The sequence below is a fragment of the Podarcis filfolensis genome (assembly GCF_964270895.1).
Source record: "Podarcis filfolensis genome assembly, chromosome: 9".
Classification (NCBI taxonomy): domain Eukaryota; kingdom Metazoa; phylum Chordata; class Lepidosauria; order Squamata; family Lacertidae; genus Podarcis; species Podarcis filfolensis.
In genome coordinates this window covers 50,118,028-50,220,237 of record NC_139610.1, presented here as the reverse complement: position 1 = coordinate 50,220,237, position 102,210 = coordinate 50,118,028, and the positions used below count along the sequence as shown (strand labels likewise).

Genomic DNA, 102,210 nt, shown 5'->3' with positions numbered 1-102,210 from the left:
TTCTGTTACTGCTGCTTTGCTTGCTACAAATTAGCCAAGAATCAAGTTAGGCTGATCAAATACTGTATCTAGGCCTCAGCTTCCACAAAGTATCACTACCCCTTTCACTTTGCCATTCAGGCAGCTGCTGAAGTCATGCTGTAACTCACAGTCCCTCTCCTACTGAATCTCCTTATGGGGAACCTTTCACCTTCCAGATGTTGTTGAACTACGGCTCCCATCTGCCCTAGTAAGCCTGGCCAAGCCTGATGGGAGTTGTAGTTCATCAACATCTGGAAGGCCAAAGGTTCCCACACCCATTATAAGGTTTCCAAACGCAAGGAGTGGGCAGCTGGAAACAATTTTCCCATCGTGGTATATATCTGATGATATAAATTTATAATCACAGTAATTAAGTTATTTAACAAAAATGTTGAAGATCCTTGAAGGTTAAGCTGAACGCTTGCTTTGCAAAACCATTACAAAATTATGCCATGTAAACAGTGATGTAATAGGCACCAATTTCCAACAGGTTCATAGTCTGCTTTGGAAAGCTTTCTATCTGTACAGACAGAATGTTTTAAATTCTCTTCTGGCTATTCCGGATTACATATTTTACTCTTTTCTTCTTTTGTAGCTAAGCACAACTGTCAAGCCGATATGCTAGTTTACGGGAGATAACATAAAAGAAAAGTGACACGGTCTGCTGATAATACCACATCTGTTAAGGTTTTATCCTACAGTTATTCCCAATTGACAACACAGAAGAGGAATGCAAGCTATTTAAGTAATTGCTCTAAGGATTAAAGGTGTGTTCCACAGGTGTTCCACATGTGAAGCTGAATTAGGGGAGTTGTTTCATGTTGTGGGGGGAAGGGGGAGAGATTTTAGTGAGGGAAGGAAAGATGCGTACTGAGGTTCCGAGGCCTGTTCTTTGATATAAGCAGTTCATTTTAAGAGCATTTTTGTAGTTATGTTTTATACTCCACAATATCCACAGATTTAGGAGGTAAAGTCACATGTGATTTGAAATGCAGGTATGTGGGCAAGACTGCCCCTTAATGCTGCAACTGAGCTAAATTTCAGAAGAACCAGTTTAAAACAGACACACACACACACACACAGAGAGAGAGAGAGAGAGAGAGAGAGAGAGAGAGAGGGGGAATCATAGAACTGTAGAGTTGGAAGAGACCATGAGGGTCATCTAGTCCAACCCCCTGTAGTGCAGGAATCTTTTGAGTTGTGTCCGACTCTTCCTGACCCCATGGCCCAGAGCACGCCAGGCACTCCTGTCTTCCACTGCCTCCCGCAGTTTAGTCAAACTCATGCTGGTAGCTTCAAGAACACTGTCCAACCATCTCGTCCTCTGTCATCCCCTTCTCCTTGTGCCCTCCATCTTTCCCAACATCGGGGTCTTTTCCAGGGAGTCTTCTCTTCTCATGAGGTGGCCAAAGTATTGGAGCCTCAGCTTTAGGATCTGTCTTTCCAGTGAGCACTCAGGGCTGATTTCCTTCAGAATGGAAAGAGGCATATCTTCAACCTATTATTATTTACATTTATTACTTGCCTTCCACCAGCTGGTCCCAGGGTGGCTTATAACCATTTCAAATTAAGAATTAAAAACAGTTAAAACAGATTACAATCACAAAAATAGGGGAAGTCCTCAAAACATACACCTCAGGTTTCAAAGGCCAGGGTAAAGAAGTGAGTCTTCAACATTTGCTAAAAGCGGTATAATTTAAAAGCTAGATGGGGAGGGAATTCCACAACTCATGACAAAAAACTATACAATGAAGGTGTCAGATGCACTTCCATGGTGGTGGGGAATGAACAGTGGCAGAACCACCTTTTTACAGTGTGCCACCAAATGCCCATAAAGTGCATGTGAGAGACAAATATGTGACACTAAGCAGAGAAAAAGCTGGCAAGAAGCAGACACAAGACCTTCTGCCACTTATGACTCCCCCCCCTAACCCCCAACCCCCCGACTTCTCGCAGCCCAGGGCCAAAGCTACCAAGCAGCACTCTGGAAGGGACAGCAGATTTGGCTTAGGGGGGGTTTATCTGCTTCTCTATCTCCTGTTTGCTTGCTCACAGTGGTGATGCATCCTCCTTCACATGGCAGCCACACACACACACACACACACACACACACACACACACTGTGTTTGTGTGTGCATTGATCTCTGCTTTTGCACAATCAGAAATTGTCACCAGACTATAATGGGACTCCAGGACAAGGAGTGGCAACCTCTGGGGTCTTTGCATGCCAGGTAGGAATGGATCAGCTGCCGTTTCCAAGCAGCCTTTCTTTTCTCCACTGTGAGGGGCAGCACCGTTTTGTTATAGCTCCCACCCCTCCTGCTCTGACTAGCTAGCCAAGGAGTGTGTGCCTTGAGAGAGTCACAAAAGAGGCCAATTCTTATTTAATATATCGACCAGAAATCCACTCATGCAATGAGTTAACCAGCTTTCTGGTGTCTCATTCAGCACAGATCCCTGCTCAGATCTCATAAGCCTAAATTGCAGGCCAAGATTGCAGCCAAAATTAATTGCAGATACTTACCTCAAACTTCAGTTTCTCAGAGCACATGACAAGATTCGGAAAACAAACTCAAGTGTGTGGATAAAGGGCCTGAATGATAATCAAAACAAAAAGCATCACACATTATAAATTTTAAAGAGATTTTGTGATGTGTGTGTTTTTAAAAGCAATTCAGTTTATCTTTGAAGAGTCAGTTTATGACTTTCAACTTTAGAAAGTTGAAAACAGTCATTGAAACAGTCCCTCACAGGTCTCTGGATGGATGGATGATTACGACACATAGAATCATAGAGTTGGAAGAGACCCAGAGGATTATCTAGCCAAGATCTTCAGGGATCTTCAGACTTGGGGTTCAAATATGGACCTCCAACCTCCTTTGTTTGGCCCTGTGAGTTCTCCCAGTGGCCTTGCTGCATGTCCTCAGGTGCTTCCACCTGGCTGGAATGTGTCCTTGAACTGTGAAAAGGTAATGCCTCTTGTTTGGGTGCATAAAAATCTCTAGACTTGTGCATGGCTGGCTGCTGGAATATAACACTGTGTACAAAGGTAAGATCTACATCAATTAGTCTCCTCACTTTTTGCTTCTGGCCCTTCCCACGACTAGCATGTACCTCCTGGAAAGTTGCTCATTGGGGAATGAGGCCTTCAGACTGAAAAAAGTTTCCCATTCTGGTATAAAAGGTAAAAAGCAGCAGAATTTTCTTTCTTGAGAATCTTAATCTGTGTTTCTTAACTGGTAGAAGAGCCTCTTTTCTATCGCACAAGTCACTGAAATACTGTATTTCCTCAGTAATTTGTTTAACATACATTTTGATCTCTGTTTTAGCTTTTACAGTAAGACAGCTGTTGATGCTTTTGCAATGAAGCATTTTCCGATTTATGTACAGTAATGCATAAATCCCAAAAGAATCCTGCAAAGAATGTGGAAAGAGATAAAGATAGCATTAAAAGCAAGATATACCAATAAATAAAAAATTTAGATAGTCATATATGGTAACTGGAATTATGGATGCTCAATAAGAAGTAATTCGTAGAGATAATAAGGCTATGAGAACTACTTTTTAAACCCCTCTTGTGGGACTCACATTCTTAGAATGAATATTTCTCTGCAAGTTGCGTCCTTATGTGACAAATGGCCTCACATTTTGATGAAGTGCATGGGTGTGATACACCAATCTCCATGCTGAATCTCAGAAATCCCTGTGCTTGGGTCACTAGGCATGGATTTAGTAATTTGGAAAAGAAATGGGAGAGTGCTGTGTAGCCTGGAATTGGCATCTTTTAAAACTCACTTTTTATACTAACCAGACAATGGTTTGGATCCAGAATGAATTAATTGCATAGTTCCCTTTTGAAATAAATGAAATTTTAGTCATGACTAATTTTACCCATTGATTTTGATCGGAATTAAAATAAATTAACTTAGTCTGGATGAAAGGCAGTGTCATCACTAGTCTAGTCTAGAATTGTCTGTGTTGCCCTCTTATTCCCCCAGTCCCAAGATATAGTTTGTAGCTGCCACCCTCCCCACCCAAAAATATGCAATTGTAGGCACAAGCCTGTCCAATGTAAAACGGTGAATTTGTGTTGATGCTTTAAAGTGCTTCTGTGCATTTAATTAGAAGTTTCCTTTCTGGAAGGCATAGCGTTCTCTTTTTCTTATTGCCTCCTCCAGCACAGCTAGCATTTCTAATAAGTAACTGCTGAATTTCCCCTTAAGGTTCCCATTTTCTTCTTCCTCACAGTGTCAAACTACTGGTTTCATTTCACTTTGCCTTTTTTCTTATCTTTATAGTAAAACAGCACAATTTCACATTGATTTTATTTTACATTAGCTACTAAGTATTAACACACTATGTGTTAATACTCAGTAGCGGTGCCCACTCAAGCATATGAGTGATTATATAACCTTTAGGAGACATCTGAAGGCAGCCCTGTATAGGGAAGCTTTTTAAGGTTTAATGTTTTACTATGTTTTAATATATTGTGTCAACTGCCCAGAGTGGCTGGGGAAACCCAGTCAGATGGGCGGGGTACAAAGAATAAAATTATTATTATTATTATGACTGTAAAATTTCCTCCCTTTGCCTTATTTTTATAGTAAAATAGTACTTTCCCACAAAAAATATTTTTTAAAAGTGAAAAGAAATCAGTAATTAACGCACACTCCTCCTGGCAGGAGTTGGTTAATAACAGGACAATTAAGGAACAATTCATCAGTAGTAAGGAGCAGTTTATCAGAAAAGCAATGCTTAAGCAGCCATATAGGGCCACAGTGCACAAGGAAACCCAGAAGCAGCCATAGCACTCCTTCTCTCGCAAACATAAGCCCTATTCAGACATTGTCATACCCTCCAACATTCCTCAGGATTTTTCTCACTCTCCCCAACTAAACCTCTTTGACCCATCATTGTTTTGTCGCATCCCCCCCCCCCGACTACCCAAGCATTTCCTATCAGGAGGAGGGTAAGTGGCACAAATGAGACACAGCACACATGCTCTACACTGTCCTGAGAAAACCCCTTAACCCTGATTTTAATTTATTTCATTACTGGTATTTAGTAGATTTACGAAAAGAGAAAACACACACAGCAATTAATACATTTTAGAAAGGGGCAAGATTAGACACAGACACACAAAGCATTTTTTTTAAAAAAAATCAAGACTCCTTGCACTCCAATCTCCTTTTCTTCCTACTCGCATCAGCAGCTGGTTTTGCTAAAGGACCACTTTGATAACAGGCCAATACAGTGGTACCTCGAGTTACAAATGCCTCAGGTTACAAACGCTTCAGGTTACAAACTCCGCTAACCTGGAAGAGTTACCTCAAGTTGAGAACTTTGCCCCAGGATGAGAATGGAAATCGTCTGCCGGCAGTGCAGCGGCAGCAAGAGGCCCCATTAGCGAAAGCGCACCTCTAGTTAAGAACAGTTCCAGGTTAAGAAGGGACCTCTGGAATGAATTAAGTTCATAACTAGAGGTACCACTATACATGGTCAGATAGTCATCCGTGAAATCCTGTTCCTGTAAACGCCATTTCACTACATCCCTTTGTAGGCCCAGTTTCTGTTACAGTCCTAGGTATCCCCTGAGTCTGATACACTTACACAAAAGCATAGGTGTTTACATTTTACAATTGCCTTCAAGACATGAGAATTTTAAAATAATGCATTTGAGTTATTTTTTTCTGTCTGGGCTCTGAGGATTTGTGTGGGTCACCATGGCTTATCATTCAGTGCATGATACTGGCTGAGGCGACACGTCCCCTGTCTGTGCTCGTCTTGCCCTTAGATCCCTCCGAACACCCACCAAGGTTACATATTAGCATGACACCTTTGTCTGTGGGATTTCCCGCCCCTCCCTTCTGCTGTGCAATCCCCCCCCCCAATTGGTTCATCACCACCTCTTCTGAAACCCTGATGTCACATGCCAAGCAAACCCAATGTTTAAGACCTGCCTGTTTGGAGTGCATTCATCAAGGAGCAAAATGCATTTGGTACCCTTCTTTGGTAGGAGAAAAGCCATTATGGCAACCTTAGATGTTTTCTGGTTAGAAATCCTGTAAAGTCTTTAATGGAGAGAGAAAGGCTAAAACCTTCGGAAGACAAGACTGCTGCTTGATCATTGCAATAATCCCATGAATGTGGATAGCATTGTTGCTAATCCATTCTCAGTGGGACATTTCAGTATAGTGTATATAAGAGAACAGGGCGGTTGGGGTGAACCCATCTCTTCCCAATATATATACACACTTTGTTTGGATTAGGAGAATACAAAACGTGCTGCAATTGTAATTTAACAAGTCTGGTAACATTTACAAAAGTAAACTCTCTGTCTGGGGGAGATTTACAAGTCCTCGTCTCTGCTGTTTTGATTTAGTTGCCATGGGCAAATGCTCTTGGGTTTAAATATAGCCTTTTCTGCCTCATAGTCAAATAGTCCCTTTCGTTTGTGTTTCCTCAACATCATTTTGCTTTGCCATGAAGGTGGGCTGAGCAGAGCCAACTGACGAAAGAGGGGGCTGTTCCCTTGATCCGGGAAAACTCCCTCGCTCTCAGTCAATGACTATGCTACGGAGTTGCAGTGTGCAGGCAGTGTCAGCAGGAGCGAGCTTGCGCCTCTTTCTCTCTCTCCCTTTCTAACACCAAACGGGAAAGCAAGCTTCAAGTTCAGTGAACATCCACAGCATCTAGGATTTCTCTCTCTTTCCCCCCACCTCAAATTACTTCTGCAAATGAATACTGCCTAACCTCCCCAAGGAAAGAAAAATGGGCACTGGGGATTATATCTGCATCACCATGACTGGAGGAGCACCCTGGGGCTTTAGACTTCAAGGTGGCAAGGAAGAAAAGCAGCCTTTGCAGATTGCCAAGGTAGGATGGTGAGAATGACTTTATCAATCAATGTTTTGTGAAAAGGAAAGGTATCTGCAGGATATTTTGTTTCCTTGGGAGAGGGGTTAGTATGTCTAGTTGAGAAATCCTGATGAAGGTTTTATTCCGGCTCCAGATTTAGGTTTGGGTTAATGGAATTCTCAAGTGTATTCTTAAGTAGTTGAGTTTAATTTTAAAAAGCTAACATTTCTGAAAGTTTCTTATGTCGATCAAAGTACAAAGGTTTCCTCCTGCCTTGCAGAAAAATACTCAAGTCCTATGAGATGCTGATGGCTTTTAGCTCCTGTTGAACTTGCTGAATGGTGTTGAAAGAACTCTGTACAGTTAGGGCTCTGGGACTTCAACTAGCAAGCCCTCCTTTGATGAGAGATTTGTGACACTTTCCTTCTAGTCTTCTTGGCAAAGGAACAAATGTATGGCTGCGAGAGAGAAAATGTGCTTACCGTTTTGAGGAATCTTGGAAAGCATGTTGATGAAACTGTTGCTTAATATTTATCAGCCTCACACCAGCCTGAATTGCTTTTATGAGATGCTGCTTATGTCCTGATGTATATTTAATAATTTGTAGGAGATTTGTGATCTGCATTATGGATCATGTGAGAAGTTACTCTGAAATCTTCTGCATTTTCAGGAGTTTTGTATGAGGGTGGTGGGAATCATGTTTTAGAACTCTTTAAAAAAAAATCTGAGAATTAATTAGGGTGCCATTTTATTGTGTTTGGGGAGCAACTTGTGTTTACCATTGATTACGACACTTCTATGTCCATAATGCTTGAGAGAGTAAGTTTTAGGTTTAATTTTGGATTACTTACTATAAATCAGAACATCTTAACTTGAAGAAATAGGTAGGCTGAGGCAGCCCTATCCTATGCATATTTACTTAGAAGGAAATGACAATGCTATCTAAACTAATTTTGGAGCAAGTTGAGTGAATTCAGTGAGACAAAAATATTGCATGACTTCACTTAGGATCAAGCATTATTTAATTCAATCAAATTTACTTCTGAGTAAACATGCATAAGATTATGTTTCAATAAGAAAGGAAAAGAGAATGAGGAACTTTCATTGTCTTCTAGTTCTTCTAAACAGGTAACTAAGAATATGATGCCTGTTTAAAATGGATGCGATGCTCAAGACAACTTTGTTCAGCCCTGTTAGGCCAGTTTGTTTTTTCAAATAGTTAAGCAAAATAACTTGGAAGTATAAGATTACAAATATGTTTTAAAAGTTATCCTCTGTTTGTAAAGAACATTGCCTCACTCTATATGAAAAAAGACACTAGCTTTTTCTTAAACAGTGGTTCTAGGCAGTTCATATGTACAAATATCATATGCATGTATCATGATATTTGATTATTAAACATTCTGGCAACATACTAGCAGATTTCTTTTTGAGAGAGAAAAGCTTCCCATGTCTTGAATGTAGCTGTTGCTTTGCAAGAGATAGCAGAATCCTGCCACCTAGTGAAACTTTCGTGAGAGAAAGCAATAGAAACTATTTAAATAAAATAGACTGTGGTGGGGGACCACAGTCTAAAAGTGAAAAAAGAATCTATGCAAAGGGATAATCAGATCTGAGGGATAAGAAACAAAGATATTGCATCCTTGGGACTTCATTATGAGGTAGGCAGTTGCATACATTCAATTTTATCCAAATCAAGCATAACTGGTAATTTTGTGTCCTCTTATTCCTATCACTAGGGATGTGACAATTGCCATTCTGGATCAAACCATTATCCATTTAGACCAGCATTTATTTTCTGATAGCAGCCTTGTGGGAACTCACAAGGTAGCCACTCTCTGTTCTTTCCCTTTGCTTTCTGGATTTTGGAGGCAATACTGCTTCTTTACATGGACGTGTTTCTTAGTGAGCACACCTCATAGTCTTTTCAAGGACGATTCTTCATATGTACACCAAATCCCCAAAAATAAAATATTTAAATAGTAATCTAAGCTAATGTCTTAGATGGCCACAAATTGTGGCAGTGAATTCCATAGAATCATGTACCTATTGCATGAAAAAGTGTTTCAAAAGTATATTTGGAGAAAACACTCTGAAATGAATGGGAGGCTACTCAGCAATTGTACTTGGTGGTATCATTTCATTGAAACCTGTGGAATCAACAGTTGAGTGAAATAAACTATAGCACACTAAAGCTTAGACCATAATAAACGTCTTAGTCTTCAAGGTGCATTTAATTTTGGATTGGACTCAAACTAGTGTTGATGGAGAAATAAGATGCATTTCACTTTCACAGGTGAATTTAGCAAATCTGCACTTTCTGAAACACTAAGCGAACTGAAATACAACCATCACTCGAAAGTTACGATCTCCCCAATTTGGCAATCTCCAGCCAAGAAAATGTACAAAAATGCACATATTAGTGAAAATAACGTGCAGAAATGCAAAGCATTATGGAAAATTGCTTGCAAAACTGCATATTTGTTAAAAGCCACATACAAGTGTATTTACTAGGAGAAATCCACACTAAAATGCTGAAGAATTTAAATAAGATTTTTTAAAATTTAAGATTGGGAAAATGAAAAAAAAGAGAGAACAGTAAATTGATAGGTTCATCCACTCTAGTCCAAAATGGCTGCTGATCTGAAGGCACTGAGATCTAGCAGAGGCTACTCACTGGAAAAAGGGAGTAGGGAGGTGCTTCTTGCTAATGTGAGCCAGTGTAGTATGGTGGTTAAGGCTTTGGACTAGGACTAGGACCTCTTCCCCACTTGCCCATGAAGCTCACTGGGTGACCTTGGGCCAGTCACTGCTTCTCATCTTATCCTAACCTACTTCACAGGATTGTTGTGGGGATCAAATGTGGTGGGTCAGAACCATATATTCCACCTTGAGTTCCTTAGATTTAAAAGTTTGTTATAAATACAGTAAATAAATTGCAATCTCCCCTTCCCTCTACAGAGTCCCAGACCTGCTCTAGAGCACCTCCCGGCCCTCTGGAAAAAATTTCCAGGGGGTGCAGAGGGAAGAAGAAATTGACACACACAAAAAGAGCCTCCAGTAAAAGATAACTCCACCAAAAGCGCAACTCTGGATCCAACCCTTTGTCATTTTTGGCTTCATGCAAATGAAGAAATAAAAGCAAGAAAAAAGGGAGAATAGGCCCGTGATAGAATATTAGAATCTCCTCAAGCGATTCCCAGCTCCACTCCAGTTCAGTGCTTCAGTTTGCTGTCCCCTTGTTGTCGACTGATCTAAACACTTTTGGCCTGACTGTAATATAAAACAAATAAGATGAAATGCTTTTAATTTCTTGTTTAAAAAATAGCAAGCTTGGGAAAAGGGGGCTTGTTTGAAGCAACCCTCTCACACACAAAAATCCATGATAGTCATGGGACTCTCTTGGGTTCTAATCTTTCCCAGCATACTATTTGCCTATGAGGGAGAGGGAAGACTGCCAAACTTCCAGTATGTTCTGATATCGAGATTTCCCAAGAGAACTAGTGACTCAGCAAACCTTCTAAGTATCCTGTTCTAACATCTAGGCTGTTGTATGGAATTATAGGGTCCCAGGCATGCCCGGCACTGAAAACTTCTTGAAGTGCTTCAATCTGTTTTTCTCTACCCTCTTCTGTCCTTCTGGATATATGCACACTGGGATAAGGACCCAAGCATTTGATTTAGACCAGGGTTTGGGAAGCTGTGCCCTTTCAAATGTTGATCCCATCCCAGCCATCATGGATAATGGTCAGAACCTGATAGACCATTAAACTGATAGACCCACATGATCCAACCCACCTTCGTGGCTAGAATATACATGTGCCCTCCTGTGATGAGGTTAAATCATGGGAAAGTGGCTTCCACTCAGGCGGTAGTATGTATGCAAAGGAGGCAAGAGTGTAGCAAAGTTCTAACTCACAGGTCTAAATAATATTCCCCGGGGTTGTACCTACTCTGAAGGTCTTAAAAAGTTTATTTGAAGAAATTACAAGCCATATAAGAATAAAAGATAAATAAATGAAAGAGCAGTTTTATATGAACAATAGTGTTCCTATGACAGTTTGTGCATATCATATTGAGGGTTGTTGTTTTTTTTTGACAGCCATTATCTAATCTCTGTGTTACCCTTAACAATGAGCAGTTTTTCTTCTTCTCATGTAAACTCATCTGTCTTTTGGGCATTGTACCAAATAAGCAATCATACTAATGCAATGCTAGTTAACTGTGCGGCAGCCAATGGAAACATATTTGTATCCAAATAGACATGTGAGAGTGTGAAGAAATAAAATAAAGGCTATATAAACTTTTTAAAAGGTGCACATAGCAATCAAAGATAGAGTCTTAATAGGGCCAAATCTATTCAATGTGTGTAGTAAATATACCTAGTTAGGAACAGGACTAGAGTTGAAATAGCTATGAAGCTCACTGAGTGACCTTTGACCAGGCATCCTCTCACACCCTAACTTTCCTCTCAGGCTTGTTATGAGAGCTGTCCAAACTGAGTCATAGTGTCAAGATGGCAGCAACTACTGGCCTTTCTAAATGAATATTGTCCTACTTTGTCTTTGCATTCAAACATCCCAGTCCATAATGGAGTAAATCCAAAGTATTCAGACTCCACAATATTTGGGCCAGCTGAGGTCACTAAATCAATGGGGTAAATGTGGGTTAAATCCATTCATTCTAGTTTAATGTGCATGGACTAGATTGGAATAAACCTTTCTGGTTAGGCCAGTCTATTATTCTGAACCAGGATTGAAGATTTACAGTCCAAACATGATTCATGTTCGTCATTACATTTGCTGGGTTCTTTTTTCTGCATGACATTCACTTTTGTATCACTTGCTTCAAAGACTAGCTGCCAAATTTAATTGGCCCGGTTTTTAAAAGCATATGGAAATAATCTGGAAGGCAAGAATAATTTCATGGCTAATGAAACTAGGAGGGAAATCAAGTCCCAGGCAAGAAAATAATAATAATTTAGCTGTCTTCTAGGACAGTAGTAAAAAGATGGCACTAGATCAGTATACGAGTGTACATTTTAGCTTGCTATTACATAAGAACAAATGCAATGAACAAGCTGTAATTTGAAGTCTGTATCTTATGCATAAGCAAGGGTAAAGTAACTTCTGAAAACGCCTGGGTCATGATTCATCTCCATGATTCATGAGACTACATGCTTGGGAATGTTGGTCGGCAAAGTGCCCAGCAGAGTTCTATTCTATTGTGTCCATCCTGATGGACTGCTTCTTCATTCATTCATCTTTTGGGGATGGATCATATGCCTTGTGATTAAGGTTTTGAATGTGAAGACTTGTGAAAATATACTGTAAGTTGCAATATAGGTCAATTCCTTCTGTAGTTAGCTCTGGTTTCACTACAACAAGGCTAGTGAACCGATGGCCTTCCAAATGTTGTTAGACTACTGTTCCTCTCATCCTTGACCATTGGCCATGGAACCCAGTATAATGTTTAGCCACCCCTACACTACAATATAAAGACCACATTTGGAAGTCACATGGTTTAGGGCAACATAAAGAAACCAAGCCTTCTCCTGGGCATGAGAGCTCCACCTTCCCTTCATCCCTTCCCATGTAGCCAAGAGAGTTTGGAATGTTGCGTTTCCACTTTTAGTTAACTGTGTAGTCTGAACTGAGAACTGTGGTTAGCACTAACTATAGTTTCAGCAAGCCAGCTTTGGAAACTACTGTTTGACGAAAACTTGCTTGAAATTAGCCAGTTATTTTATTTGTCCAAAGGTAAAGTTGGTGTTAATCAGAGGATGCTGTTAATTGCTAGATGTGAAAGCAAAGGCTCTTTAAATTCTCTCCCCAGCTACTTGTAGGAAGGGTGAGTTCCTTTCAGGGAAAATAGTGGGGTATAAATAAATAGAACCATGGATCAACATAATGTTTTAATCCAACCAAGTGTACACCCTTAACTGAGGGTTGGATATCTCAAGTCCACATTTAATAACTCCTGGAATAACTTCCCTGTTAGCATTACAGATGGAATTTAAGGATGGAACACTCAAGCAGACTGAGTACTGAAGTAGTAATAGTTGTGATTGAATGAATGTTTGCTTGCAGTTTCAGTTTTTAATGGTCAAACAGCATTACCTAATCTGGTGCCCTTCAGATGCTTTGGACTCCCAACTCCCATCAGCTCCAGCTACTGTGGCCAATAGCTGGAGATTCTGGGAGCTGTAGTCCAAACTATCTGAAGAGTATCCGGCCAGGGAAGGCTGCTGTAAATAATATTAACAATAGGAAAAGAACTTGGATGGATTGGCTGCTGAGTGGCCCTTGCGGTTTTCAGTGTCTCATGGGAACAATTTTGGCTAAAAGAGTGGTTTGAAATTCAGACCTACATTACTCTTCAGTGGGGAAAGCGTAACAGACCTTCCTCTATTGTGGTCATTGTTAAAACCAACTTGGGTGCATTATAAAATAATCTAATGAGAAGTGACGTGGTGAAATCTTTAGAAAGAACCGGGCACAGTGCAATAATTAGTTTGAGGTTTGGGGGAGACACTAATCCTTGTCCTTTACTTGAACAAACAAGGCATTGAAATAGTAACTGAGAACAAAGACATATTGCATGCATCTCTTGTTTGCCCCTCACTTGCTGTTTTCATCAGATTTTGATTTGCATAGCTGGCCTAGAAAAAAGCCCTCTTGAACACAATTAACAAAAACATACAGTTGGTACCACTAGGTGACACTAAAAATAAAACATCAGCCGACTGCTTAAATCAGATCAAACACTTGGCTTTCGCCATTGTTGCTCGGTTAGGTCGTATGATCAGAGACAGAGGACTCTTCTGTAGATGAAAATTGTGGCAGAATTCAGCTGAGACTTCTAGGTGAAGTCTTTGTTGAACTTGAAAACTACACAAAAACAATTGCCAAATCCCAGTCCTAGGCATATACGTCTCTATAGAGCCGTTGGGCATAAATTATAGTAGAAGATAGCAAAGAAAGCATTCCCTACCTCACAGGTTTGTTGATTGAAGAATAAAATTGGATAGATGGGTGCACGGTCCTATGAAGAGCAAGATAAAAAAGGGGATTAATAAAATAAGAAATAAACCTGTACTGATTTTTAAATTTTAACCAATAGTTTTGAAGTAATATCATAATATCACAATAAATCCCCTTCATTTCACATATCATTTGTTTGTTTATTTACTGCTTGGTTGTAATGAAACCTCAAACCAGTTTACAAAAAGAGTAATAATAATAAAAATCAGTAAAAAACCCAACTATTTAAAAGTGGCTGGGGCATCCCAGCCAGATGGGTTGGATGATGAATGAATGAATGAAACAAATGACAAGCTAAAAACCAAATTAAAACGCATGCCAGCATTCAACATGCTTGGATAGTCTTGCCTAGACAAAGATGTTTCTAGCAGGTACCAAAAAGAGATAGTGAAAGCACCTGCCTGATGTCAATAGGGAGTTCCAAAGTATGGGGGCTGCAATACTAAAAAGCACACAATTTCTTATAAATGCAGAACATTTACGTGGTCCTTCTTGAGCAATGGTCACATGTTTTGTGTACTGTATAAAATGCTAATGGACCATACCAATAGTTTTGGGGTTCCAATAAGATAAGTATACCCACGCAGCCATGACCTTGTCCCTGCCAGCCATGCCTTAGGCCCATCCTGGTAAACTGCAGCAATACCATCATTAGGAGAGTGACTCCACAGTGACTCCATCATTAGGAGAGTGACTCCACAGTGACTCCATCATTAGGAGAGTGACTCCTTGATCACGCTGGTTGTTGCTGAGCTAGTGCCTATCTGATTGGTGCATGTGATCATGGGAAACAGGACAACCATGGAGCCTGTTTATTCATGTACACTAGCTAGAATCTACAGCCCTGATAGCAAACTCCAGGATAGCTACCTCAGGACAGGAGGAACAGTCAACACAATTTGGAACAGTGCCGTTCAGATCCGTGGGGATTTTGCCATTGGCTTTAGTGAGAGACTGGTGGAGTGCCCATTTGGGAAGGTCACCTAACTGGTTGGAACACCTGACAGTTCTTAGGTTACAAGAATCATAAACCAGCCATTTTCCATCCATTTCCTTGTATGCCATCAAGCAGAGTAACACTAGAATTAGCAGCCCTGAGTCTCAGACAACTACACATAAAGAAGCAGAAGGTTTATAAGAACGGAGCTATAGAAGATTGATTATTATACATTGGCGGCACATAAACTTTTGGAAAAGAATTCCCTTGTTGAACACAAATATTTTATTAATGATTCTATGCAGCTCTATAAGGGAAAGGTAAGTTTCAGGTCAAAATAATAAAAGGAACAGGAAACGGCACACATCTTAACTTTATTTTCATTTACAATGGTAATTACTTCTGACATCTGTTTAAAGGCTATCCAGTCCTTTAAAGTCTGTTTCCTGGAGAAAGCTGAGCTGACTTTTGTTGTTTTTACAGCTGAGAGTGTTGGAATGGACTGTTCCTCAGAATTAGATTAATGAAGATAATGCCACAACAGTTGAGGCCATTTATGAAAGCATACATGACTGGTAATCTGGAGACAAAAAGTGACACCATATGTTAGATTCCTACTTAGAAATTTGATACTTTGAACACAACAGCAAGGCTAATGGTTGCTGTCATCAGACCAGTTTTTGTGAAAATCATTAATAAAATGAAACGTAACTTTGACTGATAAATACATTTTAACTTTAGGATACTACTTTATGGCTTTAAATATGTTTGTTGCCTATTGTTCATTGCCTGGTTCTATTGACATTGCTCTCATAAATTTATGACTTATTCAGAAATGTTCCAGTGTGTGTTGAAATGTTTTATGAATTGTTCATATGCTCTAAGTTCTATTTGGATTCTAAAATATGGGTCTAGCTACCACTTTAAATTCCCATGGTAGCCTCAGTACAACCCCATGTTCGGGCATTGTGAGACATTAAAATGAAAGCTTAATCCAGCTGCCTGGTACCGATTGGAGTGTTTGACTAGAGCAGGCTTCCTTAACCTCGGCCCTCCAGATGTTTTGAGACTACAGTTCCCATCATCCCTGACCACTGGTCCTGCTAGCTAGGGATCATAGGAGTTGTAGGCCAAAAACATCTGGAGGGCTGAGGTTGAGGAAGCCTGGACTAGCGGGGGAAATGTATAGAAGGGCCAGGACAAACTTCAGCAATGGGTCATGGCAAAGAATCCCAGGTACTCACCCTGGCCCTGCATAAAGATGGTGCAAGATTGTAATGTACTAGATGAATGTCCACAGTTTAATATATCTGATAATGCTGTGGCTGTGTTAAAAGGGAAGGAAAAACAAACACATCTGTAAAGAAATCTAAACTAAGGCTGCAATTTGAAGTTCTAGGGTGCAAGTCCCATTGAACTAAGTAATACGTACCTCTGAGTAAATGTGCTTAGGACTGCCCTGCAAAGAAATAATGCCCAAAATTGTGGCTTAGGGATTTGAACGCATGGATTTTGAACTATCCTAGCCCACCAGTGCCACCATATTAAGCCTACGTGGACCCATGGGTGGAGGATGAACCCCACTAAAGAAAACTTTGTGTAGGATCTCCTCACACCTAGATTTATGTCAATTTAACTGCCATGGTGCCCACCAAATAAGTTGATTCTGGGGTCAATAGTTTGGTAAAGTATTGAGAATTGTGTGTTAGAAATCCTTTGCCACCAACTCTCCCCTCAGGACTAGCACCTCCAGTCTTCCTAGAAAGTAGGTATTACAGTGCAAAAGCTACACATGTCTACTCAGAAAAACTGTAAGTCCCTTTGGGTGCAATGGGACTTATTCACAGGTAACATGCACAGGGTTGCAGCTTTAAACTGAAGTCTGCATGTAGCTCCTTCAGATATTTGGAGTTGGAGACTGACAATATATAGGGATAGACTGGCATGATCTGTCTCCCATGCGCTGCACTGCACATTATTATTATTTTTTAGACCAGCAAAGTAGCTTTATCACTGGTTTTTAAATTGCATTTGCAATATGCCTAGGTGTAGGGATATCGCAGAGTGGGGAGTGGGGTCCGGAGGGAGCACACTTCCCCGCCAGCAGGCAGCCAAGTCTGCCTGCACGCGTGACCTTGGGGTGCAGGGGCAAACTCCCCCCAGACAAGCCACAGCTGTCTGTACATCGTTCCACCTCTGCCTGACCTTTTGTGATCTCAGCAGTTTGCGGTGTCCTGTCTGTAACCCTTTTCCATGAGACGTTTGTCTCCATTCGTCATACACTGGGCAAGGGGGAAATGACGCTGTGGAACAGGTGCCAAAATAACTTTGCACCACCCCACGATTTCGGGACGGAAGATTTGTAAAGGTCACAGCCCAAAAATGTATTTGCCTGGCTTGCATATTTGTCTCAATAAAAAGAGGCTCCACAGGAATGGTGGTAGCTCGCTCGCTCGCTTCAGACCACCTGTGTGCAGCTCACATGATGATCAACACCTGTCTTGGGCCTTCACTTCACCTAGGGGTGAGCGAAGCTGTCAATCTCAGTTTCTCCTTTCCCCCATATTAACTTCACTTCTCCATATTTTCACATCAGCTAGTGATGTATTAAAAAAACTAAGTCCTCATGAAAATTTGTCAGTATTTTAATGCAAATTTCTCCTAATACACACACTTTTGCATGCAAAACATATTTTACTGAATTGAATGGATTTTTCTACACTACTTTTAGTAACATATGCATTTATATGCTCACTTTACATTAGTATATGTATTTTGTACACATTACTTGGCTGAAAAAATCCCACTGCAAAATTCAGATGAATGTGTGTGTCGAAAGATAGCTGTACATATTGCTTCAGAAAGTGCAAACTAGGTAGGTTTGCCTTTAAATGCAAACTGACTCTAATTTCTCCCCCACCCCTAAATTTGCCCATGCGCATATTAGTGGGATTAGGAAACCTGGTTTACAAGGAGAGGGGCATTTACATGTAGGCCTATTACAGAGTTGTGAAGAGATGTATGCTGCATAGGGAACAGATCCCACCAAACAATTCCTCCATCGTGTCCTACATGCATTCATTGAAAACATGATTGTCCCTCCAGTACATCCCAAAGGGGCTTATGTGACTTGCCAAAATCCACATAGTAATTGTCATGAATTAGCAGGATTTGAACCAATGATTCCCATTTTCATATCCAATGACCACAGACCTGTTTGATTTACCTGCTTCAGTGAAGTTTGATACCAGTTCTCCTCTTTTCCTTTTAATTCTCTTCATAGTTATTCCTACTTTGTTGTATTAAAAAAACAAGCAAACTTTTTTTAAAAAAACTAACTCTGACTAGCCAGTGTCAGACATTATTCCCAAGACAAATACCTTGTGTCAATGTCGGCCTTTTTCTCTGGATTATTTTTCTTTTTCACCAAGTATATTGTGGGGTAGCCCTGTGTATATGACAGGGAGAAGATGTAGCCAAATCCATTTCCTGTTCAATTCCATTCTGATGTATTTGACCTCCTCCTGGGGGTTGGTGTGCCCTGTGGAGCTCAGATCTAAAGGGAAATACTAGAAGGGATTTTGTTTTGTTTTGTTTTGTTTTTATAGCTGCTATTTCCTTAATCTCTGTCAGTGAAACGCCTTGTAGAGGACTGTGTTTTAGCAGTTCTGAAAATGAAGCAAGCTTTTAGCTTGTTTTGTTCATCCTTAATCTTGATAATCTGGCATATAGAAGGATACACACAAAGGAAATATTCATGACTACCTTCACCAGAGTTAACTTGAGATGCAAGTAATGATGATGGCATGCAATAACACACCGAAGGAGAGAGAAATGCACTCTTCACTCAGCAAAATTGCTTTCAGACAACCTTTTTATCCATTTTTTGTTGTTTGCAGGGAGATGAAGCAACGTTGACTAATTAATTAGCATGCTGCAGGTTGGTGTGCAAGAATTTAGTTATTTGCCAAAGCAGAAAAGTAGCTTAAAAAAAGAGAAAAAACTAAGTACCTTAGGCTGTTCCAAATCATTTTACATATTTAATGATTGTAACTCTAAAAAAAAGCAACATTCCAATATAGTAAATATTAAATTTAGTGCTGAAGGAAGCAATCACTGTTCATTTTGTGGCTCTGCAGTGTCCTGGTTTCCAGCTGTGGAACACTGACTTTCCTGGGTGTGAAGGCAGGTTCATTATTTTTAATGGAACCAGGCCAAAGAGAGAAGGAAGTTCCATAGTAGTTGTCCATCTCCTTGTGACAACTAGAAGTGAACTCAAGCAATTTTCCATCAGTTGTGTCACATTGGGGAGGGGGAGCCACAAATATTTATACAGCTCCAGGGAGATTCTGTTTTAAACAATGAAGCTATGTGCCAGCAGTGGTGCCAGGTATGAGGATGCCCTGGGCTACACCATCCTATTGAGTTCCCTGCAAGTTTGCAAGGGACAGTAGGGTTGGCAGCAGTAGTGAGCAACAGCTGGGATGGACAGTGGCCTGCAGCCGGGCATGCCAAAGAGAAGCATTGGTGTGAGGAAGCTGAAGCCACCATCATATTAGTTTTACCAGAATTCCCTTGGTCCCTCAATTGGTACTCAGAGGCATCATGGGAAACTATGATGATGCCACACTCTGGGAGATGCCCTCAGAAGCAAGAGTCCCAGTTGCAGGAGCACTTCACCTAAGTACTCACCAAGGCGATCACAGCCCAAAGAAACCAAGGGTCAAGTAGAAAGAATCAGTCTAGGTCCAAATATGATTCAAAGACAAATTCAGGCAACAGTTCAAGGTCAATGTCACAGAGATTCAAGTAGGTTGCAACGTAGCAAGGCAGCAAAACTAGACTCCCATACCCTCCAACAATTCTCCAATAAAAATAGGGACATCCTAAGGGAAAGCAGGACATTCTGGGATCAAATCAGAAACCGGGACAGCTCCTGTAAATCTGGGACAGTCCCTGGAAAATAGGGACACTTGAAGAGTATGGACACCTTATATACTCTGGCCTCCAAAATTACAGCTGTTGGCAGTGAACTATCATTGCTCACAAGTAGGCCCCTTACTCATGAGAAGAATACTCTCAACTCTCTACTTGCCATTTGGAGACTCCAGGTCACCCCTGAAGGTCTGGCAACCTCACCCCTCAAGGGAATCCTCAGCATTCAGAGGACCCTGGAGCTGTGAGGTGTCTGATTCATCATCTGAGGACTCTATGCCTAATACCAGCTGAGGTGTAGGTAAGGCAGATGATGCCTGCTCCCTTGTCAGAAGCTTCTCTTCAGGATGCTTTTTTTTTTTTTAAGTCTTTAAAAACCAAGTAAGCTGGAATCAACAGAGATGGACACTATCAAGCTTATGGATCCTGGCATTTGCCTTGCTATGCTACATGCTGATGCCAGGAAAGCTGGGATAGTGCTTGTTGCTGAATGATGAAGCCATGATATTGGGGAAAAGCTAGAAGTGGAGCCTCACTCCATGGTCCACATAATTAGGCCCTACACACGAGTAATGCATGAACAGGACTCTTGTGCTGCAGACAACATCATGTGCTTGTGTGAACTTGGAACGTTATTCGCTTTTTAAAGTTTTCAAGAGGCTAAAACAAACTTTCCAGGTTATGTCCTAATTTCTATAATGCTATATAATATGTAGCACTCTCGTATCGGTCATTGCATAGATGTACATGGTAGCACAGCATGTTCAACAAAGCTCTCTGCTCTTGATGCGTGTTTATCTTCCAAATAAAAGGAGGTTGGTGGTTTTGTAACTATCAGTTTCTTGGGCTATGGAGAATGTCTTCAAATAGGACTGGAGAGAAGTTTATCACAGCAAACAGATCTGATTCCCTTAAAAGGAAACAGCTTCGTTTTTCTTCTGCCTCTCTGGAGAACTGGCTACAAACTGGGAATTGTTATTGTATGACTCATTTGAGGACCATAGCTGCACAGAGTTCAGATAGGATTTTAATAAAACAGACCCCAGATTACTGAAAGGCAGCTCTTTCTCCAAGGAGGAAAATCTCAAACTGTTTTAAGGCAACATGGTAATATGAACTTCTCTGTAGCAGCAACAGCCAAGGTAGAGTAAATGTTCCAGATACCGGTCTTAGCTGTGCTGAAGAAAATTCTGCTCCTTCTCAAATGAAATCCTGCATTCATTTTTATTGTTTTTTACAGCTCTGCTGATCCAGGGGGTGAGACAAGCTTTTAGAAGCCCAGGCGTGTAAAACTACAGAGAGCAGCAAATAAGCACACAATGTTTACGGTTACACATCCAGCTGAGCTAAGATATTGCAGCATGCATCTGCCCTCGCCCCGTGGCTACCTTAGACCCTCAATGTAAAACACTACATGTCATGTTCTGCAGTGGCGTAGCGTGGGGGGTGCAGGGGGGGCCGGCCACAACATCTGGGGGTTAGGGTTAGGGGGCGCAAATCCATGGGTTAGGGGGTGCAAATTACTTGCCTTGCCCCGGGTGCTGACAACCCACACTACGCCACTGATGTTCTGCATTTGATTCCCACCCGTGATAATATATTTACGTCATGCTAATGCACTCTGTTTATAAAACTGTACAGTAAGATGTGTGATGCATCTTCCCAAGAGCCGGTTGTCCTCATGAGGAGTGCAGAATAAAGGCATATGATCAGGATTTCAATCACGCAATGTATGTTACTGTTGCATATGAGGAAAGATAAGCATCCTAGCCACACATTATTCATGTAATGCAAATTAGGCACGCCATACAATTGGTACACCCAGGAAATTCCAAATCAGGTGACTACCTCTGTACTGAGCAGCAGCTCGTGCCTTCAAGATTCATTGCAAACTAACATGTGCAACATGTACCAGTATTTGGAGGAAGAAAAAGGGATGCTGGAACAGTACAGCCCACCTGGACTAAACATGGCAATGCCCTACATGCAAGTAACAGATAATAGTTCATGGGTTAGGTGCATAGTTGAATTGTTAAACTGGCTTTAGAAGAGGCTTGGGCAAATTTGGGGAGGAGACGGCAATTGATGGTTACTAGCCACAATGGCTATGCTCTACCTCCATAGCTAGAGTCAACAATGCTTCTGAATACCAGTTTCTGGGAACTAAGGGACAGGAGAGTGTTTCTTGTGCTGAAGCTTGTTGGCTTCTCAGAGGCAACTTGTAAGAACAGGATGCTGGACTAGACAAGCCATTGGCCTGAGGTTCATCTTATGTTTAAATTCAGTGTTAAATGCAAGACCTGCAGGGATTGGGTCCACTCTAGAGCTCCTTTTTGAGGTGGAAGAAAGACATGCATTCAGTTCTGTACGCAAGCCCCAATTCTAGCAGGAATCTTTGCAGCTGCAAATTGAATTCAAGCTGCAACTGCAAAAAAAATAAGCTTCCTTTGAAGTCCTGACTTAAAGCTGGGACTGCAAAGGAAAGATTGGGAGCACACCTAGCATGTATGCTCAGTTCTTCTTTTAATGTTTTGTCCCCTGACATTATATGACTTGTCAAAAGTGGGTCATTGAGGGCAGGCCAGTTCTGGGCCCATGCCACCAGCTGGATACAATTCCCCACCTCAGACTATGTTATCTTCTAATACAGTAACAACCTTAGCTAGATAGATCCAACTAGATCCCAGGTGGCTTTGGTGGAGTTTCCTGTTGCCATGACTTGCGCTTCCCTCAAAACCCTGCTTAATCTCAGGAATGGGGAAACGTTCCAGACTCAGGCAGCTGACACAGTTACTCTTAAACAACCTCTCACACTTGTAAAAGCTTCTGTGTTTTCTGGTGGTGATAAAACAGTTGGGATAAAACTGACAGAGGAAGAAATCTCATGACCAGCCCAAACAAACTAGACCCATGCACAAATGGTGTCTTGAAATTCTTCACATACTTGTAGGCAGAGAAACAGAATGGGCCATCCCAATGAATTTCCATAGAGGGATGGTTTCTCAGAGTTGGGGCTTACCATTAGCAGTAATAGCTGCAACAGCACAACTTCTTTTTTCCTTCCTAAGGTGTGGAATAGGTTTGCTGGCAACATGGCCAACCTTTTACATTCTCCACAATGTTCCAGAATCAGCATTGCTCAAGAGAATTATGGAGGCGAAATGGTGGCTGTCACACCCACAAAACAGTGCTTTGGGCATTGGGTGTGCATCAGTCAACCAACCCAACTACTGGTTGATCTGGCAAAGTCCTGCCCACTATAAAGAGTGTATAAAGAGTGGGGGGGGGAGGAATCCAACAATGGCTGAGGCCAAGGCCTGGGTGTGGCTGGCTTTTACATCCAGAGACTGGACCCAAACACGCCCCATCGCTCACCCGTGATGGGCTACAACTACAGGTGAGCCCCAGCAATCAGTTCAGCCAGTGGAGGAGGAAGCAATATCCTCCACTAGCCACACCAAAGCCAGGAGGATGTTTCAACCTGCTGTGGCCACGGTGGACCACAACCATTACTCCCCACCATCAGGCGGTATGTGGTCTCTTCTGTCCATCTTCTTCCTATGGTTATCTTTCATCTTTAGCTTGTTGAAAAGATCCCTGGAGTTGTGAAGGTGACCACCTGTTTTCTTAACTCTTGGTCATTCTGGTTTATTGAAGTAATCAGAGACAGAATAGCTGGATGGGTAGAGGAGATTATGAATGCTTCCGCAGAGAAAACCAAGATACAAGGAAGCTTGTTAAGGAATTCTCTCAAAGAAGCCTTCTTTAGCTCCTGGAGAATTACTGACCTGTGTCTAACATACAATTTTTGGGCAAAGTGGTTGTTAAGCATATGGCAGTAATCAGCTCCAGATATATCTGGATGATACTGATTTTCTTGATCCTTAATAAACTATCTTTGAGCCTGGCTTTAGGAATGGCATTGTCTTGACCAGCCTGGTGGACAACTTGTTCTGAGGCTAGACAGGGAAAGCATTACCCAGCTGGCTTTGTTAGGGGTGTTGGAGGGCTACAATTCAGTCCCATGGCTATTAGCTTATGAGTTCCCGCAGGGTTACATCTTGTTTTCCGTGCCATTTAACATCTACATGAAACTGCTGGGGGTGTTTGTTCAGAGATTTGGAGTACAATTCTTCAGTATGCTTGCGATACTGAACTCTTCCGCTCCTTTCCATCCAACTCCAGGGATGCAGTAGAGACCCTGAACTAGTGTCCGAAGTCTGTGATGGCTGGATGTGGTCTAATAAAGTGAGATTTAATCCAGATGAGACAGGGGTGGTTTCGTTAAGTAAAGAAACTGATACTTTGTTGTTGTTTTTAAAATGAGTGCATAACTGCTTGAACTGGTTATTGTTACTATGAGATATAAAGAAAATAATCACAACTCATATCCTGAAAGTACATGGGTTTTCCCCAGAATTTTAATTTGTAATGCATTTGGACATTGCACCTCTTCCCCACCCACACAGAAAATCTGAAATTGTATCTCTGTGTGATGGATTTTATGTATGTAGTGAAAGCAAGTCTAAATATTGAGGTGTCTGACTGATCTGTAATGATTGGTACATCCTTAATGAGAGACCAAGGCTTCCTTCAGAATCATAAGAATCTGTTCCCAGAAAGCAACAATTGCATCTCACTTGCACTCATTATTATTCTGTGAATGCCTGCTAAAGTATTCCTGCTGGTAAATTATTTTAAAAGTACCTGTTGTCTTCCAGGTGTTGTTGGACTACAATACCCATCATCCATGACCATTGGTCATGCTTGCTGGGTTGATGGGAATTATGGTCCAACAATATGCAGAGGGTGATGGGCTTCCCATTTTTGCTCTACCATAATAGTCCCCACCCTGCATGTTACTTTCTTAGATCAGCTTGCCATTCAGGAAATCTTAGGCACAATACATTGGGAATCCCATTGAATTAAAAAGGAGGGTAAATGTACTTGTGTACATCCCCTTTCCATTTCAGTGGGGCTCCCATGGGAAAAGGATTGTGCTTATGGCTTGTGCTTGCTATTGATTCACATGCACTTGGATGGGATACTGTGTTTATTGTAAGAAACATCATAGTTAAATATCTGCTAAGCTTAATAATTTCCAAAAACCTTGGATACTTTTGCTCTGTTTTGTTTAAACTGTATGAGATTGGAGGAGCAACAGACACTAATGTTGAGAGTATAACTGCCAACATCTTGGGAGTAGTCATCTGGAAAGAAATATAGTATACTGGGGAAAAAATCACTTTAAATAAAGAGCTTGCAAAGCAAAATCAGAGAGATATATGGGACATAACTGGGCTTGCTTTTTGCTATGCATTCCACTCTATCTCTGGTGTTTGTATTTGGGGTTGTAGCTTCAGAATCCATTTATCTGAAGGGTGGCCTTAGGTTTTTCACTTTTCCTTTCTTTTCTATATTTGGGGAGGTTCACATTGGCCAAACTACATATGCTCTGGGTGAGCATGCTTATGAGAGCTGGGGTGGGGATTTTCATCAGGAAATTGTGATCAGCTCTATAAGGATTTTAAAAAAAAACAACAACAACTTTAAGGTGGTCATGAACATCTATTGATTGGGATAGCAGGGGGATGTTGAACTGTTTCTGCTGTGACATTTTCCTGACCTATAATCTCCTCTTCCAAAGCTGTACTGGAGGCTGACGGCACTGGCATGGGAAGTAAACACACCATCCATCCTTATGTCTATTGCATACATTGCCAGAGCAGCATGGGAAGCAGTTCATGGAAACCTCAGTGGTACTACCCTGGCAACACAGGAACAAGGGCTAAATGCTGCTTTATTTCTGGTATGTTCCTGATGTGTGTCAATCCATTCTTCACGGTTCTTTTGAACTGGTTAGATGTTTTGGTTATTGTCAAATTACTCTCTGATGCTTCCATCATTTGTGATGATGATGAGGAGGATTTGCATTTATACCCCACCCTTTACTCTACAGAGCACAAGGTCTCTATTCTAATTTAATTCCCACAACAACTCTGTGAAGTAGGTTAGACTTAAGTGGCAGTGACTGACCCAATGTCACCCAGTAAGCTTCATGGCTGAGTAGGGATTGGAACTCTGGTCTCCCAGGTAGTCTGACACTCTAACCACTACACCCTCACTGGCTCTGATTCACTAGTTTCCTAAAGCATCGTTTGCTTTTTAACTTTGTGAGGATTACATCCCTTTCTTGTTCACAATAAACATGCATGCATAACATAATGGGAGGGTTACTTTTCGCCCAGCTGTGTTGTGTTCAACTAGTGCAGCTGGTTTTGATGTGCAGGCAGTGGACCAGAGTGAAGACTTCTGCACCACGGTCTGCCACCCTGGCTCCACCTAGCAGCTTGCCCCTGATTGGGTAGTTTGAATTTATGGGTTTTGGTAGGCTATCCTTCCATCCACTGTGGCTAGCTGGGGAATGATCTAATGACCAGCCAAGAAAAAAGGATTTCACTTCCTGGACTATGGCAGGTAGCCATGAGGAGCTGCAACTGCTGCTCACTCTGGATCAGGATAAGTGGCCATTCTGGGATTTCCTGTTACACTTCTTAAAATACTTACTCTTCATATTGTTTCTGATTTGTAGTGTGAAGATTAGAAACCAAGACACAAGGCCTCTGTATGATGAGCAGACTCCCAACAAGCTGTGCTGTACCATATGAGATTATAAAAATGCCAGAGAATCTTTAGATAATACATCACGCAAATAAAACACACCTGGCAACAATCCCAAATTTTCAGGTGTTTGGAGTATCATTCTCAGCAGCAGTCTTTTTACGATGCCCTTCTTCCAGTCTTCTTATGTGCCTTTAATCCATGCCAACTCTTAGCTGACCTTTATGGCCACTGAGCAGTTGTGGAATAAGAGATGCCCTCTTGTGAATCAGGAATCAGTTTTAAATAGCATGAAGCAGAGAGTACGAATAAATGGACAGTTCTCCGAATGAAGAGAAGTGGAGTCCCCCAAAGATCAGTATTGTGACCTTCACTTTTTAACTCCTATCATCCCCACATTCATAGCGTAGGCTGGCAAAAGCATACATTTAGGGCCATATGATAACCACGTTGCTGTGTTGGGAGATACTGATTTCATCATCCCACTTGCTCCTCTGAAAACTGAGCAAAAAGCCTAACCTGCTTCAGATGATATTTAAATAGGAATCCTGGTGCCAAGTTCAAAAGAAAGTGAGAGGAAAAATCCTCATGTGGTGACTTTTTCAGCCATAAATGTTCATAGGTCCAAGCTAACATTAATAGGTAGATACCACAGACTTATTCTTGTGAGCAAGACAAATTGATGTGCACTCCCTTCTGTTACTCCAGCTGTTGGCCTGCCTAGTGTCAGTTCTATAATACATTCAGTATCTCATTATTTCCGAGAGAGCAGAATGAGTTCATCCCATGGAAAACATTGTCCCCTTAGGGTATTATGTTGTACTTGTTAAATCCAATTGCATAGTTCCTGTTGGTTTTTAAGACAGATGTATGCTGAGGAAGAACTGGGTCGAAGAACACAGGACTTGGCCCTGCATCTTTTATGACCAGTTGTTACTACTTTTTTTATATATACTGAAAGCAATTATTTGGAGAAAACTCTGCTAGCTCCTAGCAGTGAACAACTCTAAATTGCCTCCTGGACAGCTTCCATGGTAAAAATACGCCTGTTTTGATTCCTGTAAAACACTAAGGTTTCAGCCCTGAATTGCAATGGCTTAGGAAGTAATTCCAGGTACTAGGTGATATCCAACATTAGTCATGCACATAGTAGAGTCATCGGAATCAATGGATTTAAGTCACTTAAGTGCATTTATTTTAATGGGTCTTCTTTCTTCTCCAACCAAACTTTGTGACTCTTGAATCTGGGGTGAAGTTGGCAAGGGAAGGAAGTGTGCCACAGACTCATTCCATGCATCCTAGCCCAGTGCAACAGCTCCAGTACCACCCAGGTAATATCAGAATGGGCCCACAGCTGACAGTCATTCATAGCAGCATCTATAGAAGAGAGTTTCAAGCCATACAATACACAGACTGAAGTCGGGAGATTTGACTCCAAACCCCTAAGATTTCTATCTTCAAAGAATAAAAACATTCATTTCAAGGTGCTTCCAAGTGGGAGTTTAAGTTTACAGTGGTACCTCGGGTTACATACGCTTCAGGTTACATATGCTTCAGGTTACAGACTCCGCTAACCCAGAAATAGTGTTTCAGGTTAAGAACTTTGCTTCAGGATGAGAACAGAAATTGTGCTCCGGCGGCACGGCAGCAGCAGGAGGCCCCATTAGCTAAAGTCGTGCTTCAGGTTAAGAACAGTTTCAGGTTAAGAATGGACCTCTGGAACAAATTAAGTACTTAACCCGAGGTACCACTGTATTGTGGAACTGATGCTTCTTGTGCTTGCATCTTTTCCACGAAATAAATCAGCTCACTCTGGCCTCAAAGTAGCAGCCCATATTTCCCCCTGTTTAAACCAGATTTACCCTTTGCGTGGACAGGCGGAGTCCCCAGGTCCCGAGCGCCCCCCCCCGTCATGTGGAATAATGACTCAAGACAACGTGCTATGGGATTAAATTGGCCACAACTTTATTAAATTTCAAATGTGGGTAGACCTTGGCTCAGGCATTGGGAGTTCTCCCTCCCCAGTCCCCAGCCGGGGACCTAGGGAGCTTCAGGGTTATCCAGTGTGGGGGGGGATGGGCCAGCTCTGGAGAACATATGTTCAAGCAGAGATAGCCGCTCCCGTTACGCCGCCACCGCAGGGGAGAGCAATGACGACCTTTCGGCGTACGGTCAAAGCCTCCCTTCAGAAACCCCTTTAACGGGGAACCCTGGTATTGCCGCTGCAAAGAGGAAGATGGACAAAAGGATTCCGCCCAAGGCCTGATACCGCCAAAGTTGTGACGTTTTGCTACGGGTAAGGCGAAACCTGCCAATGCAGGGAAATTCCTTTCCGGCCCTTTGACAGCGACCTTAACGTAGCAGCGCCCGCATACTTGTAAGAAAAGTTAACCTGCAAAACCTGTGAAGAAAAGTTAACCTGCAAAATAAGGCATTAACTGAGGGTGGGTGGGGTGGGAGAAGCTCTGGAGCCAAGTGAGGATTCCCAGGTAAGATCTTCCCTCTATTGTGTGGGCAGGTAATCCCTCCCCCACCTGGCCTGATCTCCTTGGCAACGCTTCCCCCAGGTGGGATTGGACAATTGACTGGGGTAGGCGGAGACCTCCAGGTATCCCACCTGAGGAAAGGCAAAGCCAAGCCTATGCTGATGGAGCCGCTCCAGATCCAGGGGCTGCGTGCGTCCACGCAAAGGTCGCCCCCCGTTTTATGCGGGGAGCGGTCATTCTGGGAGAAATGCAGTAAGTTAAAAACAACCACAGCAACAATCAAGAACACTGTTGCCAATGTCTCATTTGCAGTATCCGAACAACCTTTCTGTAATACTAATGCGAATGAACTCTGCAGTCACTCATTCTCAGCTCAGGTCATACCATTTAAAAAATAGTTTAGTTTTTCCAAGAGTGCATCATGCACCCACCCACGCACGCCACATTGCCAGTAACCCAATTATGGTACGTTCGGGTATCCATGTGGGGTTGGCATAGCCCAGAGAAAACAAAAGTTCTGTGTATTCACAGGCACAGCTGGTCTGATGCTATGGCAATGCTCTTGCCCTATTTAGGAAATCACTGTGTTGGTTTTTGTGCTTCATTTGGATGTGAACTCGCAATGCAGCTAGCGACATGGTGATAAAAAATGGCAACAAGATTTATTCATTCTAAATGGAGAAGCAAAATGGTCTCAAAGATAGCCCTTGGCAATTGGTCTAGGGTCAAATTGTCTGATCGTTGGCAAGGATGTTCAAGACAGCAAGAGCTGGCTAGGTTTTGTCTTAAATCTCTGCTTCTTTTGCATGCAATGCATTGATAGGAATTTAAGAAGACAGCTTCAGGTTTCTGCATAGCATCTTCACTCTGATACCAAGGGCCAAATTGCGTGTTACCCATTAGACATGTGGAACAGTCTCTGGATTTATTTATTTTAATGAAAAACAGCAATAAGAGGCTGATAATTTGAGCAGAGAAATGGGCCTCAGAAGCCCTCTTTCATTTGCTTCAGGTATCATGAGCAATATTTCATCTGGTCCTTAATTTATATTATACATTCACTCAGGGCTCTGTTTCAGCCAGAACTCGCCAGAACTCATTTCCAGCACCTATCAAGTGGGTTATGGCACCATTGCCATTCTAAGAGAGCAAGGTAGGTGCTCATGGTGAGATCTGGCACCTTTTTTTCTAGAAAAATAGCACTCAATTCACTGCACGTGGCACTTTTCATAGGAACATCGTAAAACAGCACTCCCCAAAAAAGTTGTTACTAAAATACAGTGGTACCTCAGGTTAAGTACTTAATTCGTTCTGGAGGTCCGTTCTTAACCTGAAACTGTTCTTAACCTGAAGCACCACTTTAGCTAATGGGGTCTCCCGTTGCCGCCGCGCCACTGGAGCACGATTTCTGTTCTCATCCTGAAGCAAAGTTCTTAACCTGAGGTAATATTTCTGGGTTAGCAGAGTCTGTAACCTGAAGCGTATGTAACCTGAAGCGTATGTAACCTGAGGTACCACTGTAATGAGCTATGGAGAACATTCAGAGACTACAAAGTTTAGAATGATGATAGTCTTTTACTTTTTTGAATATTCCCTACCATGTGTTTGTTAGAATTTGTCGTCGGGACTTCTCTATCACAATTTCATTTTGGCAACAGCACTTAAAAAGAAGACGTTTGGATTAAGAGCACCACATCTGATTTCTACTGTTACTCGTTAGACCACATTTAGCATTACTTCATCCTGTATTACTTCACACTTGTCTCACGGAGCCATTAACCAACTTTATAAGAATATACTAAAAGTGTTTAAAATGTCTCAGGCACTTTAAACCAACAGCAGACGAAGGCTTTATAGAAGAGGAATATAACCTCTGTAGCACATTAAACTTGGGTCCAAATGGATAATCTTTTCCTGTCTGCATGTAATGGAAATAGATCCTTGCAGAGTCACAGTAGCCACAGATTCTGTGGTTACCAATAGTCTAAGCCGCATGAGGCTGCAGAAGTGGAAGGAAGCATTCTATAGACAGTCTTTCTCACTGGACTGATTCCATACCCTCCAATGTAAGGCAGCTCAAATCATAGAACACCATCTTTCGGGTCTGCACTCCCATGCGAGTCATGTGACCTGCATGAGATTGCAGACCCAGACAAAGCGCTTTTTCAGGCATGGCACACCAAAATATGTGTTTTGGAGTGCCACATTAAATCATGACCCCCAAATGTGCCCAAAATGGCTCTTGTGCTCTGGGGGTGGAGAAATGGAATGCCCCATTTTTTATGGGGCAGTTAACATGTATGTGATTCTAGAAGGTTGTAATGTTTGATCTACTCATTATAACAAACAAACAAATAAATAAATGGTAAGAGTATTATTAGTGGCCCACAATAATATATCGAAGAAAGTAAATTTATTTCAACTGTGGACCACTTTTAAAACTTTGATTTAGAGTGGGGTGGGGAAACGTGCATTCAAATGTAAGAAAGATCTTCAGACTGATGAGTAGTGGATGGTGTTTGTCTGTCCAGCCTTGCAATATAAATCTCTTTGCCACCCATAAGGGCTCACTGGATCAACTTTTGTTATCTATCTGTTGTCCCCAGACCACAGGGCTGAAATTATGAGTGTATGAACGTCCACAAATAGTAAGGGTTTTTCTGATCACTATACAGTAAGCCCTCAACTGATGTGGGGGTTACGTTCCAGGGATCATGCCTAAAGCCCAAATTGTGTATAGTCAAAACCAGGCACCCCCAAACTTGGCCCTCCAGATGTTTTGGGACTACAACTCCCATCATCCCTGGCTAACAGGACCAGTGGTCAGGGATGATGGGAATTGTAGTCCCAAAAAACCTCTGGAGGGCCAAGTTTAGGGATGCCTGGTCAAAACACATAGGGTGCAATGGCAGGTGGTGCTGCCAAAGTCTTTTTTTCTGGATGTCTCTCCCCTTTTAATTATTTTTTTAAAATGTGAAGCATGTAAAGCTGAATGCCCACAAATTAAATGTGAGTTAAGTTGCGTGCTTACTGTACTTTAAACAGAAATAGAAAACATTTGCCATCTCACCATAATGGGGAAGTCTGCGACCAGGTGACTTGTGTGCCTGCTCATACTACTGCCCAGGTGCTAATGTTTGAAGGGCATCTTCAGAGCCCCTGATGCTCTTCCTTGTTAACCTTCTTTAAACCAGACTTCCACTGGACAGCCCTTCCAGTTCAAGGACCTTCAAACAGATGACATTTGGACAGCTCCTTCAAACAAGGGACAGTCAACTGTAAAGTATGACTCAGACCCACCTGGTTTCTAGCCTTTGGTGACCCTTCCAGTAAAAATGTGTACATCAGTCAAAACTGCAGACAAAAATATGTTCACTGGGATAAATCTGCACTAAAACACTGAAACATTTTCGTGTTCTTGTTTTTTTTTTAAAAAAAATCTCAAATTGCTGCAGAAACCTGGATAACTGAATTTAAGATTGGAAAAGTAAGAAGTGGAGAGAGCCCACATTTTAGTAATGTGGCTTTTGGAACTTTTTCTTAAGGGTAAAAACAGCTACCTTTGCTTTTTGGTAAGAGTGAGAAAGCACATACAGTGGTACCTTGGGTTACATACGCTTCAGGTTACAGACGCTTCAGGTTACAGACTTCGCTAACCCAGAAATAGTACCTCGGGTTAAGAACTTTGCTTCAGGATGAGAACAGAAATCGTGCTCTGGCGGCGCGGCGGCAGCAGGAGGCCCCATTAGCTAAAGCGGTGCTTCAGGATAAGAACAGTTTCAGGTTTAGAACGGACCTCTGGAACGAATTAAGTACTTAACCCGAGGTACCACTGTATAAGAAAAAACTGCCTGTGTGAATATGAAAGGACTGACATATATATATTTAGCACAGCACAACTAGTGAACTACTTTCCTACCAACAGCAATGGAAACAGCACTAGCAACCATAACAGATCTGTAGCAGGAGGACATTCTGTAGTTCTTACCAATTTAGGAAAAGGACAAGATATAAGAATAATGGAGCTGCTGAATGCAGAGGGCATGTAACTCTAGTAACATGAATGTTGTTTTAGAAGGACTGCAGAATTAAGTCCTATGACATAAAATGCTGCTTGGACCCTCTTTCATCACCTACAGGCACTGCTTGTTTTTCATTTTGATTTTGAAACTAGAGACAAGAACAATTTTCATCCCTATCCATTCCCCGCTTCAGGGTCTCTTTTGTCAATCTTAATCACAAAGTATTTTAATGACCCTTGTTTTATCATTTTTGGTAGAAGCGTCTCCCTTTGGTCTATAATTTGGACGCTTTGTAAGAAATTCTGACACTACAGATGCCGTGTGAATTACACATTCTGGACTCCCACTGATGGGAAATTAATCAAACTGAACACTTGGACAACTCGATTAATATTTTTTTTTAACCCACATTTTGAAGCCCCCCCCCCTCCTGAGAAAACGGTACTGTTAGCTCCAACTTTGAACAGATAAAGGAATTAAGTATTTCCAGCAGGGTTTTTTTCCCCTTCTTCTTCAGAAAATAAACATACCTTCAACACACAGTTTTCCATGCTAGAATGTGCATTTTCCAAGATGAAAACAAAGAAAGTGTAAAATGGCTGAAGAGGTGCTTAATCGATCCTCCAATGGGCTTGGGAAGGCTAATCTCTTACAGTTGTTGTTTCTGGCATTTCCCTTCATATGAATAATGCTGAATGCTATTTTCTTGCTTCAGCTTTCCAGATAACTGCACTAAAATGTAATACCAAAAAAACACAAATAAACTAATTTCATTGCAAGAAATCAATCCATGATTAAACTTACACATCCAGATAACCGTCACTTAGCAAGCTACATGTTAGATGGGGTTAGAAGCAGGGGCCTTGCTAGGTACTCACAAGGACTTGGGGCACTGAACCAGCACATAAATATGCAAATATGAATTTACATATGTTAATTTATGGCTATTACTGGCACCTGTCTGTCTTGATAGACAATGGAGTGTGCTGCCGGAGGTGAAGTCAATGTGCTGGAGAATCACAGCGCCTGCTGTGGCTGCAGAGACCAACTGCTGCCTCCTGTGTTGTTTTTGCTGCATTAGCAGCACCCAAGTGACCTCTCTGGGGTGCAAGCCTCAACTGCCCCTTTTATTTTAAGCAGCTTTTATTTTAAGCAGAAATACCAGTGTGGTTCATTTACATGTATAGATGCCTCTGGAATAATTAAGATGGCGGGTAGCTGAGTTTTCACCAGTTCTGCACTTTGCACTGCCTCAGTTGCCCAGTAGGCAGTTTAAATAAAATTAAGGAAAGGGAGGAGATGGTCAATAGATCCAGACACCACTAGGAAAACCCCAAGGCTCTGTCCCCCTCAGTCAGCCCCTCTACAATAATGCCAATTGCTAGAAGGACTGGATTAAATTGTTTGGGGTTCTAGCCTTCATCTGGTACAGTACCTCACAGGTTTTGTGAGGATAATATGGAGAGTTGGAGAACATCAAACACCACCTTGAGCTCCTTGGTGGAAATGTGTAATAGAAGTGTAAGAAAAAATAAAATTGGTCTTTCCTGTTATGTAGCTCTAACACACACACACACACACACACACACACACACAGTGAGAATAAAGGAATTACCAGGTGCAAAGGAAGGTCCTGTGTCTCTTATGGATGTGAGCTGAGGTGATTTCAAGAAGCACAGCTTTTCTCACCTCTACACAGCAAACTGATGAAATCTCCTTTGCTTTGAAGACAGTGGCTTGCCTCTCCTCTCTCCTCCCCTTCCTTTTGTTCTTTTGTGTGCGTGGCTTTGCCATGTTGGTTAAATAGCTCGCTATTGTGTTCCTTAGCTTAGGTGGGAGGGATAAGGAATTTTGTTGCTGCTATGTTGGAAAAACCCTCAATAAGACATAAAAGTCAGCAAAAACCTGTTCTCCATTGCAACAGTCCCTCCTAGGGAATATAATTAAGAAACAAGATATATGCACGAAATCACTTAAGCTGGTATCTTGTGCAGTGTTTGGGTCCTCGAGCAGACAGGGTGGAGGACTAAGATTCCAAAATCTACTGAAGACAGGGGAGGCAGGAAGTTTAATAATCGGTCTTATCTTCTCTGGCAGTACATAGACACAGAGGAAAACAATCATCTCACACCTGAAATCCACAATGCAGAATCCTTCCCCCACTACAGAGAATGCCTCCTATAGGCCACCTCATATGGCTGAGTTTCCACATGTGCACTAAGGATGGATCCACACTGGGATGGTCTTGTATAAACTGACCTCTCAACAGATACAGCTGCCAATCTGGGGAGGGGGAATTCTTATGATTTCAGGGGCTAAGAAACAAAAACACACCCCCAGAGACACTTGGGAGACTCAAGCAGAGACAACATCGATGCTGTTTCCACCCTAAACTGGGACTATCTTCTTTTGCAATGTGATGATAGAACAAAAAACAAACAAACAGATATGGAGCTTTAAACATCTGCAGGAAATCATGAAGCTGGAAGGGGCCAAAAGCTCTTTGTTCTATCCCAGGATTCTCTCCATGCAACAAAAGAACCGGGAAATCCTACACGTGTTAACTTGAAAGTCTGTCACACTGAGATCAATGGGACTTTCTCTCAGTTTAAATGTGCATAAGACTGTAACCTAGGCCATATTTTTTTCCAAATAGGGTCTGAAACAATAGAGACACAGGCTCCTAGTAGTCTACAGGAGCTCCTGTTCAACTGGAATCCCACTGCAATTCTATAGCAAGCACACCCCAATGAAACACACAGGAACAGCAGAGCTGTATTCTGAGAAAATAAATGAATAAATGAAATAGAAGAAAATGGAGAGAAAAACAATATGAAGGGTTATTTATGGAACATCCAGCTATGACAAAGAAGGAATGTGTGACCAGAAATAGCTGTCTTAGTATTCTATGAAAAATTAAATTACAACTCACAGCAATCCTTCCACCTATCACCCAAGCCTATCTAGAGTGCAATGACTCAGTAGGATACATACTTCCTTGTGCGTATCAAATATTGCTCCAAAATAAGTATAAAAAGCAGCACCTGTAACTCATAAGCAACATAAGCCATGTGTATTTCCAGCCTAAGTAAGTACATAGTGATCAGGGTCCTGTTCTTCAAGCTAATTAATCCTAAACCAGTTTCTAAATGGTTCACAAACCCTTAGATGCCCTTCTCTTTGTTGCCTATGACATTGTCAGTGATTAGTTACATTGTTCAGCTCAGGGTGAGATTGGGGCATCTGCAGAAGCCAAGGTATAGTTGGAGAAATAAATCCATTCGCACAAATGGATCAACTTTGCCTAGTCATCTGAGGGCATGTTCTTAGTATCCTTTTCTGTGCCAGTGATGACAATTGCTACAGTCCTCTACGCAGCCGACAAACTGAGGCCCCTTCATTCCGCAAAGCAGTCACAGCTTGAATCCTTAATGTAACTTAGAACTTTGTTGTAATATCTAAGGAATTTGCTAAATCATTTTCAGGTGCCTTGAGACCTGTGTGGCCTCTGAAATGAAACTGAGCGGGAGAGGAGTATAGGGTTACTGTTTTGTTTTGTCATAAAAGGCAAGTCTTTTCCTCCACAGGGCTGCTTGCCTGAACTGTAGGTGGCTACCCCCAAGGATCCAAACTTGAAGAAAGCCAGTTGCACATGCAGAATGGTTTCTAGGGCTCCCCCTCCACTCCTCTGTGCCCACCATGCTAGAATGTGAAAAATAGGGGTCCTGTTGCATATTGCTACTTTGACTGACATATGTTTGCAAAGTGGTTGGCTTTACAGCTAAGCAGATTTGGGGCTAAGTATGTATCTCTCCCCCTTTCAAGTGGCATGAAGACTCAAATTTGAGGCACATGGTTGAGATGGGGGGGCAGTTGTGGAGGGCAAGGGGACTACAAGGAAGTTATCACGTCAGCGTTGATGGTGGGTGGGGAAATGCTAGCTTCCAAGCTGTAATCATTGCACAGACACTCAGTGAAGGAAGGTGAGAAGTTTATTGGAACTGGGGCAACTCTTGGCTCATGCCTGGAGCAATAATAAAACCAACAGTGAAACTGGCCAAAGTAGCACCTGCGTCCCCAAGGGAAGAAAGACACGTGATATTACATGCATCATTACATTTAACCTGCGGTTTCTTAAAAATGCAATCAGCATCAATTTGCGGGGGGATTATAATGATCAGAATTGCTGCAGGTGTGCAGGGGAAATTTCACATTTTTCTCTCCCACTGTGGACAATCCCACCTTTTAGTTACAAGGGAATCCCCTATTGGTGCCAATGAAAACTACCAGCTTCAGAAAAGAGTTTTTTCCCTAAGGCCTGCAGTAGGAGAGGAAAGGGTTATATTCCCACTTGCAACTCATGCTATTTGATTTTTTTTAAATCTACAAAGACAGTGTGATACAGTGGTTAGAGTACTGGATTAGGACCTGGGAGACCAGAGTTCAAATCTCCACTCAGCCCTGCAGTTCATTAGGCGACCTTGGGCTAGTCACTATCTCTCAGCCTAGCCTACCTCACAAGAATATTGTGAGGCTAAGAGCAGGACAAAAGTGGGGAGAAGCTACCTTGAGCTCTTTGGGGAAAAGTTGAGACATAAATGTAATGAATGAAGACTCGTTTAGCAGCAGGCTTCATTTGGACTTCAGAGTCTACCCACACATCAACAAAGGAAAAATCACCCAATTTCCAACTGTCCACAGCAACCCCTGAAATGACACAGGAGCCTGTTAGGATATAGTTCCGTTACACCTTAAAAGGGAACAGGCATGACTATTGTATGTCACATGCCTGTTCACTTCCAGCACTTGCTGGGAACTTCCATTTGTCTATAGCTTTTGTGTTTCTGCTGTTTTGCTGGAGATAAAGGGAAGCAGACATGTTTTCCTCTGTTCATGAACTATGCTGAATAAATGCTGTACATTATGCTTACACATTTCTCTGCCCGCCTCTTCTGTTGTGAGAAGATTTACACACTCTGCTGACAGAGCATGCACAGGTCTCTAAACATATCTGAGGCTCGTGTCGCTGATTGATGCTGTTCCAAGGGAGACCGGCTGCCGGCCAGTGGCTGGAGCCAGCTGGGGACTTGCCTGATGCCTGCCTGATGCCCCCGTCTTCCTGGCAGCATCCTAACAGTGACCAATATACTAAATGTTTTGAGGGTGAGCAAGAAGGGTTGTGGTGGCAGGCTCCTCCACTGACCGCCCTGTCTGCTTTGCCTCTTATGCACGGAGTCTACATGCAAAGAAAGCGTGAGCCTGCGGGCTCTGCTTGTACAATCAGAAACAGTGACTGAGGCAGGGTTCGTGATCATGTGGACTCATGGGGATCATTGAACAGCATTTGCCACAGCAAAATACTGCCCACAATGCCTCATTCAAGGAAGGACCCTTTCTCAGATTGGTGTACAGTATAGGTAGCCACTGAGAGAGCATTTTAGGAGCACTGCTGCCATCGTAGGCAGCAGCTACTGCTGGCCACTCCACAATAGAAGGGTGGACAGGTTGGAGAAGAAGAAGAATAGAAGAGTTTGGATTTGATATTCCTCTTTATCACTACCCGAAGGAGTCTCAAAGTGGCTAACATTCTCCTTTCCCTTCCTCCCCCACAACAAACACTCTGTGAGGTGAGTGGGGCTGAGAGACTTCAAAGAAGTGTGACTAGCTCAAGGTCACCCAGCAGCTGCATGTGGAGGAGCGGAGATGCGAACCCGGTTCACCAGATTACGAGTCTACCACTCTTAACTACTACACCACACTGGCACACTGGAGGGTAGCCTGCTGTGGTGGCAGCAGCAAGAGGGAGGAAGTGGTGGCAGCTGGCATCACTGCAGGTGAGCGGAGGCAGCAGCAGATGGACCAAGGAGCACCAATCCATTGCTTCTCTTGAGGAAAGGTGCTCCTCTTGCCTAACAAGAGGGCTGGTCCTGGCCCATACATGCACTTTCCCAGTGAACATAAAGTGTGAGAGTCACCACTACATTCAGACTTTACTTCCTCAAAAGCCATGTGGCAAGTTTGCATGTGCTTCTAGGGCCTTTTCTCTTCATTGGGGCAAGGGAAGGATCCTTCACACCCACACAGGGAGAAGTGCATGCAAAGAAAAGGGAGCAGGACTTTGTTTCTGTTTCCCGTCTGCATAATAAGCCTGTGAAAAAGCAAGGAATTCTAAAAAACAGGAATTCATAAAAAAGGCAGTAGTATCCCCTTTCATACATGTATCTCTGGTGGGGAGCACCAAGCAGAGAGAGACAGAGAGAGAACCTAGGAATGTGTGTGGGATGCTGCCCCAAGTTGTGGTGTAGAAGAAATATGAGCCCATTTTAGATTATTAGCTTTCTGTGGCAAAGCAACTAAAGAATGAGAAATAAGGCAGATTTCCCTGTGCTGATGGTTTAAAATATTATCTTCTGAGTGATAGCAAAAGAAGGAGAGGGAGGGAGGGAGAGAGGATTTAGTCAGTTCCCTTTAAGGTAAAGGATGGGAAATGCAGCTCATAGGAGGACAGCGTGTCCTTCTGACCTGACACGGAGTTTCATGCACAATGCAAGTTAAAACAATTCCTTCTGCACAAAGTACTAATCTGTAGTTTGTTGAGAACTGGTGCCCACCAGGGGAGAGACAGACTTTCTGAGCTAATTTACCTCACCTAAATTCACCTGCTGTGGTATTTCATAGATGAGGGATGGAGAATCTGTGACCCTCCAGATGTTAAGAACATAAGAAGAGCCTGCTGGATCAGGCCAATGGCCCATCTGGTCCAGCATCCTGTTCACACAGTGGCCAACCAGATCCCTGTGGGAAACCTGCAAGTAGGACCCGAGTACAAGAACACTCTTTCCTTCTTGTAGTTTCCAGCAATTTATATTCAGAAGCGTTGTTGCCTCTGACCATGGAGGCAGAGGACAGTCATCATGGCTCGTAGCCATTGAAAGCTTCTCCTCCATGAATCCTTCCTATCGTCTTATAAACCCATCCAAGTTGGTGGTCATCATGGCCTCCTATGGGAGCAAGTTCCATAATTTAACTATGCTGTTGGACTTCGACTCCTATCCACACTGACCAGCATGGCCAATAGTCAGGGGTGATGGGACTTATAGTCTTTCAGCATCTGGAGGGTTACAGGTTCTCCACCCCTGCCCCAGATAGATTCTGCTTCATGCAATCCTACACCCACTTACTTGCCTGGCAGTAAGCCCCATTGGACTTACTTCTGAGTAAACAAGTACAGATTTCCCCTGTTGATGATGAACTGGCTAGATGAAGCCATGAAATCTATCTTGATTGACTAGAAAGTGCACGTGGGTAGTCTTTTGGGCAAATTATTTTAAATATAAATGCCTCCATGTTGTGACACATCCACACTCATATCATCATCGAAAATAAAATATTCTTTCTTTTGAACTATTTTTCTCATATGCAAATTTACATGGATTTGATTGATAACTTCATGAATGGACTTACACTGCACTTTTACTCCCCTTTTCCTGGGAGTAAGCCCTACTGAACTCAACGGAACTTACTTCTGATTTTTACAGGATTGCACTCTGAAATTTATGTGATTGATTTGAGCACAATCTTGAAGGTTCCTTAGGCAAGATTAACCAGGGAGCTGCCTCTGTTAGTGTGTCCATTTTCTCCTTTCCAGTGTCACCATTGCTCATTCGCTTGCTTCTGTCCCTGGGCCCAATCTGTTGATGTCCCCAGAGGAAAAGAGCAGGGCAAGTGAATGATAGGCTCCAACACATCCAAACACATTCCTATCATTAGGCAGAGTGAGGCAGCCCCTCAGGTGACAGGTGTTGAGAGGGCCATTAATTCCCCTTTGTTGTCACATAGCTCCTCCTCAACCCTCCAATCTGTTCTGCTGCCTTGGATTTGGTAGAGGACACTCCTCTATCAACAGGATAGTAAGACTGAATGGTCAGTACATTCAGCTACATTAAATAGAATGGGGCGCCATCTTGTCCTTTGCTTGAGGTAGGACAACGCCTTGGTTCAGTGATGATCTCATCACCCATGCACTTAAATTCTCAGAGAGGGCAAGTAAACAGTGACAGGAAAGAGAAGCAGCAGCAGTAGGGCTAGGATCAGTAGGGGTCCTGCGAAAGTCTTGGCAAATGCCTGATTGTGCTGACCTCCGATGCCAACTTTGCATCTGGCCCTAAAAGGGCCTTCATATCACACCTTAAAAACCTGATATTCTGTTTTGCTAAATGGAAGCTATAAAGATTCTGTGGTGATAAGAGTGTGCCAAAGTTTCTCTTCCTCACGTTGTTAAGAATTATTATAATGTTATTATCTGCAGTGCATTTGAAAGCATTTTCTGGCTAGGGAGAAGAGAGGGAGAAATCTATCTGCTATATAAATCCAAATGTGGAGAAAGATGTGGGGGGTTCCCCCTTGGGTTGAATGGAATTGATATGTGTGTAAGGTAGTGAAAGAATTGGGGGAGGACAGATGTACCTAGCACTTTCTACTCCTCAACTGCCTGCTGATGTCAACCATTCATTTACAGATGCAAGAAAGAAATAGAGAGGGACATTAATTCTACATGCAAGTGCAATGCTGATAGTGTGCCAGAACTGGCTCCATCCATAAACACACCAGTAGTGAGTCAAAATCTGTCAATTCCAACTTCTTTAAGTTTCTCATTTTTCCAATCTTAGATTCAGTTGTCCATATTTCCACATCAGTTTACACACACACACAGAGAGAGAGAGAGACAGACAGACAGACAGACAGACAGACAGACAGACACACAAACAAATACACACACACAAATACACACACACAAATTCATCACCATTTGGATGAGAATTTCTCAAAGTACAAATTTCACATTTGTATTCAATTTTGTACAATAGGCACATATTTGCAATGCAATTTTCCTCAAACTAATGCATTTTTGTATGTTACTTTCACTAATATATGCATTTTGATGGATACTTTACTCCAAATATGTGTTGTTGTTGTTGTTTTGAAAAAAACATTACTTGGCTCAAGAACTGTATTACAACATTCAAAGAAGTGTAAATTTTGAGGGATGACTGCGCTTTGGTTCTTGTATTGTTTTGGAAAGTCGGAATTAGGTAGGTTCACCTTTAAATGTGAATCAATTGAATGAATTCTCCCCATCAAAGTCAAAGCAGGCTACCTCAATAAAAATAGGGCCAAGGATACACTATGTTGCTGTAGCTACATTGGCCATAAGGCACATGCTTTGGAATTATTTGTTGTAAGAATAGTATGAATCAGAACATGTTTTCAGCTGACCATTTGAAAAGAGGTTTTTGGGAGGGGCAAAGCAAGATAAGTGTTCCTCAGCCATCTTCTCCATAGTTGGCAAAACACCATGAGATGCGACAGCCATGATAGGAAACAAATCCAACATGCACAGAACCTTTCTCAAGAAAGTACAGGCATCTTCTCACATTTGACTTGTGTGCAACAGCATATACATGCAGCGCAGTGAAATAAATAAATGCATCAATTTAAACTGCAAAAATGGCATGAAAAGAGTGGGGAAACAGTTTGCAATCCCAGCAGCCTTTGCACCAACCTTTGATGCCTGTGGAAGGTTGGAGTTTGAGAAAGGAGGTTTGGAGGAAGCGACTGTGGTGGAGCTTGGCAAATTTTTGCGGATTTTTGGCAGAGTTTAGTGGAGAGTGGATTTACAGGCCTTTTTAGATGGTATTCCCCACTATACCCAATTTCACGTATACACACAGTACTCAGGAACATAACCTGCATGTAAGTGGGGAGACGCCTGTACTTCTTTACACAACATTTCATGAATTTATGCAGAGCACAGTCGTAAGATGTGGCAACAATGGCCATTAGTTTAGATGATTTCACAAGTGGATTGGACAAACACTTGGGGTATAAGCCCACTTGCTCCATAATGCCTTCATGGCAACTCCATGTTCATACCAGTGTGCCTCTCAATTCCACTTGCTGGCAGAGGACACATATCAGGGAGAGCTGTGGCTGTCATTTCCTGATTGCGGGTTTCCCCAGCAGGATGTCGAGGCAGATGAATTTTAGTGAGATCCAGCCAGGTTTCTCAGGCGTGAGAAAGAAAAGACGTGAGTGCCGCCAACCGCATATTAAAGGATATCATAAATATATGTAATAAACATTGCTCTTTGTGCACATTCATTATTTTGAAGCAGCTATTTGATTCAAACCAGAGAATCCTTTCATTCCTCCAGCCTGAATCAAATTGGCTTATTTCCTTCAGGAGGACAAGGCCTCTTGCTAAAGATTCTTCGTTCTAATCAAGACACCTTCCAAGTACTCAGCAGATCATCTGTTTCTTCTTCGAAGTGTTGGCTTGGGAGCCAGTGGTATGATTTCATATCAACTGTGAGAAAGAAGATAGAGGCATATGGGGAGAGTAGCTCTGCCAAAAAATATCAACTGGATGTTGCATTGGGGGGTCTTGTCTACTTATTCACATATCTGAGCAAGCTACAATGATCCATCATTGTCTAAATATTCTTCCAGTATTGAGTTGAAGGTGGGGAGGGGGAAAACTGCATTCTTATCCCATCTCTGGGAGAACTCACAAAACTAGAGAGCACAACTCATCTTCAGAAGAGGGTGAATTGAAAATGTTACACAAGAGGGGATGGGAGCCAAGCATACACAAGCATATGAAGGTTATCTGGCCAGGCAGTAGCATTTCTGGGAAGTCTTGTGAAGTTATTATGGCCAATGAATTGAACATGAATCAACAATGTGGTACTTCAGCACAAAAAGCCAATGACATGTTGGATGCAGTCCTTATGCTAATGCAGTCTAAGAGTCAGGAACTAATAGCCCTGTTTCACTCTATATATCAAGTTGCAGGGAAATATAACTGGTATCTTTCCAGTATTTAAAAGGATGCAGCCCAGTTTCAGCTCCTGGCATGCTTGAGCAGTTGCCAGGATTGCTCCAGTGGGAATCAGCAATGATGCCTGCCCTTTGAAAAAGTGTCCTGCCATCACAAGTCCCATATTGCCCCGGGATGGCTTTACATTGTGGGCATTGCAGGCAACTTCAATAGTGACTCCATCTGGTTCTGCTAGGAAGAGCTATGTTTTCCCTTGAGATATATTCTCTGGTTCAGAGTTTTCTTCAGACTCCTTTGTTTCTCTGACAGTTTTTTGAATCCCATTCAATGTGTGTTGTTGGTAAGGCTGAGGTTACCAGAAGGCATCAACCTTTTTCTGCAAGTTTGTCAATTTTCCTAGAGATCTGATCCTTGTAGAAGACTCATATCAACTTGACTAGACTTGTGCAAGGTTTAGATCGATACAGGCTCTTCATGAGGCAAAAGATCAGGGAGACTTCCAGACTGAAGAAAGGCCTTAGCGAGGCCCAACAGACTGTGAGGCTTCACAAATTGAAATAGGTCTGTGAAGAGGCAAAAGGCTTCCAACAAACTGAAGAACAGTCAGATATATACATAGTTAAGTTTGTGTCCTGGATCTGGTTCAAGACTGGTATAAATTAATACAAGCAACAACTATGCAGCTTTTGAGCCACAATTTTGCAAAGAGCTGCCATTAACCCTAGTACAGTGGAACCTCGAGTTACAAACGCCTCAGGTTACAAACGCCTCATGTTACAAACACTTCAGGTTACAAACTCCACTAACCTGGAAGAGTTACCTTGAGTTGAGAACCTTGCCTAGGATGAGAACAGAAGTTGTGTGCCAGCGGCACAGCGTCAGTAAGAGGCCCCACTAGCAAAAGCACAAGTTAAGAACAATTTCAGGTTAAGAAGAGACCTCTGGAATGAATTAAGTTCGTAACTAGAGGTAGCGCTGTATATCAAAATAGGAATTATAAACAGTACCTTATACATATTTTTCAGGGGGGTATTATTTTGATACAGAGGGCAAATCCTAGTAACCACAATTATAACTAGGGTAGGGGACACAGTTCAGTTATGCTTGGAGATGGGAGTCTCAGTACCCATCTATGGTACTGATACCCAAGTAGCTTTTGGGTAGTCTGTCACTCCCCCTTGTCTCCTCTCTTTTCCTTTCTCCCTCATTTCCTCATCCTTTCCATTCTCCTTCCTTTCTTCCTTACTGTCTTTGTTCATTCTTTTTTTTTCCTGGTTCCCAAAAGCATTGGGAGAGGGGTGTCGGCTTCTTGTGAATTGAGAGAGAGAGAGAGAGAGAGAGAGAGAGAGAGAGAGAGAGAGAGAGAGATCACTTCAAATAATCCCCAGCACTCCCTGTTCAGGGTTCCAGTCACCACAGTCAGTCAGCATTCCATGGCCACTTATGATATTCAGTCCTTATTGGGCTGTTTTGGGTGGGTTCCCCCCATTAAGGCTTTCCCTCATGGATATTTTGTTATACTTCTGCAAACTGGAGCATTCCTCCAAGCCTGCTGATATCTCCCCCTCGAATATTAGACTACACAAGCATCAGTGCTCACTACTGGTACATCAGAAATAGAAGAATGGTGCTGATGATGACTGTTGTCGTCAATATTTCCAATACCGCCTTAACTCAAATAACTGAATTTCCCCCCCCTATTTCAACAAGAAACCCAGGCATTAATATATAAAGTACTTTCTCATTTCCAGGCATATATACTCTAGCTTATAAAGTGGTATTTGAATAGTGATAATTAAAGTAGCTATTCAACTTATATGGGAAACTTGGGAAGTGTATTTTTGTCTCTAGTATAATGAAAACCTGTAAAATAATATTTTGCCTGTCAAATGTGAAATTCAAGTCAAGCCTTAACTACACTTTTGCTATCATTCCAGCATAGCGGTATAATTTCCTCCAGCGAATCATATTTTTCCCCTCTTCAGTGAGTTCAGTGCCCCCTGCTGCCAAGAACAATGAACACATAGAATCTGTTGATTTCAGAGAAAACGGTTAACAATATCAATTTAGGAAGGCCTGTTATTGTTGAACTGCCAAGTGAAACATTATCTGACCTGGACACATTGTCACAGAGAAATAACCAGCGATAAATCTAGCAATTTTTTGTTAGCAGAAAAAGCCCCTGTGGCATGAAAGGCGCTTTCATTTAAAATTACCAGGGAGATATTTCACTGATGACCTTTGGGTATTCTTTCATAAAAACTGCTTGTGTTTGTTTATACTGTGTTCAACAAGCATGCACCTAGTGACATTCTAAAAAAGTAGATTTGTGGTTCATGCTAATGCTGAAGGTTTGTCTGAACTTGTGGTTTTCACCACAGTTCCCCCATCCTCAGAAACAGCAGAGTCAATAAAGAGGAGCGCTGCATGGGTCAATTGCCTGGCTCTTACACAGGTCAGCCAATCCTTTTGACCCACTCCTTCCCTGGCAAACAATTTGACCAATCCCCTGCCTATTCCCCCCCCCCCCAATAGGCCAGCCTCATCATCCCTCCCATCAATCCCTCCCTGTCCTCCTTTTCCCCCACAACTGACCACCTCATACATGCTGGCAGCATCCTTTTTTTTTCACAGGGCCCAACCAGATGCCTGTGGGAACCTGGGCCTGAGCATATCAGCAGTCTCCACACTTGTGAGTCCTAGCTACTGACAAAGGCAGTTCAGACAAGACACGTGGTGAAGGGGTTCAGTTAGCTGCAGAAGTTCTGCTTTGTAGCATGGTTGCTCCCTTGACTTGCTTTTTTGGTGCAGTATGCACCAGTATGGAGTAGGAGTTGCTGTTGGGTATCTCTACCAAGGTCAAGTACCTGTTGGAGTTCGAGGAAGAGACATCTTAGCAATGCGCCCTTAGGAATGTTCTGGAGAAAATCTGCTTGCACAGAGTGATCCTTTTAGGTCAGGCATGGCCAAACTTGGCCCTCCAGGTGTTTTGGGACTACAGTCCTCATCATCCCTGACCACTGGTCCTGTTAGCTAGGGATGATGGGAGTTGTAGTTCCAAAACATCTGAAGGGCCAAGTTTGCCTATGCCTGTTTTAGGTAAATAAAGGGCTCGTTCTTCCTGCTTCTCATCACCAAAGTTACCAGAGCTCTAAGTATAATGGATGATAGATTTTTGTGATTCCTAATGCCACCCTTTCCTCATCTAATCAACACCCCAAGACACAATTTCCATGTGGTTATTAAATGTATTAGGCACAGGTTGGCCTCATTAAAACATATTTTGTTGCTTCTCTGTCAGCGCTGCCATAATGCCATCTTGTTGTTACTCAAATCCATTAAGCTATTGAGGAAACCATATAAAATTGACTTCAAACAGTGCTGGCACAGTTATTCAAGCACTAGTGACTGAAATCCAACAACTTCCTGAAGCTTTTAATGAGTAACCAAGGCAAATTGTTGGCTGAGGGGAAAACAGCGGACACTACTTAAAGTGAATTATTAATCCCCTGGAAATACCTTGCTGTGAGACATATTTAAAGATAACTTATACTTTCACAATAAGAAATGACTATCATATGCTGCACTTTAAGATGTTTATATTATGCACACTTTGAACTAAGATTCTGAAATCAGGTATTTTATTTTCTGTACAGGTTCTCTGATAGCATTCGAGAGCTCACTATACTTTCTATGAAGTAACAGGATAAATATCTTCCATTCGTTCCCAAAGTGGGTCTCAGATCAGGAAAAATGAGTTGCTAAGAGAATGGAGGGAATATGAAAAAGGTGCTGATATTGTTTCTGCACAAATAAAAAAAATGTATTGGCCATAAATGGCAGCAGCCAATTGAAGTCAGGAGAGTCACAAATCCACAAAACTACATACACATGGAGGTGGGAGAGGCTGTGAGCACATATCTCATTCCTGTTTAGTGAAAGTTTCAAAACCTATGACACATACCTTCACATGTTGGCTGGGGAAATCCAGATAGATGGCTGGGGTATAAATAATAAAACAATACTATTACTATTACTATTATTACTACTACTACTACTACTACTACTACTACTATTGTTCTTGTTCTTTAAGTTGTTGTTTATCATTTAGTCGTGTCTGACTCCTCATGACCCCATGGACCAGAGCACGCCAGGCACTCCTGTCTTCCACTGCCTCCCACAATTTGGTCAAACTCATGTTGGTAGCTTCGAGAACACTGTCCAACCATCTCGTCCTCTGTCATCCCCTTCTCCTTATGCCCTCCATCTTTCCCAACATCAGGGTCTTTTCCAGGGAGTCTTCTCTTCTCATGAGGTGGCCAAAGTATTGGAGCCTCAGCTTCACGATCTGTCCTTCCAGTGAGCACTCAGGGTTGATTTCCTTAAGAATGGATGCGTTTGATCTTCTTGCAGTCCATAGGACTCTCAAGAGTCTCCTCCAGCACCATAATTCAAAAGCATCAATTCTTCGGCGATCAGTCTTCTTTATGGTCCAGCTCTCACTGTTGTTGTTCTATTATTATTATTATTATTATTATTATTATTATTATTATTATTATTATTCAAAAATATTTATATGCGAATATTCTTTGTTACTTTGTAGTGTTTGACAAAAGCTGGCATTTGCCAGACAATAAACCAAGAGGAACTGCATTTCTGTCAGTGAATAGAGATGGACAACTCTTCTGGAAAAATAACCTGTAAAAGCCTCTTCCATGCAGTTCCTTATTGTGTTCTAAGGAAAAACTTATTTTACCCATTACAAAACAGGCTCCAATATCCATTGTGCTAGGTTGATTTGGGGTCCAACATGTAAATGCTGCCCTTGTGTTTCTGAAAAACACAGAGATAGTAAGCCACATGAATTCTCTTTTAAGAAAAGCTGATCAAAGGGCCTGTAGAGTTTTGCCAGAGAACATGATTTAAAAACAAAATCCTTGGGAGCTCTCCAATGACCTATGTCAGTGGCTTCATTCCAGTTCTGAAGAAAAAGATGTTCATATCACCATGAAAACAAGCATTTAATTAGAAACACAGGCAGGCAATAGGCCAAAAACTGGATGGGCATGGACAATGAACCTTCCTTAAAGATGTTCCCTTCAGGCCAGGAATGGTCACACTGGCTGAAAACCTAAATATGTGACCGGGCCTTACTATCTTTCATCTTGAATGGAATTTACTCACAAAGCAGAGGATTGGAGACTTTACAATATGGGGAAGAAGCAACCCTGTGTAAAATCCTATTGTGAGTTGGGATCCAGCAAAGGTTAAAATCTAATGGAGGATTCAATTGCTGGGATAGCCAGGTCAGCTTCTTGGTAATGCCCCCTAAGTATAATTCATTAAGGAAACAAAGGAAGTGGCTCTGTGCCAGGGAGCAAATGGGTGCCCCCCACATTGTCTGATAGTTAGAAGCCAGAGTTGAGGTGTGTGTACTAGAAGCTAATACCAGGAAGCAAGTTGGGCAACTGAGAGCCAGAGTCATGCCTGATTTCTGCTGGGATCCAAGCCTGTGGCTGTGGAAGAGGCAAGACCTTTTTGGGGTGCTAATGCTGTGAGCCCCTCCATCATAGGCTAAGGTTGTATATTACTGTTGTTTAGCCATTTAGTCATGTCCGACTCTTCGTGACCCCATGGACCAGAGCATGCCAGACACTCCTGTCTTCCACTGCCTCCCGCAGTTTGGTCCAACTCATAAGGTTGTATATATGTGTAAATAAACCATATATCATAAAAACACAGTCTTCACTGTCCCTGATTCCAAGGAAACCGTACCCTGGGTAAGCAGCTGGAACTTCTGGGATCTTGCACTACTTAGAGATTGGGGTGGCATGCAACAATACTGAGTTTGCCCATGTTTCCAACAGGAAAGGGAGATAGCAGGAGGAGGAGCCTTCAGGCATAGTGCTGTCACAGGCTTCGTTCTAGACATCCCTCAGCTATGTAAGATACACAGCTGTGTAAAGAGACACAGCTGCTGCCGCCATGTAAAGGGAAGTGACCCTCTTCAAACAGCACAGTGAGGAGGAGGAGGAGATGAAGGCAGGAATCAGTGTGTGGTAGAACAAGATTTGTTGAAGAGTTGACCCTTGGCAGGAGAACAGAGTTAGGGAGGGCACTTTGGCACCACTTCAGACAGCAAAAGTGGACAACCCAACCCCCTGGTGGGCACCAGCAGAACTTAATGGAGCACTGGAGTCGCTGCCATATCTGGAGTGTGGCTGCTCATGTCAGCCAGGACAGAAAGGCGGGGAGCAAAATTACAGTTATTTCTTGCAGCAGTTCCAGACTGGCAGAGCAGAGAGGGCAGGCATGTTCCTGCAACTTGGTGAATCAGGGGACTGGGGTGCTCTGTCTGGGCACTGTTTCAAAGAGATGTACAGGATCCAATGCAAGAGTGTGAAATCCATACACCACCAAAGTTAAAGTTGTAAAAGCTTCTACAAATACTTGTCAGGGAAGGAGAAGACTACAGAAAATATGGAACTGCTGGTTGAGAAGGTTGGCCTTTGAGAAAGATATAAGAGAAACTAAACTACCCAATGTCTACATTGCTTTTATTTTATTCCCCACCCCCTCAATGACTAGTGTGATCGCATATCCTACTTTGCAGAGGACAAATGTTCAAAGTGATATGATAGGACCGGCCTCTGTTTTAAGGTATTCTCTCTTTGAAGGGCTGTCCAATCCAAGTCTAGTTTATTTTAAGCATAATGAACCATAAGAAAGGGGCCTTGAAGTTGCCCAAGAACAGTTGAGCACCTGGGCATCAGACTGAGAAGAACACAGGTCACTTGGTTGTAGTCTTCTTCTCCACTATGGTGAGATGTATTTCTAATTAAAATATTTTCCCCAAATTTGCATCTATATGTATAAATGAACATATGCAAAAATGGTGCAAATTTATGCTCTCTTTTCTCCTCTTTTTTCTGGTGATGTGTAAATGACCATTCTAATAGCGTACTGAATTCTACACCAGCTATTTATTTGTTTTTTAAAAACCAGCAGTCCTATGCTGGTAAGTCCTGTGCACAAGATGGACATTATATCGTTGTCATAAAGCTTAAATCTACATTCCAAAGCCAAGTTAGGGAGGTGGAGATAGACTAGGTCTGTATATTGAGCAATCCAATCCAGCTACATTATTTCATGTGTAGGAAATCATTACATTTCACAGAGATTCATAAAATTTGTGGTATCACCTATCCTTTGTGTAACTGCAGCTGAAGAGATATCTGAATGACTCATTGCAAGAGTATTCAGTCGTCTAAAAATGGGCAGCTAACCTTTGCATAACACTGCTGTTATAACATTGCTGGGGGGGCTTCCTGCAATCACCTGAGGCTAGTCCACATTAGCATGTTTTCTATAAGACCAGCATCGCTTGGCTCCCCATCAACCGAAAATAACGATCCACATATTTATAAATTGTTCCCAATTCTGATCCTTAATTAAATTCAGTTTCTTGTATAACTATCTGCAGCTGCTTTTAACAATTTAGGGTAATTTTTGTTCTGCTGATTTAACCTCTGTCTGCTCAATCATCAAGGGTCTGTTGAAATTATTGTTGAAACCAGATGACTGCTTTTAAGAAGGGGTACTTCCTTTATAAGTTAATGTCTGGATTCCAAAGCCAAGTTAGGGAGGTGGGAGTAGAATAGGTCTCTATACTGAACAACAAAGTCTATTATGCTTGTGGCAGCCTCTGATGATAACTGAGCCTAGTGTCCAGTCGTGGGCATGGGGAAGGTCTGTAGCTCAGTGATAGAGCATCTGTTTTGCATGTACAGTAGAAGTTCCTGCATTCAGTCCCCAGCATCTTCAGTTAAGGCTGGGAGAGATTCCCCTGAGCTGGAGGGACCAATGGCCTGAGTCTGCATAACGCAGATTCCAGTGTTCCTGTGACATTCCAGTTGACCAAGAAGCAGTGAGATCACAATGTTTGCAGGGGAGACTCTGAAGAATCTCCATAGTGCTCAGGGCAGTAATGACCTCCCAGATACTGTTGGATTCCATTGCTTCTTCATGCCAGGCAGCAGAAAGTCTATTGAATCTGAATCTGGTGACTTTGCCACGAGATGGCAGCATTGTCTTATTTTAAGGTTGTTGTTTTTCCAGAACTGAATGAATGTAGTTCCAAGCATTTCTCTGCCTTGCCTTGTATACTTGCGAACTTGTATGCAGTGTGGCGCTGAAGGCTGCATTAACCTTACAAGCTCTTCTCTCTTTCCCACCCCTAGCTAGTGAACCGAATTGCAAACTGCTCACATTCTGTCTACTAATTAAGGTTACTGGATTTTTTTCAATGAATCCGGGGACACTTTTCAACTTCAATGGATTTTGTATGGGGACTGATTTGTAAATCCGGGGACTATCCCCGGGAAATGGGGATGTCTGGTAACCTTAGTCTACTTGTACAAAACCTGGAGAGGGGGGCATTATATCTTCAAATCACATGACTTTAAAAATCCATTTATGATACCCCTTTCCAACTTTCCAAAACAAATGGGCTTCCCAGTTCAGGCATATCTGGCCATATATACTTGAGCAATCGCAAGTTTAGTTATGATCTTCCACTAGGATGAATGGACTTTCAACAGCATCAGTGGTGAGTGTGAATTTTCTGTGAGATCACAGTTTTATTGTCATAATTTCAGTTCAACACAATTTTCTCCCCATTCACACAACACATGCAAGGGCAGCCGACAGGCCTAGAAGTGATTGGTAGCAAAAAAATCCTGAGAATCCTGGCCACCATTTGCTATTTCTATATATGATTTGTACAATGCTTTCTAGCCTTTGATGTTTGGGATCACTCAGCAATCTATAAGTTAGCTCATTATTATTTCCATTTCCAATCTATAAGTTAGCTCATTATTATTTCCATTTTACAGCTGAAGCTGAGAGCTGGTGAAGTGCCAATGGCCATAAAATGATCCCTACCATGCAATCCTTTGTGTATCTACTTAGAATTAAGTCCTATTGAGTTCACTGAGACTCTCTTCCTGGCAAGTGTTGTATAGGATTGCAGCCTTACTCTCCATAACACATGGTCAAAACTCAGCTGAATCATGCAGGCTGACCATATTTTCATTTAAAAACCTATACCTATTCAAGCTATTGATATTAATTAGGGGGAAAAATTGGATCAGTCTATCTATCCATCCTGCTCTCAGAGAGGCACATAGCAGTTGTTTTAACTGTTGATGGTTCTCTCTGTGTGGGATGATGATGGTGATTTTTTAAAAATAAGATGGCTTGGGAGAGGCCGAGTAAAATAAAACTGACACTGTAAACAGAAAACAAACCCTGCTAATGCATCGTAACCAACCAGTCCAAAGGACAGTGTTTCCTGCAGGCAGCCACCTCTTATGTGTATTTGTTAAAGACTTGCTGAAGATTTGAACTGGCTGGTCAAGGAGCAGATATGGTGGTGATAGTTTCTCTGGAGCTGTGCCCACAAAGTAGATGAACCTTCATTCTCACACTCTGGAATGCTTGGCTTCTCCAGCTATAGTACCTCCTGTTTGTGATGGTTGGAAAAAACACATTCAGTCCCAGGTGTCCCAGGTGTGGGGGTGATGCTTTCTTTGGAGGTGTGCTCAGGAGTTGGATCTACTAGGTCCTGGGATTCAAAAGTAATTCTGAGGTTTTAAAAGCCTCTCAGTTTCATTATGTGTCCATATATTATAAATGATTCCTAAGCTCATTTTCTTATTACGGCAGAATATGCTTCACATCTGTTCCAACTATCAGTTCCAACATGCCCAGCAGAATAATATCTACTAATAGAGATGGAATGATAAAAACATTACATATATGCTGTTAGTAACATAGCAGTAGATATTCAAATATGATGTTGAATTCAGGTTACACATCTTTGCAAAATATGGTGCTTCTGGTTCAGTGAGAATAAAATAAATAGGGGAAATGTTTAATCTACAGATTCAGTTGTATTTAATATCAAGGCTTTGAACCCCAAAACTCATGTTTTTCTGACTCCTTCAGGCTGGTAACTTTCAGCAGTCCCAATAATGCCACTGGGCCTCAAATTGTTCCTTTTTCCACTCTCAGCAACCCTGAAGCAGCTCCTGATATAACTTCTGTGTGAGGCATGGACTTGGTGTCCTTAATTTAGCCTTGATATCTCATCTAACCCTGACAGTTGAAGGCCACAGTGGCCTTCTGAAAGTCTGCTGTGTGAACATTGTGTTTTGCAGCAGTAGCAGCTGCTAGCGCTTAGCATGCCCCCTTCCTCTTGAGAAGTTTTTACATAGGTACTAGAGCTGAGCCAAAATTGCTCAGAAGGCATTTTGCAGAATTTCCTCCGATAGTTTTCGCTGTCTTTTTTTGCGGTAGCTACCATGTCCACCCTGCATTGTGCTGGACTGAACATAGGTGAACAGCATTCTAGAAGATTACTTGGAGTGGGGCTTTTAGTGTGGCTGCCCCTGTTCTGTCAGAGGCGTTTTTCGGGGAGCGCAAACAGTTCAGTTGCACTGAGTGCGGAGCCTCGGGTGCGCTGTAGGGGGTGTCGCAACTATGAAGTGCAATGAAAGGTGAGAGCTGGGGGGGCACCAAATTGTGGCATCGCACAGGGGCACTGCTGAAATTTGAGACCATAAGGTCTGCCACTGGTTCTGTGGAACAGAAGTCCTGTTGAGATACAACAAGCATCCACTGCTTGTACTTTCTGGAAAAAGTTGAAGATATTTTGTTCTGACAGGCTTTTCCAGTTGAATAGATAGGTCATTTAACATGAAAGTCAAACATGTTAGGGTTTTAGTCTTTTTTTGCAAATGTAGTATTGTTTTTGTGTTTTTAACTGTTTGTAAATTGCCTTGAGACAGTGGTTTCGAAGGCAATTAATGATTTTTGTGTAATAATTGCCCACACATTTGCTGATGCTGCCACTCACAGCAACATCAACAAAACAAAAACTTCTTAGGATGAATTGATGTGCAATTGCTGCTACTGATGATAAGCCCTTCTTCTGAGAAACCCTCTTCTCCTTCCTTGTGGATAAATCTTGTTCAATTTATGCCCCCATTGCACCAAGTCAGTGCAAAAAGTTGGAGGCTGTTGGATCAGCACAGCTGCCTGCATTTCTGAGCTATCCTCAAGGATGCGGCTATGGACTCTATTTGGAGATAATGGTCATGGGAGCTTCATGAAAAGCTCCTGAACTTCAACATTTACCACTACATCACCGGGTACAAGTGGCTAGCATGCTTGTATTAGAAGTAATTATTTCGTTCTGTCCCAATCTCTTTCTCACATTTATTAAAATGAAATACTTGCTGTTTCAGAGAAGTCATACCTTGGCAGAGGATGGAAAAATGATGGGGAGGATGGGATGTGTGCATTTGAGAGAAAGAACATGTAGCACATAGGTATTAAAGCACTGAGAGTGAAATGATCTCATTTGTACATATTTCACACTGGTATCAGTAGCATTTCTTCTAATCTACATTAATTTTCCTGAGAACAGAATCAGTCCTTTTCTTCTTCTTGGAATAACTGCCACTTTGATGTATTATACAAAAGCAGCAACCTCTCCAGCACAGCCTTATATAGATAGTTGAATGGAACGTCCCTCTAAAAATAGTGTTCTCTTTGACTTTGAGGTGCCAGGCAATATGGAAACTGTTATATTTTGAGCCAACGTTTTGGAAAATGGATCCAACAGCCCTTTAATTGTCTGGCAGCACTGTAAAATACATGAACTGACCCACCAAACTCTATGAAAATGGGACACTGCAAGCAGAAGCATTTTTGTGTGTGTAGGAATAATAGGATATAGAATGCCCTTGGTTTGATGCAGCTCAAGTTACACTTTTGGAGACTTACGTCTTGTCTTAGGGTGTCACCCATATTATCTGGTGGTTGGTGGGGAAGGTGCAACTGATTTTAAAGGATATGCTTGGAACACTTGTGCCTAAACCCAAACATGTTTAGGATCAGGCTGCATGCCTCCAAACACAGTGCAGTGACGCAGGATGCTGGCATTATCTAACTCAGTGCCCTGCTGTTGCAAATCAGTGCTGGTGTAGAATACAAAATCTTCCTGCAGGTTGCAAAGGTGGCTTTAGAAACTGCAGCACAAGCACCTCTATAATAGCACAGGGGAGTCAAAGGGAGTCAAAATTTATTCAATGGTTGGGAATGTAATAGCTATAAGAAAACCACGTGAAAATCTGTGCATGCTGGTTTCAAGCCTGTGGCCAGCCATGCAGAAGTCAGGGCAAACAAACTGAGAGCAGTCAAAGCAGGTGAGATCCAGGGAGACACAAGGCAGAGCAAGACAAAGGCAGCCAAAGAAAGCACTGACCAATGAGCTCTAACCAGAGCAGTTGAGCAACATGCCAGCAGCCTCTCCAGCTTCCTTTTATAGGGGATAGTCTTTGAGACCAAAGCAGAGTAGCTTCATGTAAACCAGCATTCCAAAGGAGAAGCAGGACTGTTCTTGACAGGAGACCCACCCTACCCCACATAGCATGCAAACCTAACTATTCAAGCATGGTTCGTTTTTCCTTTTTTCTAAACCGCCCCCTCCCCCGAATTCTGAACAGAACACAGGATGCACATGGCAACACACATGTGACTGTCCCAGGGCTACTGCAAAACAATGTCTGTGCGCCCAAGTACTTAATCTCTGTATGAAAAGGGCAACATATTCTAGAGGTCTCCCTACATGATTTCTGCCCTGGGCCTACCCCCAGTTTTAATCAGGTGCCGGAACATGGAAAGGAGATCTTTAATGCACCAATCAAACAGGTTAAAAGTCCAAAATCAAGAAGTGATACCACTCTGAACAAATGGGAATGCATTGTGTCCCATGAAGCTACAATATTTTTAACAGAGAAAATGCATTATGTCAATAGGAAGTGGATCCGAAACTCTTTATCACGCAGTTTTTGAAACTCAGCAAATGTGTAAAAAAAATGAAACCTGCTCTTTCAACAACAGTTCACTTTGTCCAGAGTATTCTCAGAGAATTTAATAGCACAATTGTAAATCTAACTGTTTTTTTGTTGTTTTAAACTAAGCACTCAGATGATGGGAGGAAAGTAGTGGGAGGCCCTTAAAGGGACCCCAAAACTCTAGCCATTACCCTCTGTTTGAATCCTGCCTACCATGCAGCCTTCTAAAAACAGAATCTAAAGGAACTGTCACAAAAGGTAAGGAGCCAAAGACCTATCCCTCCCGTCACCCTTGGTAATTTGAGTACTGTTTTAACTCCAGCTACAGTTGCCTTACTTTCAGGGCTGAGGAGAAGCTGCCCTTCTATATGCTTTGTGGCTCTTGGTGTTGACTGGTAGGCTGCCCAAGCAATGAGTCAAGTAGCAAAAAATATATTACATTTCAGTATTACCCAGTGACATCACTGAGAGTGATAATTGCATGCTGGGTGGAAAAGAGGCCTATAAAACACCCCTGGTTCTTTTCGTGTTGCTTCCAGTATTCCTGCTGGGCAGAGTCACACATGCCTTCCTCATTTATTTATGTCATCGAGTGCAGGAAAGCAATAAACTAGACCAGTTGGAAGAAACAGATACAGGCAATAAAAGGGCAATTAGCTGCTGTAGCTGCTATGAGGCTTGCTTTTGCTAAGGTTATGGCCAAGGATGACTTGTAGTGGGCATTGTTCTCTATCAGGAAAATCTGGAGAGAAAGTAAAACTTTATTCTAAGCACAGATGGGAGCGAGCGCAATGCAGATGCCATTTGCTGTGTAGTGAAGTACATCCTTACTTGGGGATAGACAAGAAAACTGTGATTAGGTGGAAACAGGCACCACAGACTTTGCAAAAGGTGTATGGAGCAAGAAGCCCTCTAGCAAACATACAAGGACATCGTTTTCCTCCTTTGCAAAGATGATCACTGCAATCTATAAACATTCCCTGGTTCTATTCCGGCTGCCAGGTCATCTTTTGATGTTGCTTCTTGTTACTTGCATCCTTAAGATCAGAACAGAAAAGCTGGGAGAAAAAGGCTGAAAACTTAAGTCACTTCCAGAAGACCTTTTTAATGAGCATTCAGTTCTGATTTGTTTGCAGAAAAAATGTGGGGAGATTATACACCATCTGCTGCTTATTGAGCTTTCATTCTGATTTGCTTGTGGGGAGGTCATAGGTTATCCCAAACTTTCCAGTGCATTTCCTCATTATTTACTGAAGAAAAAGCCCTCTCTTAGTTTTGTTTCTTTGGAAGCAGGCTTGTCGCGCAAGAATGTCAGATCCACTTTAACTGAACTGTGTGGAAGGGTGGTGTACAAATTTAATCGACAATAATGATAATAATAACTCTGCACCCTGAGTTTGCCAGCATGCTGCTGAATCCATCTGTGATGCAATGGATCTGTGCATCTGGCTGTTAACCAGAAGGCCATCCAGGGACATCTGTGGGCAGGAGTTCTGCACTGCAGAGTTGGACTAGATGACCCTTAGGGCCTCTTCCAACTCTATGATTCTCTGAATCCCATCTGCAAAGTTGGAAGCAGCCTTGCACTATTGTGTCAATTAAAAACAGCAACAGGATTTCAGGAGGAATTAAAAGCAAAGCAGATGACAGATTCTGGTGCCAGTAAGAAGTAAAGGAACTTCAGTGCACATAGAAGAGAATAGGTAGTGATACCAACTCTAAGCAATTATTTGCCCCTTTCTCTTATTCCAGGGATGGAGCAACTGTGCTTCTCTAGCTGTTTTTTGAACTCTATCTCCCAGTTAGCATGGTTCATTCATTCATTCATTTGGCATTTTCCCACAAGATTGTGCCCAACATGACTCACAACACATCAAATAAACATCAAAAGAATGTAAGAGCCTATAAAAATAATCAAAGCGTCAATAAGTAAATACATTTTTCACAAAACCAATTCATACAACATTGCACAAAGCCATACAAATAAACTAACCTGATTTAAGAGATTAAAACAAAATAAAAATGGTAGCAAGCAAGGTGAAAAAGATCCCAGTTATAAAGAATTACCATAATTAACATGCACAGATTGGAGGGGAGTCACATCTCTCATTCATAGCATCATTCCTCCCAGCTTTCAACAGCATCTCTTCTCTTACTACATTTCCCATCTCCATGGAAGTAAAGAGTGCTACTCCTCTTTCACCCTCCCATAGACTCACAGTCAGGGATGATGGGAGTTGTAGTCCAACAATATCTGGAGGTTCCATCTCCCTGCCTTATTCTTTCCCCAGCCACACATACTTTAAGCTAAAACAAGCATTAGCAGGGAAAGTGACATAAGAGCCAGTTCCGTAAGACGAGAAGTTTGAGAGCTCAGACAAAATGCTGTGTTGCCGGGGGAAATGGAGACTTGCACAATATTCTCTGATGGAACGTGGAGCTCCAATGTGATGCACGGGGCTCACTCTTTGAAAATGTGCTGTGTCGTCAGCTTGCCAGGTTAACATTTTGGTGAGCGTTACCTCACCCCTGCTTCGGTTGCTCACCTTGGACTTTGGCCAGGGGGAGGAGTAGGGAAAGGCAGTCCATTAGCACAATGATAAGACTAGCCCCTTTAGGTACTGCTTTGGAAACCCAAGCAAGCTTTTCCTTCCACTGAACTCAACTGGTTATTTGGATACAGACAGCAAGAGGGGCCTTTGCTCTATGTGGTGGAATGGTCAGTCTCTTTCAGCCATTCATTTATTGTGGGTAACGAAACTGAAATGTACCCTCAAAGGTGGCATTTATTCGACTCTATATTTGAAACCTGTGTATCTAAACAAGCTCCACTGATGTCAGTGTTTTGGACTGGGTGGATGTGTGGAGGAGACAAACCTCATATGCAGTATATAGCATGACTGGGGAGGAGAGCTTATTCTGGAGCACAGGAAAATTGGTGGACTTCAGTACAGAACAAACTCTCCGGGGGGGGGGCAGAAGAAAGATCAGAACTGGCTGGCAGAACCACTAGGGTTTCCTGTCTCCCAGTTGTTTTAACAGCAGCAGCAACAACAACAACATCTTAATCTTAATCTTAATGTCAGCCCCCCACATTTCCAGGTCTTTTTGCTGTTTGTTTGTTTTTAAATTAATCATGAAAATTAATTCACATTATAGTGCAATTTCTCCTTATATATATATGTACAACATATACATTTTTTATTCAGTGTTGGCTAACATTTTTGCAAAGAGATTTCCCTTACAACAATGCATTTTGTTTGTTATTTTCACTAATACATGCATTTTAATGTAAACTTTACCATAGAATATGCATTTTTTTAGCATTACTAGAAGTGCATGGCAAAATTCAGAAAAGTGAAAATTTCAAAGGATTCACACATTGTTTGGGAATGTTTACCTTAAATGCAAACTAAATCAGATTTCTCCCTCATCCCTGGTACCAGCCAAACACTCATACCCAAACCAGTCACACACAACAATGTTACAGACCTCTCCACTAGCTTCACCCTCATACCTTTCTTACAAAGGCTTGCTGCCAAAAATACAAAAAATGTGAACTTTATGCATATCTGCAGCTCTAATGGGCATATGCTCCACACCCACTAAAACATTATCTGATTGGCTGAGACATATGTCTGTCTGTGTCCCCACTCTGGTATGGGAAACTTGTAATAACTCATGATAACTTATGAAATCTCACAACCTGTAGCCTTTGTTGTTTAATGTCACCTATGTCCATCGCAGACATTAAGGAGACCACCTTAAAAACTTAGGTTAGTGCTTGCTGATAAGCTCCTTCCCTACAGCTAAACCTCTCTTGCATCCCCAAGCTCAGCTTTTGGGATGTGTCCAGAATACTGTTTCATGCTCCTCTTTTCAAGATGCTCCAAGCCTGTGGATCACTGTGGGATCCAGATTCTCTTTTTCTTTAACCAGTAGCTGTCTCATGTTGCTCAACTCTGTTCCATTGCCTTTATTTTCTCCAAACTAGTCAGGGTACCTTGCACAGGACACCAGCCATTCTGTTTCTACAATTGAAATGCAATGAAATCTAGAGGAGAATAAAACTAGCTTATTCAACAGCGGAGAGAGAGAAATTAAAAACCAGCTGAAAGCTGGGCAAAACAAGGGAGATCCACAACTTGGATGCCACAACAAAAAAGGCCCTGAAAGGCATGAAACCAAGGAAGCCTTCAAGGATGTTGGGACAAACAAAGTATCTGATGTTGAGTGCAGTGTGTAAGCAGGAGCATATGGGAGGAGGCAGACATTCAGCTACCTCACCCTAAACAAATAAGGGCTTTCTATGTAAGAACCAGTGTTTTAAATTGTGCCCAGAAATGACATTGGACTCAGTGGAGAGAAATCACTTTTGGAATAATCCAAAAGCAGACTCCGGAAATCGCTCTGGCTGCCATGGAGTGAATTCTGGAGTTCTTCTGCTGATATATCTGTTTTGAACTCTTGCAGCTATCAGTTTGTATTCAGTGATTTGTAATATAGTGTTGGGGTCAGTAAGGTTAAGCTCTCCAATTTAAGTTCAGGTTTGGGTTGCATGTGGACCTATATAACTAAATCACTAAATTCAGGAAACATGCTTCTAACACAATCAAAATGCAAATCTGAATTTCTCATAGTGTCAACTTGAAAAATTCAGATTTGCATTTTGATTGTGTTTTCTTCCTGTGTGCAGTTCCAACCAGCAGATGGCACACTATTGAACTTACCTTAGAGGGAGAGCTGTATATTATGGAACACATCTTTCAACAGGAGCAATGCTCTGCACCAGGGGGAAGGAAAGGGAGACTTTTGAATGTTCCAGTAAGGCAGCTGTTGTCTAGACATATTCAACATAAGGTAGTTCAAGGCTGTAGAAAATGACTGCAGAAGGCCAGAATGGATTTCTGCTGTTGTAGAATGGATGGCATATTTAAACCAAGCAACTTTAACAACTACTGTATCTTAGAGTCAAAGAAGCTAAAGACAGTCTTCATTAACCTCCTGTGTGGCAGGAGCAGTGGATTAAATGCCCTAATGGTGACTAGAGAGTTTGTTTCCTCTATATTTAAAACCCAACTTCCACCAATAATGACTAACAGCTTCAGCCAGATTGAAATTGGAAACTCCTGTATTTTCCCTTGACATCACTGACAACTTTTATTTTCAGCAACCAAATATTTCCCTGGAATATGCATTGTTCTTTGTTGTAAGAATGCAGGCTCCCATACGCTACCAAATATTAGCACCAAGGGTTACTGAAAATAATAATAATAATAATAATAATAATAATAATAATAATAATAATGGGAAAGCCCTTGATTCTGTATTGCAAGCAAAAACAAGGCATTTAATTGTTAGAGGGGCATCCCAAAGGTTCGAGACCAGGGTTCTTCCAAACTTGCAAGGGTGTTTATATATTCCTTCAAGGGAAAGATGTGCACAGCATACCACACCATATTTGTAAATGTTTATCATCTCTACAAGGAGCAATTAGGCTATGGAGGGTGTGCTTTGATATTGTTCAAATGAGTGCCAAGTATTCTCAGCAGTGAAGATGTCCACAGCTATGCCTAGGATTACCCTACTGATGGTTATCTTCAAGGCATTCTGTCAGTTAGTTTCTTCACATGACAGGCCCAAATGAGAAGCATTAAGGGAAAATGTTGAGCCAAGTATACTCTGCTCTGAGTGAGGGTGCACTAGGAATTATTGTTTGCAACCAATAAGAAGTTGTAAGAAGCTTTAATGTAATGCCACAAAATTCACCATAAGGAAGATGCATTTGTTAGGGCAGAGACAGCAAATATATACAAGACCTCTGGCAGGAACCTTATTTGAGGAGGTCAAATGATGCAGAGATTATTGATCCACTTTGAATTGGCATCTAGCTTTTTGGTTCTCTGTCACCAAAAGCATATTTGAAGATTGCGATGTACCATACTGTAGTGCTTTGTTGTCATGGATTAGATCCAGATATTCACTGATTGCTAATAATAAAAGCCATTTACTGGAAAGGGCACAAGACCAGCATTCTATTCGACAGAGAATATGAACTCAGCTTCATTAGCATGTTTCATCCCTGCCATTCCCCATTTCAGGCATCTCTTTTTATCCATAGATCTGTGCAGTGCCAAGAATTCTATAAACAAGAGTGCTTGGGTGTACTGCTGGGCACTTCTGAGCCCATTTCCCCTTCTCTTTGCAGAGATGTCCTTATTTGCTGTTGCATTGGCTAATATAATTGAGTTCTTAGATGCCCACCTGATTAATGTCACTGCACATCTCAAAATATTATATTATTTCATAGTCCATGGGAACTATAACAGAAAGTAGATATCTTATGTTAGTCCTGGAACTCATAAAATACTAACAATTTGTCTTGCTAGTACTTCCAAGTATTAGCTGCCAGTTCCAACAATGTAAGATTCTATTTATGGCCTCTGGTGCTTTACGTGACTTGAGTCATAGATATCCCAGACCTGTTTCTTCTACCCATGCAATCTGAGATAATCCAAGGAATGCAGACTTGCTTTAATTCATGGAACAGTTGTGTTTGGACTAAAAACACAAGGGCCACACTTCACATCTGAGGATAAAAATGAGGACTCCTTTTTCTGTCGTGTTCATTCATCCCTGCACAGAACTGGTCTGTTTGAAATAGTTTGCAAACTAAGGAATATCTCAGTCAACTTGCACAATTATAAATTACGCATCTTGTAATTTTGTTTCTTACAAATTCGCGTATAAAAGTAAGGCTCTGGCATAATCCAAGTGGAAAAAGTCACCAAAAATTATCAGTCCTATCAAGGTATGGACTTGTCTTGGAATCTAACAGGTGCACCCTAAAGTCACTATGCTTCAATTCCAAATCCATTTTATTGAAAAAATCCGCTAGGATAGTCACGTCATATTTTTGTATAGAAGGAAAATGTTTTGACAGAGCTTTCTCTTTACTTAATCCAACTGAATACCCTGATGCCACGGTGGCAGCTAGGTTCACTGTGTGTCACTAGTTTGGGTTTTAAAGTTATTTTTATTGCAGCTAAGTATGACTCAGGAAGTATGAGGAGTGTTGAGTCTTGGAGGCTCAGAAGGTATTACATTTTGAAGACATTTCTTCTCACCTCAGGATGGATTGAGAGTGATGTATTTTCTTTCAATGAATTTTGCATTAATGGCAAAGGCAACCAAGCTCTGACCTTGCTCTATATATGCAACGTAATTAAGTGAGCTAAGGTGCCAGTCTTGTAAGTACACACTTACCTGGGAATATGCTCCAATGAACTTAATGGAGTGGGCATGCCTAGGAATGCAATGTATGTTAATGAAAGGCTGGACTGTACTACTTCAGACTACACATGGGGAGTGTGATTTCAGAATGCTTCCTAGTATTAAGCATGTGCTATATGTGGCGAGCTTTCTACATAGGGAATAATTTTCAAAATGTGCCCCTCCCCACCAGCTTGCAACCTGAAACAATTCTGGTCATCCTACCACCGCATAATACTTCATTCTGCTTCACGAGTCGACCAAATCAAAAAAGTGAATGTGACTGGCCAGTTTATGTGAATCAGTTTAAATATTGATTCCCTTGACCATCTAAACCCACTGCAACCTCGTTTTTTTATTATGGGGATGATTATGATTCTTCATGTCGTTACTGTTGTTATGCAAGCATTTTTTCTGAGATAGGTTTTGCATAGGAGCAGCACATGTGCAACTTAGTGTATAGAAAACAAACCCTGTCTCAGCTGAGTGGTTGGTGGCTGGCAGCAGGTGACTTTCCAGGACCATCTCAAACCATGAGATGGACAACTCAGAGACAACTCAGATGGGGGTAGCTAGCCTATAGCAAGTGTGAGGAATTGGATCCAGTCAGAGGGCTAAATCCAGAAGTGGCAACCCCTCCATGGGCCACTTTGACAAGTGAGTGGGGCCACCCATCTGTCTGTCACTTGCCGTCATGTGAAATTATGTCACTGAAGTTTCAAGAGTCATCATTTTCAGCCTTGGTTTGAATTCAAGCCATGCTTGCAAAGGAAAAATCAGGATTATGCTCCCAATTTTTTTCTTGCAACCAAAACTGAGCACTTTTTTTTAAAAAAATGATGCCTTCTTTATGTTAGTGTGCAGTAGTGGGCTCTGATTCTTCCTCTTTTGCAGCCACATCGTTAGGCATGGGAAAGGTGGGCATGGTTCATTCAAAATAGCCTGGTGGGCCAGCCCCTGGGTCCTTGCAGGCCTAATTACAACCCCAGGCCATAGGTGCCCAACCAGTGAGTTACCAGCTCAAACCACTGTGCAAGGAGCTGTAATGTTCATGTAACTGTGTTCTGTTGAGGCACTGTTGAGTCTGCTTCACATTGCTTTATATCATTTCCATTCACTTATTCTCTTATTCAAAGCTAGATTATAGATATGCAGAAAAAGAAACTCTGTGATAGTGTATCAAGACTTGCGCAATTTCAGCAGTAAACTTGCATACCATCCAACATTTTTTCTGATGAACATCAGGACATCCTAAAGAAAAGTGGGACATTTCTGGGATCAAATCAGAAACCTGTAACTCTCAGATTGTCCCTGGAAAATAGAGAGACTTGGAGGATCTGAACCTGCTGTAGAAGCAGATGCAACAGATTCCTAAGAACTGAGTTAATGGAATTTCATCCTTCCTGTTTGCAGCTGAAGACACCTGTATGTAGCACTGACTGCCTGGTTCCTTGTGATGTCACAAGCAATAGTAGTAGTAGTAGTAGTAGTAGTAGTAGTAGTAATAATAATAATAATAATAATAATAATAATAATAATAATAATTTTATTATTTATATCCCACCCATCTGGCTGGGTTTCCCCAGCCACTCTGGGCGGCTTACAGCACCTATAAAAATTGTAAAACACAAAACATTTAAAATATCCTAATACAAGGCTGCCTTCAGATGTCTTCTAAAAGTTAGATAGTTGTTTACTTCCTTGACATCTCATGGGAGGACATTGCACACAGCTGGCACCACTACCAAGAAGGTCCTCTGCCTGGTTCCCTGTAACCTCACTTCTCGCAGTGAGGGAACCTCCAGAAGGCCCTCGTAGCTGGACCTCAGTGTCCAGGCTGAACGATGGGGGTGGAGATGCTCCTTCAGGTATACTGGGCCGAGGTCATTTAGGGCCTTAAAGGTCAGCACAACACTTTGAATTGTACTCAGAAACGTACTGGGAGCCAATGTAGGTGTTTCAGGACCAGTGTTATATGGTCTCAGCGGCCACTCCCAGTCACCAGTCTAGCTGCCACATTCTGGATTAGTTGTAGTTTCCAAGTCACCTTCAAAGATAGCCCCTCATAGAGCACATTGCAGTAGTCCAAGCGGGAGATAACTAGAGCATGCACCACTTTGGCGAGACAGTCTGCAGGCAGGTAGGATCTCAGCCTGTGTACCAGATGGAGCTGGTGGACAGCTGCCCTGGACACAGAATTAACCTGTGCCTCCATGGACAGCTGCGAGTCCAAAATGACTCCAAGGCTGCACACCTGGTCCTTCAGGGGCACAGTTTACCCCATTTGGGACCAGGCAGTCCTCCACACCTGCCTGCCTCCTGTCCCCCCAAAACAGTACTTCTATCTTTTCAGGATTCAACCTCAATCCATTAGCCGGATTGAGTCTACTTCACTCCTATTCTCTAGAGCAGGTTTTCAATATTTAAAAAACCATGGAACAAAATAAATGCTGAGTTATAAAAATAACCATTGAAATGTGAATGACCCTATGAAAGACAAGGGAAATGATTGAGTATTCAAGTGGTACATCATTGGCATTTTGAAAGTGGAAGAAGCTAGCCACATCCCACTATAGAAATACATTCTAAGGTGCCTGGTTTTTGTTTTTGTTCTTATACATCTGTCCAACCTGCTTTATTATGTTTTTCAACCATTCTCTATCAATCAAGAAAATTATCAAGGGTTTTTTATTGCAGCTAGCCTGCTTCTGAGGTGGCAGAGGAGTTTTAGTGAGTGTCCTTTTTTCATTCTACAAACCATCACTCTGGTAATCTGCACATTATAGCCTTCTGGTGCACCCATCCTTTGATTGAAATCAAGGGGCATGAGCTGGTGATATGTGGTCAGCAATAAGAGAGAGAGAGAAATTGAAAATGTAAGTAGATGAAATGTAGAAGAATTTGATAAATTACTGCAATCATTGCAGTCTTTCATGAATCAAAACAATGGATAAATACAGCTTTCTTATGGCAATTTGTTGCCCCATACGAATGAAATTAACTTTTTCCCTGCCACTATCTGAATAGATGCTTTACTTTTTATTTGTTTCAGATTCGCAATAAAAGCAAAGCATCCAAGGCTGGGCTGTGTGAAGGGGATGAGGTGATATCTATCAATGGCAACCCTTGTGACGACTTGACCTATTCTGAAGTTATCGCTCTGATGGAAGGTTTGGCTGACACTCTCCAGATGCTTATCAAGAGGTAAACGAAACTCAGCTTGGCTACTTATACTGATAAGGTCCATGTTATAGTCCCATCAGGATTTTAGGAACCAACTTTGCACTTTCTATGCCACTTTACACAATTTTTAATATACCATTTTAAGAACACTTATTTTCACAATCACAATGCCTGGTTCTTTGCACTTCCTAATTGCATCAAGAAAGTGCAAATTAATTACATGGATAATTAAATTATTTCATTGGAAAACTGAGCTTTCAACCCTGAACAATTTACTAAGGATTAATTCCCACGGAACTAGGTATAGGATCATTCTGACAGTCATAACATAAAATTATCTAAACTTTCAGAGGGATCAGAGTAGTGTTCACTTTTAAACAGCATCAGCCTGTTGAAGTTCATACAGTGGTGTGATAGGAGTTGTACCACTTATCATTTATATAATAGAAAATGCATTTGCCCAATAAGAGTGAAGATTAAATCCCACAGACCAGATACAAATACTGAAATTTAAGTCCTAGAGGGAACAATGCGGTTTGTGTCTTGTGGTCAGTCTCCCCACAACAGAAGTGCAACTTGGTTAATTGTAATCATCATCAGACTTTAAAGAAAGATGTTTAATCCTGCACAGCAAATGGCAAACATGTACTGTTGGGGACAGGAGATGGTGTATAAAGACTTCAAGTATATCCATAGGCAGAGAGCCTTTTAAGGGGGGAATTCTTTGTGGCTCTGTTTCTGTCTCTCCCTCTTTCCCTCCCTCCCTCATTCCCTCCCTCCCTCCTGTCCTCACATAAACAGAAATCCAGACACACTAAGCTACCAATAAAGGCTAACATTTATCTGGCTCACTCCCAGTCTTCCTTCCTACAAGGAAATGTTTACAGATTCATAGTTTATTAAGCACCACAACTGATTGTCCAAATAACACAACATGATGGAAACCAGCTACATTCACAGGGCTGCATAAATTAAGATGCTTGACCTTTTGGGAGCTCCATCCATGGTTTGATAGATATTATGGACCAGCCCTGTGTCCAGGTACTGTTTCCAGCAACTGATACAGATGTGCAAGACCAGTGGCGTAGCGTGGGTTGTCAGCACCCGGGGCAAGGCAAGTAATTTGCGCCCCCTAACCCGTGGATTTGCGCCCCTTAACCTGTGGATTTGCGCCCCCTAACCCTAACCCCCAGATGTTGTGCCCGGTGCGGCCGGCCCCCCCTGCACCCCCCACGCTACACCACTGTGCAAGACAGAGACAGAGTGGGACTGAGATTTGCCAGAACAGATGGCTTTTTAAGTATGTCTTTTAATTTACCAGTTTCCCCTAAAATCTTCAGCCAACAGTGCCAGATCCTGCATAATTTATTCATGCTTTTTATTGAGTATACTGAACTTTTGCTTCCTCAAAGCCAGATAGAAAATTCATGGTATATCACTTGGATGTACAGTGGTACCTCAGGTTAAGTACTTAATTCGTTCCGGAGGTCCATTCTTAACCTGAAACTGTTCTTAACCTGAAGCACCACTTTAGCTAATGGGGCCTCCTGCTGCCGCTGCACCACCGGAGCATGATTTCTGTTCTCATCCTGAAGCAAAGTTCTTAACCTAAAGCACTATTTCTGGGTTAGCGGAGTCTGTAACCTGAAGCGTATGTAATCTGAAGCGTATGTAACCTGAGGTACCACTGTATGGTTGTGGGGTCTGAGGGAACCAAGGACTTACATTTCCCCCCCTTTCCTTTAAGATGTGACAGCCTTGGGTCCATATTAGACCCCTTTAGTGCTACTGAGACACCACTCTGCAATTTGCTGGATTAAAAGAGAGATCTCCATATGGCACAATACTGTATGTTTTTATTTGTTAACTTTATATTTCACCCTTTGTCCCAAAAAGGTGGCATTGATATTAACACACTTATTAACTAGCAGTGCCCTTTCCCAATGGCCAAGTGGGTTATCAATAAGACCCACAAGTAAGTTCCATTCAGCAAAAGCCCCCAATGACTTCAAATAGAAATGTACTGCTCACAAATTCAATACATTTTACTGCTTCTTATTGATCCTGCCTGTGGAATTTGTGAGTAACTTCCCATTAAACAGCCATTCTGTGAAGTACAATATTATTTAACTAATAGAAGAATTAGAGGGAATCATTAATTAGACTCTCACCATCCCAGAAACAAAAAATGACTTGTCATCTCTCCTGACCAGGAGCACCTCTGTTTTGCCTTTTCATATATAGTCCATTGCTGCCTCTAGGCAGTAACAAAGGGGTGAATAGTTCTCTGATGACAATACTATGACTTTCATATTGTAGAATCTGGCTTCTAGGAGCCAAGAAAAGAGAAAAAAAGTCATTTTTATATGCTTTTGAAAAGCTTGTTTAAAATGTGGGACACATTGGGCTTGCCCTAAAAATCAACTGGGCTTTGAATGCTCAAAAACCCAAAGGATTGGTTCACACATTCACTGCCAATTTTCCCCACATTCTCACAGTAAAAGATCTTGCCTTTGAGAAGGGATAGGGTATCCAATGGCAGACAGCGAACCTCGATACCACAAAGCATTCCCTTAGCTGGAAGTCACATGTGGCCTGATCCTGCTGGGGACCAAGGGGATTGCCATTTGCAATTAAGGACAGACCTTGTGAAGCCTGTCTTGTTTTGAAGTCAGCTTTCCCCCATGTATTATGCCATCATTCCTCAAAGGTAAAGGTACTTTTCTCAGGGATATTGGAGCAAAATCGAAGGCTAGCAGGGCAGAGCTTGGCCTTCCCTCAAAGACTCACCCCATCTCCAGTTTCAGTGCTAAAGGCTAAAATCCTCCAACCTGTTCTTTAGAATAGTTCCACTCAGTTGTGTGGCATATACGCTAAATGAAGAACAAACCTTGGTGACAGCTCACTGTATGTCCAGAGTGAGACAAACCATGAGCATGGGTGTTGATGATACACAAAGCCAAACTATGGCTTATTCCCAGTTAGTATGGCAGCAGAACCACAGGAGTTGTGTGGCAGCCACAACCCTCTCCAATAATCTGCGCATTTGAACATTCACACTAAGCTGTGGTTTGATCAAGTGAAAAGAATGCCATCTTTAACATGTTCTTCTTCGTAATACATGGAAATACATGGAAATATGTTTGAGGCTCATCAATATACTGGAAGACCAGGATAGAAAGATGCATTGGCATTAATGTCAACACGTGTTCAGGTGTCTACGTTTCTTGCTGTTAGTAAAAAAACCCAAAAACTTTACTAGTTTTGTCCTACAAAGCAAATTATGTGATAGATTTAGATACTAACTAGGAAGGAACTAGGAAGCCACCTCACATATGGCTGGCAGCAGTGGAACTTAATGAAGCAGGATACCCAGTGCCACATCCACAGCCCTGCCACTGATGCTGGCCTGAGCAGAAGGTTGAAACTGAATGTTTGCTTTGCCAGCTCCTAGACTGGTGCAGTGAAAGGCCTGAATGAAGCTTGTTGTCATCACACAGCAGCAGCAGGGTTGACTTGAGATCCAGAGGATTTCTTGCTGGCCCAGCTCCATTCTGAGATTCATTTGTAAACTCTTGGTTCTCCCCAGCTTAAGTCCAATACTGCATACACCAGGGATAGCCGTGGTGTGCTGTTGTTGGACTACAACTCCCATCATCCCTGACCATTGAGCATGCTAGCTGGGGCTGATGGGAGTTGTACTCCAAAAGTCTGGAGGGCAACACATTGACTACTTGTGCAATGCACTGTATTGATGATGTGAAGTTTTTAAAAAGTAGCTTGATACACAATTAGATTTACAACTCAGATTCGCTATTTGTGTCTCCACAGATCTTCCAGTGGAGTGAATGAGTCCTTCAGTCCTGAAACAGAAAATGGCAGTGACATTAAAAATGAGGAATATAAAGAGAGCACTACCCTGCAAATCAGAACAGCAGCCCCCAGACCCCACCAACAACTGCAGATCATAGGGGCAACCCATGAAACACTCCAGAAAGAGCAGCAAAGCGATGCCGAAAGAGATCTCACCCCTTCTCACAAAATCCCTCCCAAAGTGATAGAAGCCCCTAAAACACACTTCATAGAGGTGCCTGCTTTCACCGGGGAAAAGCCAGGACCAACAGTTGAGCTCCAGTTGTCCCTCTTGCACGGCAAACACAAAGGCAGCAGTGTTCCCAGTCTGACTGTCCTGGGAGCTGAACAGCACAAGTCCTCAGAAGCAGGAGCCACCCTACCGCAAGATGGGACTAGCTGGCTGACTGCAGGTCCCACGGCTGAAGAAGACCACGTTGTCCAGTGGTCAAGCAGAACATTCCAGGCTGCTGGCGGCAAAGAGGTCAAAGCAGCCCTCAGAGCTGAGACAAAGGAGCCGTCTCTCACCAAGGTAGAGGTGATCCTAGACTGCTCTGACAGGGCAAAAGAAGAGTTTGGGTCTCTGGCCGAAAAGGGGTGTGTGGATTCTCAAGTGGAAGGAGGGCAGTCAGAGGCACCTCCTTCTGTAGTCTCCTTCGGCATCTCGTCAGAAGGCACAGAGCAGGGAGAAGACGACCAGCACTCTGAAAGGGAACATAGCAGACCTCACAAACACAGGGCAAGGCACGCCAGTGAGTATGTTATCGCTTAGAGGGTGGCTTTGCTTGAGACTTGCATTTTGCAACGTAGAACATTTCAAAGTACAATTGCCTCCATGTGCTTAGGATTAATATAAACTTTAAAAGGGGGTTTCTTAATATCTCCCCCTCACTTTTCTAAATGCCATTCAGTTTCTGTTGTTTTGATATGTAGTTTTTGTAAGCCCTGTAGTAATAATTTTTTAAAAAATCAGTAGGAATTGAATGTTCTTCATAGCACTGACTAGAAAGCTTGCTTTGAAACATTATCTAGGACTGCTAACTTTCTACTGCTAAAAATACTTGCTGGTACAGACAGCCTGTGGGGCTTCTTAACAAAGACGTAAAAGGCAATTTGACAGAGATTGTCCCAGAAGAGAGAAATGTTGTCAGGCATACCGTTTCTTGCTTGTAGGTTTCACCATGTACAAAGAAAGGCTGTGTTTTGTCTAGAATTGGCATACTTACGATGCTACTTCTATTAAAAGTCGAGAAGGATTTTTTTAAAAAAAGGAAAAGTAGTGAAGTAGTGAAGCTTGATGATGCTTGCAGAAAGTCGCTTTGACAGACACCAGCATGTGTATTTTTGGCCAGTTATATGATCCCTTTCAGTTTTGCAAGGCTTCTCTACACTGTAAAGTGAACTTACTATTCCTTCTGCCTTCCATACCTAGAGGTCAGTGCAAAATCTACACAAGGTCTTTAATTGGAAGTAAACTAGTTGACCAATAGTACGACAGCTAAAAAAGACTAACTCAGATGCAGCTTTTCTCAAAGCATCCATTTATTGATTCAGTTCTGTTCCTGGCAGTTGTGCATTCATTGTGGACTATTTCAAGAATTCCGTCAAGGGATTTTTCATTGCAAAATGACAAAGGCTTGATGCTATACTGTAGCATTGAGCTGTCTTGCACAGGCTGAGCATGATAACCCATTACTAATTCCCCTGCAAGCATATTTTTAGAATTATAACCGTTTGCCTCAGTGTGTAAATTAAGCTGTTGCTTATGCTTGAAGTGCCCAGCTGTAATCCACACATTTATGTCATATTTAACAGAGTATAAAAGAACAGCACGCATGCTTTGCATTTTGGCAGTGAAGCCAGCAGCAACTGTGGGGTTGTGCTTGTCAGATTACACCATCGGTTTAGTTAGAAAGGGGTTTGACTAAATACCCATAATTAAGCCATTCAATATAGGAATGTTTTGCATGCTTCAAGTACCATTGCAATGAATACAAATCAGGGAGTCGTATTTCCTTTCTTAAAGAAGAAAATACATTCTTTTCTAAACACATAAACATAGGCTGGTATCAAAAGAGTCACTATAGGCTTAGGTACCATATACACAAGGGCTAACGTGCACCCAATATGATTTTTGTCTCCCCCGCTCTTTGAATAGTAGGCTCCCACACTCGTGTCATATCATAAACTGCTTTAGAAACAGCTTCAAATGTGTTTTACAATGAGATATGGGAGATTTCTGTTTGATAACATCCAAATCTAAAGTCTTCTGGGGTGTTTCATCTCTAGTTCCAGGGCTCTTTGGCTCCCAACAAGTATCTACTATGGAAGTCTCCATGAAAACCATGTTCCCTGGATTAGGCTATCTACAGCCTAAAATATTATGTAACATTGTTGTGTTAAAATGGATGCTGTTTGCGATGCATCAAAAGGGAAAATGGGGTAGTATATCCCACACTGAAATATAAGCTAGCCTGTAAAGCAATAGGGCTCCATATTATAAGATCAATATATTCTAATCTATGCCAAACTTCCCCAACCAAGTACTCTCCTGAGATTGCTGGACTCTTCTCTCCCACCATTCCTAGGCAGTGATGTAAAATGTCAGGGATAATGGGATTTATGGTCTAAAATATTTGGAAGGCACCAGGTTGGGAATTCCGTTCTGTGCTTTAGTACTCACACTACAGCCTGCTTATCATGTAGCATGTGCCTGCCGATGTTTAAGATCTCATGTCTTATACAACTGTCTCTTTCCCCTTTTTGCCCAATACATGCCTCTGGAAGTGGGCAACCCAACCCTATGCCTATTTATTCAGAAGTATGTCCTCCTCTGATTGATGGGGCTTACTCTCAAATAAGCGTGCATAGGATTCCCGTGATACTGGTGGAAGCATTTTTTGCATTACAATGCTTACACTTAGGCACAGACCTACATGTGTAAAAGATGAAATATGAGATGAAATATGAATAGAAGGAAATGCTGTTTATCTCAGGATAGCAAAATGTGAGCATTCAATAGCAGTTCATTCAAGGTGAAAAGTTTATATCCTCCAGAGCTTCTTTTTTAATAAAAACTAGAGACATTAACAGAAATTAGTTATTAAAGTAGAGTTATAACATGTTTTTTAAAAAATAAAAATAAATGTAAATTAATACCACTGATTTAGATCTGCTTACCGAGTCTGCTTTATTTTTTTCACTCCCCAGAGGAAGTACTTTCCCTATTAACAGTCTGGTTACATTTAATTAAAGTATTTATTTCATATTGTTTTAAAAAATCCAATTCTGAATAGCATGATTCAATACCATGGTTACAATTAGTCACATTCAAAATGGTTTTCAGGGTACAGGAAATCAAACTTATTTTCCTGTGGATATAAATCCAGGATGATCACATTATTTTCTGTTTGTAGAAGAACTTGTGATTTGTCTTGCCCTGTAATTCAGCAGCAAAACTGGGCTGCCTTCCGTAGGACCAGATATGGCACTGTTGGGAGAGTTCCCAATAGCTACTTTGGGCATGATAGCTTAGACACCTCCAGTAGGATCCTTTTCTTTTTCTTTTACTCTCCTCTCCTTTGAACAGAAGGCTATCCATGCCTTATCATATAATCTGCTTATAAAAGCCTACTACATTGCAACCATGGTTTTCTATGCCGCATAGAAGGCTCAGGATAGAGAAATACAAGGGCTAGTTGTATCCCAGTAGGACTGTGTGTGTATGTGTATATAAAATATTCCTGGTTTTATTCAAACTCCTATTCCTTACTCCATAACTTTCAGACATGTGGGGAGAGGGAGATCTCTGGACAAGTTGAACCATTTAACTATTTCAGAGGAATTGATCTTGTTTAAGTTAATAAACATATTCTCCAAACTCCTCCAGGAGTATGTGTGCCTAACTCAGCATCCATAGTATATGTACGTCTATCTGACACTTCTGATTTATCTTCTATATTATACTGGCTTATATATATGTACACAGACAGAAGCAAATATGTGACATCAAAAGCTCTTGAATGTGGAGCTAGCAAATCCATAAGGAAAAAAAATTGTGCAAAGAATGTCAGCCAGGGAGGAATGATTGCTATGGAATTTTTATCATGGCTGGAACTGTGGGAAAAGATTAATCTTAATGCCTTTCCTATGCACCTTTACATAAGGGGGAAGATTCCAGCTCTAGAGAAAGAAAGATTAGGACTGCACTCTTGCACCCCAAATAGCTATTGTGCAGCTTATGGTTAAAATGGCTCTCATGTTACGCTGTTGCCTGAGATGTGTTCTTTAATCCTTTTCTGCAGGGCTCAGACGGAGCGAGAGTCAGTCAGAGAAGCAGGTGAAAGAAGCCAAGTCTAAATGTAAGAGCATTGCCCTCTTGCTGACAGCAGCTCCAAATCCCAATTCCAAGGGGGTGTTGATGTTCAAGAAGCGTCGCCAAAGAGCTAGGAAATATACGTTGGTCAGCTACGGGACTGGGGAGCTAGAACGTTACGAGGACGAGGGCGAAGAAGACGAAGGTGAAGAAGGTGAGAAAGAGAACGCTTTTGAAATTACCTTGCTAGGCACGAGCGAGTCGGAAATCGATGAAGATTTCTTCTCCGACATTGACAAGGAAGACCGGATTGTGACATTTGACTGGGATACTGGACTGCTTGAGGTTGAAAAGAAACCAAAAAGTGGGGACGAGATGTCTCAGCTGCTTCCAGAAAGCAAGGGCAAGGGGGCAGTCATGTTTGCCAAAAGGCGTCAACGGTTGGACCAGATCACGGCTGAGCAAGAGGCAATGAGGATGCAGGCAGGGCACAGCTCCTCTGAGGAACACCAGGCAGCCACGACAAGCGAGAGCACCTACAAAATGAGCTCCTCCTCATATCAGGCAAAACAGGAAGAATCTTCCAGGGTGAAAAGCCATGTCAGCAAAAGCTACATAGAAGTGAGCCACAGTCATGGTGCAGCAATTCAGCAAAATGGCATCGGGATCACTCCCGAAGCAAACCTGATGTACCCATCCTCAGAAGCCCTTAAAACTGCTGCTTCCAACAGAACAGCCAAGCCTTTCCCTGGTGTACAAAACAGAGCAGCGGCTCCGTTTTCTCCCACCAGAAGCATGACGAGCCCTCTGTCAGATCTCCCTGCGCCACCACCTTACACTTCGGTCAGCCCACCCCCTGAAACCTTATATAGAACTGTTTTGTCTCCAGTCGCCGCCAGTCCAGCGCAGCCAGCAATCTGGTCTCCAACAGAGTCAACAGAACAGATCGCATCCAGGGATGAAAGGATTGCAGTGCCTGCCAAAAGAACTGGAATACTGCAAGAGGCAAAGAGAAGAAGCACCGCAAAGCCAATGTTTACTTTCAAAGACACCCCCAAGCTGAGCCCTAACCCTGCCCTTCTCTCCCTTGTACAGAATACAGAAGGCAAAAAAGGTGGTGCTGCAGGCTTTGAATCGGGGCCTGAAGAAGACTACCTCAGCTTGGGAGCAGAGGCCTGCAATTTCATGCAAATCCAGGCAGCCAAGCAAAAGGTCCCACCTCCAGTTGCCCCCAAACCCTCGTTAAAGGTTTCTCCCACTGCCGCAACGCCTGCTTCACCAGTCTGGTCACCTCCAGCTGTGGCTGTTACTCAGCCTCCTATCTTTCCAGCTCCAAACTCACCTGAAATGGCAGCTCCAGCACCTGTCAAAACAGCACAACCTGCTTATCCCCCTCCCCAAACTGTCAACGTAGCACAACCTGCTTATCCCCCTCCCCAACCTGCCAACATAGTACAACCTGCTTATCCCCCTCCCCAACCTGCCAACATAGTACAACCTGCTTACCCTCCTCCCCAGCCTGCTTATTCCCCTCCCCAGCCCCCAAGTACTCTTAAGCTAGCCAGTCCTTTTAAAGGGCCTCAAACAGCAGCGCCACACCAAAATTATACACCCAAAACAACACCCACCACCCCAGTAGGAAATGCTGTGCTTGCTGGAGGGGTGGGGCCAGCTTTTGAGATGCCCCCAGCTTTGAGTGGGAAAGGAGCCCAGCTCTTTGCCAAAAGGCAGTCGCGGATGGAAAAATATGTGGTAGACTCAGAAACCGTGCAGGCCAATATGGCGCGGGCCGGATCACCAACTCCATCTTTACCAGCATCTTGGAAATATTCATCGAATGTTCGAGCACCACCACCTGTGGGCTATAACCCCATCTACACTCCATCTTATCCTCTCGCTGCTACCAAGCCACAGTCAAAGTCCCCTGCTGCTGCCAAAACTACCAAGAAAAAGCCTAAGAAAGCACTTAGTTCTTTGGAAGTTATGAAGCACCAACCATACCAGCTTAATTCATCCTTATTTACTTTCCAACCTCCCTCTGATAATAAGGAGAGTGCACTTCCTAAGCAGCCTGCGAAATTTGACTCATCGTCTGCCTCAAAGCAAGCTCTACCTTCAAGATCGCTGAACACCGGTTCTCCTTCTAATGTCCGAGAATCTTCAGTGTACTCTGTACCAGCCTACACTTCACAACCTTTCTTCCAGTCGAATGCCTCTAGCCCTGTCATTGAGTCCTGTGCGTCGACAGGCTACCCTTCTTTTTCGAAGCAAGAACCAGCAGCATCCTCTATGTTTACTGCTCCCAGGCCAAAGTTCTCAGCCAAGAAAGTTGGTGTCTCAGCACAGGTGTGGAAACCCTCGGCCATTGAAGAGTAAAGCATAGATACAACTCAGTATCCACTCAGCTCGCAATGAATTGTTTGCAGTGGTAATCTGGCACTCAAGTGATCCTTGGCTTACTTAATATTTTTTTCCAGATATATCACATGAAATCTGGGTCCAAAAAAAAAAAAAGGCTTCAGGCTGAAATCCTATGCATACTTACCTGGGAGTAAGTCCCACTGAAAATGGTGAGGCATTTTTTCTGAGTAAACGTGCATAGGATGGCACGGTGAACGATTTTTAAATGAATCAAAATGAATATTAATTTACAATGACACACGTTTATGTATGCAGTCCTCTTTCATGGCTATGCATGCACAGTGTCCTAAGATGAGCAGGTGCCACTTCATATTAAGTAAGCAGGACACTAGGTGTTAGTGCTTCAGTACACAAATACACAGGGAACCCTGTTCCTGTAATTCATCTGTTAGAACATAGGTTTCACAGAAGGTTTTTGGGGTGGGGGGTGGGGGAGACTGGCGGCCAAAGGGTCTGAGCACAATCAAAATAACAATGGTATTAGATTTATTTCTGAAAAGTGCCTTCAAATGTTATGTCTCTTATGAATGTTGTGTATAAAAATAGGTATAGAGTCTTGGCCCAACTCTGCAGTTGAATCCCTATTATGAGGCATCTTCTGAGCCCCATAGCTACTATCACTGCAACCACATGTGGTGGGGGGGGATGAATTAATTCCTTTTTGTATAGCCACTGGGCATGCAAAGTGGTGTATTCGCCAGCAACATTTCCTTGATTCTCAGCTTAAGGCGACACACCACCACAACAGATCCGTGACGGCTTAGCTCACATAAGCACTATAATAACGTGGCTGTGTTACACCTGATCCCGTGACCCCATAACTACAGGGAAATGATTTCTACAAATCAGCACTGGTCAGCTTAGTTCACTGGAGGTTCAATCGCAGACTTGGGTCATTAGAGAGTAAATTGGTGATCCACAATCATGAATTACCTCTTCAATTTCCCCCTTCCCCTGGTTAAGGGTAAATAATATTACTAGATTTGGAAGAAGAAAGCCATAGGCTGGAGAGGCTATTCAAAGTTTTCCCATTTTGGGGGGAAATGTTAACCTCCTCAGGCCTAGCATTTTGTTCTGTTTTTGACAAGTAGAAAATTACAGGAGCCAGGAGGATGAGCTGGGTCCTACAGCTGTGGAAGTGGTGCAATATGTTCACGTGAAAGTATAGCGACTATAAACTGAAGGGACACGTCCTTGAATACCAGTTTTGCAACCAGAGCAGTATGTGCCTTATAAATACTTGTCTAATGACATGCCATGATTCCTGACCTCATATTTCTGCGGATCGCTGAGGCACAGTCTCGTTTTCACCTTGGGCTTTCCAGTCCTGCTTCTTCCACTGGTGTTTCTTTTCACTCTGCTCTTGTGCTTTCACCCTACTCTCGAGTAATAATACACTGTGGACCAGGAGGATCAAGACACTGTTACCACGCCATGTTTGCTGGGTTGAATATCCAGGGTTAGGTTCTGCCAATTTTATTTATGGTTGTGATACAAAAGAACAATATTTGACATCTCCAGTAACGCTTGAGTGTCTGGGCTGTATTCCCTCTAGACAGACTGAATTCCATTGAATACAGTTTGAGTGCACACACTGAGGTGATTAAAAAAGGGGTTAAGGGATAGACTTTCCCCACTCTTCTAGCTAAACCAACATCACAAAATGAATGACAATAATTAATTTAGGTTTGGCGAAATTATTTAGATGGATTTTGGACATACAGCCATAATGGGAAAGTGCCTGAGTAGGGACAGTTCATGTGAATGTACTGACTGCTGATTAACAGATCCAACCAAGTCAGGTGTGAAAATAGTTTGAATTTATATAAATGAACATACAAAGCTTCTGTGTGGCCCTTATAGCCCAGTGTTATCTAGTCTGAGTAGCACTTGCTCTTTGGAGTCTAAAGCCCCCATTTCTTGTTATCTACTCCTTTTACCAGGAGATGCCAGGGATTGAACTTGGGACCTTCTACATGCAAATCATGTGATCTACAAAGTTACAGTCCCTCCCCATTGTAGCATACTAAGTTCTGGAGGCCCTCAAAAACCTACTGTGGCCATAATGCCATTTCATTCCCATTTGCATTGCCTGAATGGTGCATTGCCAAGGCTGGTGGTGTTCATGGGAGAAGTTACCCCATTGTCTAGTGCTGAAATTGATGCTCACCTTCACATCACTGAATCCCTCTGAAACAGAGCTGTGCCTTGCCTACAGTCCAATTCACACAAACAGCTACTACTTGAATTTCCAAGGTTTCAGCAATGCGTGAAGGGCACATGCTGCAACACTTCCTATACCACTAAAATAATGTTGCAAGCAGTCAAAATTACTTCAATTTAATATGTCTTGACTGCCTTTGAAGATGCATTCCATAGAGAACACCATGTGCTGCCTTCAGGGCTGTGGGGATACACCAATGGGTAGTTTCTTGGTTCCAGTTTCCACTATTGTGGCTTGATGTCACAATTACAGAAATTTATGTAAGGAAGCCATACCTATCTGTGTGAACAGACTAGGTCACACAGTGAACAAGCCTCCCTTGTTGCTACCACCTCCCTTGGTGATATACATTAAAGTAGTTCCATTAGCACAAGGATATTGGAGCACACAACAGAACTTCCCCTCCCTCTCTTCTTTCTGTTTGCCTTCTATGGAACCCCTAAATCTGCTCTGAGGTTTCTTCCAAACTTCTGGAGCAGCTTTGGAGGGGGAATGGGGGCACACAGGAGATGGGAGAGGGAGCCAGTTCCATTGTGTAGATGGAAACTTTTGTGCTGATGGATACTGCTCCATGTGATTACGTTCGGTGGGCAGGCAATTGAGAGCAGCTTTTCTCCAGTCATGTGGAAGGCATTTTGACTATAATATTGAAAGAACAGCCATGTACTATATAAGTAGACCAATCACCATCCAAAAATGAAAAAGTGTGAAATGTGCCACACTTAGGAAACATTTGAGGCATATATATCATACTTCACACATAAAGGGAGCATTCAAAGTCCATAGAGCAAATGGAATAACTCTTTTTGACTAGCTAGAACATATTTAGTCATAAGAAGTCCTTTTGACTACAGTGGGGTTCTTGTCCAAAGCTCAACATATTTAGGGTAGGCTTTGTTAGCTGAAGTAGTCTATACTGGAAATCAAATGTGGCTGTATTAATTTTAAGTAAACAGCCCATGTTACATAGAAATATGTACACAAAGGATTCTTTTGCAACACAACATATTTAAGATTATGCGGTACCAATATTTTAATCCTCTTGGGATCTTCTTTCTGTTCATTTTCCAATTACAACCTGCTGTATTTTTTCCTCTACCATTAAAATTGTTCCTTTCTTCTTTATCTGTATTTTTTGCTTTTTCTTTGATTTCACATGTTTTTATCTGCAGTTGAAAAAGAGTTTCAAGGTCTTTCTTTCCTTCTTTTCCTTTCTCTCCTTCCTTCTGCCAAAATTGCTCAAAATGCCATTTAGTTTCTGGTGGAATGAATTCAGTCTGATCAACAACTCAATTAAATCCAAGCGCTTAAATCTGAATAGGGTGTAAATTGAGTAGGACATCACTAGAACTGAAGTGTCATAAATTTGTTGTGCAGAATTGGTGCCAAGATGGTTATGAGGGTGATTCTACAGCTAATGACTCTGCAGTCATATATGTTGGTCTTTGCTGTAACTATCAGAGGGAGGAAAGTGAGAAAAGCCTGGTGATGTCTTTCTCTAATCACTCACCAGGCTCATACTGAACCATCTCATGAAGGGGAAGATTAAATTAAAACTTCATTGCACAGCCCCTACAGTTTTCGTCTCTTATGCTTTCCTTCTCCCTTCTGCTTGTTGCTCACTTTCCTAAATTGTGAATAGAGAAAATAATCAATGCTGCTGCCCCGTGAATTTGAGACGATCTGAGAAATGTGCTATCATTCTTCTCTGGTCAGGCCCTCAAAGGGTGGCTACTGTTGGCCACATTTTGGCATTTCAAAGTTGCTGTCTGCTTCTCAGGGTCTGCCTTTTGGGAATCCTGCTTCAGGTAAGGTGAGTAGACCTCATCATATCTGTGGATTATAAATTGGGTTGAGAGGCCCAGGGTCCTATAACCATTCTGCTAGAAGTTTGTACAGGAATAAATTATTCCAGTCTGGTTTCCCCAACTATTTTAAATGTGTTGAGTCAACATGAGTTGCCTTTTCAGTGGTGAGTAGACTTGTGACTGCTTCAAAATCTAAGTTTGAACTAAGACACAGTGAGTTGCAATTTGGATATGTGCTGAAGCATTTCACAAACATGATCCACCCTCTGGGCACCCACAAGAGTAAATATGTGTTGACTAATTAAAAATATTTGTTTGAATCAGAGACAAATAAATGTGTTAGGTGTTTGAATCCACAAAACAGTATCCTGAATGAGAACATTAGACTTGCAGTTACTGGATTAAAAAATGTGCCTATCAAAATAGCCACCCAATTTGGCTTTTTAGGAAGAGGGCTCATAGATTAATGCAATGTGCTATTCCCATCTTTGCTCTGAAAGGATATTTCTGAGAATTGTACTGCTGCACCTAACTATTGCAATGACACGGGGAAAGCCTGCCCTCTTCCTTAGTTGAGACTAAAGTTTTAGATGCTTTTCATTTTTAACTCCACAGGGAATGGGTTGCAAAGGGGACTGGTAATAGAATACAGCGCCTCTCACCTCTTGTTCAAATATGGCCTAGGGCAGGAATGACTGAAAGCCATGCCCAGCTGCTGAGTCGTCTGAGTGACATCAGTGGATGGTGACTCTCAGTCCAGTTTAAGCAGACTGATTTGCCTCACACCCAACCACAACCCAAAGAAGCATTAACTGGCATTCTTATTGGAAGACTCAGAAAGAAAGATGTGAGCAGATGTGAAGATCAGTCTACACTCATGGCTGCACAGCACATACCCAGAAATCTGAATTATCTGTCAAGGGAATGCAATGTTTTTTCAAGCACTCGTGTTTTCAAATTCTTTGGAATTTTGTGGCAAAGATTGCTAAGGCAGAGGCTGCAGCGGTATGAAACAGGCAGGGGATAGACAACTATGGAGAGCTGTGGAAGGTATTTAAAGTTTTCCGAAATTGCCAGTTACTAAGCTTTTGCTGGTGGGTTGGGTTAGAAATGTGTTTTTCTACAGACAGAAGCTAATGTTCTCTGGATTCCAACTTCCATAGTAAACCTACACACATGTGCCCTATGTGTCATCCCCTTCTAATAAAAGCCACAATGAGGTTGGTTAAGGCAACTTACCAGGCGGGAGTTTCATGTCATGCAGGCAAAGGCAGCTTCCCTGCCCCATGTTTGCTGAATTACATGAATGTACATGGTGAAGAGGAATCTGTAGAGGAGAAGCCGTGTGTACTTAATCCTTGACTGCCCACTCTTTTCCCCACTGCAGTGCCTCCTTTGCCCCAATTGCTTTCCCTGCTTTTGCTCCCAGCCAGGTTTCAGAAACAAGAAAGAAGCTCAGCTGGGGGACATGATCAGGGAAGAGCAACAGCAGAGGGAAAGCAGCAGGTGATTAAGGATTATGTACCCTCACCTGACCTGCAGGTGTCCCAACCCCCCCCCCCCCATCATGTTATCTTGTAAACGTAAGATGTGGAGAACATGTTTGCCCATGTAATGGACAATTCTATTTGGGGCAGAGTGGGAGCACTCTTTCACTGGTAATACAAAAGGTTGGGCACTGCTAATGGCTCTTCCTCAAGAAGTGAGTTCATGTCTTTGAAAGCAGGGTCTTTGCTTTTTCCACTCATTAATATTCTAGTGAAATCCAGCTTAGACAACGAGTCAGGTGGAATTTGCTAGTGGGATGCCTCTACAGTGTGGTCCCCTTGAAGCCCCTCATCCCAAGAGACCCAGGTGTTTTGTAATAAGCCTTCATGACACCATTCAGTGGCCAACCTCACAATGCCCATAAACACTGACAGAGTTCACATACAGGAACTTTACAATGTTGTGGAGGCCATGTTAGACCAGGGCTGAGAAACCTGCAGGTTTCAAGAGCTCTATGTGCACCAATGACCCAGGGTATGGAGTGTAAATGCCTTCTGAGGCTCCAGTAAGCTCAGGTCTTCAAAGCATTTAACAAAGGTAGCTTCTCTGGAAGTACAGTGACAGACTTTGAGCCCAAAGTTGTGTTGCTCTCATGAAGGCATAGGTGATGCTCCATTTTTCTGGATCAGTGGTTCCCAATTAGCTATTACCAAGGACCCCCTATTTTTCAAAAGCCAAGCCACAGACCCCTTATGGAACACCTCCTTCCATGTGTGTCTCCTTGATCTTTGCTCCACAGCCTGTCAGTGTGTGAGTGTGGAGCATGTTAATTTCTATTGTGGCATCTATCCTGTGGCACCCTAATCCTGGAAGCATGGATTCATTGCCTCTTTATATAGCTCCTTCTTCAATTTTTCATGGATTTTGCTAAATGTACTAGTATAGAATTGTTTTTCTTTATTGCCAGGTTTGAGCTTTGTTATTCTATTGGGGTTTTTTTATCATGGTGTTAGAAAGATAGTACATTGTCTTCAGGACAAGAAAGTACAGTATCCTTTCCTTACACAAAGCACTTGATGCACCTTACTCTATTCTGTTTTGATTTTTGATTTGTACATAAACTTTTTCAAATTGTGGCTCACAATCACAACTCAAAGAAATGACAAAATAATGTAACAAAACCCACATGCTGTAACAAGTCAATCCAAAGTCCTAGTGAAGAGTATAACAAAAACCAAACAATTCAATTAACATCCAAGTCATATATAACATAATGATAATGATAATGATAATTTTATTATTTATACCCCTCCCATCTGGCTGGGTTTTCCCAGCCACTATGGATGGCTTCCAGCACATATAAAAACATAATAAAACATCAAACATTAAAAGCTTCCCAATACAGGGTTGCCTTCAGATGTCTTTTAAAAGTTGTCTAGTTGGAGGGCTTTCCACAAGGAGAATTTCACTTCTTGCAGTGAGGGAACAGCCAGAAGATGCCCCCCCCCCAATAGCAGCAAATATATATTTAAAATACCACAGGCCATGCAAAAAATTGTTGCTGTAGCTGCCAGGTTCCATACCTTACAAAATTACACATGCACAAATATAGCTGACAAGATTTCTAGCAATGGTGAAGACAAAATAAATCCAGTTATAAAACAAGTACTTGGTGAGTTAAAGTGGCTATAAATGAGGAATCGTGCAGCCTTTGCAAGTGCAATTGGAGAACCAATAGGTTCCAAAAGGGCAGCTCCTCTGCCCGGTGAGAGAGACATGCTCATGTGGTTTGGGAAAGTCTCCACCAAGAAGACTGTTCTTGAAGATGCACGAGTGACAATCTCTAAGCAAGAAAGAACAGAATCAGGGCCCCTTGCAGGAGTGGGGAAGGAGAGCCCTATAAGAGCAAGCTGGCTTACACACGGTATCCAGCCCTTTGCCTGAGCACGCTCTCCAGATTACAGGGATGCTCAGCTGCTCCAGTTTTTCAGTGAGGAATCTCCCTGTAAGTTCTGAAAAGGTGTGAGTGCCAGGGTATGAGACAATGGGGCTGATTCTGGTAGCAACATTGGAAGATCATTTTCCTTCATGTGTTTCAGTATTTTTCTTGCAGTGGCATAACTCTAGGGACAGATGATCCTACCAACTCTGCACAAGGCGCCAAGCTATAGGGCGCAAAATAATAATAAATAACAAAGGAAAGAGCTATTGTGAAAATAAATATTGGGGGGGGCAAAATTTTGTTCTCACTCAGGGTGCCATATTATCAAAGTCCATCCCTGATCCTACTGTTATCAATATAGATAAGCAGACCAGCTTGTTGGTCTTAAGTCGATATCTGCAACAATGTATTTTTTCCCCTTTAGGCCAGTGATAGTCAACTCCAAATTGCAATGCAATCCAACAACTTTTGGAAGACACCATATTGACTACTTCTGCTTTACAGAGCAATCTTAAGTATTAGGAAGCTGAAGGAAGTTAAATTAAGCCAGTGTGGTATTACAGACTTTGTTCAGAAGCAGAGATCCTGCTGGTTCAGCTGTCCTAAGCCTGAGAGAGGGAGAGCTAAGCTTTAAAATAGAGTTTGACTTACACTGTCCATTTTACCAGAGTATGTTGCTCTGGCTTATCAGGTCACGTGACTAAGCCGAATGGAGTTAGGATCCAGTGGTAAATCCAACCCCCACTCAATACCACCATATCACTCCCCTGGAATACCTGCTTTTCAGCAATTACAGTGCTGTAAGATCCACCATTCTCAGCTCAGCTGGCTGAACACTGGTTGAGCCAGAATGAAGGGATTATGCCATGCTGTCTCTAGCTGAGCTAAGATGTGGGGCTTATGCCATTTTAGCATGGCTGCACCAGGAATCAGTTGGCTGAGCTAGAGATGTGCTGGATCATAACTTGCTCATACCAACAGATCTTGGCTTTGGGTTAGGGACTCCCGGGATTCAATCCCCCCCCTTCTACAGTGTTTGAGCACTTTGCCAATCAACTATCTAACTTTACTTTGTATAGCAGAACAAACCCAAATGTAGCATTACATGCTTCGTTTATACAGCCTCTAATATGAATTCATAACTTGGCAGTGTGCAAACATGTATGATGCTACCTCTTACCCCAGCCCCAAATTCACAGGGGTGGAGTTGTTATCTACTAAAGAGGCATATGTAACAACAACTTTCCATAAAAGAAGTTTGCTTCCTTGAGCTGGGGAAAAACAATTGTGGCCCAATATAGATTTGAAATGCACGCAGAGCAACCGTGAATGTTATAGTCTGACAACAGCTCCAGAATCCCAAGGTCTTCCTATGATTCATTGGATGCAATAAGAGCTGCCAGTGTCGCTCTTAACAGCCCTCCCCCTCCCTCTGTAAATAGTTTAGAGGACAGTAGGGGCAAATTACATGCCTACATAACAATGCCCCCCTCTGCCCCCCAATGAACTTCTGTTTCCAAGTTTAGTGTTCCTTTGGACAGGATTCCATTCTGTCGTCCCTACTGATGTTGGTGAGTTATGCACGTAGTTATTAGGTCAGGATGTGTCACCAAGCCTATGGAATGTTTCCATTATTATTTACAGAGCACTATACTGTAGATATTATTCAAAATGCATTGAAGTCTTCATTAATTCTCAACAGTCATGTGAGGTAGATGAGGCACTAAGATAATTTATGACTAAAGTAGCACTGTAATTCAAGGGCTGAGATAAGATGTGATTATTCTTAGGACCTGTTCCATCTTCTATCCAATGAATACCACCACAGACCCTCTAGGACCTACAGGTGCGTGTATTTATATTACACAATGGACTGATTCATTGGGTGCAAGTTTGTCATATGTGTTTGAAAGTTTGTAAAAAGTGGTTTTTTAAGGGAGCGGGTGGTGCTGTGGTCTAAACCACTGAGCCTCTTGGGCTTGCCGATCGGAAGGTCCGCAATTCGAATCCATACGACGGAGTGAGCTCCCATTGCTCGGTCCCAGCTTCTGCCAATTTAGCAGTTCAAAAGCACACCAGTGTAAGTAGATAAATAGGTACCACTGTGGTGGGAAGGTAAACGGTGTTTCCATGCACTCTGGCTTCCATCACAGTGTTCTGTTGCACCAGAAGCAGTTTAGTCATGCTGACCACATGACTCAGAAAGCTGTCTGTGGACAAACGCCAGCTCCCTTGGCCTGAAGCGAGATGAGCACCACAACCCCATAGTCGCCTTTGACTGGACTTAACCGTCCAGGGCTCCTTTACCTTCTTTACTTTTTAAAGTTACAATTCAGGCATGAAAATTGCTCATTATAAAGTTGTCATGAAAATGTTGGAGAATGTTGGTGTACATGGACAAAAGTGAGGTGAAATAGTCAAGTCAGATTTGCTGCATAGTGCCATAATATATTCACTACATGGTCTGTAAATGGCTAGGACCATGCAGTGAAGAAAGAAACCTTAAAATAACATTGCTTATGGGGGCTCCACAGTGGTATGGAGAAATTCAAAGGTGGGGGCGGGGGAGCTAGCTAGCTAGGTTTTTACATCCCTCAAAAGCCTACTTCCTGCATTAAAAATAACTGAACCCCATTAAATTCAGTGTGGTGCTGAATTTATTTTTCAAAAGTCAGGTAGGGATTTGAATTCTGAGGGGGCTGGCAGTAAGTGTGGTCGGTGGAGCATTGCGTTAAAAATAAATTTTAAATGTCATTGGGAAAGGATGGAACTGTATGTGTGTGTTTTGAAAGGACAGGCTTCATGCTCTGGAAGATGAATTGTTGGATTTGGAAAATATTGGTGAATATATGCATGTATTTATGAGTATTTGTTCTGTGGCTGTGTTCACACATGATGCTAAAACCATAGTATGCTGCCCAATGTTTGTCAGAATAAAGGTAAAGTGCAGGTCTAAAGCTGTGCACACACCATCCATTTGAGAGACACCCTTTCCCCAAAATATTCCTAGGAACTCTAGTTTCCCCCTTAGGCAAAGGTAAAGGGACCCCTGACCATTAGGTCCAGTCGCGAATGACTCTGGGGTTGCGGTGCTCATCTCGCTTTATTGGCCGAGGGAGCTGGCGTTACTCTTTGAATATGTTAAAACAATCCATTTGAGAAGCGCCGCAACCACAGAGTCGGTCACGACTGGACCAAATGGTCAGGGGTCCCGTTACCTTTACCTTTACCTTTAAATGTAACGGTAAAGGGACCCCTGACCATTAGTCCAGTCATGACTGAATCTGGGGTTGTGGTGCTCATCTCGCTTTATTGGCTGAGGGAGCCAGTGTATAGCTTCCGGGTCATGTGGCCAGCATGACTAAGCCACTTCTGGCAAACCAGAGCAGTGCACGGAAACACCGTTTACCTTCCTGCTGGAGTGGTACCTATTTATCTACTTGCACTTCATGCTTTTGAACTGCTAGGTTGGCAGGAACAGGGCCCGAGCAACAGGAGCTCACCCTGCCCTAGGGATTCAAACCGCCGACCTTCTGATCTGCAAGCCCTAGGCTCTGTGGTTTAACCCACAGCGCCACCCACGTCCCGTGTTTGTCAGAATAAATCCCATCAAATCAATGGACCTGCATAATTTAAGTTCATTTATTCAGTGGTTCTACTTATGAGATAGTTCGATATCACCCATTGTTTAGTATTACATGTATGAGCCTTAGCTTTCCTTACAGTGTTTAAATTTAAGTGGTGGGAGAGGTACTGAAAACTGTTGACAAGCTAATACAATTTAGCATCACAGAAGACTGTGCATGATAAGTTAATTCACATACCAGAACTAGAGTGGCGCTTCTGCGCAAGCGCTTCTGTGCATGTGCGAAGCACACAGAACGCTTCTGCGCACGCTGCGAAACTTCCAGGTTCGCCACGTTCACAAGCGTTTGCAAGCTGAAAAGATGCAACATGAACCTAACGCAACACGAGGTATGACTGTAATTATACAGTTCTTCATGCAAGTATTAACAGACTTAAATGGCCAATTGATTTTTAGCCAAACTCTGAAGTAACGACAGGCTCGTACACTGCACCTGTTAACAAATGTCCTTAGTGTCATGCTCTAGTAGTCAACCATGTGTGATTTTACTCTTGATCTCCAGAAGGTGGCAGTAGTGAATGCCTTCTTAGTACATGAAATAAGCTATTCATTGTTGTTTTTAAAGGAGATGTGAAACTGAAGTGAGCTGTACTGACTTAGCACGAAGTGTATTCATCATGACAACTCAAAAGCTTGTAGGAACCAAACAACAGACAAAATCAAAGCAATCACTTTAAGCTGGCAATGAGTGCACTACAGTGTGGTTTACTGTTATGTGAATGGGCCGTCATCTTCTGGCATGGATGTGTGGAGATTAGAAACTTCTATTTCCATTTTGATTTAACTGCAATTTATTGTCACATCCAAATCCCCAAACTGTGCATAACTATGGTTTAGGGAAACAAACCAGGATTGTAAACCATGGTTTGAAGTTGACTTGTTTTCCTAAGATTTGTCCAGGTTTGTACATAATGATTAATTGTGGTTAGTTAAAAATGGAAGTGAAAGCTTCTAGTTTTCTCCCTGTGAATATAGTGGAGTAGGGAAAGAGAAGCTGAAAATCCCAAGACCTAGTCAAAAAATGCTAAACCATAGTTTAATTTAATACTACATCCAATTGAGACCACAAAGTAGTCAAAGCTATGACAGCAAACTGTTAATATTGTTGGGTGTAAAGGTAAAGGGACCCCTGACCATTAGGCCCAGTCATGACCGACTCTGGGGTTGCGGCGCTCATCTCGCTTTATTGGCCAAGGGAGCCAGCGTACAGCTTCCGGGTCATGTGGCCAGCATGACTAAGCCTCTTCTGGCGAACCAGAGCGGCGCACGGAAACGCTGTTTACCTTCCCGCCGGAGCGGTACCTATTTATCTACTTGCACTATGACATGCTTTCAAACTGCTAGATGGGCAGGAGCTGGGAGCTCACCTCATCACAGGGATTCGAACCGCCGACCTTCTGATCAGCAAGTCCTAGGCTCCGTGGTTTAACCCACAGTGCCACCTGCTTCCCTTTTGTTGGGTGTACTGTCAGACAAAAAAAGGCAAAGACTGGTAATATTCCCATCATGAACCACTTGCTCATCTCTTTCCTATTGTTTCAAAGCACTGAAGTGCATCTCTGCATCCTGTAGATAATGCTGTCAACTTTTTAACCTTGTTGCATTGCCTTTAGCTGTTGACTTGTCCTGGCATGGAGAAGAATGTTATCATCTACTAATTGCTGCAGGACACGTTGCTGTTAAAGGCACAGCTACAAAAATGAGTTGAAAAGTTGGCATACCTCACTGTGGATATTCACTTACTCTTCTCTTGCCTGTGATCCTTGGATGACACCTCATTCCAATAAATCCAATTACTAGAGTTGCTCCTCTGCCCATTTATAACAACACTGCTTCATCTAGACAGTCTCTGCTCAGAGAAATTTCCACAGTTATGAAGAACCAGGTCAGCAATGAAGATATGAATCTTGGTATGTGACTGCAGGCAAGATTTAGAATAGCTCACAGGACTTCCAGAGCAGGGTATGTTAGTAAACAGATCGTGTCTGCTTCTTTTTGATGCTTGGTTTACTAACATTGTAGAAGGAAAGCTGGTAGTGTTTTAAAGCATCCTCAAAAGACAGAGGCAAAATAAGGGCAAGGATTTACTGGGGACAAATATAAGAAAATAGTTATTGTCCTTGGTAAAAGGTAAAGGGACCCCTGACCATTAGGTCCAGTCATGGCTGACTCTGGGGTTGTGGCGCTCATCTCGCTTTATTGGCCGAGGGAGCCGGCATACAGCTTCCAGGTCATGTGGCCAGCATGACTAAGCCACTTCTGGTGACCCAGAGCAGCACACAGAAACGCCGTTTACCTTCCCACCGGAGCGGTACCTATTTATCTACTTGCACTTTGATGTGCTTTTGAACTGCTAGGTTGGCAGGAGCAGGGACCAAGCAACGGGAGCTCACCCCATCACGGGGATTTGAACCCCCGACCTTCTGATCGGCAAGTCCTAGGCTCTGTGGTTTAACCCACAGCGCCACCCGCGTCCCTATTGTCCTTGATAGGTAAGGACTTTTTGAGGATCTTTATACTATCTAATCCATCTATCATCTATATCTCCAGATTGTAAGGATTGATAGTATTGGGACTTGGGACAGATGGGCTAGGCAGCAGGGAAATGCAAGGACATTTGTCTATAGCTCAGGTTTTCACCTTTTCTACTTTTAGGACATTGGCCATGATGGGTAAGGCTTCTGTGATGGGTTGAACCATTCCCAACATATTTCCACACTATATTAGTGTAACGTGAATGGAAAACATTTTCTTGTCGTGTGTGTGTTCAGTGGCAGGTGGAATGGCCATGCAAATTTGGGGTGTTTCTTTAAAAAAAAAAATCTTGCCTGAGTATGTGAGACTGAACAACACGGTTTGGCTGTTGCATTCTAGGAAGTCAGAACGAGCTGTATAAGTCTGTTTAAGGAATAAGCAAATACAAAGAAAAAAGGAAAGCCACAAACCCCAGCAACAAAGTAGGAAGAAGAGAATGATGTAACCTGACTAGACAGTCAGAAGGAAAGAGGAAGGAAAACCTTCCTGAGGAAGGAAAACCACGTTGCTTGAAATGCCAAGTTGTGGAGAGTGAATTACTTAGAATGTTGCACAATTGTAGTTTTGTGTCAGTGTAACAGGAGGAATTTAACACAAGGTCAGTGTGACACAGTAACCTTGCGTTATGTTTCAGCAGAAGCATTGCACCAACACAAAGCTATGATTGTGTAATGTTGTAGGTCAAAATGCAGATGGTAGTTAACTTCCTGCATTGACTTTTCTAGATAAAGGGCATGGTTATTTAGGATGTGTGTAGTAGGTAGCTAGAAACCTTCCAGTTTCTAAGGTTGCCAAGATTGATACAGCCATTACATGAGAAAGCCCATTTCTTCTCTTCTCCACTAAAGCGGATGTTCCATGTAAAGGCACAATTATTTAGAAGACCTGTTTGCATTACTCATTCCCCTCCAAATAGTGGTGGGAAGATAGCACAAATGCAGACCATAAACTATCTGCAATTTACTTCCATACTCAGAATATTCATGTTGGGCAGTATTCAACTAAACAGTTTGGCACAACAGCTTTTAGCTGCACAGCGTAACTTCCTCACCCACTCCTTCCCCCATTGTGCCCCTACACCCCCCCTAAAACTGTTGCAATTTCACATGAAAAGCAATGCCTTCTGTTCATGCAACAGCACCTTTGGATCCAAGCTATATATCGTATTGGCCCAAATTTATGCCGCACTCCCCCCCCCCAATTCCAACCATGAAAAGTTAAAGTACAGTTTAAATTTGCAACCTTACAGAAATTGGCTTTTACGATATTGCTGTAGGATTTTCTTCTATGTTAGCCATAGAGTGTGAGTGCCTGCGGAATTTTAAGGGAGCGGCTTATATTTGGGTATTGTCTTTTTTTCTCCCCCACCCTTTGAATTCTAAAGGTGCGGCTTATTTGCGTGTGTGGCTTATATTCAGGCCAATATGCTACCTGGAAGTAAATGCCAGTGGTTTGAACAGACCTGAGGCCACCTGTATGTACTTAGGGTGGTATAACTCAGAAATTTAATAAATATTTGTTTCAATTTTCATCGCATTCCACCCATGCGTCCCAAAACCTTTTGTCTTTGTGCAGCCTAACAAGTCCTCTTTGTACAGCTGAATAGCCTAATAGGCAGTGTTTGTAGGGTAAGGGCTTGTTGTATATGAAAGAAGATTGCGGTGGCAGTGCACTGGATTTATGAATGAAAGCGCTCATTACCTAAGCAGATTAGGATTTGTGAACTATGAATGGATTGCTCCTATAAATGGGTCAGAGTGTTCTGAAATTATCAGGGCAAAGTTTTATTTTGATTTTAAAGGAGCAGGGTTAAGTAGAGTATCATAATGGTGGAATACAAACATTTGCAATTAGGTTCAGTCAGATGCTTTAATTTTAATTTTGGCCTTCCTAACCATATTGAAGATAATCATTGGGAGGGAGAGGGATATAAGTCTGTTAGAATGAGTGAGAAGCATAATCATTCTCTTGAATATAATATTTGATACTGAATAGCTAAAACATAGTAGCACAGATTGACAGAGGAGGTACAGTACTCTGAAGGGTACACAGGTCATCCTCTCACATTTTCTCTTTCAATTCCAAATAAGGGCCACCGTCAGGAACTGCCAGCACAAACTCCCTGAAATGAACAGGGGGTACACAGCAGCAATGATTGGTGGGTTGGAACTGTCCTTCATAGAAGAGCATGCTTGAGATTTTAAGTTAAGAAGAAATAACAGATGGGGAACCTGTGGCCCTCCAGATGTTGTTGGATTTCACCTCAAATCAGCCCCTGTCGGCATGATCGGTGGTCAAGAATGATGGGAACTGTAGTCCGACAAAATCTGGATTGAGACAGTTGCCTCATCCCTATACTGTTCAATGAGTTAATTTTTTGACAGTTATCTCTCTAATGCTATCTAATTCATTCTCTCTCCCTCACTGTCAAATGTGTCAATCAAAAAGCGAGAAGCTTAAAAGCTTAGGGTTGGGACTGACTTCTGCGGCCTGCACAAGCTACATGAATGTATCACATGTGGATTGAGTTTGGCTAGTCTGGTCAAGGATCATTCCACGCAAGGAACTGAAAATTCACACAAAATTCTGTCTCCTTGAATTTGTCTTCCTTGACTATTTGAGAACTATGATTTCTTCTTGCTGTTTGCCCTTTCATATCTTTCTCCTTGATTCTGTTCCTTTCCATGAATTCCACCATTGATGTGCTTGATTTGATCACCCCCTTAACTGTTTGCTCTGGTATTCCTGGCCGTGAACCTGCTGTGTCACAATACTTCTCCAGACCTGATCACCTACTGCAAGCCTGCAAACAGGTTGGGCTGGTGATTGCTGCTAATTGATCTTCTATGTTTCTAGCAATAGTAGATGCTCAAAATTTCCTTGAAGAAAAAATGTTTTATCAAGATATCTGAGACAGGGGTCAGCAACCTTTTTCAGCCATGGGCCTGTCCACTGTCCCTCAGACCATGTGGTGGGCTGGACTATTATTTTTTTTGGGGGGGTGAATGAATTCCTATGCCCCACAAATAACCCAGAGATGCATTTTAAATAAAAGCACACATTCTACTCATGTAAAAACACCAGGCAGGCCCCACAAATAACCCAGAGATGCAAAACACGCTGATTCCCGGACCATCCGCAGGCTGGATTGAAAAGGCGATTGGGCTGCATCCGGGCCTCGGGCCTTAGGTTGTCTACCCCTGATGTAAGAAAAGATAGCTGAAATCTCAAGTGGCAATGGTAATGAAGCTTGGAAGATTTCTTTTTCCTACAATTTTCCAGCAAATTCCATCTTTTTCTTTTCTAATACCATTGCTCATACTTTGTTCTTTTTTTATAAAATTGGGGGGCTACTTACTTACTGTATAGCACAGTAGTACAATAGTAGATCACTGGACAAAAACAACCATCTGTTGTTTCATTTGGAAGTCTCTGTCATTGCTATTCAGTGATTGTCATTATATTTAAGGTTTTGTTGTTTCTAGGAAAGAGGCGGAGAACGGTCTTTATCACTCCCTGGATGGCCACCTTCAGCCACTTCACGATCCATGTCCCCTGTCTCTCCTGTGGTGTTTCAACCTGCTCCTGATTATTTTAGCAAACCACCTCCTGCAGCTGATAAGCCTGGGAAGAGGCTGACTCCTTGGGAAGCAGCCTCCAAGTCCCCTCTTGGGCTGGTGGATGATGCCTTCGGCCCACAGACCATTCAAGAGTCGATCGCTGCAAATGTCGTGTCTGCTGCTCGCCGGAAAACACTGCCTGCGCCGCCGGATGAGTGGAAACAAAAAGTGGCTTATGAGCACCCTGCTCCCAGTGCCCATGCAAAATTAGCTTCGTTTGGAAGGAGCCAGTCAGCGGCATTTTTCCCTGCAAAGAGCACAGTGTCCGCTCCGAGCTCCACTGCCCCCTGCAGCTCTCGTCTACAGTATGCATACTATGGCCAACGTGCCCAGACAGATCCTGACATGGTCTCCATGGATTCCAGGTCTGATTACTACCTGTCACTAGCTGACTCCAACTATAATCCACTTCCAAAGGGATGGAGGCGCCAAACATGAAAAGCAGAAGACCCTGTTTTAGCTTCTCTTCTTGAAGTTCTACAAGTCTTAGATTCGAGGGGGAATTGAAAATGTGAAGAAGTGTGTGGGACAGTTGTTGGCTGGCCTGAAAAGATATTGACAAAAGAGATCAAACGTTACCTAAAAAGTAGCACAGCATCCATGCTGTGGATCCATAAGGCTCTCGGGAGCTTTTGATCCCAGCTTCAAAGCTTTTCTTTGTCTTTGGGTGCATGTGTGTGTGTTAAAAGGGAATCAAATTGGTGGAAGACTGAAATTCCAAGGTGAAAGCTTCAGCTGGGAAGAGTGCAACAATTGTGGGATTTGAATGTTTGTAAATTAACCAATGAGCCTTTATCAAGAACATATCCTTGGGTCTTTTGAAAAGCTGTCTTTCTGTTTTCCATCCTAACTTGCTTGTGGCTGGTTAAATGTCCACCTCTTATTTGCTGACCAGTCTGTGGTTTTAAAGAAACTCCATGGTCTCTGTTCAGTGTAAATGTCACCACTGACTTAAAACAGTGGTTGGAGTTTTGACTAAGTCAAATGGGGCTTTCCCTAGCAAATCATGGATTAGGGAAGGGCAGGAGCAAGCAAAGATTTCCTAAGTGAGGGATAGCCTCTTGATGTTGTTGGGGTCCAGCTCCCATCAGCATGGCCAATGGTCAGGGATAAGAGGAGTTGTAGTCCAGCCAATCAGAGTTGACAATGCTGAACCAGGTGAACAAATAGTCTAATGGTATATGGCAGCCTCCTAAATTCATGCACAACTTGTTGTTGAGCTCTGCTCCTACTTATAAATATCAAAACCATATTTGCATGCAAATTGCAGGTACAGTAGACCTTTCTAAAGGGATGAACTGTGACAAATTTCCGGAAGATAGTTGCAAGGACAGACTTTAGCATTTTGAGGGAGGGTGGAAATTGCTCCTCTAAGGGTGTGGTTTTTTATGACGGGGCAATCAGGTTGAAAACTGGAGACAGGAGGGAGTGTTCCCCTGAGTAAGAAACCTGTTAAAGCTCAGGCAAACAGTTCCCAAAGTTGTATGTTACTGGCATTTAAAAAAAAAAAAAAAAGGCTGGGAAATCACAATTTTTAATCGTCACCCCCAAGCCCTGTTCTGAAAGTGGACTCCAGAAGGGGTGAGTACAGCTGCCGTCATTCTTCATCATGCTGCTTTGGCCTGATTGAAGTTGGAATCAGACAACATCTAGAAGACCGCAGGTTCCCCACCTCTGCCTTGGAACAACACTGCTTGCTGTCTGATGCTACTCCAAAATATTGAAAACCTGCAATTCATCCTGATAAACTTCCTCATCCTGTTTACCAGTTCAAAATTGGCAGCTATGCTGGGGAACAGCCTTCTTTGAAGGTTATTTAGCTTGAAATGCAGAGAGGTGAATAAGATGTGATACTACTTTTCACAGGCATTCAAAGCCTAGCAAATTAGATGGCAAGGGAATAAGATGGCCTGAAGAAATGTGGCAATGGTTTGGTTGTTTTTTGTTGTGGTTGTTTTTGATGGGGTGGGGAAAAAGAAACAGAATGTTCTGTGTTCTGCCAGATCTCTAGAACTATTTAATAGTCTCTCTACAGGCACACATGTTGTGGACAGTGAGCCTGTTGTGGCTTATTGCATCTTTGATAGCTGTGCCACCTTCTTAAAATAACCAAACGCCTGTTTCCAGCCAAAGCTGACTTGCAGAATGCGGATTGGTTGCTCCTGTGGCAATTACAAAGTCACTCCCTCTTCTCCACCACAGCTGGGGCAAAGTTTATAGTGAAATAAACAGCAGGATTGACACTGAACCTTTTATCAGATATACAAGCTGAGTATTAGCAAAAATAGCAATTGAAAAGAATCGTAGGGTATGAAGTGCAAAGCCATGCAGGATTTGAAAGCAGATAAGTGTGTTGCAAAAGGAAGAGGTAGGGGTGGGTGTCCATCTTGATTTCTCTCTGTTTCCTATTTCTCTAATCTAAAAACATCTTATTACATGGTATAGAGGCTGACCAAGCAATTGCTTTAAAATGGCCATGTGACAACTCTGATGCTGTCCATTTTGGAATGGGTTGTTAAGAGAGCTGATCCATTATACTGTGCATTCCCAAGAGATTGCCCAGCACAACCTAAAATGTATACTCCAGGATCCCTTGAAATGTCATTGTACATGTGCTTCAAATCTGCAGTCATATTCAGGCGTTTGCAATGCCACAAATAGTACCCCAGAATTCTCTTCAGATCTGAAACAGACCCTGTGATATATGCACAGTTGTCAATAGAGATGAGCAAATCTGTCAGTTTCAATGTCTCTCAGTTTCTCATTTTTCCACTCTTAAATTCAGTTCTCCAGATTTCCACATCAACCCCTCCCCCCACAGAAAAACCCACCACCTTGAAAATCCACTAGCATTTAGTACATAATTCTCCTTATATACACATTTTGGTATTCACTTTTGCTTAATATACATATTTTGCAAAGCAGATTTCTGAAATCTAATGCAACTTCGTGTGGTATTTTTGCCAATATGTGCATACTTGTGCATAGCCTAGTATGTGCATGTGCAGACCGGCAGACAGGCATACATACATAGATCCCCCCAACCCTCCAATCTTTAGAATACCATGTGAGTTTCATGGCTAAATGAAAGCAACCATGTGAGTTTCATGGCTAAATGAACCATAAAACACATGACCATCTGTTTGAAGATGTGTGGCAAAGTCTGGTACATGAAGAAATTATGCCTAGCATTTGAACACCACAGGGATAAGGATGACCTCAAAATCACAGGGTAGATAAGGTAAGTGGGAAGTAATGCTTTAGATTTTGTTCAGAGTGATTTGGAGACACATGTCTCCTTTGGGGGCTTCAGAAGTTGCAAATGTTTGTGAAATGTGAACCTTACCAACCCTTCAGTGGCTCACATTCTCTTGTGTCACTAGTAGATGAGTATTTGTCATGGAACTTTTGATTTATCAAGATATCAAAACATATAGTGCAGCTTTTCCCCAACCAGTTGCCTCTAGGCATTTTGGACAAGCTTTTCAAACATCTGGAATGCAATAGGTTGGGAAAGGCTGCTATAGATCAACAATGTAGAAAGTCAGTTTTGTATAGAAGTAGATTTCTGATAAGTGTTCAGTGGTTTGAGTCTAGTTTAAGGGAACCTGTATAGAGACGTGCATTAATTCAATTCAGCAATATCCAACCTGGCGGCCTCCAGGTGTTGTTCAACTTCAACTCCCATGATCCCTCACGATTGGCCATGCTGTTTAAAGGCAATGGAAGTTTTGGTTCACATCATCTGGAAAGTATCACATTGGCTGTCCCTGGCTTAACCAAAGTTAAGGCCAGTCCAAGACATTTTATTACCTGGGGCAAAAGGCAATATGAAACTCCACATTGTGGATTTGAGACTCATGTGCTGGTTTATTGGGGGCCAGAATATGTCCCAAGGGATCAGGTTTCTGTTTTGAAATGCTTTGCCTTTCTATCTGGACCATGATTAATTAGCTTCCCCCAAACATAAATGTAGCCAAGTGCAGCTAAACACACACCCTGCCCTTTCTCAGTATTGAAAAAACAACCATGTATGTTTTCTTTCTGAATATTTGTACAAAACCTAATATGGCACGGATAAAAGCATGAAATCATATCTGATCAGAGCATGGATACTTGAGGCCCCTTCAAACAATTTTCCCATCACAAGAAGGACTGTAAAGAGGGCATGTGTCTTTCTGTCTGGGATGTTCTCTGCTCCCTGAGAATCCTGAGAACAGTAACCCTGTGGATTGTCCTCGATGCACCCATCATGACACGTCCGACCACAGAGAAGTTGTGAGATAATCAGGGGATTGTGTATGGCTAGGTAGCACATGATGGAACTTATATGGAATGTTACAAACCCTTAGCCCTGCCTATCATGGTAAGGGTGACTCTAGCTACTCTGGTTTTAGGCTGCAAGCCACAGGCTCACTGAATTCAATGGGAGTTTTTGCTTCCTGTGGTCCAAAGGTTTTAAGAATTAGCCATATCCAAAGACATTAAGCTAGTTGTGCCGACAGACAAGGTCATGACATGAAATCCTGCTTGGAAGTGACTCTGCCTTGAATTTATTTCTGTTGAGTCAAACCAAACTAACAGGGCATTATATAGAGCCCATTTTTCTTTTGGCCTTGTTCACACTGTGGCAATATCTACCAGAGGATTTGGTGACGACCACCAACTTAGAGGGTTTTAAAAAGAGAATTAAACTATACATGGACAAAGTGGCTGCATGTCCTGTTTCACAAAGGGCAGTCCTTAGTTTGAAGGGCTGCCTGGTCCAAGTCCAAAGAACCCCTAAGAAGGGGAAACAAGTGCTTTGAGGATGTCTCTCAACAGTTAGCAGCACCTGGACAGCAGACTAGGCAGGCACAAAGTCACCAGGTGGACAAAAGCAGGGCAGTGATATTGTCCTCGTGTCATGTTTATAGGATACCCATAGGATGCTGGACTAGATAGTGTCATCTTAAGTTAGGTTCAGTTGTGGGTGAGGTTTGGTATGGACAGTGTGTCTTCCCCTCCACCCCAGTGGTTTCTCAATGAACACAAACCAGAGAAAGTCAAGGGTATTAATGTCGCATTGAATTCAGTAGAATTTGAGCATGCTTAACTTTCTCTGGATACATTAACATGGGTGATTAGATCCCTCTAAGGCTGTGAACCTAAGCAAACTCCTCTGGGACTCCAACGGGACTTGTTTCAAGTAGACATGCATAAAATTGCACTCACACATGTAATGCTCCATAAGAAGAATTTGTCTGTTTCATATTGATGACTGATTACTCTTTCTAATTCATTGCAGGTGTGATTTTTACACCTAGTTCCTAATCCAGTCCTTTTGGCTTTAGCAGAATTGCCACCTTCTTGTTCTTTCTGCATGGTTCTTTTTTCTCTCTCTCTTCTGAAAATTTAAATCCCATCTATCTCCAGTACATGACACATGAAAAAAGTAAGACAAGGAAAAGAAGGGTAAATATTTAAAAATGTGCATTGATTCAGATGATATTCCGAAAATGTATGCTAAGCCTACAAATGAAAATCTACTGCTGTGCTTTACAATAGAAGGAGAGTGAATTTAAATTCTGCTCTGAAAAACCTAATCTGGATTTGCCATTTCACTCGACATGCAGGGATGTCTGCTTGGGTGTTTGAAGAAAATGTTATTAACGTGCAGAGGGGATGCCTTATGATTTAGGAGTTCAGACTTTGCAAGGTTTATTTTAACTAACTTGGCGAGGAATGGCCACATGCTTTGCTACGATCTATTCAACTCAGCTTCTCTTAAATGCCATTGCTTTGTTTAGAAAACAGCAGTGGAAGAAGAGATATTGTGCTTTGTAAGATTAAACTGATGGGGCAAAAAACAAAGTTTCAGGGGATCAGATGAGACAGCAGAAAAGGAAGTGGGAGTACAGACTCAGATGGGGCATGAATGCCACTTAAAAACTTGATGGGTTTAGTGGTTTGTGGCAAGACTGGTGGTGTACTTCTCATTTTTGCAGTGTGATTCACTGACCATACATATAGTGATCAACTGCATTACGCCAATGTGTGTGGCCCTGAAATCACTACAGGCTGATAAGAATTTTGACTGTCATAGACTATGAAAGTAAAGGTTTCAGAGGAGGCTTAATTTAAAGAAAATCTTTGGAAGTTTGGACAGGTATTGCTTAAAATGCTGGAAACTGATGCACATTTGTTGCATTGCTGAATGGGTAAATAGAAGCTCAGCTTTCTTGAAATTACTCTTAGGATCCCGTTTATTACTGAAATAACTGTGGAACATCAGAAGGACTGAAGTAGCTTGTGTTGTGCAGTGCACAGTTTGGTTTAGTGTTACATCTGAAGCCAACTCCTGGTTTGTTTTCCCCTAACAAACCATGGGTGGTAAGAAAAATCACATTCTTTTGCTTTGCTTGCACTGTACACTTTCCTCCAGCCCCACTTCTTTTATTGAAATAGGTATGTGCAAGTTTTGTGTGAGTTCTGAACATTCACTCAAGTACTTTACTTTTTTTTCTGTGCCTGTGTGTAAAGGAACAGATCCTATCTGCTGAAGGAAGGAAATACTCTGGCAGTATTAAGTAGCTGTTACTGACATTCCAACAGATTCTTACATCACAGAGATTTCTGCATAAAAGATGCCAGAGACTCTGAATATGTGACTGAAAGTGAATTTTCCATGTTTATACTAGAAGAAAGATATCTTACTTTTGTGATTATTTTGTTTTGCTTCAGTGCAAGTTAGTACCTATTACCACTGCCTTTGCATAACAGGTAAGATTTGTACTCTTAAGGTTTTTTTTCCACTTTCACCAGCTGTTAGGTTGCCAGGGAATGACACTTTTGTTAGAATGCATGAGAGAGTTGTAAAATGATATCATCTAATAAAAAATGATTTTACCAATCAGATGAAAGACTTAACTTTATTTTCTCCCCATTTGTGTGTGCCCAGACATAATCTGACTCATAAAAAAACCTTACTTCCTCGGTCTGTGCCACACTGTGTTTGTCTGTCTGTCTGACCACTACCACACCAGTTCTGCAAACTTAAATAAATCTTTCTATTACTATTGTTTATTAAATTTGTATACCGCCCTATACCCGCAAGTCCCCTGGTAATATATCTGATACAACAGGTTTCATCTACAGACTACAGAGAACACATAGCATTAAAATTTCTGCAGCACTATTAAGTCCTTTTTCATATTTTTTTTCTCCTCCCCTGCCAAC

The 102,210-nt window shown here is 42.2% G+C and overlaps 1 protein-coding gene and 1 long non-coding RNA gene across 2 annotated transcripts; one reads left to right on the top strand and one right to left on the bottom strand.

Moving 5' to 3' along the window:
• The first annotated feature begins 6,596 nt into the window (after positions 1 to 6,596).
• SYNPO2 (synaptopodin 2) lies at positions 6,597 to 101,887 on the top strand. The gene is made up of 5 exons (XM_083631616.1): positions 6,597 to 6,897; positions 67,011 to 67,162; positions 70,973 to 71,745; positions 75,298 to 77,654; positions 94,858 to 101,887. The coding sequence occupies exons 1-5, from the start codon at positions 6,793 to 6,795 to the stop codon at positions 95,428 to 95,430; spliced, it is 3,960 nt and encodes a 1,319-aa protein (XP_083487742.1). The 5' UTR covers positions 6,597 to 6,792; the 3' UTR covers positions 95,431 to 101,887.
• Positions 67,931 to 71,382, bottom strand: LOC310742562. The gene is made up of 3 exons (XR_014538557.1): positions 71,243 to 71,382; positions 68,376 to 71,004; positions 67,931 to 68,198 (listed from the first exon to the last, which is right to left on the bottom strand). It is a non-coding gene; the product is annotated as an uncharacterized lncRNA (long non-coding RNA).
• Positions 101,888 to 102,210: the final 323 nt, after the last annotated feature.

What these genes read in the sequence shown, in the direction of transcription:
- SYNPO2 (XM_083631616.1), top strand. Translation starts at nt 6,793, where the DNA reads ATGGGCACTGGGGATTATATCTGCATCACCATGACTGGAGGAGCACCC. An exon ending in AGCCTTTGCAGATTGCCAAG is followed by an intron (nt 6,898 to 67,010) that starts GTAGGATGGTGA and finishes TATTTGTTTCAG; the next exon opens with ATTCGCAATAAAAGCAAAGC. An exon ending in AAGTTGGTGTCTCAGCACAG is followed by an intron (nt 77,655 to 94,857) that starts GTGTGGAAACCC and finishes TGTTGTTTCTAG; the next exon opens with GAAAGAGGCGGAGAACGGTC.